The 125,789-nt window shown below is 39.7% G+C and overlaps 4 protein-coding genes and 1 long non-coding RNA gene across 22 annotated transcripts; 2 read left to right on the top strand and 3 right to left on the bottom strand.

Annotated features, from left to right (window-relative positions):
• Positions 1-6,417: 6,417 nt before the first annotated feature.
• TPPP (tubulin polymerization promoting protein) lies at positions 6,418-58,246 on the bottom strand. Of its 6 annotated transcripts, XM_080578613.1 has the most exons (6): positions 58,089-58,246; positions 41,861-42,175; positions 36,295-36,414; positions 14,826-14,979; positions 9,914-9,999; positions 6,418-7,882 (listed from the first exon to the last, which is right to left on the bottom strand). In XM_080578613.1, the coding sequence occupies exons 2-6, from the start codon at positions 42,169-42,171 to the stop codon at positions 7,636-7,638; spliced, it is 918 nt and encodes a 305-aa protein (XP_080434739.1). In that variant the 5' UTR covers positions 42,172-42,175; positions 58,089-58,246; the 3' UTR covers positions 6,418-7,635. The 6 variants fall into 6 exon arrangements, with proteins under 6 accessions (XP_080434739.1, XP_080434741.1, XP_080434740.1 ...); XM_080578615.1 differs by lacking the exon at positions 9,914-9,999 and having other exon boundaries at positions 58,089-58,245; XM_080578614.1 differs by lacking the exon at positions 36,295-36,414 and having other exon boundaries at positions 58,089-58,244.
• Positions 58,247-58,335: 89 nt separating this feature from the next.
• LOC308189028 lies at positions 58,336-65,001 on the top strand. Its single transcript, XR_013945953.1, has 2 exons — positions 58,336-59,512; positions 62,348-65,001. It is a non-coding gene; the product is annotated as an uncharacterized lncRNA (long non-coding RNA).
• BRD9 (bromodomain containing 9) lies at positions 60,401-93,043 on the bottom strand. Of its 6 annotated transcripts, none has more exons than XM_080578605.1 (17): positions 92,902-93,043; positions 91,663-91,883; positions 89,801-89,933; positions 87,945-88,005; positions 86,859-87,003; positions 85,608-85,718; positions 84,652-84,764; positions 81,513-81,645; positions 79,317-79,392; positions 77,743-77,838; positions 76,776-76,908; positions 75,900-76,011; positions 73,745-73,783; positions 73,033-73,104; positions 71,572-71,674; positions 69,834-70,001; positions 60,401-68,238 (listed from the first exon to the last, which is right to left on the bottom strand). In XM_080578605.1, exons 1-17 carry the CDS (start codon positions 92,972-92,974, stop codon positions 68,138-68,140), a joined length of 1,890 nt encoding a protein of 629 aa, XP_080434731.1. In that variant the 5' UTR covers positions 92,975-93,043; the 3' UTR covers positions 60,401-68,137. The 6 variants fall into 6 exon arrangements, with proteins under 6 accessions (XP_080434731.1, XP_080434730.1, XP_080434729.1 ...); XM_080578604.1 differs by having other exon boundaries at positions 84,652-84,767; XM_080578603.1 differs by having other exon boundaries at positions 73,072-73,104; positions 84,652-84,827.
• Positions 93,044-93,184: 141 nt separating this feature from the next.
• On the top strand, positions 93,185-109,123 carry TRIP13 (thyroid hormone receptor interactor 13). Of its 5 annotated transcripts, XM_080578608.1 has the most exons (15): positions 93,186-93,325; positions 93,603-93,705; positions 94,675-94,852; positions 95,439-95,604; positions 96,396-96,525; positions 98,333-98,388; positions 101,094-101,184; positions 102,790-102,862; positions 103,715-103,778; positions 104,051-104,137; positions 104,920-105,026; positions 106,103-106,256; positions 106,443-106,555; positions 107,749-107,818; positions 108,361-109,123. In XM_080578608.1, exons 2-15 carry the CDS (start codon positions 93,678-93,680, stop codon positions 108,454-108,456), a joined length of 1,413 nt encoding a protein of 470 aa, XP_080434734.1. In that variant the 5' UTR covers positions 93,186-93,325; positions 93,603-93,677; the 3' UTR covers positions 108,457-109,123. The 5 variants fall into 5 exon arrangements, with proteins under 5 accessions (XP_080434738.1, XP_080434734.1, XP_080434735.1 ...); XM_080578609.1 differs by lacking the exon at positions 94,675-94,852; XM_080578610.1 differs by lacking the exon at positions 94,675-94,852 and having other exon boundaries at positions 93,603-93,657.
• LOC308189027 (uncharacterized protein) lies at positions 108,358-117,482 on the bottom strand. 4 transcript variants are annotated; one of them, XM_080578619.1, is made up of 4 exons: positions 116,786-117,482; positions 115,945-116,081; positions 114,473-114,671; positions 108,358-109,401 (listed from the first exon to the last, which is right to left on the bottom strand). In XM_080578619.1, the coding sequence occupies exons 1-4, from the start codon at positions 116,980-116,982 to the stop codon at positions 109,299-109,301; spliced, it is 636 nt and encodes a 211-aa protein (XP_080434745.1). In that variant the 5' UTR covers positions 116,983-117,482; the 3' UTR covers positions 108,358-109,298. The 4 variants fall into 4 exon arrangements, 1 of the variants encoding a protein (XP_080434745.1); XR_013945951.1 differs by lacking the exon at positions 108,358-109,401 and having other exon boundaries at positions 109,411-114,671; positions 115,950-116,081; XR_013945950.1 differs by lacking the exons at positions 108,358-109,401; positions 115,945-116,081 and having other exon boundaries at positions 109,411-114,671.
• Positions 117,483-125,789: the final 8,307 nt, after the last annotated feature.

Genomic DNA, 125,789 nt, shown 5'->3' on the forward strand with positions numbered 1-125,789 from the left:
AGTTATAAATATTGCAGGTAACTATTAGCACACAGAGGCTTCCTGTTTTTTGGGGCCAAGGATGAAAGACAAATCAAAGTCAGCAAGAAATAGTAAAATTCACTGAAGGTTTTTATCATGCTGGACAGTGCTCCAAGGAAGACTATGTCAAGATCCATCTCCATATCAACTATTTAACAGTTAGATTTTTATTAGTGATCTAGGTAATCAAAGACAAAACAGTTTCTTTCACCTCTTCACTTTATGATCAGGTCCTGACAGCATGCACGTCCACATTTGTGGAAATAAAGAATCAAACCATCTAAACCAAAAAAAAAATTATGTTGGAATACATAGAGATAAAAAATCTAGCAAAGGAATAAAGCATGATGTGCATAAATAAACGGTTCATGGCTGAAGGAAACCAACTTTGAAGATTCAAAAATTATACTCTGTATAAATATATTTCTCCTCCAACATTTAAATCTGACGCATAAAACCTTGCAAAGAATATACTTATGCAACATCAACTATTTCTCTGCTTTACAGAATATAAAGACAAATTACTTTGTATTATAAACATTATACAGACATCTTCTGTACTGCAATAGTTTGCCAAAGCTGATATATTCTAAGCCCAGCACAAAGATAAATACACTAATTGCATCCTGTAACTTGTTTTTGTTGATGACCTTGCCATTTCATGCAATATAGTGCTAACAAAAGTAGTTTGCCAACAGATTTTTATAGTTTGCAGGTTAACTGCCCTTTCACAAAGGCTTTGTAAAGAAGTAGTGTGTATTTAGCATGAATGTTACTGACACAGCATTTTACTGTTGCATTAACATAACTCAGCAGAACATAGGCTGCATTATTTCACATTATTTCATTGCTTTGTTTAAAAATAACATTTGAGCAAACGCAACCATGCAGAAACTCATCTGATGTAAACTGGAGCTTAAAACAATTCATGATTGTTGGGATACAGATTGTCATTCCTCCTTTATTCTTTTTTGTGTTGATCAACAACAACATAGCTTCTGATTAAAATGTAAAGATGGATGAAGCATATGGATATATTTTTAGGACTATATTTTTAATTAACTTGGATGTGACTTTATTCAAGTTTGTGACCTGTGCTGAAAAATGTATGAAGTCATAGAAAAATCTTGCATAAAGATATTTGAAGGTAAGGGCAAACTACCCTTAGGTGAGGGTTATCTTGCAAGCCTCTACAATTGCTTACAACAAAAAACACTTTGTTCAAGTGTCAGAAACTTTACTCACAAAAAGAGAAGCTTTATAAATATATTTGAAAATTAATTAATTGTATCTTTACCTGCAATGGAATGTGGTAGGTGCTTAAAACTTTTCCAGATCAGGTCAGGTTACTGCATGGGGCACTTCAATGTCAATTTGCAACTGTAATGTATAAAAAAAATCCCAAACCAACAAAACAAAAAATCTCTTCTGTAGTCTCACATGCCTCAAAGTAGTGGACATTTGCACACGGATGATTACAAAGGAGATTTTTCTTTTAAGTCATTTCAGACAATCAGTATTGTAAATCTCTTTCAAGAATACTCAGCAAATACACTGTGTTGGTTTGTGTTGTTTTTTTTTCCTTTTGCTTATTATCAGGTTTGCTCTTGCCAAAGTCTACCTACAGTGGGTGATCAATTAGATCAATTAGTTTGAATGAAACAACTAAATTTAAATGTTTTCTGAGAACTATAAGAAAACAGCTATATCTTAAACTTGTGAAATCCACCATCTCTATACAGATTTTGAAACAATATAGCTCAGGTAATATACTGAAAAACACTAAATAAATAATATTTAAAAAAAAAAGTATATAACAGTTATTTGTATCTGGATAAACAAATTGCTCAGACAGTTAAGATTTGGAGCATCTATCTGCAATATTCTTTAGTCTCCTGAGGCACCATTCTTAGCTGAGACAAAGCACTGTTTTTGAGTTTAATGAGCAAGCAGGAATGCAACTAAAGGTCTCTCACTAGTTTTAGGACTCTGAACACTTAAAAGGAATAGCTCAGTCCTTCATTTCCAGCTTATATCTGGTAGCCAGATGGGCACTTGGGTGCAAAAAATTAATAACTTAATGTCTAAATGCTATTTTATGGGCAAAACTCCAAATATAGGAGGTACACATGTATCAAGTTGATGCACTCCAAACTGAGAATTTCACACAAGTTTGAAATTTGTCATTATGCTTCAGGTATTTCATTTTGTAAAAGTCCACAGGCATTGTATGACAGTCTCCTGTTCCCTGTTCCTGCCCCCAGTATACCATGACTTTGTACTTACCTGACTGATGAAGAACTGCGTGCATACATTGTGAGTGTCAACTTACATCACAAAGCTGGGGCAAAATAAAATATAGGGCCCATGCAGGGCAAAATTTTAAATTATCTCCTGGGAGCACTCAGAGGAACTGTTGACTCTTTTTTTTCTACTTCCTCACTAGGGAGGAACTCTTCTTGCCATTATAAGTTCATGTTAGAATCACTGAAGAGTGTTTTCCTCCAGAAATAGGAACAGAGTAGACATATGTGTCAAAACATGAAAATTCTAGATCTCTACTTTTGTGCTATGGAGGTAGAATGGCAGCATTACCAGCAACTGGCCATGCTGAATATCTCAGGCTGCAGGACTAGAGCTTTGCCTTTTAAGATTTAAGGTTTAGGCCAGCACTTACATGGTTTAGTTACTTAGCTGGATCCAAAAACTATGTGCACCCACACACACACACAAACCAGCACAAATCCTGGGTATTACATTACCTACTACCAACTAACAGACAGAACATAATATTCACACTACAAACAATATACACAAAGGTGCAGTCACTTTAGCACACACAAGGCCAACAGTCAGAGTTTAAAGGATATGTACTAGTGCAACACATTACATTTTATCATGAAAGCAAATGGTTTGTTTCTTGGTGAGTGCAAACAGAATTCTTATTTATGGATGACAAACACATGCCCCCAAAATACATGCATTACTGTAAGGTAAGGTTATATTTTGAACAGCTGATAATTATCATACATGCAGGCACAAAGAAAGTTTATTTTAACTGACATCACTTAAGAAAAAAATAACACAATTACTTTAAAGTTTTGGTTTTGGAGAAGGATGCACAAGCACTTTCTCTCGATACCTCTCACTTGCAAGCCAAATCCATAGTAGTCATTTACCGTTTAGTTCTGGCTTACCAACAAATTCCATCTGTCATGAAAATGATATTAACTCAGCCAACAAAGGAAAAACATGACTGAAATGGTAACCCATGAATTCTATAATTTCAAAAAGTTGCCAGAGGAATTTTTAATTGAGGTTAGGTCAGTAAAATACAGGAGAAATATCATATTTTAGTCCAAAGTATCTTTGAAGGGGACTATGCTGATGAAAAACACAAGGTGTGACATATGAGTAGGTTGGAAATTTACCTATCCTTTCCCTAAAGTAAAAAAGATACTTGTGCCATTGGTAAGAAATATTGTGTGTTTTTAAAAACACACATACACACACATGCAAAAACACAAACAGGCCAGATATTGTCTATTGTCCAATGTTCAGCATTTCTTTTGGTCTTCCAAATACTTTATTACAACTAATCACAACTGTTCATATAGGACTGTTGAAAAAAACATATTTTTTAATGTCTGTTATTCAGTAACACTATTGTGATAGCTTTGATAGCCATAAAGAGCAGGACAATATCTTTTCCTGAAATTTCCATATAGATATGATTGTTGGAAAACTCTCAACAAGTAACTAAAGTACAGAGAGTGAGAAATTGATTAAACAAGCACTAATAATAAAACCCATTTTTCTTCTGCACATTTTGAATCATATATATATATATTTTTAATAAGATTATTCTTCTGCCTTAGGATTTTTATTTCTTGTCCTCAATCTTGCAAAGGTTCGACAGTCAGACTGGAGATGCAGGTAAGACTGGGTACTATCATAGTATTTAAGGGTTTAATTTTAAATGAACAGTGCAATTTGAGTTTGTTCTTATAGGTAGTTATTGCTAAAAGCTACCTGAACTTTCTGATCACATTTACCTCAATAGTATGTTCACTGACAGCAAAGGTAATTAGGAATAATAGGTTTTCATAGACAAGAGCATTGCAGATGAGAAATCAGATTGGAAAGCTTGATGGAATTAGTTTAGATGGCCAAAAAACAGAGATGAGTATAAACCTTACTGGGTACACCATGTCCTCACTTCAGGCATGCCATTTACATAGAGTAGTGGTACACAGGATGAGTATACTCTCCTCCACCTCCCAAGATATCCCTTCCCATCATCTCTGCGTTACAAGCTGTACTTGCTGTCCTGAGAACAGCAGGTGAACAAACAATAAAAGTGGTTACCACCACTTTGCCTCATTCCCAAACAGGCCTGGAACTTTTAGAAATATGGTTAACATTCAAACTAGTACTTAGGCTTTTATTTCCCACATAAATGAGTGAGAAAGTAAGAGCTTAAGTAAGTGTATGAACCACTGATACAAAACTGTATACGGTGCTTTTGTTCATAACCTCTATCTTCCATATCTTCCACATCAAGTGTAGTAAAAGGGAAAAATCCTTCCAAAGTATTACCTTTCCAGCCACAACTTCCATTTTTCACTGTCATATCAGAATGATTTCTTTTCATGCATTTGTATGATTGTGTTTTTAAACTATCCAACTGCAAAGTAGAAGAAGAAAAAGCATGTTCCTCAAAATAAAATATTGCTATCTAAAGCATCTTTTCAGGCCCTGATCCAAAGTTTACTATGTCACTGAAAATTTTATACAACTTTGCATCAGGTCCGTACAAAGTGCTTTGGTTCTGGCACAGGTTTCATACTGTAATGCAAAGTCGGTGTCATTTCTTCTTCACCATTTCTTGTCAGCGTCAGCTTGGATCTGTCCCCATTCACAATTATTCTGCATGCCTTCTGTCTTATGAGTGTGCTGATCTCTCTCATGGTATGGAATAGCAACTTAAAACTTAATATGACCTTAAAAACTTCCTAACCAATCATTACTCCATTATAACATTACTCCATTATATCATTACTGACACTCAGTATTTGCATACTTCAGAAAGCCTTCACTTGGGAACTTTAGGTTAGGCATCACCTAGTATGCCAGACAAGACTGCTAGCTAGCAACAAATGGCAAGATGAACAAAGTATTGGAAGGGCTCTGCAACAGGCTGAACTTTCATTCACCTTTTTGCCAGACTGGACTTTCATTTCACCTTTCATTCAGGCAGGGTCCAGATCTTTTCAGCTACCAGTGAGCTATCAGCCAAGTCTTAAAGTCAATGGGAAGAACAGGGACATTAATCTTGCCTTTAACTTAGCTAAGGATTTGTTAAGGGAGACTTAGCCATTTTGCTTATAAAAATAAAATAAAATAAAGGACTAACCTTCAGGTGCACAGGCACCAGTGATATATCACAAAGAAGAGGGTTCTCTGCAGTTAGCAGTTTACTGCCATGCTGGAATAATTTAGCCGTTGTTTATATCACAGTATGCTACTTGCTGCCTCAGTGTGACAGGTCACCAGTGCAAGAAAGGATTGGATAATCCTTCATTCCCTGTAAATTTGTCTTCAAGAACAAAGAGTAAATCTTGGAAAGACTCACACAAAGCTGAATGCTTCTCATCCTGAGCATCCTTGGATATATCAAAAATCTTCCCAGATAACCAGAGCCAATCATGGCAAAAAGATACTTAAATCCTTACAAGAACATGTACTAAGTTTTAGCAAACTTCTCTCCCTCCCCAAAATAAAAACCAATACAAGTTATAAACAAACAAATAAAAATCTTCAAATCCATGATGAAATCCTTGCCTTTGTGTGTTACTGTTGTGGTTTCAGGCTGATGTATGGGCTCAAAGGGTCATCGGAGGCAAAGTTACAAGAAAGGCCATTCAGTGTCAGAAAAGGAAAACATGAAATGTGAAAGGACTGAAAACTAGCTCTCTGTTTTTGGACATGGGCCAAATACAGACTGTTAACCTGCATGGCACGTGACAGATCATGAAGCTCACTGAATCTTATGTACTCTGAGTGGGATGCTGATGCTGATAATGGTAGGAAGAAAACAGTGAAGTTATTAACCTTTATCCACAGTAAAACATTAAAATCAGTGCTTGAGCTCTTTTTAAAAGAAAGCAAAGCAAGCCAGCTAGGAGCTGTATTTAAACACTCAAAAAATTGTCTTTCATAATTTTATAGAACCAGAGCAATACATTGGAGTACTTCTTCAGCTCTTGTGGAAAACTGGACCAGCCTTTTCTCTCCCTTTTAACCAGTGTATGTATGTGTGTGTACATATACATGTACATAGATATGTGTGTATATGTGTGTATGTATACATATATATATTACAAAAAATAAAAATGAAAATAAAAAAGAGTGATTTTTATTCTTATTAACCTGTTTGGGCGATCTGGGCCACAGGCAGGTCACATTCAGCTGTCTGTACCTTAAGCGTGTGGAATTGGTTCTTCTATAGCAACAGAAAGCCATTCCCATCAATAAAATTACTCCCAAATAAGACAGCACAACTGAACAGAGAATCAAGTCCTTTGGCTTCAAATAAAACTAACAGAACATGTAGCACAAGTATAATAGTATATTCTTCTGTGCAAGTTGCAATTAATTACATGAATATTAATACTAAATGTCCTTAATACAGGGGGTCATAACCTTCTTTACATATGTTATAGCTTAAAGGGAATATGTGCATAATAACATTCACTTACTAGCATTGATCGGCAATGTTTAGTCAAAATCAATATTTTAAAGCATTATTATTTTAATGCCCCCTTCATTTCAAATGTGAGGCAGTACAAACTTGAAAACAGACTACAAAAAGCTTTAGTAGACTTTCTTAGTAATGTCTTGTTCCTCACCTCTCAGGTTAGTAAATTAGCTTCATACAAATCAGCCAGGCGTACCATGCTACACAGTACACACAATAACAAAGCAAAAAGTATAGACAGGAGGAAAGTAAGGGGTTGGTATTCTCCACCTCCTTCTGCTGACGTAAATATGTTAGAACCTGTATTGTCCCAGAATAGATCTTTTTTCTTATTTTAATTTTTCATAAATGGTGTATGAAGTTTACATGGTAGCACCTTGTATATTACAACCACTTATTCCGCAATAATACACTGCTGAATCTTTTAAGGAAAGTTCTGGATTGCACATAAGACATTTTTGAAAAAGCCCACAAACAGTAGTCAAATCAATCTGCATAAATAATGGGATACTTTTCAGAAATGCTGCTATGAAAGAGCCTCTTTTCAAGAGGTTCTCTTCTACATCCTCAGGACATTTAGGAATGTTTGAAATTTCTTGCTCAAATTGACGAAGAGTAATATAACAGCTCTTGACTTTTTTGTCTAAAGCGCTGAACAAAATCATGCCTTTTTTTTTTTTACTGATAGAGTTATTTTTGCCAATGTGTGCATGAGGAATGTAATGAAGTGGCATTGTGCTGCAAGTAGCTCAGCAGATGTTGAAATCAGTTCCAGTTCCTGAAAACTTCTTGACAACATAGTCTCAGCATTCACAACAACTGAAACATAGGATTCATCTATGTCATTCTTAAAACTATATTCTCTTTCCCCCTCTCTTTCTCCATCTGTGTTGTAAACCCTCAGTCTTACTTGCTTCCTTGTACTTTATGATCATATGTGCCTGCATGCTTATAGCCAGATACATATCCTGAAGCATCCACCAGATCTTCTCGGCCAGCTCTGCCTTTTCCTTTCCCACTGGGATCAAACCTCTCTTTGTGAGAACCCGTGAATTTTGATGTATCTGTAAGGCGTGATACAGTTGGAGATGAAATGGCTTTCTATTGGAAGAAAGAAAAGACACACAAAAACACACATCAGAAATATTACTTTCAGTACAAGCGTTGTACATGGTACTGATGCTAATGATGAACACTATGTAAATATCTACTCACTTCCAGCAAAAGGAAACATTTGTTCCTTGCCATTACATAGAATTACAATAATAATATAGCCAAGAATAAAAAAGTGCAACTTATATCAAAAAGTTTTTGAAGGGACATTCAATATGAGATACTTCTGATTAACAATCAAGTTTTAAACACCAAAGACAGGAATTGCCATGTTCAAAACCTGTTAGCTCAACATCCAAGCATAAAAGCCCAGCTCCACCAATGTACAATAAGCAAAATAATACAAGTAGAATTCCTTGCTATGAGAGACTAAAATTTATTCTAAACATTAGAGTCAAGACAGAAGTAAAAAACTAAAAGAACTGAAAGTTACTTTCAGTGTTCCCAAATTAGTCGTCTGCAGCTTTGTGCAAAAACTTTCTCCTACATTATTTCCACGGAGTCATCCAAGGCTACTTAAAGTTTTGTGGTCATTGAGAAAAAGAAAATGTCACTATGCAAATGGAATGAAAACAGTATGTCACAGAACAATACAGGAACATGCTAGCCTGCATGATTGGAGTGAGAAAAAATAAGTTTACATTTGAAAATCAGGAGAAAAAGGGCACTGAAAGAAAAAAGAAAACAGAAGATTTTTGTGTCCTAGTGGAAATGATGATGACGTGAACGAATATTGATGCACTTTAGGTGTCATTATGCACGCTACCATATGTTAGGGTGTATTTTAGAGACAAAAATTACTTCCTTGTAGTGAAGTAAAAAAGTTTCCCAGAGCATCTTCCATCAAAAACTTCATTCCACCTCTACCCATCTTCGGATTAAACAAGCACTTATTAATGACACCTAACAAACAGGCTTTCAGAGTTACACAAAGCTCTTCCACACAACACCATAGCTTGAATATCTTTTCATGCTATACATGGAAAACATGCTCAAATTTGTACCAAGACAATGGAAATGAACGCTGTAACTGAGGCTTGTCCACCATGGAAGCCACATCCTCCACACCACTTCTTTTTGAAATCAAACATCTTTTCTCAGCTCGTGGTAAGTTACTAATTCTCTGATGGGAGAGCTGCAAAACGTGGTGCTGGCTATTCGAGAAACAGTATTGCTCTTCAAAACAACAAGTAACTCAGCAGTAACTCAGTACTTCTGTGTAGAAGAGAATCAGAGCACTGGGAGTGGTTAACGCTGCCAAAAATGCTCAAATGATGACTGTTAGGTAAGATGCAAATATTACTCCTTACCCAAACAGGATACATTTTTGCAATGGTCTACCGGGCTACACTAACTCTGTCAACTGTAATCATCCTTCCTTAATTCTTCATTGAAACTGAATGGCTTTCTTTATTTGCTCACTCAAGCACAACATTTTAGTATCTAATGGCATGTCTCCCTAGAAAGGTTTGCTACAGAGATTTGTTTATGTAACCAAGATGTTCTGGGAGGTTTCAGACACAGTACCAATGTTAGTAATCTTTGCAAGTTTTGTTATTGTTGTTTTTGTTCTTCTTTTTGTTTGTTTTTAATTATTTGCTAGTAACATCCAGAACATTTGTAACCAGAGACTAAACTGTCAACAGACAAAAGGGCAACGCAATTTAACACAGTAGCTGGGAGCTCCTTCTTCTGTGCCACCCAGCTGTTCATTACCAATTTCACAGGGAAAAGAAAAAAAAAAAGTGGGAGGGGAAAGAGCTGACTATCCCTCATCAGCAGGAAAAATGCAAGAAGAAATATAGTGAACTGCACAAAGAGCTGAATGAGGACAATTCCCATCTAAAAGCAAGTAAGCACTCCGCCTTGTTTTTAACAGTGTACCACAGACAAATTTTCTCTCTTGCCATATAGTAATTCTGCTCCTGATCTCCAAGTGCTTGACCGCTTACTATCTGCAGTAAGTTATACCTACTACTTACCTACCTCCTATAACTTAAGTTATACCTACCTACTTACATTTTTCTAGAGGCAGCAAACCACTTGGAGCAACTTCCTTCTTTCCTTTCTGTGAACTCACAGAAGCCTCCATTTTTCTTCTCTGTCTGGAAATATAGTTAACCAAAAAGTGTGCATATCACAGAAGATGCACATGAACTTGGCTTTTTACCCCTTCTTTTTCAAACCTATCATTATCAGAAAAGTTTTACTTTGCACAAGAGACGTAAATATAATGAATGTATAAACTGGTTGGGAACACCAGATGAACCAGCCAATGGTATTTTCCAAAATACCAAGACTTCTGGCCTCCAAGGCTGGCCATTCTTTCATTTACTCAGTTGTTTTCATTAACACAAGCCAGAAGCATAAAAGGGAAGATTATTGACAAAGGACCTGTTCATTCACCAAACGTGTATTTTTACTGGTATTTTCCTGGAACATTGTTCTGTCCTTAATAAATAAACATATATGTATATATAAAAATAACAGTACATAAGTAATCACATGATATATTGCTCCTTAACTGTGGGCCTCCAACCCAAAGATGTGGTTACCTGACCTCCAAGTTGGTGGAAACTTCTTAGAGGAGTCAGAAAAGATACGCATGCCCTGCCCTGCCCTGCCCCGCCCCTTCAACTGAATCTCCGCTCACACTAAAACCTCACTGAGAAGATCAGAACAGGTCACGGTCTCAGAAAAAGCTACACAAAGTGAAAAGGAATTGTTTTTATACCAGTAGATTTACTGATTTAAAACGATCATGTACAAATTCGCTACTTTTTACCCCTTTGTGTCAGTGTCTATAGAGAAGAACTGCTAAGATAGTAAGGAGCTTGGAGCATGTGGCATACACAGTGAGAAGCTGAGAGAAGAGGGTTTGTTGAGCCCCAAAGTGTGCATGTGGGGGGGGAGGGGGGGAGGTTCTAGAAAAAAACAGAGCCTGTTTGGCAGTGCATACTGGGGAGAAAAAAATGTTTCTTGATTTGTGTGCGTCTGTGTGCGCTGTTTTGTTTTGATTCATGGGAAAGCACGCACATGCGTTAAAAAAAAATGCTGAAAGTCAGGAACACAGATCAAACTTGAACAAAAAATTTGGATTTCATTCGTGCTTCTTCTGCTTAGCACACAAAAAGAGAAAAAAATGGTAACTAACTCCAATAAAGCCAGACAGTAGTAACACCATTTTAATGAAGTCAGGGTGAAGACTTTTGAAGGAATAATCCCCAGTTAACACCAGTTGGGTGTTCTAACACCACAAGTCCTAACTCTATATAGATCACCCCAAACTTCCCACTGATTAGTATTCCCACTAGAACTGCACCAAAATTCATTAAGGAAGGTACCTTGTTTGTGACATCACCTCCAGCAACAATTTCAAATTAGTAAGTTAAACAGTACCTGCTTGGCCCAGATCTAGCACCCTCAATGTAAGATCGTGTAGTGCCCAGCTTTAAGGAGCGGATCATATGTTGCATACTCAGGATTTACAAATGACCCTTTTTCCTCCCCTGTAATATTAGCTATTTTCTACAATATTAGCTATTAGCTATTTTTCCACAATATTTTCACCAAGCCAGTTTCAATAATTTACCAGCAGTCCTGGCTAACCGGGAAGGTCCCAGTTGACTGGAGGTTAGCGAATGTGACACCACTCTACAAGAAGAGCAGAAAGGAGGATTTAGGGAGCCATGGGCTTGTCAGTCTGACCTCGGTACCAGGGAAGCTTATGGATCAGCTTGAATGTCATCCCACAAAACATACAGGAAAATCGATTGATCAGATGCAGCCAGCACGGATTTATGGTGGGTTAGTTCTGCCTGACTAACTTCACCTCCTTCTGTGACAAGATGACTCAGTTAGTAGATGAGGGGAAGACTGTAGATGTTGTCTACCTGGATTGCAGTAAAACATTTGACACTGTTTCCCACGGTATTCTACTGGAGAAAATGGCTGCTCATGGCTTGAACAGGTGCACAGATCACTTACTGAAGAACTGGCGGGATGACTGGGCTCGAAGAATCATAGTGGATGGAGTTGCTTATTGAGAATAAAGGTATGTCCACATCTTAAGAGAAGGTTCAGCACTGAAGAAACTTCCAGGGTGAGATGTGGAATATATGCAAGGAATCTGCTCCATGTTAGTCCTCTTGGCAACATAGCCTGCAACCTTAGAAAACACTGGGGGAGCTTGGTGTGCTGACTCTTGGAGAAATAGCATGGAGGGTTGGGGTGGAGTGAAGACACCATGGCCAGACTCTGTGATATCACTGCAGGGAGGGGGAACTAGATACTACAGAACTGATAGACTTCACAGCCAGCCCTGGGTCAAACTGATAACAAAATTATGTCCTCTGAGTGAACTTTGCTCATTATAATCTCATTATAATGCCAAAACACACTTCCATCCTGAGGGCTACCCATCTCCAAGGTGCAACCACCCCTCACTCAGTATGCACTCTGAATTTCTCTGCACCTTTAAAGCATTAAAGCAAGAAAATTTTATACCAATTATAACAATGATATGTATGACTAGTCACTCAATCTCCACCTTAAAGTAAGAAAATAGTATAAAAATGGCTCAGGAGACGAAAAATGTTAGGAAAAAATGAAATGACAAGTGAAATGAAATGACAAAATGTTAGGAAAAAATGCTGACAAGTCAGGAGGACATCGCTGACTTCTGGGATCAGCTGACAGGCTGAACCTCTCTTCCCCCCCATAGGGACACCAATTGGGTGAGATTTGAACTCTTGGTTATACTGAGTGCTTCCCCGGAAAACCTAACATTCTCTATAGAGTTGTTTCATAAGTTAACTTATATGTAGTTAGTTGTGTTAGTCATATTCTTGGTATTTGCACATGCTTTGCAGACAGTGTATTTATCACCAGCAGTCTAAAAGAACCTGTACTGCTGTTGCTTCAAAACACTACACCAGTCATTAATCTACTAGAGACTGAAGGTGTATTGCACTATTTGTGCATTTGTGATTTTGGTAATTCAATATATTGAATGCTACTGGACTCTAGTGCTGAACTGGGCATCACTCAGAATCTAAGTCCAGCTGCCCTCAGCCCCTTTGGTATCTGAGGAGAAGCTGGCACGCAAGGGGTTTAGGTGCTGCCAAACCTCTTTAGCCTTTAATGCAACAGTGTCCAAGAAGGTCAATGGCATCCTGGCCTCCATCAGAAATAGTGTGGCCAATTAGACTAGGGAAGCAATTGTTCCTTTCTATGTGGCACTGGTGTGACCACACCTAGAGTACTGTGTTCAGTTTTGGGCCCCTCCCTACAAGAAGGTTACTAAGTTGCTCAAGAGTGTGCAGAGAAGAGCAAGGAAGTTGGTGAAGGGACTGGAAAACATGATGTCATTGCTGTCTACTACTACTTAAAAGGAGGTTGCAGTAAGGATGGTTTTGGTCCCTTCTCTCAAGTGACAGGTGATAGGACATGAGCAAATGGTCTCAAGTTGTGCCATGGGAGGTTTAAATAAATAGGGAGTATTTCTTCATGGAGAGGGTGGTCAAGCATTGGAATGGGTTGCTCAGGTAAGTGTTGGAATCCCCAAGCCTGGAGGTATTTGTGGACATGGACACACCTGGACATGTGGACATGGCACTAAGGGACATGGTTTAGTTATGGGATTCACTAGATCAGCTTGACAGCTGGACTTGATCTTGAAGGTCTTTTCCAACCTAAAAGATTCCATGAGTCTATATTCCCCCTCTATTACTCTCCCTGTGCTGCTGTCACATTCATACACATTTGCAGCACCTACATAATACTTCCGTGCAGCTGCAAAGCTCTCTCAACACCCAGCCATTCACACATAAGGAGACTGTTTCCCTGTTAGCAGCCATTGATCAATTCAGTACCTGAGTGCTGAAACACAAAAATGTAAAGGAATCAGAGTGAGGCCTAAAAGAATATGCATAATTCAAAGGGAGAAACCCTGGACAGATGGACAGGACAAAAAGAAAGGCTCATCATTTTAAGTCTCTAATAAAACTACCACTTGTTTCAAATGAAAGCACAGGAGTCAGTAGAATGAAATCTTGTACAAGTCTATCAAATTATACAACTCAGAAGAGATTTCTCCACTTTTCCACTGTTCATTTGTGCAGGACCAATTTATGGAAATATTAGCTTTTCTGGAAATTAGATTTTCATTCACAGCTCTACAGACTAAACTTAGGGAGACTTTAAGCAGAGGAACTAAATTGACAAGAGTATTTAAGTTCATGGTGAATGCTCCAGTAACTACTGAACTACATAGTAAAAACTTGTCCAACCTGCCCATTTGAAAAGGACGACCAAACCTATATACACCAGGCTTTATAACTTCTTTTTCATATATAAACTTTAATTACACTCTGAAACATTAAAAAACAAACAAACAAAACAACACAAAATCAATAACCAAACCAAGAACAACAAAACAAACATTATAGTTCTGACAGACTTGGAAAAAACAGAAATCAAAGATCAGACTACGTGACAATTATTTCCAGATTTCTTGTATTCACATAGTAGATTTTAAGACTTCTTTACTTCAGTCTTTCTGGTATTTCACACATCAACTTAGAACTGTTTGATTAAGTTCTAAATTTACTATTTTTTATTTGGGTATACCACTCTTAATAAACATTTCTGTATTTCAATCACACACTATCTTGTTCATTTTTTCTGACCGCCCTGCTAGGTGGTACTACGATTCCCAAGAGAAGCAATGACACTGCCACAGTAGTACAGTAGTGCAATATTCAGGTGTTGCATAATCTTTCCTTTCATTCAGCACAGTTGTTGCCTCCAGCCCCGGAAGCATACTGCTCGGATTTGTGGATTGTAGAGGGAAGCAGATGAATATAACAACACTGGAGTAGAACAAAAGACAGCTAGAACAATCCATCCTTTCAATCAACCAGTAACATACCGTTACTCCAGATATAACTGGGGCTTTTCCTTCAATTAGTTTATATATTTCTTGAACTGCTTCTTCATCACTCTTGTCTTTAAATCGTTTCTTGGAGAGTTCCTGAAGAGCTTCTTTAAACTGCTCAAAAGTGATAGTTCTAGAAGACTTTCCCCTGTCAAAACACACAGAAATTGAAAGAAATTACAAGAGAGCACAACAAGCATTCCAAGAATAGCAGAAAGTTTTTAGTTTGCCACAGTGAACAACAGAAAACCGTAACAGGAAAGAAAGAGCCATTCACCCGATGAAAACATTTCCCAGCCCATTAAAACATCAATTTTTTAAGAAACTTTCCTGGATTAAGGTTAAGAAATAAAGAGGAACTAGTGAAAACTGTCCTGCTTTCAAAACATCTTCAGGTCTGTGCAAAATATAGTCTCACCTGGTTGATCACCCATAAAGCCTGCATCCATAAAACACAAGAGTAGAAGAACCTTGGTCATGTTTTGTTATTTTTTATTCCTCTTTGGATAACTGGTTATGACATGCTATTCATAGGTCACTATTCATGTATTCACAAGTAAATTAAGAATAATGCTGTTATATAAAGCAAGCTATTAAAGCATTAAAAAAAACTTGAAAAAAAAAATGAAAATCCTCCTCTATCAGACTGACAATTCAGAAATTCAGAGCTGAAGACTTCTTGTTGTCATTAATGGGAAGCCTATGTTCCCACACACAGGGGGAACAAGTGGGAATATAAAGTATATACTTATGTTTACTTCTAGTGGTAAAGATTTGCTAACACACTTTTTCCTGTATATTAAATTACAGATTTGCTGATCTTTAGAACAGGAATTTACACACTAAAATGTGGGCATAAGTTTAAAACTAAAATTCAATAGAAAACTTTCCAAAAAGATGCTCTGACATTAAACATGGTACTAAGTAGGGTTACATCAGAGTAATAGAAGATGGTTTTGATCGTTTCCATCAGGAAAACCTCAAAGTAAAAAAAAAAAATCAAACAAAACATTTGAGCCCTTTTGTTTGCTGGGAAGCATGCTACTACATTAGTTCTGTTTGCAGCCTAAGCATTTCTTCTTATTTAGAGAGTGTCTCTAGCAAATCAGAAAAAAAAAGACCAGTCCTTTAGACAGTGACAGTTGTTTACAGAGGAAAAAAATTATAGATCCAAGCATAGAGACGTTAAGACAACAGAGACTTCAGACTAGAAAAAAACCAAAACACTACACATAGAAATTGAATTTGACTTCAAGTACCTCAAAAAGCCACTGCTAAGAGTAAGTTATCTGTCTTTGATCTCATCTCAGACATGTTCAGAAGTCAAATCACACTCAAATCTGAAAGTGCATCCACTAACAGAAGGATGAAGCAAGATTTCTCAGTTTTAGACACCAACAGTTAGGAAGTGAATCCTATGTCAATTGACTAAATGTGAAATGAAGCTGCATCTCAATGTTTTAAAACAAGGAGAAATTGGTTATTCACAACAAAATGTCAGCACTAACACAACCCTCTACAGACCAGTTCATTACTAGCATACTCTGTCTCCACCACGGTCCAACATGTAGGAAATCCCTACATCCATCGCTCTCCCAGTTTTAACCAAAAATAAACTTTTTATTTTGACCAAATTTTGCTGTGACTACTTGTCTGTTTTAGGTGAAGCATATGTGGTAGTATCTTACGGAATTAGCTAGTAGAAAAACACAGTGACAGTGGAAGTGAAGAATGTAATCCAACTTTTCATTAATCAGAAAAACACATTACACGTACTGCAATTAACTACTTGGAATTTGTCCAGGACTCTCATTAGCAGGATTAACATCCCTCTTCTGATAAAACATGTCCAAGGATTTTTAACTAGCTCAAGAGGTCAAGACTGCATTTTGATTTGCCTCTCATTTAGAAAAACATTGCACTGACAATCACTGTAAAGATTCAGCCTAAGACCACACTAAGGCCCTTGTTCAGTATAGACTCAAAGCCAAATCTAACATACAGACCTTTCAAATGAATTTTTCTGTAGCATAGTGGTTACCTGGTAGTCTCCAATCAGGACTGCTACAGTTTAGCTTGGATCGTCATTCAGGACCACAATGGGAAAGGCCTTACCAATCCCAGCAGAAACTTTTGAAGTTAACAATGACTCCTTACCAAAAGCATTCTATTCAAGCATACTGTTTTTATTGTTGTCACTGTTGTCATGTTTGTTTTTCTGTCCCTCCCTTGCACCACCAGTTCTTTATTAACCCATTTAAAATGTTTGGGTTTGCACTTAGAAGAGTAAGACATATTTATTTTTTATTTTTTTTCCCCGTGAGATATGGCTATTCCTGCCTCTCACATTTGGTCTTTTCCTTGTCACAACAATGTGGGGAAAGGGGATGAGTTTTTCTCCCTCCAATTTAAGGTATAAACACAAAATTGATACATATGTGAGCAATGCTGTATTGCTAGTAGACACAAGAGAAAAAGAAATGTGCACCATGGCAGCTATTCTTCACCAGCAAAAAACAGTAATTAGAGTAAAACTAAAAATAGGATTGCCATTAAATGATTTTTGAGCTATATCCCGCATAAAAGTACCTGAAATAAAACAGGAATGGGGGTGGGAGGAATGGAAAACAGTAACTATAGAGGGAATGCGGAAAAAGAAGGCTTTTATGAAGACACATGTCATAAGGGTGGCCACCTCAATGAAAAGAGAAAAATATGTATGAGGAGCATTAATAATATATTTTAAAGCCCTGTGCTTTATTATAACATTTACGGTTAAGAAACCTTTAGGAAGGATATGTCCTTATATTTGTTTTAAGCCATGTTTATCACAACAAACCTATTTACTCAAATGCATCATCCTCAGTGGAAGAAACTGAAGTAGTACACATGAAATTTTGCTTCTATCTCTACCTTTGGGAACAGATTGATGATACTCAGAAAAATATTAGGAAGCTTCCCATCACTTCCCCTTTCTTGATGGGTCACTTCTTATGTGACCACTACAAAGGGGGACGATTCTGAACTAAAACTTTAATTCCTCAGTTTGCTCTTTGGAACCCAGGTTCACATATGTAAAAGCATCATCAGTTCTGAACCTGAACATCAGCATAATGAATATAAAAAGTATAAAAGAACAAGTGCTAGCCTAGAGCAAATTGTAACAGCAAGTAATAAAGTATTCATTTCCAAATAGTACCACTAACATTGTCCTGTGATCACAAGATTAGAACAGTGCAATATGAAAACTTAATGTTGCAAATGAGTACTTCTATATTATTTGGACTTGTATACTATTTGGACTAACAATTTTCTATAATTTTCTATAATTTTAGGTGAAAAACTAGACAAATAGACTCCACATAATGCATACACAAAATTCTTGAACAATATTAGAAATCTTTTTCTACATAGCACTGTTAACACAGTTGTGTTAACACAGCACAGCCTCCAATGTAATAGTTTTCTTTCTTAATCTCTGAGCTACCCAAAATCATCCTGTGCCAATGGTCACATTTCCTTTCAATTTTTTTAGATTGAAGAGGGGAAAGGTAATGTAAAAACAGTCAGAGAAGCTTCTATTCTTGCTAGCATGCCAGGAGGGATTACAGCAGTATAAACTAACCAAGACTGTTTTGCAGTGGAAGTTGTCATCTTCCCAAAAGTTTGGATCTGGCAACATCACTAGAGGTCGGAGCCCAACAAACAGTTTTGCTTAAACTCTTGTCTGATAAATTTTGTTTGTAAGGTTTATTTGCTCTAAATTCACCATGGACTTGGGTGTCTCAGTCAACCTAGATGTCACTTAAAACTTGACCACATTCTCTTTTGTACATCAGAACAATCTCGATTTTGAATACTCCCTATATTTACTCTATTCCAAAAAAATTTCACACATTCAGAAGACAAAAATGAAGGATTGCTCTGGCAACAGAATGCCTGAGTGGCTTATCTGCCATGGTTTCTGACTTACTGGCACAGTACATTTACTCAGGCAACTTCTGGTTTGCCACTCCTGCTCTCACACCCATGTAAGAGTCAAGTAAAGTTCAGACTTCAAACTTTGGCTGTTTCTGCTCTAACTTTACCTTAAACACAAAAAATAAAATAAATTTTGAAGTGAGAAACGTGTGTGGCTGTTTAACAAACAACACCATTATGAGAGTGAGAGATGTTTCTTCTAAAACATTTCTTTTAACATTAAAAATACATACACACAGATGGATTTTTTTTTTAAAGTAGCAATCTGCTACACTGTAAATCCACTACAGCTAAAGCTCCTTAATTTTCATTTATCAATAGAATTTTCAATTTGCAAATACAGCTTCAATAACACCAGCAGCTTTATCATCATTACTGTAGTATTTCCCAAATCACTAACTCCTCCTGTTCATTTAGTAGAACTGACATTTCTTTTCTTGCCTCTTGTGATAATACACAAAGTCTTCTTGATGTAGTCTGTGAACATAATGTACATTAGTAGCAATGGTTAGAGATATTTGTGTGGTATAGGTTGACAGAAAAAAGAATCACAGAATCGTCTAGGTTGGAAGAGACCTCCAAGATTACCTAGTCCAACCTCTGACCTAACACTAACAAGACCTCCACTAAACCATATCACTAAGCTCTACATCTAAACGTCTTTTAAAGACCTCCAGGGATGGTGACTCAACCACTTCCCTGGGCAGCCCATTCCAATGCCTAACAACCCTTTCGGTAAAGAAGTTCTTCCTAATATCCAACCTAAACCTCCCCTGGCGCAATTTTAGCCCATTCCCCCTCGTCCTGTCACCAGGCACGTGGGAGAATAGATCAACCCCCCACCTCACTACAGCCTCCTTTAAGGTACCTATAGAGAGCGACAAGGTCGCCCCTGAGCCTCCTCTTCTCCAGGCTGAACAATTCCAGCTCCCTCAGCCGCTCCTCGTAAGACTTGTTCTCCAGACCCCTCACCAACTTCATTGCCCTTCTCTGGACTCTCTCGAGCACCTCCATGTCCTTCTTGTAGCAAGGGGCCCAAAACTGAACACAGTACTCGAGGTGCAGCCTCACCAGAGCCGAGTACAGGGGGACAATCACTTCCCTAGTCCTGCTGGCCACACTGCTTCTTATACAGGCCAGGATACTGCTGGCCTTCTTGGCCACCTGAGCACACTGCTGGATCATATTTATGTGACTATCAACCAATACTCCCAGGTCCTTCTCTGCCAGGCAGCTTTCCAGCCACTCATCTCCCAGCCTGTAGCGCTGCTTGGGGTTGTTGTGCCCCAGGTGCAGGACCCGGCACTTGGCCTTGTTGAACTTCATACAGTTGGCCTCAGCCCATCGAAAGCCTTACTGAAATCAAGCTAGACCACATCCACAGCCTTTCCCTCATCCACTAAGCACATCACTTTGTCATAGAAGGAGATCAGGTTCGTCAAGCAGGACCTGCCTTTCATAAACCCATGCTGACTGGGCCTGATCACCTGGTTGCCGTGCAAGTGCCGCGTGATGACACTCAAGATAATCTGCTCCATGAGCTTCCCTGGCACTGAGGTCAAACTAACAGGCCTATAGTTCCCCAGGTCTACCCTCCGGCCCTTTTTGTAGATGGGCGTCACGTTTACTAGCTGCCAGTCAACTGGGACCTCCCCTGATAGCCACGACTGCTGATAAATGATGGAAAGTGGCTTGGCCAGCTCCTCCGCCAGTTCGCTCAGTACCCTCGGGTGGATCCCAACCGGCCCCATCGACCTGAGTACATCCAAGTGCTGTAGCAGGTCGCCAACCATTTCCTCGTGGACAGTGAGGGCCACTTTCTGCTCCCCATCCCCTTCCACCAGCTCAGGGTACTGGGTATCCAGAGAACAACTGGTTTTACTGCTAAAGACTGAGGCAAAGGCGGCATTAAGCACCTCAGCCTTTTCTTCATCTCTTGTAACTAAGTTTCCCCCCGCATCCAGTTCCAGTAAAGGATGGAGATTCTCCTTAGTCCTCCTTTTTGTGTTGTATTTATAAAAACATTTTTTGTTATCTTTAATGGCAGGTTAAAGGTACCACACAAAACTTCCTTGAAGTAACGAAGGTTTGTACTAGCCTCTGCTAAAGGGAAACATTCATATTTCCAAGATGGTTTACGATGGCTTACAGTTTTCACTTTCAGCTCTCTTTGGGCTAAACGGTTCAGTATTTAGACCCCCAAGTCACAGCCAAAAAAAATCCCAAACTAAAGTGAGGTCCTTAGATAGGTTAACCAGGCTGCTGGAATCCTGCAATCTAATGGGAGTAGTTACATATCCTGTGAAGATTTTTTTTTTTTTGCCAAGTTTCATTCAAGAATGAAATTATGAAATTCAGACATAGAATGCAGAAAACTTCCAAATTAAGAAGAGAAGACAGTTTCCTGAGAAAATATGAATAGTGCATGACTAACCCCAAGCAGGGACTTTGTAAAAATTTGATGAAAATATAGCTGAAGGGATAAGGGGGTGAGGGGAGAAGGAAAGATACTGCAATACAATTCTATTAGGTTCTTTGAACAGTGCTATCTAATACCTCCAAAGAAAGGTGGTAGTAAAAGAAACAACAGGGAACACAAAACTTGAGGTATCACCCTGCATCAGAGACTCCTACCCAATTAAGGGGCAGAACTTCCTCATGAGGTGGAGCACAGAGGTGTAGGCACTGATCTCTTCTCTCTGGTGACCAGCAATAGGACCTGAGGAAACAAACTGAAGTTGCGACAGGGGAGGTTCGGGCTGGCTATCAGGAAAAGGCTCTTCACTGAGAAGGTGGTCAGGCACTGGAACCAGGCTCCCCTGGGAAGTGGTCAGGGCACTGAGCCTGCTAGAGTCCAAGAAGCACTTGGACAATGCTCTCAGACACGATTTGATTTTTTTTTTGGGGGGGGGGGGGGGGGGGGGGGGGGGACAGGACACCCAGGAGTTAAGACTCGATGATCCTTGTGGGTCCCTTCCAACTCAGATATTCTATAATTCTATGGTATATACTGTACAGCACATAGAGCTTTACATTGTTACATATACGTGGCATGGTATTAATTTATTGTTTTTATGTTGTACTGTTTTCCTGCAAGAGTCAATTTGCAGTTTTGTTTTACAGGTTGTGAGGATATACTCGACTTGCTTCTAAAACAGCAATCTACCCTACAGCTGGTGCTAGCAGAGTGTGAGAGACTAGATGTTGAATTGGCTTTCATGGAAAGTTATCAGCAGTCCTCACTGAGAAGATTTTTATGTCCTAAATAAATATGTATGTAAAAATTATATAAGTAAGATTCTATTCATCTTACCCTGGAATAAGAGCAAACAATTCCAATATTAAATACACAATTAACTTGCCACAATTTAGAAAATTTAACCTCATCCCAAACGCTGCAGTTATGGATATTAGTATATTGAACATCATTCTTGCCCTGAGATACCACATTGTCAGCAAGTGACAGTTTGGAGAAGTACTTACTTTTTGCTTCAACTGGTAAAATCAGTGGCTTCAAGCAAAATGTCAGCATCATAACTGTGATAGTAATTCAGGAAAAAAATGTGTAAAGACTAATTTTCTGAGTATAAAAAAACAAGAGTTGCTAGATATTGCTAACGTAAAGATGTAATGATTTGTATTTGGAAATCAAACAGAAAGGGCCTTTTTGTATAAAGCAGAAATCAAGAGGGCAGTACATATTTAGCAGTTTTCCTTGAAAACTCCATTCATTCAAAATGGCCAGTGTTGATTCAAGTTGGATTTGCAAGTCAAACTGAAAACCAGACTATTAAATCAGCAAGAAGAATTCATATCACAGCAGGATGAAAACCGAACAACTTCTGTAACTGACTGCTCGGTATCCTTTCTATAAGCTTTCTTCATTTGGCTAGTAGAGAACTAATAGGCCACAGTCTGTTGTCAGAAAATATGATCAAGCTAAGTCTGCACATTTTGATTCAGCAGATTTGCCAGCTACACCATCCAACTTCAGCATCATGTGAAGCTTTCCCATTCCTCTGATCTGAGGTGAAGTGATGAAAGAAAAAACTACCTGTTTGGAAGAGAAAACCACAGTTCCAGCTCTCCTGGAAAATTAATGAAATAATTTCTATTTATTTTTACTATGAAAGCTGAGAAAACCAATCATGCTATTTGTGGCTATGTAAACAAATGATGGCCTGCTAGAACACATGGCAAATGCATTAGTACTTTCAAGGAAATACTAAACTGAGTATGTTTCACTGTTCAGTTTAAAATGGTACCAGCTTACTGGGAGCAAAAAATTTTTAATTAGATTATAGTCATTATTCTCAGATTTGCATGCACACCACTCATTTTGTTTGTTACACTAAAAATGACCTAAACTCAAAACACAAACAGTCCACCACCATTTTCGTCAAACACCTATTTTTAATACAATGCTTGAAAAGTACCAGAACTCTTTACTTTTGGATATGCATAAGTATAATAACAGAGTGGACATCAGCTATCACAGGGTATATGTTTTCTTTCATCATAGCAGCTTTTCCTACATTCTCCGTCCTGTCCAACTATCATTGTTTTCTTAGACTTGAAACTCTTATCTATTAATTTACAAAGCACTTGAGATAAAAACAAAAACAGCAACAAAGAAAACATAAGACCCATGATATGCCAAATTACTCCCTTTTTTCTTCCTTCGTCTATAATCTCTTTCAAGAATACCACATCACCTAATTCCCAGGAGTACACAGACCAGAAATAGAGGTATGCTTCAGATGGCTGTAAACATGTATTTGGAACCACTTACAACCTTCTTCCTAGAGACAAGTGTAGAGCTGTAAATGTTCATCTATGCATACTGCTCACAAACCTGCCAAACCTTCCATTGACACCACACTGAGAATAGTATACTCATTTTACCCACAGCAGCACACTGATCTCCACCTAGCTTACAAGTGCCCCCGACATCTGCTTCCACACAGCATCCATCACAGGAAGAATATGTCAATAGCTTAAATTTGGAAGAAACGTCAAGACTACCAAACAGACACATGGTAGATTGAGCATAAGGAGTATCAAAATAGGGTTCTTTATGTTCTCCTAGTACCACAAATTAGTTTGGCATGCAGCAGTACTAGCAATTACATGAGGGGAAATGATTGGACAGGGCGGTAAACAATGTTGTCACCACTTTTGATCATCTCATACCACAGAGCCTCATTCTTGCAGACTTGAATGTACACTTTTTTGTGAAATACAAATTGCATGTGACAATGAGTACGAAGTGTCTACTGTCTCTTCTATTGATCCTCACTTCAGTAGCTTCTCATATTACTCCCACACTGCTCTGGGTCTCACAGTCAGCTAAATGCTCCATTCTCAGTGCTGCCAGTTCCCTTCAGAAGCTCAACAAACAACACCCCATGCTGAGTAGCAAATACCTCAAATATCATGATGCAGATAAATCCAGGGTTAACTGGTACATTGTAATGAGTATATCTGGAGATCTTATATAACTTAGGTCAGTGCTTATTGATTGGAGTCTTGGTCTCTTATACCAATTTCTCAGTTGCAGTGAATGAGCTACTATCATGTTATAGTGTCACTGTATAGATGTTGCTAGCTGATAGAAAAACAAAGTATCATTGTTATGATGATATAAAAGCTATCAGTTGTATCTTTTGCATAGCATTAAAAATACAGCCACTGACAGCACAACTACTCCAGTCATTAGCTTTCTTTTTTTAAACAATATTTGCAGCTCAAGGGCACAGAATAAAGACCCATCTGGGCCACGAAGCAAGTGCTGTCATGTGTCATGAGAGTCACAGCCTGGTGCCAAACATCACCACTGTTCTGCAGCTGCTGGTGCTCATGATCACAAATGGCACAATGCACTGCTATATGAGCAGACACAAAGAGAAGAAACGTCAACCGGATTAACTCTTCTCACCAAGTGATGGTGGCTTACCCATCTCTAGAGTCTTCTACTTTTATATCTGTAGAAGGAACACTCCAGAAGGCTTTTGGAAGTACATACACCTGCAGATAATAAGAAAAAAGTTTCCTCTGGCTTCTTGAGAATACATAACTTTTCTGGGCTTAGGATACTCAAATTAAAGTGCCTGAATCTTCTCCTATAAGGAGACCCAATCAGAGAATCTTACTGACAGTCCTCGGCAGATTTCCATTTCCCTGGAAGAATAACAGCCCTCAGAACAAACACAGGAAGTGAAAACTGTAGTCTTTTAAACCCTGACAGGCTTAACTAGAGAACAAGATTCCTCTTTCTTTCTTATGAAAGTCTGCCACTTCTGGCAATTTTTTTCTTCTAACATCAAGAAAACAGGTAAATCAAAGAACAGTTTATAGAGCAAGGAGAACTTCAAAGGGCTAAACATTTAATTTCTTCTGTTTTGATAATGAGGTGCATAAATACACTCAAGAAATAGAATCCCTGAGACAAAAAAGAACTCTAGTTAAAAGGCAACAAGGACATGCACACACACACACGATCAAAAACATACATTACCTCAATATTTCTGCAGAATATAATATAGCAGTTTGCTGAAGAAAAATGCATACACTGAAAGTCATGCTGCTCCACAGGCTTGGCCTGTTTGTGACAGAAAAACTGCTTCAATGCAGCGAAGGGAGCATGAATTTTCTGAATTCAACAGGACTTCTACCTCAGCTTTGGTATCAAAGGCTTAGAAGCATCCTGAGAAGTTTGTGCCACAAATGTGAAAGGAGGTAAGACTTCAGTGTAAGATTAAAATATCATACCTTTAGGACTACTCCTACCAAAATAAGGTTGAGGCAAAAGGACGGGGAGGAAAACTCAGTGCTACTAATGTAGTGTACTTCATTTTCTATCAACATTTCCCTCTAACGAAGCATGCAATGTAAAACACCCAGCTAATGCACCAAGAAATCTGCAGCATTCACCTGACACAATGTAACAGGCTGGACAAACAGGTCAGTGAAACATCACACAATTATAACTGTATTGCTTCCATTTCTAGAGCCAGCACAGTCTGTGGCAAACTCTCATTAGGTGTGTACCACGAAGCACTGTTCCAAACATGTAATAATTCCCAAAAAGCATGTCCAGAATCAATTACTGGGAAAAGCTACTAGTCTTCTGTAATACCAGACATTCAAAACAAAACAACAAAAAAGAAATGTAATGGTTTTCCAATAAGCTCCTATCACTACTAAAACAACTTACCTGCGAATAGTTTCCACAGCTTGCAATCACTGACAAAGATTCAGATTTGATTTAAAGCTGTTCTATGAATTAAAGAGAAACTTACCAGCTTCGTGCAAAAATTTGCAGTAATTTTTTCACCTGAATTACAAAGGTGAAGTTAGTAACATTCGCTTCCTGCCTCACATATTGCGTCTTTTTAGAAATCAGTAAATCAAATGAAGTACTGGGGGCAAGAATTGCCTAACAAAACGGCACACTGTGAGAAATACTTCCAAAAAATCATTATTTATTTATACAAATTCAAGCATCTTTTCTCGACTAATACAATTTGGGTGTCATTATGCATGCCACCATATGTTAGGGTGTATTTTAGAGACAAAAATTACTTCCTTGTAGTGAAGTAAAAAAGTTTCCCAGAGCATCTTCCATCAAAAACTTCATTCCATCTCTACCCATCTTCGGATTAAACAAGCACTTATTAATGACACCTAACAAACAGGCTTTCAGAGTTACACAAAGCTCTTCCACACAACACCGTAGCTTGAATATCTTTTAATGCTATACATTAAAAGATCAGGGACTTGGAAAACATGCTCAAATCTGTACCAAATGTATGTTTGTTTTTAATTATTTGCTAGTAACATCCAGAACATTTGTAACCAGAGACTAAACTGTCAACAGACAAAAGGGCAACGCAATTTAACACAGTAGCTGGGAGCTCCTTCTTCTGTGCCACCCAGCTGTTCATTACCAATTTCACAGGGAAAAGAAAAAAAAAAAGTGGGAGGGGAAAGAGCTGACTATCCCTCATCAGCAGGAAAAATGCAAGAAGAAATATAGTGAACTGCACAAAGAGCTGAATGAGGACAATTCCCATCTAAAAGCAAGTAAGCACTCCGCCTTGTTTTTAACAGTGTACCACAGACAAATTTTCTCTCTTGCCATATAGTAATTCTGCTCCTGATCTCCAAGTGCTTGACCGCTTACTATCTGCAGTAAGTTATACCTACTACTTACCTACCTCCTATAACTTAAGTTATACCTACCTACTTACATTTTTCTAGAGGCAGCAAACCACTTGGAGCAACTTCCTTCTTTCCTTTCTGTGAACTCACAGAAGCCTCCATTTTTCTTCTCTGTCTGGAAATATAGTTAACCAAAAAGTGTGCATATCACAGAAGATGCACATGAACTTGGCTTTTTACCCCTTCTTTTTCAAACCTATCATTATCAGAAAAGTTTTACTTTGCACAAGAGACGTAAATATAATGAATGTATAAACTGGTTGGGAACACCAGATGAACCAGCCAATGGTACTTTCCAAAATACCAAGACTTCTGGCCTCCAAGGCTGGCCATTCTTTCATTTACTCAGTTGTTTTCATTAACACAAGCCAGAAGCATAAAAGGGAAGATTATTGACAAAGGACCTGTTCATTCACCAAACGTGTATTTTTACTGGTATTTTCCTGGAACATTGTTCTGTCCTTAATAAATAAACATATATGTATATATAAAAATAACAGTACATAAGTAATCACATGATATATTGCTCCTTAACTGTGGGCCTCCAACCCAAAGATGTGGTTACCTGACCTCCAAGTTGGTGGAAACTTCTTAGAGGAGTCAGAAAAGATACGCATGCCCTGCCCTGCCCTGCCCCGCCCCTTCAACTGAATCTCCGCTCACACTAAAACCTCACTGAGAAGATCAGAACAGGTCACGGTCTCAGAAAAAGCTACACAAAGTGAAAAGGAATTGTTTTTATACCAGTAGATTTACTGATTTAAAACGATCATGTACAAATTCGCTACTTTTTACCCCTTTGTGTCAGTGTCTATAGAGAAGAACTGCTAAGATAGTAAGGAGCTTGGAGCATGTGGCATACACAGTGAGAAGCTGAGAGAAGAGGGTTTGTTGAGCCCCAAAGTGTGCATGTGGGGGGGGAGGGGGGGAGGTTCTAGAAAAAAACAGAGCCTGTTTGGCAGTGCATACTGGGGAGAAAAAAATGTTTCTTGATTTGTGTGCGTCTGTGTGCGCTGTTTTGTTTTGATTCATGGGAAAGCACGCACATGCGTTAAAAAAAAATGCTGAAAGTCAGGAACACAGATCAAACTTGAACAAAAAATTTGGATTTCATTCGTGCTTCTTCTGCTTAGCACACAAAAAGAGAAAAAAATGGTAACTAACTCCAATAAAGCCAGACAGTAGTAACACCATTTTAATGAAGTCAGGGTGAAGACTTTTGAAGGAATAATCCCCAGTTAACACCAGTTGGGTGTTCTAACACCACAAGTCCTAACTCTATATAGATCACCCCAAACTTCCCACTGATTAGTATTCCCACTAGAACTGCACCAAAATTCATTAAGGAAGGTACCTTGTTTGTGACATCACCTCCAGCAACAATTTCAAATTAGTAAGTTAAACAGTACCTGCTTGGCCCAGATCTAGCACCCTCAATGTAAGATTGTGTAGTGCCCAGCTTTAAGGAGCGGATCATATGTTGCATACTCAGGATTTACAAATGACCCTTTTTCCTCCCCTGTAATATTAGCTCTAGCTCCAGCTCCCAACCATTTCAAGACTCCAAGCAGCCACAAACTGTGGGATCTAGTAGCCTGATTACCACGACGAAGTCAAAATCTATGTGCCAGCACTTCTCTGAGAAAGAGCTCTACATTCATATTGGTGATGAAGATGAAAGAGCACAGATTCCCATTTTTTTTGTTTGTTTTTGTTCCAAGATGGGCTTTTGGTGAATCCGCCTCCCCAGTCTCTAATGAGACTTGTTCCAATTCAGTTGCAAAATAGTCCTCTTAAAGCTCTAGATAAGCACAAGACTGGGCTCTTCTAAGTCAGCCCACTGGTTAGAAAATAATATTAATTAACCTAAAAAAAAAAAGAGAGAGAGAGAAAAGAAAAAAAAGTTGAAGGACGATGACAAACTACATTGAATTCTGCATGCGTCACAAGCATCACATTCTCCCTAGACCTAAGCAAACAGCATCTTAATTCCTTTAGGAGCTTTAGGCACATAGGCAGATTAAATATGAACTAATTACAACAGTAACAGTATATTCGTCTGCTTTAAGAGATGGATAACTTCTAGCTAATGTCCTTATTTTATGAGTCAAACATGCACACATACCTTGTTTCTATAAAATTTCCCCTCTAACTTCAGAACAGCTGTTAATTTCTATTATCTCTGCAGGAACGCGAAATAATGTACATATTTTCTGCTGCCACAGTCTACATTGTACCATACATTTGTATACATTGTATACATTGTACCATATTGTTACGCACAATTTTCTTTAGCAGCAGTTTTTCAGGGATGTTCAGATTAGATACAAGTGCAATAAATAAAAGTAGTCCATTGATAATAACAATAAATCAATAATCACATGCAGCCTATTGACACTGATGACCACTGCCAGAAATTCTACTGTACAGTTCAGTAGTGACATGAATGCAAAGATTTTCCTTTTTCTAAATAGGAAATGTTTATCTACAGAACAATTAATGCTTTAGACAATAAGTGATCTCACAGAACAGCAACAACAAAATGGAGAGCCAAGATACCTGCTCAGACTCAGGCCTATTCTGTGTCCACAAGGTAATCACTATGAGACTTCTTACTAGCACAGCCCAGTGCCTGATTTATTCATATTAATAAATTCACAGAACAATTCAGTTTGGAAGGAACGTTTGCATATGAGCCTGAATCCAGTACAAACCCTCAGTCACAGCAAAGCTCTAATGATACTGCTCAGATACTTCTCCAGCCAACTCCTGAACACTTCCAAGGATGCAGATTCTACCACCTCTCTGGGCAACTTATTCCAGTATTTCAGTACACACAGTGTAAAAACAACCACCACAAATGTATTGGGTTTACGTGGCAAGGTTTTGGTAGCTCAGGGCTGCAGGGGTGGCCTCTGAGAGAAGAATACAGAAGCTGCCCCGTGTTAGATAAGGCTCTAAAGGGGACCCGCTGCTGCCCAGAACCAAGCCAATAAGCAACATTGTTTGTGCCTCTGTGACAGCATTTTTAAGAAAGGGAAAAAAATGCCGTTCAACAGCAGCTGGGAAAGAGGAGTGAAAAACAGCCTTGCAGATAAGGTCAGTGAGGAAGGAGGAGGAGGAGGAGGAGGTGCTCCAGGCATCAGAGCAGAAGTTCCCCTGCAGCTTGTGAAGAGGACTATGGTGGAGCAGGTTGTCCCCCTGCAGCCCGTGGTGTACCACGGTGGAGCAGATTTTCATGCTGCAGCTCATGGAGGAGCCCACAGTGGAGAAGGTGGATCTGACCTGAAGGAAGCTGTGGCCTGTGGAGAGTCCCCCCTACCAGGGGAACCACGCTGGAGCGGTTTGCTCCTGATGGATGGACCCTGTGGTATGGACCCATATCTGGAGCAGTTCTTGAAAAGCTACTGCCTGTGGGAAGCCTGTGCAGGACCCGTTCAGGAAGGACAGCAGCCCGTGGGAGGGACCCTATGTTGGAGCAGGGGGAGAGTGACCATGAAGGAGCAGCGGGGACAAAGTGTTATGGACTGACTGCAGCCCCCATTCCCTCATTCCCTTGCACCACTCGGGGAAGAGGTGGAAGAGGGGGTAAGATTTTTTTTTTTTCCTTTTGCTTCTCACTGCTCTAGCTTGTTAGTAACAGGTTTTATTAAGCTCTCTATGCTGAGTCTGTTTTGCCCATGACGATAATTGTTGAGTGATTTCCCTGTCCTTATCTCAACCCTTGAGCCCCTTTTCATCATATTTTCTACCCTTTTCCCTTTGAGGAGGGGGAGTAAGAGAGCGGTTGTGGTGGAGCTCAGCTGCCCAGCTGAGTAAAATCACCACAACAACCAACAACTTAAAGATGGAGTCAGACTCTGTACATCCTCCAATCAGGTGGCTATAGAGTGCAATAACATCTCCCCTTAGCTTTCTCCAAGCTGAACAGGCCCATTTCTCTCCACCTCTCCTCATGTGTCATGTGCTCCAGGCCCCTGACCATTGTGGTGGCCCTGCACTGGGCCAGTTCCAGCATATTAATCAATTCCTTGCATCAGGGAGCTCCAGACTGGACACAACACTCCAGATACAGTCTCACAAGTGCCAAATAGAAGAGAAAAATCACTTCCATGGACCAGTTGGCTACACCACTTACTCAGGCAGCCCAAGATGCATCTGTCCCTCCTTGCTGCAAAAGCTCACTCGCTGCAAGGACTGCTGCTGACTCTTGTTCAACTGGCTGTCCATCATAACCTCTAGATCCTTTCCTGCAGAGCTGTTTCAGAGCCTATTAGACCCTGGTCTGTTGTGTTGCATAGGGTTATTCCATCTGAGATCCAGGATTTCGCATTTACTTCTGCTCAACTGCACAAGGCTTGTTTCTTGCCTGTTTCTATAGTCTGACAAGGTCCCTCTGAACAGTACCCCTGTCCTCCAGCATATTGACCACTCCTCCCAGTTTGGCATCCATCAGTCACAAACTTGCTGAGAGAGCACTTTGTCCCACCTTCCTGGGGGGACACCACTAGTTACTGGCTGACAGCTGGACTTTGCACCACTGATCACATCCCTGAGCCCAACCATCCAGCCTATTTCCCACACACCTTAGGGGCCACTTATCTAGCCCATATCTCCCCAGTTTGGTGATAAGGAGACTGGCTTCAAGGCCTTGTGCCTTACCGACGACATCAGGGTATACTACACCTCTTGTCCACAGTGCTAGTCATTGCTTCTTGTGATGAAAGCAACAAGGTCAATCAGCCGTTGATTTGCCCTTAGCAAGTATGGCCTTGCCACACTGGCTGCTCCAAATCACCCTCTTGTCCTTTGTGGGTTTAGAAAGATTTGTTTCACAGCCTCCATAGGGACTGAGGTTATGCTGACTGGCCTATAGTTACCTCGATGCAGTTACCTGCTTGCCCTTCTTGAGGATGTGTGTGACGTTTGTCTTCTTCTAGTCATTGGAGCCTCCCCCAGTCGCCATGGCCTTCTGAAGACAATAGAGAGCAAACTTTGTTTTTCCTCACCACGTTCCTTCATGCGCAGTCTACATTCATTCCACGTAGCCTCTCCCTCCTTCCACCTCCTGTGCACTTCCTTTCTGTGTCTGAGCTCAGTCAGAAGTTCCATATTCATCCATGCTGACCAGTTGCCATGCTTCCTCAGCTGCCTGCACATTGGAATGGACTATTCCTGTGCTTTGAGGAAGCCATCTTGAAGAGCAACCATCTCTCTTGTGCCTCTTTGCCCTCCAGGGCAATTTCCTGTGGGAAACTGAACACGTCAGGAAACCTTTCTGCTGAAGTCCAAGGTTGTAATTTTGCTGTTCATGTTGCCCACTCCTCTCAGGTTATTAAAATTTCTGGTTAACTGGTTACTGCAGCAATGGCTGCCTCAGCTCTTACATCTTAAAGTTCTACTTCAATCCATGGAAAACAAGGGAACAAGTCCACACTGATGTTTAACAGTCTAGTAAATGTGTGCTTGTTAATGAGTAAAATGGGTTTATTTTGTATCTAACAGATTTCATGTATCTGTTTTTATAAGTGAGTAACAGCTATATTGTACCGTCATTTGTAATTACATATTAAAATATGGCTGACTAGCAAAAACAAGAAGAAAAAAAGAAAAAAAACACAAAATGGGATCTCATCGCATGGACCTACTTCTACACTAAACCAAGAAAAAGTCTTTGCCATTCACAATTAGCAGACGTAATAAATGTAATAAATCTGCTGTACAAGATACGAAGCTATATGGTACTGTGTATTGTATCACACAGTATTCTGTATCAACTGGAAATGAATCACCTCTAGTCATAAAATCATAAAGTTTCGAATAGACCTCCAAAATCATCTGGTCCAACCATCCCCCTACCACTACCATCACCCACTAAACCATATCTCTATGTACTATGTCCAACCTTTCCTTAAACATCCCCAACTTCCAACACCTTCCACCACCTCCCTGGGCAACACATTCCAATGCCTGACTACTCTTTCTGAGAAGAAATGTCTCCTAATTTCCAACCTAAACCTCCCCTGGCGCAACTTGAGGCCATTCCCTTTTGTCCTATTGCTAGTTACCTGGAAGAAGAGGCCAGCCCTGAGCTCCACACAACTTCCTTTCAGGTAGTTGTAGAGAGCACTAAGGTCTCCCCTGAGCCTCCTCTTCTCTAGACTAAACAACCCCAGTTCCCTCAGCTGCTCCTCATAAGACTTGTGTTCCAGACCCTTTACCAGCTTTGCTGTCCTTTTCTGAACAAGCTCTAGGGCCTTGATGTCTTTCTTGTAGTGAGGGGCCCAAAACTGAATACAGTATTTAAGGTGTGGCCTCACCAGAGCAGAGTACAAGGGGACGATCACCTCCCTGATCCTGCTGGTTACGCTATTCCTGATACAACCCAGGATACCGTTGGCCTTCTTGGCCACCTGGGCATACCGCTGGCTCATGCTAAGGTGAGTATCAACCAACATCCCCAGACCCTTTTCCTCTGTACAGTTTTCCAGCCACTCTGCCCCAAGCTGTAGCATTGCATGGGGTTGTTGTGACCAAAGTGCAGGACCCGGCCCTTAGCCATGTTGAACCTCATCCCATTGGCCTCTGCCCATTGATCCAGACTGTTCAGGTCCCTCTGCAGGGCCTTCCTACCCTCGGGTAGATTGACACTTACCCACAACTTGGTGTCATCTGCAAACTTACTGAAGGTGCATTCACTTCCCTCACCCAAACCATCAATAAAGATATTAAAGAGGATGTACCCTAACACTGACAGCTGAGAAACACCACTCATGACCAGTCGTTGGCTGCATTTCACTCCATTCACTGCCACTCTGGACCCATCTGTCCAGCCAGTTTTTAACCCAGCAAAGAGTACACCTGCCCAAACCATGGGCTGCCAGCTTCCCCTGAAGAATAATGTGGGAGACCATGTCAAAGACTTTGCTGAAGTCATAGAAGTCATAGTAGTCATGAAGTCATGATAGTCATAGAAGGAGATGAGGCTGGTCAGGCAGGACTTGCTTTTCATGAAGCCAGGCTGACTAGGCCTGATCCCTGGTTGTCCCGCATATGCTGTGTGATTGCATTCAAGACGACCTGTTCCATCACCTTTCCTGGCACCCAGGTCAGGCTGACAGGCCTGTAGTTCCCCAGGTCCTCCTTACAAACCTTCTTATAGACGGGCATCACATTAGCAAGTCTCCACTCATCCGGGACCTCTCCAGTTGACCACAACTGCTGATAGATGATGGAAAGTGGCTCAGCAATCATGTCCGCCAGCTCCCTCATCACCCTCGGGTGGATCCAATATGACCCCATGGACTTGAGACAGTACAGGTGGAGCAGCAGATCTCTAGTGTATCTGTAGACTTTCTTGTGATATATACTCACACATAAGAGTGTTCTTAAAATCATTATCAGCATACAATAGTATGTCTACAAAACTTACCCATTTTCCATGCACATAGTAAGACTGCATAATGGAAAGTCAACCCAAATCCATCTCTTGATTCTTATAAATGATCACTATTTTCAGAATATATGTCTCTTGGGGTGGGGGGGCAGAACAGCTGTTTTGCTTTTAAATTAAAAGAAGCCTCTCAAGGATAAACTGCAAAAGGCAACATTACTTGTGGCTTCTTGGACAAGAAAGGAAATTGAATGTTAATTACAAACAAAATATAATGATGTGGTTAAGATTGTTTTCTGTTGTAGCATACCTATTTTTCTACTTATAACTGCACTACTTCACAGCTTGGTTGGAAGGGAGAGATTTATTAGCACAGATAATGTTCTGCATACCATTCTGTAGCAACTTAAAAATTATTTCCTGACGCAGGCATTTTACAGTACACAAGTTAACCATTCCGCCTACTTCTGACACAAAGTGGATTCTTCGTCAGTATTAAAATAATCTTTCTAGTATGGCAGTAAAACAGCTTAAAACTATAATGTGCTTCATCTACATATAAAGACGAATTCATATCTATTTACATATAAATTTTTAAATGGGCATCAAAAATCTGTTAAATACAAATTACTTTAGGAGAGACGTTTGTTTTGAGTGAGTGCGTGTGCCAAGTAGTAGTTCTTTTAAATATATGAAGAAAGCAAGAAGTATCAGTACCATTAAATACAGAGACAATTAATTATATTATCTATATAACAATATTATAGTTGACAAACGGTGGAGTACGTACACATTTTCACCAATAGTTATCTTGCCATCTGCTTAGTGCCAACATTATCCGTATTAATTCTTCTATAGTCTTGCGGCAATGGTGAACTACTGCTGAGTAAGACCCAACAGATCTCAGGTTGAAGCACTCCTGTAGAGACCTGACAGATCCAGGCTATGCGAACTAGACTGAACAGCTGACTGTGCAAGATGTACTAAGCATAGAATGTGGATGGGACTGTTCAGAAGTCAGGGCACAATAAAATGTGTTGTGAAGATTCTCCATGGGAACAAACACTTCCTTTCTGAAAAAGATGGAGGAGTGTTTTCTGGACTTTAGAACACATGGCTTCCTCAGCAACAAGAAAACATGTCAAAGCAACCTAAGAAACTATAAATGCAATCTAAGAGGACAATTATGCTTCCACTTAAGATATTTTTAGAGGGTGGGGAGTAAGGTATATTTGTAAAGCTTCTGTAGATTAACCAACCTTCAATAACAATCCAGTACAGAACTGAAAAAAAAATTGTTTAGGATTTAACACATAGTAACATCAAAACAAACAAATGTTGCCATGGAGACATCTACCTAAATAAATGCTCACAAAGGATCCAAGGAATGACGTCACTCAGGCCTGCCTGTGACCATAGTAACGTGCCAGTATAAACAGAAATATTTTGATTTTTCTATCTAATAGTGTCATAGAATTAGTAGTTTTATTGCGGTGCTTAAACCATTTTTTGCAGTGCTGAGTGGTAACACTTCTAAAATAAGAGCAGAGGCATTTATATAATAGCTATTACCATATTAACTACATCCAACAAGTGGAATATGTGTATGGCATAGCTAACATACCAAACTCCCCAGAGCAGTTGTTGACACCAACAAACAAAGAAATTTAAGTTCCTAAAGCAATATGCCAGAATGCTTGTCAGAGATCAGTAACATCTATTCTTCTTGGATATTCTGCTTTCCTTAAAATAAATAAAATAAAATAAAAGAAAATAAAACACAATAAAATAAATCCTAGATTGTTGTGTTGTGTCTCACTGTCTTGCTGGATTAACAAGAGTGCAGACACATGTTGTTGTTCATACCAAATGCAGGATTTTTCTGTGTCATCAATGAACTTGTTTTCTCCTAGGTTTTCTCCAAGGTTCACTAAACTCATATTGCAAGCACACCACAAGAAGCATGGACTACAAACTTTTGCAACTCTGGAACAGAAGCATAAAAGAAAAGGTCAATTAATGAAGATTTTTTCCAAGAAAGCAGGATTAGTTTCATCTACTATAAGGATAATTGTGAAATTACCATTCCCATGAAAAACATCCGTTTCTAAATGTTACTGTACATCTGCGATTTGTGTCTCCAAGTTCAGTATACCTAGATCACATTATCACTCCAAATATGCCAAGTACAAAGGACAGATTTCTACGTAAAGTTCAGATAGTATGTGGAAAAATGAATGCTTGGAGTGAGCTAATACTACTAAGATACTCATAATACATTGTTGCAGAAGCCTGATCTATAGGGAAATTGAAGTTATCATTACAAAAAGGGTGAAATATTATTTTTGGTCCTGTCATTAAATTTTCACATCCAGTTATTTGTAAAATGTTTCCTTCTAATAGAACATGAATGTGAGTTATCCTTGTGTTCATGTATGACAGTGAAGTTAGAGACCTTTAAAAAGATTACTTGCTATATTTTAATGCTTTTTTTCTTAATGAGCAGGTTTCTCAGAGGAGGGGTTACTTCATTTTTGCCATTTAAAAAGACTATTCTGATACAAAACAGCAAAAAAGACTTTTGCATAAGCAAGAAGATAGCTTTGAAATTAAAATGTAGCCTGCAACCATACTATTGGTGTTTTATGCAGTCAAATGTACATATGAGGAAAGAGTCCAACAACTCAAGTTTTGACTACAAAACTATAAAACACAGTGAGAAAAGCTTACTGCACAGTTGTATTTACATTTATGCAAATTCATGTTGCTGCATTTATATTTCATCCCGTTATACACAAAAAAACTTTGTAATTCACTCCTCACAACTTCTTCCGCTTTTGCATGTTTAACATGCACAGAAAGGTAATACTGTTCTACAATGAGATATCTTTATTATACGTTTTTATAACCTTAATAATAATAATAATCTAGTTTTCCAGTTCTTATAGAAAAGGCAATTTCCATTCCAGCCAAAACCAGGACAATAGTTAATTTTCTTCCTAGTTGCTGGTATGGTGCTGTGGTTTGCATTAGGATGAGAATAATGCTGATAACATGCTGAAGTTTTACTTGTTGCAAAGCAGTTCTTACACTCAAGGACTTCACAGCTTCTCACACCTCCCTGCCAGCAATGAAGCTGGGGGTGCACAAGAAGCAGGGAGAGGACACAGCCAGGACAGCTGATGCAAACTGGCCAAAGGGATATTCCATACCATATGACATCATGTGGAACAATAAAAATAGGGGGAGTTGGCCAGGGAGGAGGGCTGCCACTGTTCAGGGAGTGGTTGGTCAGGGTGGTGAGCGGTTAAATTGTGTATTACTTGTTTCCTATCACTTGTTTTGTATATTCTTTTATTATTGTTGTTATTATTTTCCCTTCCTTCTCTGTCCTATTACACTGTTTTTATCTCAACGCAGGAGTTTTACCTTTTTTCCCCCCGATTCTGTCCACCAGCCCACTGCAAGGGGGAAGTAAGTGAAAGGCTGTGTGATGCTTAGCTGCTTGTCGGGTTAAAAAACAGCAATTACCCCAGCTGTACTAATACAGTCCAAATATTCGACATAGATGTAGGTGTTTTCCTTCTGAACTCTACAAATGCAATTTATAAATATTCTTCCATGTGGTGACTCTCCAAAGTGGGCTTTGGCTTTTCGTTTCAAGTAATTCCACTGCAAAATTCACTGCTGCTTAATATTTCTTGTATTTTATAAGCTGACAATAGAAAGTTTTTAAAATAGAAAACAAAAAAAAAGCAGAAATGCAGAAGGAGATATAAAAGATATATATCGAAAGCAATTTTAAACACAGCAATTTATATTAAAATTCATCAAACTGGAAGGATTTTTGAGATCCTTAAGAACATAGAAATTACTGTTAAACAAAAATACTTAGGGGGAAGGAAAAAAAAAAAACAACACACCCAGTTGACTTCTTACCAAACAACATTTCTAGAAATTCTTTCATGTTTACTATTCTGCATTCTTTGCACCAGACCATTCCTTTTTCTTATCCTAAAGTATATACAAATGTTGCGTTTATATGAAGGCCTCTGGTGGACCTTTTATGGAAGATAAATACACAAATTATACCTTATTCTGACCTGACATGCTCATGCAGAGGGAAAACAGCACTCTACACTTATTTCCTTACTTGTTACAAAGGTTAATTAGAATTTCCTCAACCTTTATAACAATATAATCTTAACCTTAATTGAACTAAGTTCTGAAAGACAGACGCTCAGTCACAGATTTGCAGAAATACCACAGACTAGTCATAACTTTCAGAAGTTTTCTTCACCTATTTTGTGGGTAGTGGGGAACAGGGTATTGAGTCTGCTAAAATGTTCCTTACTTCTCAGGACTGAACTGATCTCTCCTGCAGCAGAGAAAGTTACCAATTAGTGAATAAAACATCTTTCAGGAACTCTTACGTAAACATATCAGTTACTAATTTCCAGAAATAATCTTTACCCTGGCTATCAGAAACACATTGTTCCTACCAATTACTTTGCCAGCAGAACAGTACATTAAGCCTGGGGAAGTTAGCAAGATGACAAACATGGGCTTTATACATAGACACAGTACTTCATAAATCCAAAGAACAATTCTACTAGATTAATTATTTTGTAGTATTCAAAGAAAATGCGTCACTGTCATGCACTACAGCTATAGCTGGCTAGAAAATAAGCCCTGCTAAATGCACTGGTTTCCCAGTCTAAGACACAACAGAAAACCTGTTTGGAAGTTCTATCATATGCTAGATAGGAATTCAGTATAACAAAACATTTCTTCTCATCTATGGAATGCGTTCTCTGGCCAGACTACAACTTCCAAGATCCACCATCACCATTTCACTGAAGCACTACAGTTGGCTATAAAAATCCTAAGTCAAAGTCTATCTTGGCAGACGCAGCGTAGCTAACAAACCTAAAAGCAGTGAAACACAAAACCTTCAGATACCTATAAGCATAAATCTTAATGTGGCAGGGAAGCAGTACTCTGTCCTTTCTGGGGTGTTGGAAATTCTTTTACAGTGTTTAATGCTCTTCATTTAACATGGATGGTTAAAAAAAACCATTTTTTGACGTGTGGTCAAAAAATATCAAAAGGAAAACAACAACAGCAAAAAAACCAACACCCTAGTACTCTGCTGTGGAAAAGAACCTTGTAAAATGGAAGTAAGGAGTTTATCAAAAAAGGCCTGCTTACAACATAAACTCCAAAAATCCTTTACCTTAGGGTTAAACATGAAGCCAAAGAGTAAGAAAGGAAAAGTAGTTGTCTGAGCATTCTCAAGAAACCCTGTATACTCAGCTTATAGTCACAGGCCTTCTAAGTTACAGCATATTAATCAATGCTTGAGCAACTAAAGCCATTAAATCTTTCCTTTTTAAAACTTAAAATACTATATGGGGAAAAAAATGGTCTCAAGTAAGGATTGACGACATATGCTCTTGAGAACAAAAATTTTAAAAAAGAACAAAAAAGAGATGATCCTAACAAATATAGCAAATCTCAGATATTGTCAGCTTCCCCATCCATCACTAATGCAATATTCATTAAAAAAAACACTATATAAGTTACTTGATACATGTAAGTGTACATATAGGGAAAGAACAAGTAATTAATAAAGAATTAAGGTAAATGAAAAAGCATTTTTATTTTCTAACTACTAAATACTGGATGGAGAGAGGAAAAGACAGTATATTTCTTCTGACAGAAATGTCAGCTCTTCACAGTGATCATTGAAGAAAGTTCTGAAAAACTGCTGAAAAGGCATATCGCACAGAGGCAGAGACAAGAACCCCTGAGCTAAGCAGAGAAATCTGAACAATGGCAAAGGGATACACTGAGATTACCCTTCACCCTCAGGTCCCTACCACCTCACAATTCACTCCTACAGAATTGAACTGGATTCATTCTACCCCAGCAGACATCAAAATTAATACTTCTTTAAATCAGCTAATCTTGCACAATTATTTTTTTACCACCTATCATAGAGTTACACTATCACTAACTTGCCCAGACATCAGTTTAAGAAAGTAGAACGAAGATTTATTTTCTGCAGTGAAAGAGAAATTTTTAAGCTGGTGAAAGCAAAAGAAAACTTGAAAATAAATGCCATCATCATCCATCATGGGTCAAGAAAGAAATAAACAACCCTCAAATCTCAACATCCATTTCAAATAAGCTAGTTCACTGATAGTACATGTAGCTTCCAGAAAATACACACAGGGACTCAAAGAAAAAGTGGACTAATACGAGAATGAGAAGGTTGGTGTATTCCAATATATAGTGTTTTCAATTACCCACATAAGACCCTTCATTAAAGAAAGAAAATAAGAAAAATATAATAAGTAATGTCATGCTAGCTGTGCATATTACACTGAACAACCTGCAAAGACCAAGGGCCTTTTATTCTCTGACTTTGTGCTTTGATGCACTCTGAACGGTCAGGGCTTCTAGCAAGTGTTCCCAATTATTCTTTTAAGCAACTCAGTTTGCATGCCCTCTCTCCAGCATTACACCACGACAGTGGAGAGCACAAACTAAATAAAAGTTGCCACAAGCTACAAGTACGGTAAAGGGATCTTCTTTAATACACATCCCTAAATGCAATGAGGTGTGGGAGAATTTAAATAGTCATTGTGGTAACAAAAAACAGATAAGACAAGGTTATCAGATCTCATATTAGGACGGGGGAAGAATAAAATGAACCAATTCACACAAAAAGGGAAAGGGAGATACAAAGTGAGAACAAAAAATCATTTGGCATTTCATACAGAATATATTGGAATAGTTGAATGTCCTCCTCCCTTTGATTTTAGCAGTTTCTGAATCAAGCACTGCTTGATCAATTTGGAGAAAAACTTTCAGTAAAGCTCCAATTTCTCAACAAGAATAAACTGGGACCACTGAAATAATCCTAATCAACTACTCACAGCCAGTGCATCACAAATTTGCCATCAGTTTGGTGTGGCCAGTACCCTACACTTGAAACTTGAGCAGGTGTTGCACTGGACATCAGGACTGCGTATAGAACGATGGCTTAGTATATATCCCACCTTAGTCTCAGTCCTTTGAGGCTGGCTTTTGGCAAGATGCAAGACTACATCCTGACTTCTTCCAGATATTCTTCAGGAAACTATTCACAGCATTTACTGCAGTCAAAAAAAAGTTTCCTGGAATAACCTGCATCCATCTTGATTATATCGTACCTCTTTGCACTCCGTAACAACAGTAACACCTGTCAGTTTAATATAGCAGGGCACAAGCTAAAAGCAACAGTTTCACAAAGGAACATTGAAAGATATCAATCGGGACAAAGGCATAGTGGCTTACAAGGTCTTTGAGCAACAGAAGATAAATTTAGATGGTATCTACAAAATATATTGGAGAGACAAAGAAACAATGGCAAAAAGGAACTTACTTGATTTTACTGAAGACAATGTCAACATCTGTGACTGTCACATTCTTCCCATCTATTACATGACAGTCCTTGCACAGTTTTGACCAGTTCTTCCCATGCATTTCTCTTCCTGTGGCTCTTGTATCACCATGTATGGCAAACTTTCTAAAGGCCTCTTCCAGAGCACTCAAGTCTCCTGCCACAGCTCCCTCATGGGAGCTGTTTGAATCACAGGATAACCTTTTTGCTGCTCGGTCCTTTGCTGGATCAGAAGGAGATTTTGGAGGAGTCTTATTTGCAGGTTTGGTCGACTTTGCTTTACTGTCAGCCATTGTGCTACAAGGAAGAGAAGGGTAAATTCATTATAGTACTTTACACTAGTTTGCTTTCCATAAAACTACAGGCTACAGTCCATGTCACAACATACTAGTAAGTGGTCCAGGAAGCGTGCAAGAACTCGGTACCCTCCACCAGACAAGTCTATACATAGAACCATGTAACTTTATATCCGTCCAAAAATAAAAATAAAAAATCTACTAGTATAAAAAAGCAGGAAAACAACATTCCAAAATGGGACACAAACCTAATATCACCATCATGCCATCAGATAATAAGAGAACACTTACTGTTTCCTTTTTTTTTTTTTTTTTCAAATGACAAGCTGAATTCATCACAGTTGCTCTCCTCACTTGAATAAAGGTATGCCCTTTATACTGTAGGCAGTACTATCTACATCTAATTTTTAAGTAAAAATAAAAGGTCTGGACTGTGGCTTTTTATTTATTTATTTATTTTTAATTGAAAAATTAAGTAACATTTTTGCTGCATTTTCAAAATAATGTTTCAAAGGGCAAACAAGTAAGGAAGCCTCACAAATTCTTGGACAAAATTCTCCTGTTAACAAAACCAGTTATTTCTCAAGCTCACGTGCAAAGAACAATAGCTATGGAATTCCTTTAGAAAGAACACATCCAGGATGCAGGAGCACTGAGAAGGGATGTTACTACTGCAGAGAACAAACCAGATTACATCACGTTCATGGGATATGTTTGCCTTTTAAAAGAAACCTTAAGCTGAGCAACAGCACAATAAGGTTATTTTCAGGAGTCATAAAGTAAAAAAAAGAAAATATATGCTATAGCCCACTAACATACCAGGAGCATGACATACAAGTCTGTGCCTTCTGCCCATCCACTCTTAGCTTGACAGAAGAGATCCTGAAAAGTCTACACACAGTGTGTAGTGTGCCTGTCCCAACAACTACATGTAGACTTTTGCTCAGATACACATCTGTGGTGCTGCTACAAATTTTAATCCATAAGGAGGTGCTTCAGATATCAGAACTTTGGCAAATACTGGTGTAATGGCTAGAAAACCCTCCATACTTACCTTGCCATGCTTCTGAAATCACAGCTGTACACGGTAAGCAGCTAATATACGCAAAGATTGGTACGTATTTCTAGTTAAGGTTTAATTTCTGCATCAGATGGGAATTTATTTTGGCTTATATGCTGTATTTTGACACAAATTCCTCAGCAATGGAAACAATTTTAGACTTCTGCCTCTTCCAATATCTTATATCACATGTTCAATATCCATATCCAATATATCCTCATATCCAATATATGTTCCAGTAACCTCTGTTACTTGAACAACCAAGGCATACCCTTTTCTTCACACTGCAGAACCAACAATAAATACTTGCAATGCAGCAGTTATTATTAAGCATGAAGCCAACCAGGCTCCTAAAGGAGAAATCTTCACATTTGTAATCTTTGGCTGTAACTTGAAACGATCAGACTATACAAAAATCCATGATGAACACCAAAGCATCACACTACAAGTCAGTTTCGTACATTATGCACAAGAAAACAAAAAACAAATTTTGAAGCAATAACTCCGGCACCCAATCCCATTCCTTTAGATCTGTTGTTATTTTTTCTAGAATATAACAAATATTTCTTTGAACAGTCTGTCTTAATTCAGTTCCTAGAAAACTATTATTATGTTCTCTCCAATCCGACAGTGGTACATTTTACATTTTAAGAACTCACATTTAAAATAAAGCACTGGTACCGGACCAGAGAAATTTCAGGGAGCACCACTATTATCTTGGCAGTATTCACAACAGCCATAAACCCATATTTGAGGAATTATGATCAACTTATATTGAAAAGAAAACTATGATGAAAATAGGAGTGATAACAGCATTCTGAATTTCTGGAAATAAGCATTATTTTAAGCAATAATTTCTGGAATAAGCATTCTGAATTTCTGGAAAACAGAGACTTATAAATCATTATTAGAAACAACCTTTTAATTAAAGCTATACTAAAGGACCTTTGACCTTTAAACTTCAACAACATGGCCAAAGCAATACTGCATGTTTTGAATATGTTCAAGTTAATGCTTAAAAACCTAGTTATATCTTAAGCACGGGGATCCTGATGTTTTGTTTTCACTGTCCGCAAAAATTCTGGCAAACAAAATCAGATGGTAAATTAAAAATTAATATGACAGAAATTTACTAACTCCAACCTGAGACCTATAAGTGTACCTCTGAAATAATAAAAAGAAATGCACGAATGCATGCACTGCGGGAAGGGGGTGGGAGGGTGTTAAAGCTCATTAGAAAGCTAAGCGTTTAACCAATTCCCATTTCTATTTCCTTTGTGCCCTGCCTGCTCTCCAAAGAACAGTAATTTTACCTCAACCTTTTCTGAAAGTCTCCCACTATTGAAACTACAAAATAATTTATATAGAGTAAAATGTAAACTAGCACAACTATTACAGATGCATAAGTTTTCAATAAAACCATCCCTAGATCAGTCTAAACTCTCTGCTTCAACAGGCTGCACAGATTCTTTTGCTACCTAAACAGTAGGTGCATAAGAAAACAAAACACTTGTGACACTCTATGCTTGAAGAGAACAGCATTAAAAATCAGATCATGAAGATCTATGATCCATTTCTGTCCTCTAGAAAGCTTGACTTCCAAAAGCAGAAGTCTCCTCCAAGATTGCACCATTTCAGATCTACTGGAGCTGGAAACTAAAACCAGAGTTTTTCTAACATAGCACTAATTGGCTAGAGAGGGTACACACCAGCAAAAAGCAAAATCTGCATTTTAGTGTCTGCATAGGATATTTGTGTCGTAATCTTCTTCACGTCCCCGTTCGGGTGCCATTTGTGGCATAACGACCACATGGACCCCAGGGTTCTTTTAGGATCAGTAACTGATACTTCTTTATTGATGATATAACTTCAACTCGCTCTTATTGAGGACAGGCTCCCTTATGCCATTCGCTCTACAGCAGTATTTTTCCACTAACTGTTCGTTGGTCAAATAACTGCCCGGCAACCGCAAAAACTCAGCAACTTCCATGTCTTAACGACTGGAGAACAAGCAACCCGAGACAGCAAGGTGTCTCCTGAATCACCCTTCTTTGTTCCTTCTAAACACTTCGCATTCCTTCTGGCCTCATCGTTAAGAGTCCGATGTTATCACCAACCATGGGGCTTGTCGACACCCACGGACACACTCCCACAGATATTAAAAACACAGTTACCTCCATAAGCAAGAGGACTAAAAAGATGGAGAACCACTATAATGAGATATGTCATACTATTTTGCAATTTTATCTTGCACCCCATAAAACTTCCAAGAGATTTTCAGGTATAAACCCCTCTTGTTCTTAGCAATTCTGTTAAGGAGCCATAGTCAGTATAAATAGATTAACAATACATCAAATGTACAGCTTACAAACCATAAACAAAAAATGTGCCACTCTGTTACCTGAAATCAGAAACTAACCGCATGCCTACATTTTTAAATGACTCATGAACAAAATCCTTGTTTAGCTTGTGTCAGTGCCTTGCTGTCCAACTTCACCTAATCCCATGTCACCCATAGCCATAACTCAACTTTACATTGCACAGCAGAAATGCTTTTCAATTCCTTATTTGAAATCATTAGTTGCTTAAAAAAAAAAAAAAAAAGCTGAATCACACACTATAAACTTGAAAGGGCTCTCATTTTCTGGACCAAATGTGATTTTTTAAATGGTTACATTCTTTTTTGTCTGTACTACTGTCTTATACTGTATGTTTATAAATTATATGTATTGAAAATCTTCCTTACTTTCAGTTGCTGCTTTTTCTCATGTATGCTTTCCACATTTCAAAATACCTATCCATCCATATAAAGATGGATCCTTAAACTAGATGCCTAAGCAGACTAGTTCAATCTCCCCATGCTTTTAAGCACGCCTCAGAGATTAAGTCTATGCTACTTTCTAAATCTCTGCTTAGCCCTGACCCCAAACTTCAAATACAAAACAAATTCTGTAACTTTTTTTTAATACTGTTTTCAGACTTGCTAGCAAATCAGATACAAATATAGCTCAAACAAATTAAAAGTTTATAAACTTGGTATAGGAAAAATGCTTAAATAAAGGTATTTGGCCTTGAGAAAAACAGTTCACTTCTAGAATTAGTTCCTTCAGACATCAGTGTATGAAATTTGTACTGGGGTCTTTTGAGGAGTTCTGGTCCACAGGGAGGAGGGAACAAGACATACCCTACAGAAAAGGCTTCTGTTTTGAATGGTCAAGTGTGGTATGCAAAGCAGTCTCACATCCTTACTAGCTAAAGCAGAAAGTCAAGACAGATTAAAACTAGTGCTGTTTTTCCCTGTGGTTACCAAAGATTGTCATGGATACTTCTTTTCTTGTTGAACCACAGTTATAGTTCGCTTGTTAAAATAAGCAAACATACCTTATATTTACCTCAAATCTTCTTTATGAAAATACAGACCTATCCTCAACTTAAAATTATGTTTCTTAACACTACACTATCCTTTAATGGTTTTTAGTTATTACAGAGAGGAAAAGGAGTAGATCAAGAAGAAATGAGAAATACAGAATAGCCTGTTTGTCAGAAATTCAAGACAAAATGCTTGATTCTTCCTTACCCTTTTCCACATAGGCCCCTCAAAGTGATCAGAAGGTGCTTGCTAGCTCCTGCTAGAAATGAAGACTAAGAGTAATTTGGGGAGGGGACACACCAGGTAAATAAATGAAACTGCCAAATTAACTGACTACTCTAAAATACCAATTCTAAAATTTGGTGAAACAAAATTAAGCTACTGTTCAAAAGCACGAACTGTGTAGATGCATGAAATAATGATTACAGAGAATAATGATTACAAAGAAACACCTTTCATCACCATGCAAAAAGTCTAGCATTCACACAGTCAGATTACATTTCCAGAGACAGTAAACAAGGGAAGGAGGTATTAGCCACCAATCCCACCCTCTCCAGATATTGCTGGCTCCAACCTAACAGGCTCAGATCACCAAAAGCAGTCATAGAAGACATTACAAAAAAGTTAAAAGCAGATGCTAAAAGTTCAGAAGGCTTTGTGAAAGAACAACTGTCCCAAATAACCGGAGTTCCAGAAACCCACAGAACAGACAACTAGGAGTTGTGTTATGAACTGACATGGTCTGTGTAATATAATATTCCCTTTATTATTACAGAACAACAGTTCTTGTCCCTTCTCTCACTCTGCAATAGGTGAATACTACAGCACATTATACAGGCAAACACATCTATACAGAAAGAGATTAAACTAGGGATCAAACTGACTGAGGTCACAACTAACACGTGCAATATTAGGCTGAAAATGCAGATCTCTGTTCTCAGCACATGCCTAACTCACTAGAAAAACTTCTCTCATATCATCAAACTTCCTGTCGGTAAGAGACTACAATACATAGTCATCTGCAGAGACACAACTGGGAGAACTCTAGGAAAACCCAGTTATTGATCTGTAGTCTTCCAAAAATCATGGGACCAACAGTTACTGTTTTTGTGAATTTCAGTCATCTGATTCTGTATAGCTGTATGAGTACCAAGTACATATAAATAAACCCGGTGCCTCCATACTGATCAACTGTCATTTCTACTGAAAGATTTAGGTAAATTTACACTCTCTCACTAATCCACATCCTCTCCAGGCAGCAACATATTGCAGGAATGCAAGTACAGCTTTGACATAGATTTCAGGGAACTGCTCTTAGCAGGGATCCATCTCCCAGTACCAATAAGGCAGTCCCAAAGAATTAGTAAAACCTGGAGTATTTTTGCCAAAAATTTCAGTAACTTGTGCATATTATGATCAACTATACATACTACCTACCTGGCCTTCAGAATTCACAATGGCATCTTCCCTGTTCTATCCCTGAGAAGTGGTTGATCTGCTCAGTAAACACAGACAGCTTAGTATTTATAACAGAGGTTAGTATCGCTGCCATGTCATAGGTAGTGAAACCACAGCAGAGGGATGAAGAAACATGCCTATTCTGCTGGCAGAGTTATGAACATAATGAGGACCCTGGGTCCCATACTCCACACTGATTATTAGGCCACATAAAGCAGGGACATGATTGTATGGAGTGCTCTGAAAAATTAATGTTCACTGACTCTGTGGAGGAAATACACAGTCACACTAGCTGGAAACGTATTTACCCAGTTTACGATCTCCATACCAAGAAATGCTTTTCAAAAAAAAATCAACAGGAAACTATCAAAAGTGCGAGTGCATAGCTATGCCATATACTTATCTGCTTATCCAGCTGGACTCTAACTTGCTAAGAACATTCTTACCTGATGTAAGTTGAATTATTTTCATTTGCAGCAAGTATTACAAAAACAAATTTAATGGAAGTCTTGTTGCAGCATGAACTGATACAGAAATGAGTAAGACTGTATTGTCTAAGACAACACAGAAGACTTGTAAACTACAGTAGATATTTATTACAGCCCCAAGCACAATCCGGTTAAAAGTGACACACTTCAAAACTATTTGTTACTTATAATATTTACCAACCAAAAATTGGTTTAGATGATTTCAAAAGTCCTGCAAACTAAGGAAAACTTTCAATTTATTTGGCCAAGAAAAATAGGATTCTGCATTCAATCACAGCATTTCTTATGTATTTGATTACATTAAACATTTGAGTAAATACTCAAGAAAACAGTGGCCTGAAGTCCGCTGATTTTATTGAGAACAAGACAATAGAGTAGGGAAAAGGACAGAGATGGAGGATGGCAATGCAGTTCACACAGCTGCAAAGTTGAAATAAGTATGGAATTACATGCAAATACAAAGAACTGTACGTTCATAACTTTAACAATTTTACTTGTGTTTCAACCTGAAAGTAAGCTTCCTATTTCTGCCCCATTCTCTTACAAATGTAAGAGTCTCAGCTTCTCCACACCTACATTCTAAGCTCCTGGGCCTAGCCAAGCTGTCAGCCTTCCTAAAGGTATTTCTTAGATGTGTGGGAATAAAAATGTTGTTTTTGCAGAGTTACCTTGTTTAAAGGTAAGGAATGGGGTATTGAAATATGCTTGCAGTGATAAGAAAACTTAGCAGGCGACCTTGTAAAATGCAGACAACCAGACTCCTTAGAACAATTAGGTGAAAATCACGGTGTCAAGTCAGATAAGTGAAGAAACATTACCACTTCAAACAGTAAAAAAGTCAAAAGAAATTTGAATTTTAACAGGCCAGCAACTAAAGGCCATGCATGGTCTGTGAAGCATCAGATAGATTGTGAACTTGGATTACCCACTCAGTGGGGAAACAGGGGAGGGTCCTGTCATCAAAAAGTATATAAACTGTGTTTTGGAACCAGTAGGTGCGCTCCTGCTTGTAGGGTGCCCACCACCGCAATCGTGAATAAATTACTACTTCACTGAGATCCTCGCCTGAGCCTAAGTTATTGGCTACAGAGTGTTTCTCACAGATGGTCCTAAACCTGAAAGGCCATTGGCTTTTAGAAAATAGACATATTACAAAGAATTCTGCCCACAAGCACACAGCCTAGGAGCTGTTAATTGTTACCTGTTTTTACTTTCCATAGTCCGGCTAATCCTTCCTGCACACCAAGAACTGGTAAACGTGATTCTTTTAGGCATACTTTTCATCAGAATCTGTGCAACACTGGTGAAAGTTACAGTGCACCACAAATAGGTGCCATCCACAATTTAAAACCTTCCATCCAATCCAAGCAAAAAAGAAAGCAATTTTTCAGAGCATTAGACTTGGTATTTTTATACGTGTGAATTGGATTCATAAACATTTATCAAACTCTGCAAAGCATCTGATTTTTGCATCTGTTTTATTTTAGTATTTGATCTATCTTCCCCATATTTTAAAAGTGTTACAGAATTGCAGGTAAAGGGTATTCTCATTTATTTCCTGTCTGGAATTATTTATGCCAAATAAAACCAGCAAAAACCAGCTGGAATCTTTTTCCCACATTTTTGCATAAACATTCAAGCTGAGAGAAGGGATAAACAGCTGGAGAAATGCAGCTCCTCGTAATAAAATGTAATGTTTTACACAATGCTCTTAAGGCTTAAACTTCCTTCACAGCTATAGCTATCACTAGCAATCAGAATTAAGATGTTCTTCTTCTGAGTTCTGCTCTAGGCATATATTCTCCACATGTGATAATAAGCCAGACATTTTCTCTAGCATAAAACACAAAAGAAAAACAAACAGCAAACACTACAGACCAAGTATAACTAACATAACCCTATCTACATTTTACCTATCTTTACTTAATTAAATCCTTTCACAGGCTTTATGAGGAACTGCATGGCTAAACCATGACTTCTCTATAATAAAATATGTGTATCTAGCACTATGGATAAGGGTAAAACCGGCTAGATCATCCAGCTGCATTAGTCTGGAAACAGCAGCTCTTCAGCTGGAAACACACAGAGTAACCAAAAGTTGGTTACTCAAGTTGTCCAGTCTTTTTCCTTAGCGAATCAATGTGTCAGACACCAATGAAGCTATACATTCCGTGAAAGAAACAACCTTAGAAAACACATTATCAAGCAAAGAGATTATTTTCACTGCTGACCTGTTACTATTCTATTTCTAAAAACGATCACTATTCACTTCCATAGTTACTGCTACAATACCACGTACAGACAAAACAATGTTTTGCTCTTAGTAAACTACATTTCTCCATTCCAAAGAATCACTCACAATATATCACCTCTTTATAAATAAAGCATGTATATGCATATATACATACCCTTATCAGCAACAGTTCTATTAGAACTTTTTTTTTAAAATGAACACGTTTCACCTGATAACACTTACTACTACATAAAATTTCTTTCTCTACCCAAGTAACTCTTAACTAGCTCTACAACCTCTTGTAACACCACCACATTCTTTGCACAAGTTTCAACTACAGCAGCATCAGTGCAGGCATCCATCAGATATTTATGCACTGGTGAGATCTATTACAGTTTTTTTTTTTCCATTACATGACTCTATTCTATTTGAGAATCCTGCTTACATTCATTCTGAGTTCTGCTGGACTGCCACTGGTATCAAAGAAATAATAAGGACACAAATATATACAAATATTCAGCAATTCCACGCACAGGCAAGGATGCAAGATGGTCTCTAGAACACCCTTCAAACAACAGAGTAAATATGACACTTTTCAAAAGGGATAAAAAGATACTCGGGCTGACTAAAGCACAGCAAAAGAGCCTCAACTGTTTAGATAAAATAGTTTTTCATGGCATATCAAGAAAAGAGTAGGGAAACACAGATCCAAGAAGACTGGAAGACAATACCTGCTTCTGCAATAGCTATACAACTTCCAGATAACATTCTGGGCCTATTATCGCTGTAGGATTAAGTAAGTGCAAGTTTGCTGATTTGAAATATTACATTTGTAGAGCTAACTTAATGTACTATCCACACATTCCTTTAAATACTTATTCTGGTTTTGGCTGGGATGGGATTAATTTTCTTCCTAGTTGCAGGTATGGTGCTGTGCTTTGCATTTGGGATGAGAATAATGCTGGTAACACACTAATGTTTTAGTTGTTGCACAGAAGTGCATACACTGAGTCAAGGACTTTTCAGCTTCTCGAACCTCCCTACAAGCAAGGAGGCTGGGGATACACAAGAAGCTGGGATGGAACACAACCAGAACAGCTGACACAAACTGGCTGAAGGGATATTCCATACATCACATGGAATAATAAACTGGGTGGTTGGCGGGGGGGCACTGCTTGGAGCCTAGCTGGGCATCAGACAGCGGATGGTAAGCAACTGCATTGTGCATCACTTGTTTTGTATATTCCTTCACCATCATTATTATAATTATTTTCCTTTCCTTCTCTGTCCTATTAAACTGCCTTTATCTCATCCCACAAGTTTTACCCTTTTTTTCCCCCCATCCTTTTCTCCTTGGAGAGTTAACCTCACTGACGATGAATGGGGGATATAAGGGTGGACACTTTCCCCTGCTCCTTTACCTTCCCTTTCTCCTTCACCATCCTCTCCCCCTCCAAGCTAGCCACAAGAGCCCTTGAGAATTTTGAATATCCTTGGGATGTTGAACCCAGCATGTTCCTATTGCTATGTCTCCTGAATGTGTTTTTGGTTTTGTTTATGGTTAAAAAACTATTTAAGAATACCACCAGAGGTCTGTCCTGAGGCAGGATAGCTACAAGTGGCAGGGAGTGTTAGGAGGATATGGGCAAGTACCTAGGACAATGGGCACCTTCAGGATTTTGGGACTTCATCCCTGAACAAATGCAGAATCTTGAAAAACTAGTACAATATTTGGAAAAAATATTCTGTAACCATGGCAATCCCAGAGTCACAAATCACTGCAATGTGCTGGGGCTTGGCCCATGCCTACCAAGCTACACTCAACACTACTCTAACCCCCATGATGGGCCCTGCAGCTGGACCACTGAACCAACTTGTGCAGGTATCAGTCACCCTATATGAGAGAATAAGCAATGAATATGAAAATCAGCTTGTTTGGTAAGGAAATAAACTCTGCTAAGAAGGGGAAGGAGGAAGAAGAGGGTGAGGCAGGCTACTCCAAAGTAGGGCCATCACAGGAACAGGAGGAAGAAGAGGCAGAACTTGTAAATGCAGCAGTAACCACCCAATCCCTATCCCTGGGTGAGCTGCAAAATACGTGAAAAGATTTGAGCTGCCATCCAGGTAAGCACACTGTCAACTGGCGGCTCCAATGCTGGGATAACAAGACCAGCAGTATGGAATAAGAGGGCAGGCAAGCTAAGCAGCTGGCATCCCTCTCTAGGGAAGGAGTTATTGACAAAGTGATTGGAAAAGGGGCACAAGCCCTCATCCTCTGGAAGTGACTCCTGTCAGGCATGAAGGAAAGGTATCCCTTCTCAAGGAAGATGTTATGTCACTCAGGCCAGTGGACGACCACGGAGAAAGATATCCAGTTCCTAAAGGAATTAGCAGCACTGGAGGTGATTCATGACGACCTAGACAATGACCAGATATCCAAAAATCCAGATGAAGTCAAGTGCACATGACCCATGTGGCAGGCATTTGTATGGAGTGCACCATACATCATCATATGCCAACTCATCGGCAGTAATGACCTGGACAGACAGAGAGGAACACATGATGGATTAATTGTCTGGCCAACTCCAAAACAAACAAAGTATAAAATACCTTGATCCTAGAGGCACGAGTGCATGAGTTGCAAGGAAAAACAATCACAAAAGGTGATTTTTGTGGGAAAATTGCTGCTCCAGTTTCCAGCGGGCAGTATCCCAGACAGTAATGCATACTATTACCAGGACCAGAGGGGACCTGCCTCCAGCCTGGTGGAGGAAAGGGACAATCAGATTTATTGGACTGTGTGGATTCAGTGGCCTAGTACCTCAGACCCATAGGAGTATAAGGCTCTAGTGAACAGTGGTGCACAGTGTACCCTAATGCCATCCATATAGTCCCCTGGAATGACAAGGGGATCCCAACAGCTATTGGTGTTGGAGGCTGAAGTGAGTCTAACTGGGAATGAGTGGAAGAGAACCCATTATGACTGGCCCAGAGGCTCCATGCATCCTTGGCATAGACTATCTCAGGAGAGGATATTTCAAGGACCTAAAAGGGTGGGCATAGCTGCTTTGGAGAAAGAGGAAATTAAACAGGGGTCTACCTTGCCTGGTCTCTCAGAGGACCCTTCTGTTGTGGGGTTGCTGGTATGGTGCTGTGCTTTGCATTTAGGATGAGAATAATGCTGATAACACACTAATGTTTTAGTTGTTGCACAGAAGTGCATACATTAAGTCAAGGATTTTTCAGCTTCTCATGCCTCCCATCCAGCAAGGAGACTGGGGATGTGCAAGAAGCTGGGAGGGGACACAACCAGGACAGCTGACACAAACTGGTCAAAGGGATATTCCATATCATATGATGTCATGTGGAACAATAAACTAGGGTGGTTTGCTGGGGAGGGAGTGCAGGGTGGTGCTGCTCAGGGTCTGGCTGGGCATCAGTCAGCAGGTGATAAGCAATTGCATTGTGCATCACTTGTTTTGTATATTCCTTTACCTTTATTATTTTCCCTTCTTTTTCTGTCCCACTAAACTGTCTTTATCTCAGCCTTCAAGTATTACTCGCCCCCCCCCCCCCCCCCAGTTCTCTCCCCCATCTCACTGGGAAGGGGGAAGTGAGCAAAGGTAGCTGTGGTGCTTAGCTGCCTGCCAGGTTAAACCACAACAACATTAAGCATCATCCCAAGGGGATCACTTCAAACATTAGTAAGACAGGGAGCTTTGTGTAACATTAAGTAAAAATATCAAGAGAACCAAGCTGGCGCTATTGAGAAGGATAAAATTTGATCAGAGAAAAATTAAGCTAAGAGACTTTACAGGGCTTGAAAGCACTCTTGAAAGACTGAAAAGTCAAAAAACATCACCTATGATCAAAGAAGGGGAGATGTTATAAGAGCTACAAAAACCATGAACCAAGACATTTTAAATTGAGAGATTTAATGAATTCCATCAATGTAATTTGTCAGGTGATTGAAATCACTTGAGTGAAGTGTCCAACTTCTTAAGGTTATTTAAACCAGCTGTACTGCAGATTAAAAAAATCTTTTTGTTGCAACTTAATGCTATGAAGTTTTGATCTGTGTACTCTCAGTTGCTAGCATTAATCCAGAAAAGGTAAAATTCATATTACATACTCAAGAAAACCATGAGGCAGGAGACAAAGGAGAATAAAAATAAAAGGGAACCTTAAGACAACTGGCAAGAGGAAGAACCTAGGCTTCTCCACTTCCACTTTAGAGCCCTGACACAGATAAGATACACACTTAGCAGAAGCAAACTGAATTGCTCACCCAGAACACATAACAACTAACAAAAGAGAAAGATTTCCCATCTGTTGATGGAATTTATCACTGCAACCCAAGAAAAATGACCAGCACAAAAATCAGACTGTGTTACTCCATCCAGAACCTGAGAAAAAGTCAGAAAAGCTGTCCTGAAACCTAACCAGTCTACAAATACTTGGCCTGTACTGTGTACAAGCCCTGTGTATTTAAATTGGGGTATTTTACCAATAACATCCTCTCAATGTACAGCCACTTTCACTACTATGTCAAAGCATTCCAGGATTCAGACTACACAGCAGTGGGAAATTCTTTCAGTACTTCTGTGTATTGACAAGTTATTTCTGTTGGAAGCGTACTTGTTACTCCACAGTTTTTATAGGTTTGGGTGTGCCTTTAGTGATGAGCAGCTTTTTTTTCAAATTGTTTTTACAGATCCTTCCCCCACACATTCTCCCTCTCCCCAAAACTGAAATAATGTGCTGTATTGAATGCCTTTGTACCTCCCTGGGTCACAATCATATCCCTGCAAAAAGTCACTCTTTGGCACTGAAATGAATATTCAGTTTTAAAACAAAAGGAACTCCGGATCTTAAATTTAAGGAAGAGTAAAAAATAAGTTGCCAGAAGATAAAATATTTTATTTTGGGTCAGTGTAGATCGTTTTTGTTTCAACACTTCAGTATTTAGTCCAGTTAAAAAAAAAAAAATCCCCTCCAAAATCAAACCATTAGTCACAGGTCTCTCCAAAAGTGCCCTGGGATACCAGAACATTTAAGCATCATATGGCTTATTCTCTAAGCACTCCCAGATACAACATCAAGTGCAACTCATTGTCTCTACATATTCTAAGAATACCCTTTTTAAACACAAACTGACAGTGCTGCTTGCCTGCCTCTCTCCTTCCTGAGAGCCTTTTTTTCTCCCCCAGTCAATCTCAAGGTACATGTAAAAACAATTTCCGACATACAGCTGATTACAGAAAATAAATGGAATTAATACATCTGTGATTAAAAAATAAGACATTATTTTTCACCACAGAAAATCCACAGCTTAAATGAGGCAAGCAGAAACAATTACCTGCTGGATGTGTATTTATTATAAATTTATTTTTATAATATTTTAAAATTTAAATTTATTATAAATACTATGTGTATTTATTATAAATTTCCATTTATTTTATAAAAACCTTTTCTTACATTTACAAGGGTCAAGTGCAAACACTGCAGGAGATTCTCACATGAACTTTATCAGCAATTTTATCCTTGCATGGCATGCTAAGCATTGAACTGTACTATGACTTAATAACAGATGCACACTTGAGCAGTTATAAATAATGGACTTTTTAAAGGTGTATGACTGTGACCCAGAGAGGTACAAAAGCATTCAATACATCACTAAAGGATTTTAAAAATGTCTGTTTCCATTCTGAGAATAAATACACAGTATATATTCAATATATTCAGTAAACAGTCATGCTAATTTAAGCCTGAGACTTTGAAAGTGTATCTTTCAATTTTTCCCCCAGGTTTTCACAGCTCTAGCAGAAAAATTCCCCAAACGTTAATGCTTGTTTAGCATGCTAACAGTTGTCAGCTTTCTAAAGGATTCTATTTAATGATACCTGTTGAGAAAATAGTGTGAAGACTCAATAAAAAAAAATCAGTGAAAATAGACATATATACAGTCTCATATCATGTGTTTCATTTTGGGCCAGGCCCTTCCTTTTCTTTCTAAACAAATATAAGCAGTTATACAAGCCTCTGTAAAAGTCAGCAAGAATTTCACCCCCTGCCCACCACACACACACACCTGCCTATGTAGACCCTGCAAAACATTAACAGGTAAGATGCTTGCCAGCAGCATCTACTGCAAGATAGAAAGTTGTCAATGTTTCAGATGACTCGGTGTTTTTGTTTTCACTGGTTTTCAAACTAGTTAGCCAGGGTCGGGGAGAACCAATTAATTCACAATATTTCGTTCCATCCAGGTTTTCACCCCAGAGTACTGCTCTCAGCTTTATACCTGCAGGTGTTATACTGCAATCTGTAAATACTCTCTGATACCAGATGCTAGTTTTCATGGAGAACGTCATACAGGGGCGGTTCTCAATGGCAAAGCCCCTTGGGCATTTGAGAAAAAAAAAAAAAAAAAGCTTCTCTACCCATCCATCTTCACAAAAGGGGACTGACTGCTTGCTCTGCACAAGAATGCAATAAGGTAGCTCTGCAGGGGCTAAGGTTTTATTGTCGTCTCCAGATAATAACTAAAAACAGAATATCGGTTCCAAAGCACATATAGAAATTAATTTATTTAGTCTGCACGCAAGGTGGACCTGTCTTCCCGCTCCTTTGGGAGAAACCTTCACCCAGACCTGGGCTAGCCAGCCTCGCACAACCAGCAGCACCGCCCATCCACGAACCTGTTACTGCAACGTCCCCAGGAGCTAAAAAACAACCCCTCTCTCCCTCGCACAGGTTGCGATCGCGCGTCTCTTCGCCGTGCGGCAGCGGGAGGAGCCCGCTGAGGCCAGATACTGGGGGCCCCATCCCGATCGGCGGGCCAGGGGAACGAAAGCAGCTTTGCACGAAGCCCCTCTCCCCTCCGCATCGGTCTCGTGGGAAAAAGGGAAGGAAATAGAAGAGGGGGAGAGGTAAGGGATTACTCCTGGAAAAAGAAGCAACCGCACCCTTGCTCGCGGCCCCCCGAGACTGTTACATAACGACAGCACGGAGCATAGGGCTGCGCACCCCTGCCTTATTGGGAGAGACTCTGATCCCACCGAGGCACCACAGATAAGATACAGTGCTGTGCAGCTACGTCAACGTTCCCGCCTCCTCCCCTTGGGTCCTCATTAACCGAATGCAAATTAATTAGCCAGCAAGCTAAAGAAAAAGCTTGCTGGCTAATTAATTTGCATTCGGTTAATGAGGGGGTGGGGGCAAGAAACATCCCTGCTCAAAAGAAGGGGGGAGGGAGGGGGCTCAGGAGCCTAACTGTTTCACCCACAAGAAGCGCGTACTTACCGCCGGCTCTCCGAGGGAACAGCAAGTCCTGCCAGCCTAACCTGACTCTCTCCCTCTGGCTGCGGCGCTACTGGGAGCCAGTCTCAAGCCGGCGCGGCGGCTCAGCCAAGCTCCCGCCCTCGCTGTCCGGGTATTGGCGAGCGCTCGGCACCGCCTGCCCGACCCCTTCTGCCGCTCTCTTCCATAGGCCAGATGGGCTGTCTAGCTGCCGGTCGCTCGCGCCTTCCCCGAAGCGTGAGGTAATGAATCAGCCTAGGGGCAGCCTCTGCCTTTGCTGCCTTAAATGGCTGGTTATTGCCAGCAGCGTTTCTCCTCTCCTCCCTGCTTATTACCCAGTGCTCGGCAGCAGGTGGCCAGGGAGAGGTGGAGGGGAGACCGCGCGAGCGGGAGGAGGTAACTTCCTTACCGCTCCCACCGCTAGGAGCTAAGAGAGACGGGGTGGGTGCGTGCATGCGTTAACCTGCATCGGGTAGTATGAGGGTTGAGGCCAGGTGTAGCAGCTTCTGCCATTTCTAGTATCCTATGCTCCCTTCAGGAAGGAAATTCAGAAACCAAGGAACATCTCGGCAGGACACAGGTCCTGTGTCCTGCCAGGCTCTGTCAGCTTCTGATCCTGATGGCTGCCCAGTTCGTCATAAATTGTGCTTGTTGACAAATAACAAACAATTAAAAATAATTAACTAAAAAGGAATGGTCTGATCTGTGCAGTGGAGAAGGTGTTCCACAAAACGCTGTGTCTCCCACCTCATACCTGCTTAGGACCAGGTCTAGGGCTGACACAGTAAAGAGATGCACCAGTGTGGGGAAATCCACTCAAAAATATTTGAAAAGAGACAGTTCAGGAGTTGGCAGAAGTCTACTGAACTGTCATGCATCCTCACTTCTGAATTTATAACCAGAGTTCAATCAGACCAGAGTCCACCAGATCTAAGTGGACCATAACTTGGTAATTGCTATGCTAAAGTATTGGAAATAAAATAATCCTTCTGCAGAAATGAAGAAGAAAAGAAAAAAGATTCAATTAATGAGCAGTGGTGCCTCAATCTTTCAAATGCAAGATAGTTATATAGCTGACTTTTTAAAAGTCTATATATATATTTGCAATAAGACATTGGAATAATAATTTTTAAACTAGTTTATGTTATTATTCTGGTATTCTAAGGCATGAGCCAGCACTTCATAAATGCTCTAAGGCCTCTTCACATTAGGATTGAGTTTGGCTGCACTACAGGTATAGGTTTTACAGTAGGGTATGACATACACATTTGTAATCTCTTTTGAGAGTGCAAACCAAAATCATGATGTTGTTGTTTTTTTCCCAAGTTTTCTCTTTCACCATGAGGCACAGGAAACCTACCCTTTATGAAACTTGAGCTGCCTCAGAAAGATTCCCTACCCTGCAACTGAAAAACAGATTAAGAAAGGTATGGTTTTAAATGAGAGACTAGTTTTGAATGCAAAAATGAATGCAATATAGATTAACAAAAAATGAGGTATAGTAAGTAGCCCAGTGGAGAATACTCACCTAATGTTTAATACGGGGCTGGTGCTACAATGTTTTCAACTATTTCCCCTACCTCATAGAGTGTAGACTGTAATAATGTTTCTCTTAACAGAATTTTTCATGGCAGCCCATGTTCCTTTCTAGTAGCAAAATACATGCAGAATCAGAATTACCCAAATTTGATTGTGATAGATTAGATTTGATTACAGTTTTCTCAGAATCATGATAGCAGCAGGATAAAGAAGAAAAAGAAAAAAAAAATTGGAGAAAGGAGAGGAACTTACACATATTAACTTTTCTGATCTTACTACAAATACGTATTGCTTTATTGTTTTGTGCAAAGTTATTACGTTTCCTACTGGGTTCCTTTCAAAATACAGCATTGGTTAAAGGAAAGAAAATACAGATTACTTGTTCCCTTAAACTATGCAACTTTTTCCTTTAGCGCACAGTTTAAAGAGAAAAAAAAATATTAAAAAAAGCTAAGCTCCATATCCTTTGTCAAGCTTTGAAAACAAATTATTTTTGTAGTAAAACGTGTTGTAAATCTTAACTACAACAATAGAGTGTCATATTCTAAAAATGATTTTAAAAATCCTCACTTAACAAAAATTCCACCATTCCTACAAGGAAAGTCAACTTTCCCCATCTAGAGCTTCAGGAAAAATATAAAGTTGTCTCACTGTTAGACCTTAGAAAACTGATAATTTAAGGGAACGAGAGAGGGAGCATATTTGTTTAAAAGACTGGCATTTCATACATTCCATTTGATGGAAAAGAGTGACAGAACAATTCATAAAATGTGAAATTTGCTTTAGGTTGACATTTTTATTTAAATATAAACAGCAGACCTTAATGTTATCTAACATACCTAAATATTTTTAAGTCAAATAACATAACATAGTTGATCTAAAATTTCAGTTGAACAAAGACTTTTTTTCCACTTTCCGGAAAATGCTTAAAGTAAAAATACTCTGAAATTCATTAGTATAACAGTTTTTAAAAATTTCCCCTTCCCTTTCATTTTCAAATTTAAAAAATCTCATTCATTTAAGGATTAGTGAAACACTGAGTTAATAAGTTAAAAGCAGTTGTATGCGAACTTATTACCAGCTATATCTCTTTTCATTAGAAATGCTAACTTAAGACCTGTAGCTACACATATATGTGAGATTCTTAGCATCCATCATGACTTTTGCCACCCCACCTACACTGATTGTCATTTTATTGTTTAGAAGTTATTTTCTTAATAATTGTCTATATCAGCCCCAGATATAGCTAGCAGTGTAGCAAGGAAACCTTAAAGAATCTTGAAATGCTCCTGTACTGTAAAATCAACGAAATTAAAACTCATTGATGCACTCCATCAATTCTGTCAGCAACTAGAGGATCTAAAATCTTTAATTTCTGGACTGAAATATAAATTGACAAAGTATTTTTATTATTATTACACAATGACAGAAAAATCTAGAACTGATCACAGGAAAGTCTTATGACAGAGTACAACAAGCAGATTAACAAAGATCTTTTTGATAATAACTTAAATATGGAAAAGAAGTTCTTTCTGTTAAAAACAAAAGCCATGCTCTTACAGTTTCATGATTTTTCTTCTTCATCTTGTATAGAGAGAAAATTAGGAGGTCCAAAGATCAGCTAGAATTCAGTTTGGCTAGAGCAGTAGAAGACGACAAAAATGCTTTTGTAGATTATACATTACACATTTACACATTACAGCATACATTTTATAAATACATTAACAGCAAAAGGAGGACCAAGAAGAATCTCCATCCTTTATTAGATGTGAGGGGAAAGATAAGGATGAAAGCTGAGGATAGGGCTGAGGAACTTAATGCCATTTTTGCCTCAGAATTTATTAGTATGGCCAATTGTTCTCAGGGTACACAGCCCCCTGAGTTGGAATATGGTGACAGGGAATGAGATGAAGCTCCTACAATCCAACGGGAATATGGAAGTGACGTATTACACCATTTGAACCTTCACAAGTCTATGGGGCCTGACAGCATTCATTTGAGGGTATTGAAGGAGCTGGCAGAAGTGCTCACCAAGCCAGTTTAAGTAATTTACCAGCAGTCCTGGCTAACCGGGAAGGTCCCAGTTGACTGGAGGTTAGCGAATGTGACACCACTCTACAAGAAGAGTAGAAAGGAGGATTTAGGGAGCCATGGGCTTGTCAGTCTGACCTCAGTACCAGGGAAGCTTATGGATCAGCTTGAATGTCATCCCACAAAACATACAGGAAAATCGATTGATCAGATGCAGCCAGCACGGATTTATGATGGGTAAGTTCTGCCTGACTAACTTCACCTCCTTCTATGACAAGATGACTCAGTTAGTAGATGAGGGGAAGACTGTAGATGTTGTCTACCTGGATTGCAGTAAAACATTTGACATTGTTCCCCACAGTATTCTACTGGAGAAACTGGCTGCTCATGCTTTGAACAGGTGTACAGTTCATCTCATAAGCATATAGAGAGCTGGACATCCTGATCTTCACAGGACTGCTTCTGAGGTTTTTTCTCCTGAGAAATTAGTATCCAGTCTTATCATTCAGCTTCTTTGTAAGACAAACCACTAAGTACAAAGAATGTTTCATTGTCTTCTATTTCCAATAATAAATCCCTAGTAATGGTGGCAGCATATCTGAATTGTCATGTTACTCCTGCAATATAGTGCTGAATGAATTCCAAGCACAAAATGGCAGCATAGGGATAACCTGTTTTTGTTTTCTACATAGATGTCAAGATAGCCTGAAATGTGAGTAGAGAGATGTGGACCAGGATGGGCAGCTGTTGAGATGCATGCTTCCCCTTTCTAGTTTTGTTTGTTTCAAACATGTAGAGGAGGAACTTCATTCTGCCTTGCCTTCTTGCAGTCTTGGTGAGTAGCAGCAAGAGAATCAATCAAGTAAAATCAAATGCTGGACAACAGCTGCTCAGAACTCATTTCCTTCCAGCTCTGTTAGATGGATTATGGAGAATGTATTGAGGTTATGCACAGTGAGAATACTTCCTGAATTCATGTAAGATATGCTTTCTACCTGACAGACTTTTTCCATGACCCTTAAAGGTTCAAGGTGTTTTGTTTGTTTTGTTTTGTACTTTTAAGCCTATATTACTAGCTTTACTAGTTCAACTACCAGCATTTCTGCCAAGTTCTGGCACTCTATCCATATAGATTAAAAAAAAAAAAACAGCAAACTACTTCAGGACAAGAAGGTGATGAAGAGCAGTCATTGTCAAGTGACAAAGGGGAAACCATGCTTAAACAACACGATAGCTTTCACAATGAGGTGCACAGTGGGGTGGATGAAGTGCATATTGTTTAACTTTAGGAATTCTTTTGATGCTGTCTTCCATAACATCCTCTTAGAGAAGGTGACAATGTAAGGATGAAATACTTAGCAGACAGTGAGGTGGACTGAGAACTGGCTGAAGGTCTGGGCCTAAGCAGATGTTTATGTTCAGTGGTGCAAAGTCCAGTTGTAAGCAAGTTACTCATAGTAACTCAGGACCAAATGATGGATCCAATTCTGTTCAACATCTTCATTAATGATCTGGACAATGGGGCAGAGTACACCTCAGCAGGGCTGCACATGCTACAAAAATGAGAGGAGTGACTGACAGACCAGGTAAGTGTCCTGCCATTCAGAGGGATCTGAACAGGCTAGAGAAATGGGCAGAAAGGAAACTCATGATATTCTCCAAGAAAAAGAGCAAAGTCATGCACCTGGGGAGGAACAACCCCATGTAGCAGTACATGCTGGGAGCCCACTAGATGGAAAGAAGCTCTGCAGGGAAAGCCCTTTGCATCCTGGTTGATATCAAGTTAACCACAAGATGTACCCTTTCATCAAAAGTGGCCATTATTATTCTGGGCTGCATTCAGAATAGCTTTGCTAGCAGATCAGGAGAGGTGATCCTTCCTCTCTATTCAGCTTTGGTGAAGCTACATCTGAAGTACCACTCTGGGCTCCTCAGTACAAGAGAGATACAGACTTACTAGAGTGATTCCAGCACAGAGCCACAAAGATGATGAAGGGAGAGGCTGAGAGAGCTGGAACTGTTCAGGTTGAGATGTCTCGGGCGGGGGGGGTTGCGGTCTTAGCAATGTGTATAAATACCTAATAAACAGAGTGAAGAGGGAGACAGATTATTCTAATTTGTGCCCATTGTCACAGGGGCATGTTAATGGCAATACTGAATCTACGCCCAACTCCAAGCTTTTCTTCTGCAGGTGTTTCAAAGACAGCAAAAATTACTTTCTGAAAAAAAAAAAGGCAACCTCTGGTCTTCCAGCTTTCTGGAAAAGGAAAGCTAGGCCTTGGGACCCTGACTCTTCCCTTTTCAGCCTGTGTGTTTTGTAAACTAAGGGAACGTTGATTGAAGAAGGTGACTATGTTAAGGATATTGTATTCAGAGACATTTAGGGGAGTAGTTGTAAAGAAGAGCTTAAACGCACAATAGCAAAACTTTCTATAAAAGTGCAGATGTAAATTCTGAGATAAGATCACGTCACATGGACAGCAAAACAAAGAGTGAAGATCTATGCAATCCCACAAGAGTCTGTGTCCCCTTACCAACATTTAACATTATTTATGGGAGAGGTTTTTGTCTCTGTAGAAGGTTAATTCATGTAGCACTCATTCCCTTAAAAAAAAAAAAAAGAAAAAAAAGTAGTGATGTTTCTATTACATACAGTACCTCAGTTCTGGTTATGCATCAGATCAGGTTCCTATCCAATAAGTTGCCTAATCAGGCTTTATACAAGTCGCATTGTGGAGTCACAGAAAGCATTTTGACTTGTAGAGAAAATACCAAATCCCAGTTCCACAATTAAGATACTGCTTTTGTCCCCACATTATCTTTGGCCTGAGTGCTTATTCTTGCAGCTTATTTTTTACTGGTAAAAAAAAAAAAAAAAAGTTACTACTGCTTGCCAGCTGTGTATATTTTACCAAAAAAAACAAAAACTTTTGTGAACATATTTATCATCAAAGTCTAGTTGGAAGTCAGTAACTAGTAGTATACTAGTCAATATTGAGTCCCAGTATTGACTGAGTCCTGTTCAACTTCTTTATTAGTAATCTGAATGATGGGACAGACTCCTCAGGAACTTTGCAGGTGACTGGGAGGAATGGCTAGTGCTCCATACTGCCATCTGGAGGGACATCCGACAGGCTGGAGAAGTGGGCTGACAAGAGTCTCACGCACTTCACTGAGAAGTGCAAAGTCCTGCAACTGGGGAGGAACAACCCCAGGCTGATGGCCAACCCAGCTGGCAAGCAGATTGACGGAAATGAACCTGGATGTCCTGGTGGACACCAAATTGAATATGAGTCAGCAAAGTGCTGCTGCTTGAAAAAAAACTGTAGGACTAATCTGCGCTGCATCAGCACACATTGCTAGCAAGCTGAGGGAAGAGATCCTTCCCCTCTACTCAGTCCTGGTAAAGCTACACCTGGAGTACTGTCTCCTGTTCTAGGCTACCCAGTACAAGACGTGGACCTACTGGAGAGAGTACAATGAAGGACCACAAAGATAATGAAACCACTGGAGCATCTCTTCTGTGAGGAAAGGCTGAGAAACCCAGAGCTATTCAGCTAGAAGAAAAGGAGGCTGAGAGGAGAATTTTGCCAATGTATATAAATACCTTAAGGGAGGGTAAAGACAGGATAGAACCAGGCTCTTTTTAGCAGTGCCCAGTGACAGGACAAGAGGCAGTGGGCACAAACTGAAACATGGGAAGTTCCCTCTGAACATCAGGAGGCACTTGTACAGGTTGCCAAAAGAAGTTGTGGAGTCTCCCTCCTCGGATCTACTCAAAAGCAATCTGGACATAGTCCTGGACAAGCAGTTCTAGGTGTCCCTGGTTGGACCAGATGACTTCTAGAGGTCCCTTGCAACATATGCCATCTTGTGATTTTGTGATAAGACTTAAGAATTTTTCTCAATACAGCATGTAATGGGAGATCTAAACTTTCTCTCTCTCCCTCTCTCTCTCTCAAATCACATATTAACGGTAACAACACTGTAAACCTGATTAGATGTATTCAGTTATCCAAATGCTGAAGAGGCAGTGCCAGTCATTTTGATGTGTACCTGAAGAAGAGCTTGGCTAGTTTTTTTTTTTTTAATATTCCTCTCTGAGATTATTGCTAATCAAGAATTAATTTTAAAATGGTATAAAAATATGAAAATGTGATAGAAATCATCTACTTGTAAAATGTGGTCCTCTTGGCTTTAAAAGCTGTTATTAGCTGAATTCCTATTCTCCTTATTTCTTGCTATAATATTTTTTCATGAAACAAGCCTGGAATCAGACTGGTGGCATAGGTTACTTCTAGTAACATAAGAGTGAACATCAGATGGTGTTTGAAAGATAACAAATTATTAATAATTAAAAATAAAACATTGCTCACAAACCTGAACCTCCATTACCACTTAAAGTCTACCATACATCAACATTTGCGTTTCATTTGCCTTTCCAAAAACATCCCACAAATTGTTTTATACCAAATCTATTGTCTGAGTTAAAAAAATAAAAAATAAATCCTCCCCCACCAAACATGCCTTTTGGAACATGTTTACTATATACTCAAATACAATCATTTTCCCTCAGAGATGAGAATATATTTATCACAAGTTACTGCTATGACCTCTAACTGTTCTCCTCCTGCCCATTCTAGCTGTTGTGACGACAACTTTTTTTTTGTTCAACACAATATATGCACTCTGTAGAAGTCAAAGAGCTTGCAGACCTTTTGAATTTTAACAGACAAACAGTGCTATTAGCCAGCAAACATTCTATTTTACCAAAACTTCTGACATCATGATGAACTACAAAAATAAGATCTTTATATCAAAGAATTACTTAGGTAAGATACTTTGATAAATCAGGTGAATATCTTATCAAAGTCTTAGCGTTTCCTTTCAGTATTAAGGTGAGACACCAGAAAGATGCACTGGCACTGTGTGTGAGGAGTATGCTGCAGATCTGCACTCTGAGAGAATCATAGGCGTCAGAACTTCAGCAATCAAGAATTCATAAAATAACTGACGAAGACAGAAAAGGCTTTACAGGCAATGCTGATTTTGAGAGTTCTGTTTTCTGACTCCCACTTTTTACTTCTAACCTTTAAGTAGAACATTGTTCCCTTGAATATTGTGCCAACCTGACTGGGGGAGGGGCAAAAAAGAATTGATTACATCTTTGATTCAATTCAGGTGGTAGTCCACAAATGACTCATGGCAACAGAAAGAGCATGCTACTAATCCATAAAGGGGAAAAGACCATCATAATTCCTTACACAAGCATCGTAACAGAAGTCCTTTAAGTTGTAATAAATTGAACATAACATTATATGTTATGTTCAAACAGAAAACACATATCCCTAAGGAACAGGATGGGGGAAGGGGTGGAGGAAGCATCTCAGAGGGAGATCAAGAGGGAAAGGAAACAGTCCCAACCACAAACATCCTGGTTTGAGTGAACAAACCTTCCTAGATAAAAACTGTATCAAGACTTTGATTTCAGTTACCTGACAAATTTCCTCGGTGGCTCTCACAGTTGATTTTGATTACAACTGTATTTTGCATCATGAAATATACATGCATATAAAGCAGCATAAAAATTCAGACCAGAAGCTCCTAGTATATCAGACTTATGAAAGATGAGGAATCAAATTTTCACCAGGTATATCTGCAAACAAAACGTGTTTTTGTATTAATATTTACAAACTATTGCAAGTCTGTAGCATTTGTCCAGCTTGCAGATAACAGTGGTACAACCCCCCCAATACATCAGTACTGAATTTTAAAGGTTTTACTTTAGAACTACTGAAAAAGCACTTCTCATCCAGTATTTTTTTTTCATCCAAGCAAATATTGAATTAAAAGATGAGTATTATATTTTCTTCATTTTTAAGACACAAGGGATCACAAAAGCATCCACCTTTTTTAGATCCAGGGTAGAATTAATGTAGCGAGCATTTTCACACAACTACAAGTATTGTTACTCTCATATCAAGTATTCTCTAGGGTAATGAAACATGAAACAAGAATTTACAAATATGGGGAAACAAAAACCACTTTCACAGATTATTATGGTTAGAAAATGGGAAACATTAATAATTATCACAATTCATTCAGCTCTGTCACTGCTGAAATAAAATATTCCTCTTTGAGGATGTTCAAGTTAAGACCTGAACAGAAACTGGTACACGATTAAATGGGAAACATTTCATCATTGTTGTCATGATGCTAGAACAATGATTGCTGTTTAGTTTCTATAAAACGCAAATTCCGTAACACATTACTTAACATTTTTCAACCAAGATTCAGCATATATGGCAACTTTATACAGGGATCCTCACATGAAAGAGGACAAAATTGAGGTTTCTGCCACGTACAAAAACTTTATGATAACATAATACAACTAAAAAACAATATATATATATACACACACACATACATACACATATATATGTGTATATATATACATATATATATATAAAATGTACAACAGATTAGTTAGTAGTAGCATTTGAGGTTTCTGGAGACTGAAGAAATTCGTAAGGATCGTGAACCATGTCTTGCTGTTCTCCAACACTCAGATGAGAAGGACTTCCTGAAGCAAATGGGAAAAAAAAAAATCTAAACCCTTAAAAGTACAGAAAAATGAAATAAACAAATAGCATGGTTATTTAGTATGTTGCCTTCAGTCTTTTAAAGCAACACAGAAATTTAAATGATATTTAAACAGGGAGATTTTAAAAAGAAACCGCAAGATTCTTTAGCAATTTAGATTCTTTTTGAAAAGCAATTATTATTATTACTTTGAGTTGAAGAATTACAGAAGATGTAACTTAGTATATCCAAATAACATCGCATACTTTCTTAAAAGTGACATCAAATTGTTGTGTGTTACCCTATCATCTTGTCTTATCGTTAAATTATTCAGTTGACAATGGAAGGCTATTGCAAAATCCTACCTGTGACTTGTTGCGTATAGGTATGCCACAGTTATATAAATTTATATTGTATAATACACATAACTATATAACATATTCATTAGTATTTCCTAAAAGCATAAAATGCAAGGGCATATTGTCATCTCCCAATCAGTTTCATATACTGTGTTTATGTGGCTAGGTTTTGGTAGCTGTGCAAAAAAAGCAGTGCAAAAGCTGTAGGAGAAAGGAGTGAGAAAAATGTGAAAAACCAACTATTCAGACACCAAGGTCTGCCAAGAAGCAGAGGGTGGAGGTGCTCCAGGCATTGGAGCAGAGATTCCCCTGCAGCCTAAGGAGATGATCATGGTGAACCAGACCCTCTGCAGGCCATGGAGGACCCAACAATGCAGCAGGATGCCCTGAAGGAAGTTGCAATCTGTGAAGAGCCCATGCAAGAGCAGCCTCCTGTCAGGAACTGCAGCCCTGCCAGAAAACCTGCTCCAGCATGGAACTGCGGCCCATGGGGGATCCCTGGAAAGGACCCACACTTGAGTAGTTCTTGAAGAACCGCAGCCCATGAGAGGGACCCATGTCGGAGCAGTTTCTGAAAGACTGTATCTGATGGGAGGGACTCTACACTGAAGGGAAAGAGAGTTGAGGAGAAAGGAGAATCAGAGACATGGACTGACCACAACCCCCATTCCCCATCCCCCTATGCCACTCTGCAGGGATGAGGAAAATCTGGAGGTGAAGCTGACCCTGGAAGAAGAGTGGAAGGGAGGTTTCGTTTTATTTCTCACTATCCTACTCTTTTATTAATTGGCAATAAATTAAATTACCCTTCCCAAAGTCAACTGTTTTGCCTGTTATGGTAATTACTGAGTGATCTCCCTGTCCTTATCTTGATCAATGTGTTTCTTTGATCATAGTTTTCTCCCCATCCTGCTAAGGAAGGAGAATGAGAGACGGGTTTGGTAGGTAGTCGGCAACCAGCCAATGTTAAGCCACCACACTTCATAATTATTTCCATTGTGCTTAATATAAGTCTAAAATAAGTAACTACAACTAATGTGCTTAATTCTACAGACCAAAACTGTCTTCCCAGTTGCCTTTGCCATGTGTATTAAAAAAAAAAGTTACCCTGCAGTCTGCATGCTTTATTTTATCAGAGTAGTTTCATGCTAAAGACCTATGTAAATTAAAAGGCAAATTTTAACTAGTTTAAATTATAATAGAAATACTGTAACTTCTATGACACAGTTAACTTTACCAAGATGATGCTGGTCTCTTTCAGAGGTATTGGAGAGAGAACTCAAATTGGATGAAGGCCGAGATCCCACTCTGTCAGCTTGAGCCTCATGAAGGTCCTGCAGCAGCTTAGTTGTTTCATCCAGGTGTAAATGGTTATCATCATGGTCAAGTTCCTTCTTCACTTTCCCTAAGGGCCATCAGTTACCAACCAAAAACCTGTAATTAGCATATGTGGACTGACTCATGAATTACTAAGTCATTGTAAATAAATTCTAAAGTAAATTAATGCAAGTGTTTTCTATTACACAAATATCGGAATATTGCATTTTCCTCTGTACTTCTGAAAGGCATCAGCTGCAGTTTTCAGTTTCAAGACATACATGTTGAAATGCATTTGGAGATATTGGAGGATGAAGGAAAGAACCATGGGAAATTGAAGTGATTCCTAGTACTTAAACAGCTATAAGAGTTAAATTTGTCTTTGTGATCTGTTAAACTCCAGACAGGAAATAATAGATCTAGTTTGCTCCAAAGGAAGGGAAACCAGTAGGATAACTTAAATATTTAACCTAAAATATGGTTAACATAGAACATGATTCAAGGAGGTGAAGAAATCCCCATCACAGAAAGTTTTAAGAACGGTATCTTCTCCAGTTGCACTCATTTTACAGGAAGCCAAAGAAAACTATGATGAAGAAAACATGCTGTTCATCTGAAGACTTAAAAAATAAACTCTCTCTTCTCTTTGGACTGTCTTCAACACATACCTTGCCTAACATTGCAAGAATTATGTGAAATAGAATATGTCATAATCTCTCTCCAGAAACTACGTACTCAAGAAGTTTAATTATTTAATGAAAGACTAAAGCAGCAGCTTTCAATGGAGCAGGAGATTCATAGCAAAACGGACACCCCTAAACATTACCTATAAAACAGGTATTTATTTGTGTTTCTGAACTGCAGTAGTATTAGTGTGTAACAACATAATCCGAGCTTACAATTGCTTTTCAGATACTACTGCGTATATGGGAGAAATCTGTAGCATTTTTCTTTAACTTTCAATCACCTTTCTTATGATTTGTAATAGGTAGTTTAACAACTTTCACATACTGCAAAAGTTATTTCTGATTACATTCTTGAAGACATTTGGCCACCTCAGCCTGCAGAAATGGGAACATTATATATAGTAGCATTTAAAGTAGGATGCCTATACCATATGTGGATTTGACACCATATCCCAATCTTTATACAGTCACCTTATTTGAAGCTAAAATCTTTCCAATACCTGGATTTTCTTTTTTTTTTTTTTTTGGTTGGTTTGTTTGTTTTGGGACACTCCAAGTGGTGATATCTTTGAGCTTTGTATATTTACTTACCTACTTTACCTACTTCTGAAGTTATTTCAAAAGACAGCATCTGAAGCAATAACCTTTCTGAGCCAAAGCTCCATATTAATTCCTAATACTTGGGGTTACTATGCACACATAAAACACAGGTAAAGCTAACAAAATGTGGAGGTACAAATACTTTGTTTTCTTCAGTGGTACAAGAAAAGTTACCTTTGCTAGCACATGAATGTCTCAAAGGAAAAACAGACTAAGGTTTCATTTATGTTGTACCAGCCCTAGACTTTTAGCTACGTTAACTGTAGATTTATTACTACTTTTAGAGCACTTCTTCTTCTTAGCAAATCCAGCTGTTATTTTGTCTAATGGTACAACTAAACCATAATAGATGGCTTATATTTAATTACTTACCTAATGAACTTAACATGGAAATATCAAGAGATACATCTGAATATGGTTTCATAGAGAGAAAGTCCAAATCAGAAGTGTTACCATCTCCAGCAGATTCTCCAACCTAATTAAAAATAAAAAAAAAACATGAAAAAAGGCTAACAGTAATGATAAGTTTCATAACAACTAAGAGTTTAAGATTAATCCATACTCTCAGAAGTGTGCACCATCAACACTTGAAACTGGAACTTCTATAACCATCTTGGCAAACTTTCATGTCACAAGCCAAAGGTACCACCAGGACAGGCTCTGTCACATGAATGGCAAAAGGTCCAGAAAGAAACCTCCAAGGCAGTCGAAATATCTTACATCTCAACATCAAGGACTGTTGAAACTAATATCAGATCATCTCAAACTGAATTTCTTGCCAAATTCATCCCTGTCCCACAAAAGAACACTGGGGGAACCACGCCCTCACAAACAACTCCCATAACCCCTTTTCCCTCAATGCAACACTGGATGTACTGAAAATTTTATTAACTAATAAAATCTGTAAGGTATGCCTCCCTATTCTAGAGAGTATCAGCTGGAGCTGGACACTCTGTGCTTTTGGATAACGAAACAGAGTCTGCATTTTGTTTCAACTGCAATACTTCTATTTGCTATTACATGGCAAAACGCAAGAGATCAAAGTAAGAAACTCATTAAGCTTCAAAATACATTTCATCAGAATTCTTTGAGGTTGCGCGGTCCAGCAGGAGGTATAGGACATGCAGGTATATATACGACCTGGTATTTCTTTTTTGTATTTCTAGAAAAGATAACATAGCAGTTTTATGAATTAACCTAACCAGTCACCTTCTAGATAAATAAAAACCCTTCCATAAAACTTAAATTTCACTAGTCCGTATAATGTAATCCATATCATTTAAATGTGAATTGCTATGGAACACAGCGCATATCTTATGTTGTCACAAATAATTTGCAAGGTAAAATTAGTACCACTTAAAGAACTATTTATTGATTAGTAGCTGTTAAAGCCTAGGATATGCATTATTTTCCCCTACTTCCCAACTTACATTTTCAATGGATTGGGCAAAGCTGATAAATACTGCTTTTTTTTCCAGTTTTATGGCAGGTCAAACCTCAAATATTCATCATCAGCAGACCAACTATCTTTCAGATTCCTAAGTGATCTTTCTGACACTGGGATTCAGCAGACCAACTATCTTTCAGATTCCTAAGTGATCTTTCTGACACTGGGATTTAGCTACGTGTACTGTGTTTGTTTAATTAACAAGAGAATAGAGAAAAATTGGACTAACACACTAACTAAAGTAAGCAGTGTCAGATAATCCTTTTTAAGTACTGAGCTTATTCTAGATACTGAAATTTTAAACCTCTACCTCAGAGCATGCACGTTCTTCCACTGAAGCACAATGAACGTACTCTGTACTCCCCATTTTCTACAAACCATTTTACCATAATCTGTTTGGAAGAATCTGGGCAGGTATTACGCAACTTGTGTTCTTCTTTTATGAGAACTGGTAGAACCTAAAGAAAAACCAAATCACTTTAGATCTTAGCATTTCACAGGTTATACACTTATGTTTCCTAAGAATACTCCTAGCTTGTGTAATCGACTGCTTTACCACAATCAGATCCTAAAACAACACAGAATGCTGTCTTGTTTTGTGATGTTTGGACAGATCCTCTAAAAGAAATTAATAAATAAAGACTAGCCCTTCTCTAATGGATGACCACACACAGTCACATGAACAATTTAGAACTAGCCAGGATTCTAACAGACCATTTTTTCCTCACAATACAAAAAAGGTTCATAAATCATAGAATGGCTTGGATTGGAAGGGACCTTAAAGATCACCTAGTTCCAAGCCCACTGCCATAGGCAGGGATGCCAGCCACTAGATCAGGTTGCCCAGGGCCTCATCCAACCTGTTCTTGAATACCTCCAGGGATGGGGCATCCATGACTTCTATGGGCAACCTGTTCCAGTGCCTCGGCACCCTCTGAGTGAAATAAACGGAGTGCTATATTACACAGAATAGATGAACATTAAATAAATTTGAATGTTCACAGCCCAGACACTATCATGTTCTCTACTTCAAAAATCAAGACATTTTTTTCAATTAAAAAAACACGAACAAAAAAACCAAGCATCAGTATAACTTACTTTAACTTCATCCAGTGGTTTTATTGGGATGTTTCGTCTCTGGAGAGAAACAGCAAGAATTACGTTTATTCAACATACGACAAAAGCTTCTCTTTTGTACAACTTCAAGCATATTCAAATTTCTCACACAAAATAAAGCTAGAATCAAGTATCAAGCATTTCAAGTATGTGTAATGAAATTACAACATAACTGTTATTGTTTTGACATATTTTAGTATTATGCATTTTAACTAATCTGAGTCTCCTTATGCTATTTCTTCTATCTGTTAACTTCACATTCAAGTGCAGCATTTTAGTCATTACTTCAGTAACTTCTGATTCCAGATCACTTAAGATTGCGCTTTCAGAGATAGTCATTATTACTCATATGTAGCAGCACAACATACTCAAGCATAAAACACCATGGCACGTTGCTAATGAAACACATTTAACTGCACAAAACCTCCTCATATTCATAACGCAACTGGACAGTATTTCTTAGTGTGAAGAGCCACTGACCACTTGTTTGAAATTTCTTAACAGAAAATTTATTACAGAATCACAGAATCATCTAGATTGAAGAGACCTCCAAGATCACCTAGTCCAACCTCTGACCTAACACTAACAAGTCCTCCACTAAACCATATCACTAAGTTCAACATCTAAACGTCTTTTAAAGACCTCCAGGGATGGTGACTCCACCACTTCCCTGGGCAGCCCATTTCAATGCCTAACAACCTTTTCAGTAAAGAAGTTTTTCCTAATAGCCAACCTGAACCTCACCTGGCACAACTTTAGCCCATTCCCCCTCATCCTGTCACCAGGCATGTGGGAGAATAGACCAAACCCCACCTCACTACAGCCTCCTTTAAGGTACCTATAGAGAGTGATAAGGTCGCCCCTGAGCCTCCTCTTCTCCAGGCTGAACAATTCCAGCTCCCTCAGCCGCTCCTCGTAAGACTTGTTCTCCAGACCCCTCACCAGCTTCGTCGCCCTTCTCTGGACTATTCTTTCAATATTCATACAACAAGGTAGCAAAAATGGTAAGGCGTGTGTTTTATTTTAAAGCTAAGTTACATACTTTGTATACACACGTTTCCACATGTAAAAGAATATTTAAAATATTATTTTAGAAGACTTTTTTTGAACTAATACTTTACATTTTTTTCCTGCTAGGGAGGTTTCATATACAAACTTTTTTTTTCCAGTACAGACTGGAAAAAATACCCAGAAAATGCTGATGGATGTTCCATATTTTTCATTACATTTTCTCCTTTTACCACAAAATTAACCACCCTCTCCTATTTTCTAAGGCTACAAAGGTTTACCATAATTTTATTTTCACTATGTCAGGAAGTTTGAATACCTTCCACCTCTCCTCCCCTTCTCCACTCTTTACTTCTAGAATCAAAGTGTCGTCATTTTAACCAGCAGGCACTTATTTCAAACTGAGTGGTTTTATGAGTGAAGATAAGATGAAACAAGGTTCAAACAAGGTTCCGCAATTTCTTGTAGTTTATTTTGTCTTAGACTAACATTCCCAAATGCAAATATTTCCCCTGGTATTATACACGTATCTGAGGAAATCTCCTCTTCAGTCTTAGTATGGATCTTGACGGTAAAGTGCTTTTGAAAAAAGCTAAAAGGTTTTCTTTCAGACATATTATGCAGATTTAAAAGCTAGCACTGTTAGGTAATAGGTATCAGTACAGTGGTATTAATCCCTTCTCCAATACTTCAAATTATTAACCCTTCCACAAAGAATACATTTTGCATTTAAACAAAGAAAAATAAATCCTTAAAATATCCTTTGCATTATAACTCAGAAGCAGAAATTTAAGTCATGACACTGTGTGACAGGCTGCACACAACCCCAGTTTGTTGGTCACCCCCCCCCCCCCCCCCCCATATGCTGGCCCTGCTTGTTCCCTTCTGCAGTCACCTGGTGAACCACACTGGAGAATTGATCTAGCTGAGGAAAAGTTAGAGGAAGATTACTTCTCTGCTGATTAATTCAGTTAGCAATTTGTTTCCCCACGTGGTTGTATGAACATCTGAGCCTGCACTGCTTAACTTGACACTGGAAAACAATGCCACTCAAAGAATATTAAAAACCAGATACAGGCCCGTCCTTGTTTTCATGAACCTGTGACATTTCCATGCATCAAGGACACACCTGCTTTAGCTGACAAACAGTTTTGGAATGATCTCCATTAGTGATCTGGTCCAGAAGATCATCTACTATTTTCTTGCTGTAATTTCCAGCGTCCTTCACAAATTCTTGTAAGCTAGTAGGAATGGAGATACATCATTACAGAAAATGTTTACTTTCATAAAAGGTAACTTGTATGTTTTTCTCAACCTATGGTGCATTACACCTACATTTTCCTTCTTCCCTTACTCAATCACGCTTCTTTAGAAAAGCAATTCAGGTGTTCAAGATTTTTTTTAACCCACTACCAATAATATTTCAAGAGAAAATTTGCTGGTAGTTATGAAAAACAAATTAGATACCTATTTCCTTCCTTTAAACAAGAAACAGCAACAACAACAAAAAATCTAAGAAAACAAAACAAAAAAAAATCTAAGACAACAAAACAAACTTTGGATTAATTCTCTCCCTCCAAGGCTGACAATGTAATGAGAAGTGGCATTTTCCTTTTCAGGGAGCTCTAACTGTTTTGAAACTCCCTGGAGAAAAAAAAAAACAAAAAACTAATTTGCTTTTAAAATTCATTGAAATCTATTACTTACATATCCAAACCAGTTACTCCTGGGTATAAAGCAAATGGCCAAATAACTAGCAACCAATAACATCCTGTGGTCAAAGACCCATAATAACAAGATCTGGAACAGTCTTAAAATAAATGTGCAAATTACAAAATAAGTAAAAAATACTAGATCATCACCCACCCCCCCCCCAAAAAAAAAAAAAAAAAGGATAACAGCTAGAAAAGGAAGAGGATTTGGAGGCTCCCGGATGACATTTAGTCCAAATTGCTTTTAGTCATAAAATCGCTCTGAAATGTTAGACCTCTTAATAAGTGTTTACCTTAAGGCACACTGTATCCCAGTTTCATCACCATATGCTGTGTATAGGAGTTCCATTTCGTCTGATTTCAAATCATGAAAAACAGAGTTGTTTTGCATGGAAAGGGCTGTACTAGCACTGGTAAGAAAGGTAACTAGACAGGTAGAAATAGGAGATGACAAATGATTAATGCAAGTGTAAGAGATTACTTGAAAAGGAGATTTTTTTTCCTGAAACGTACAGAAACGTGTACTGCAGTGCTTTTTTTCCTCCAACAGAAATCAATTGCAATATCCAAAGGAAACTCTAGAAATAATTTTAGCCAAATGAACAAATGTACATATTACCACTAGAAAATAAATAAGTTGAGTCCCTCCCTTTCCCCTAATACCAGCAACCCCAAATTTTATATTCCTGCACTTCAAAAGAGCAAAGTCACTGAAAGAAAAAAAAAAATCGAAGTTTTTCTTCAGCCATTTTCTTCAGTCAAGATTTAACCAGGAAATTTAAAAAACAACACTTGCATGGTTTCTGTGACACTACAGTGCTACAAAACAGTGTGTTAGGAACTATTAGAAACGTCAGTGCTGGAAAAAAAAAAATGCACATTTGAGTTGATCAGCACTCTTGTTTGTGAAATTCTTGTCATATGATACAACAAAGTAAATGGCCAAAAGTTTCTTTCTCAACTCCAAATGCTGTTCCTCAGGAAAAAATGTTTTCTTCCACAGAAAATGGTGTACCTTAATTAAAAAGCTTCTATGGTACTTTCATTAATCAATAATCTCCTAACTAAGTTACGTTTAAATATGCAAAAAAAGTCATTACAATTAAAACTGCATTCTGCTGCAAATGGAATAATTATATATTATACAAATAACTAAGTGAACTTTTCCCTCAGGTGTGACAGGTATGATCTGAAATTATCTTTTATCTAGAAATTGCTCAAATAAGTCATCACAAAGTCAAAACATTCTTTGGCATTTACCTTTGTTTCTTCGTTCATCTTTAAAGCCCAGTGTAGTGAAGCCAGGTAATAATTTGCTTGACAGTGAACTCAGATCCACTGGGTGAGTCTCTTCCTCTAACAATTTGATTAAAAAGAAGATGATGATTTTTTTTTTAAACCTTGTGTTTAAAACTTACTTATGGTGAACATTTAGCTGTTGTTATTTTAAAAAGTTGTAGTTACTGTAAAAGCAAAATTCTGAGGTTCTGAGAACTGCTTAATTAAAATGGCTAAAATAATTTGGAATATGTTTTCATGATAAATAAATAAATAAAACAAAGGCAACTAATCTGTATTTAGGACACTTTCAGTTACTTTAAAATCTCACTGACCATGTTATGAAATCTAGCAGTAATTATACTCAGTTACTGAATAACAGAAAGCAAATTTATCACTAGAACCTTAGTAGAATAGAAAAAAATAAACTACAATAAAAATTCAGATTATAGAATTAGCTGTAAATCCGGTGTAACTACTATTAACTCTACAATCAAGAAAGACTATGGAGCATAGAAACATCAGGGAGCAGTACAGTGCTTTATAGTACACAGTGAACATTTGCTCTCCAAAAATTACCATCACTACCTAAATTCTCAGTAGCATGATTTCAGAGGTATTAATCCCATTCATTTTATTTCATTTTTTCAGAAATACGTGCATCATGGCAGCCAAAACGCTCAATTTCATTCCAGAACAATTTAATCCCAAATGAAAAAAAATGCAGACAGTAAAGGAAATACAGGTTTGCATCTCCTTATCAAAAAATCAACAGAAATGTGACTACTCAAAAGGGTTCATGCATTCCTGATACAGGTAAGCTGTAAATCAATACCAATCTCAAAATGTACAGAGAAAGGAGTACTAAAATCAACATGACATATGGCAGCATAAGGACTATGCTATGTCATTCATTACAAACTTTGAAGACTTCTGTATTTTGAGCTCAAAACCAAAAAGAGTGGAAAGTGTAAGATAATATAAATAATTTGTGGTAGTAACACAAACAAAAAGCATAGAAAAGATTAAGGAACTACAGAAAAAAATAAGCAAAACTTAATTAAGTTAAAACAAATTAAACCAATAATTTAGAACAGAAATGCATATACTGAATCATCTTTTTTGAATCTGTACATATCACATTCGTGTACCATTACAGCGCTTTCATTCATAATTTGTCTATTAAATTTTAATAGTCTAGCTAATTGGAGCAAAAGCCTGTCATGCAAGTTCTCTGTAAAGTTGTAGCAATATGTAATTGCTTATAAGGAGATATTATTTTACCTCACTGTTGGCATCATTAAAACAGAGCATCTGAAAACTTGACAGGTAAAGAGAAACATCTCTATTTAGTACCTCCAAAATAAGCTGCTGGGGAAAACTGTTATGGGAGTACAAATTTACTAAAAAGAAAAACAAAACCCAATAACAAAACAAAACAAAAACAAAAAAAGTCATCTGTACTGCACAGGATCTGTATGTACATTTAAGACTACAAAATCTACTAGAACATTCAGTATTATAGAAAGGTTTGCTTAGAAGATTACACCATTTACCTTCTGCTTCTGGATCAGATGAATTTACTACACTAAATAATAAAGTTCCATCTCCTCTTTTTTTCAGATAACCGATCTGTAAATACAACCACAAAGACATAGATGTAATCATTCAAAACAGCCCAAACTCAAAGGAGATGCCTGCTTACACAGAAAATTTTAAAAAGCATTTTTAGCTGTATTCAGATCCTTCCTACTAGTGTTCTAACTTCTATCTGCAATCTACTTTACTTCTAATTTTCTAGTCTAGACTGAAATACTTCTTTATGCATCTCAACCACAACTTCCTCTAATTAGAAGTACTATCGTGAACACACTATCAAATTCTTAAAAAGGAAGTAGTGCTGTGACAGACCTATCAGAGCACAAACGTGATGGTAAGAAGACAAAAAGAGATCTACCTGAAAGATAATAGAACACACTGACCTGTAAAGATCACAGGTCTCTTTGTTGACACAACTGAGGCAACAAAATAAGCTGATGTCAGAAACTGACTACACGTGAATCATGCAAAAAATATTGTAACTTCTCAGTAAAGACAAAAAGAAATGTATATTCTACCTAAATATTTCCAAGTAAGTTTAACAATACACCTCTGCAGTTTTTTTTTTGTTTATTTTTATTTTTGCTTCCTCTAAAAAGTTGAAAACTCTGTCCATACACAATGCCAAAGCTAATGATGGCATTTAAGAAAAAAGAAGCAACAATGCTGGAAAGAGGTATGAACGAGAATACCTTCAAGAGACGGCAAAAGTTAACAACAAGTGAACTTCAAGTATGTGTCAGTGTTGCCTACTGGGGTCTGCAGTGTGTTGTCTACCTGATTAACAGCCCAGATATGAAGAGCTGCATACCTTCCTTAAACAGCACTGACTTACACTCTTCAAAAGTGACTGCTTCATGAAAGGCATTTTCAGTAATGGTAGCAAGTAGCAGAAGATGGACATTGCTGTAAAGGTGGTGGGTTGTTTTTTGTTTGTTTTTTAAAGAAGAACCACCCTTGCTTTAGAGGTTTCCAAATAGCCTTCAATCCTAGTGATTCTTCTTCCTAGCTTCAGAAATATACCAAAGAAGCTAAACCTTCTCCCACTGTTCTATGAGGCTTCACTTCCTAATCCAGCTGAGCCTAAAGTGACTACAGTCAAGAGCCATGGTTCAAGAAATACATTTAAGTTGGAAAACACATTACTACCACTAATGCTTCAATGCAAATCTTTCTTCTACAACAGTAGTTAAAAGATCAGGTTGAAAACGCAGGATTTAGCAACATCCTGAATCTTTTTTTTTTTTTTTTTGATTGCAGTGGTCACTACTGTACGTGACAATGAGAAATCAGGCCAAAGTATAATGGTGGTTCATAAGACTCCACATGATGCAACGGAAACAGGGTAACATATATATCTCAACACAGACATGTAGGGAATGCCCGCAGCATTCACTCCAAACCCTAGCAGGAAGTAACAAACGAAATCACACAGCTAAGAAAAATATAGCCTATAAACAGATCGTGCTGAAGAAAACGTACTATCACTGAGTTTTTCCTATTAGTTCCTGAACAGCATAAAAAAATCAAATACTTTGAATGGTATCAGCATCATGTCCAAGATGATCAAGCTTGTGGTAAGCACCGTCCAAAATTCCCACCCAGACAACCCACTGCTATTTCCTCCTGGTCACTGAAGGATGTCTGTATTTTGTAATCACACAAGAATGTGTGATAGTTGACAGCCACTACCGGTAGGTACAAGACTAAAAGAGGTTCCAGACTACTCATTGAAAACAGTAAGTTCATACTTAAATACTTCTTAACTCTGTTAGGATCAGGGAGGAATCTTAATAAACCTTTAGCCAAAGTTTGTTCCTTCTGTTGTTGCAGCATTAAGAGAGTGCCATGTGATTTTAATCGCTTTCAATACTAAAGGTTGCAATTAAGGAAACCAGATCAAAGACCAACCAATGTTCACTGTTTTCTGCAGGTAAATTTTTAAAGACGTTCCAAGCATGATACAACTTGAGATCCATTTAGGACGCCCTAAAAAGGGCTTCCGTGGGAACTAAGTGATAGACAAACCACACATAGCATACGTTACCCTTCCTAGATGCTACAGTCTCACTGCAGCACTAAAGCCTATTTTCCAAGATGCAACAATGCAATTAGGCACATCACGGAATTGTGAAGTTGGTCATGAAATAGACCTTGCTGTTGGGAAGATATCGACTGATCCTATCCCGAGCCTCATCTGCTGCATGTTCCACTAGTGCCAGGACGTGTTCTTCAGCAGTGCTGTCTGTCAGGCTGCACGCATTTCCCTCGGGTTCAAATATGCAACTAAAGAAAGAAAAGAGTAGTAGTTGTAGAAATTAAAAGATAAAACAAAGGGCTAAAATTCTGAGCTTGCTAAACAGATTAGTCCTACTCCTTTCCCAGTGAGAGTCTACTTTAGCATTTCAGTAGAATTATAATCATACTACAAAACTGAAGTTTTTCAGCAGAAGCTAGCTTATTAACTGTTTCTGTACCTTGATGAAAATAAAGGAAGAACTTCAAGACAGAAATTGAGATTAATTTTTTACATCATTACAAGGTGAATGTTATATGCAACCTTGGTCTCCCACATAGACAAATATGCTATTACCGCAAATTCCAAACAGAAAGATGCAGAAAAGAAATTACATGATGAGGGAATGGACAATCTGCAATTCTGTGGGGAAAATATACAAATAAATAAAAAACCCCAACAGATTGCAATTATTAGGATTATGTCGTGTAGTTCCCAGAAAGAATAGGACATTACTCCCAGTCAAATAGAGATTCCTTTTAACTCCTACGTTTGTTAATATTGGCGATCAGTGTTCATACTCGGTCACACCATTCCTGTTTATCTTTTAGTAGATCACTCTTCTTTACAGCACCAGAACAATAAAACGTAACGAATAAGCACACCTCAAATGGAACAGGACATAATATCCTCGCTATTATATAAAAACAGAGAAAGGCAGTATTACAAAAGGAAATGCGAAAGTACCAGTAGGATATGGCAGTCTTCATTAAATATATAAGTAAACCTCTGTACATCAAAATCTTTTAGGGTATTACGTAGAGATTACAAACTAAGGGCCAAACGCCTTAGGTACTAGGTAAGTGAATGCAGAGCACCTCTACCCAAGATCCATTTCCTTGTCCCGGGTTACCTTCTTTTATTTGCTTAGCTAAGATTTTTCTTTCTGTATAGAGATTCAGATCCAATACACAGAAAGTTTTGCTATTAAAGACAATGGAAAGATCACAGGGTCACGAGAAAAATGTGTTAAAGCTTTTTGTTCCAATGAAACTTAAGGAAATGGTGCATACAGCAGCAAACTCCTCGAAAACAGATACTTTCCATCACTCTACAGAATGCATAATGGACAAGAATTTTAAGTGAATGTTCAGCAGGTACACTGGACAAAATTTTCAAAAAATGCTTAGATATTAAGATAATCAAGTCACTTTCTAAACTACAGCACAGAGGTCTAAACTAACACTTTTTGAAAACATTGATTTCAGCTCTTTGCTTTTAACTGTGAATTGTGAAGGCAAAAATATCTCCTACCATGTCTGATTCACTACCCAAAGTTCTTATTGTACATCAAAAAGAATATTTACCACACCGGTGCCAAAATACAATTGGTTTAAAGGTCAAATTAATTAGCAAAGAAATAGTTCTGAGTACTAAAATTACATAAACACTGAAAAGAACAGGAAAGTAAATTTATAGCAAAACTGATCCCAAAGAAACTGGAAAGCAGGATACAATTCACAGTCGTCTATTTCACATATTCTTGACCATGTGATTGCACATTAAGGTTGATTTTAAAGACAAAGCAGTACTGTGTTGCTTGGCAGTCTCAATTTCCTTTTCTGTTAGCTCTCTTTACTTGAAGACAAGCACACAAAAAGCGGCAAAGTACAAATGTACTTCTATAAGGTAGTTTACTTAAGAAGTAATCAGAAAAGGAAACCTATTGTTCTGGTATCATACAAACCAAATAATGGTATCCAATAAATAAATAAATAAATACATCTGTATGAGGTCCCATTATACAGAAAACTACATTCAATTAATTCCTGTATGTAATCTATTAAACACAATACGCTTTGATCATTGCCTGTTATACAGCAGCAGGTGTGTTTCTGTATGCTGACATCAGAATAGCCCCAGAATTACTCAGTTTAAAAATATTTTTAAAGATTTAAAGATTTGCTGTCTCCTATTGCCACAAAATACTTTTCTTCCCTCAGATATTAAATAGGATTACAAAAACGTTCTTGTTACACTAAACATGTGACTGTTTAGAACTTCTTTTTAACAAAAATGTGAGAGCATCAACTTGAAGTAAGAAACTATTTTTTTCCTCTGGATGTTTAAGAAAGAAGACGAAAGAAGACTGCAGGACATATCTCCATAATCAAATTATTTGATACATAATTAGCAGTGCTCTGTTACAGTTTGATTTTTATACAATTTGTCAATTAAATTCCAGTTGACGTAATGCTCTGCAATCTATCCTAGGACATCTATGTAAGTCAACATTCACTAAACAAGGTAATTTCCTTCTAAATCAGGGTTTCTGGTACAATCTCCTCATAAAATAGAAAATAAAAACCTATTCAATTTGTCCAAAATTAGGTTTTAGCAGTAAAGACATGATTTTGTGACAAGGGGGTACCTGTTGCTAGAAGACAGCTATTTACACTACCAATGTATTTTACAAAGAAGCTTAGTAACATTTCACTGGGAAGAGGTTATCATCTGCTTTAGAAATAATCTTCTGTACACCTATATCCTGCCAGATAAAACTAAAGTTAAATAAAAATCATTTACTGATCTGGTCCACTTTGCCCTCTCACAAAGATACTGTTTAGATTTTAATACACACCAACCCTTTTTTTCTTTTTAAAATGAACACAGTGATTTTCCATCAAGTTTGACATTAACCACAAGATCAAAGTAGAAAAATCAAAGTTATGACAAAACATGAAAATTTTGTGTCTATGTTAAAAACCCTACTTATTTACTGCAGATGTAAAGAAGGATAAAATATTAATATATACACATTAACTGTAAGCTGGTGTTCAAAAGAACATGCAGTAATTCTTTGAGTTGCTTGTTTCAAGTTGGAATACACTGGATTATTAAACTACCTCTAAGAAATAATAAATAAATTAAATTGCTCATTTATCCTACGGACCACAAGGAAAAAGGACACAAGGAGTCTATTCTCAATTCTTTGCTGCTGTCTGATATTACAAAAACTGCAACAGACCAGTAAGCATGCCCGTTAAAACCTTTACCTAATAACTTCTTTATTTTGCTTTTTAGATTTCTTGGTAGTCTCTACTTGTACAGGAACAACTTCAGGGACAGGTTCCTCAACTGATGTGTCTTCATCACCCAAAAGAGCTGCCTGCTGAGAAAAATCCATGTCCTGCATAAACGACATGCTGCGCTTCAAAGCTAACAGCCGTTCCTAGAATCAGAAAGGACAGAGCAGCAGGGACTTAACCTTTCCCTCACAGCCAAGATGCTATGATAATGGGATGGGATGGGAATGGCCATGGCCTTATTTTGTTCTTAATGCCTCATTTCCAATGGTGATGCAACATGATTTGGTCATGGTAGCATGGCATCAGAATTTCTGCAGACCAACTATCCAGAGAAAAACAAACAAAAACCCATGCATGTGCAAAGACAGCTGCCTATTTTACACAATTCTTACCGTAACAGACCTGCAACACAAACATGTTCACACGCATGCACACACAAAAAGGAGCTCACAAAAATAATTCAATTATTACAGACTAAAATCTGCATTTGAATAAAAAAAATGTGTGGGTTTGCACATGCAGATCTGTGAAATACCTGAAACCTCCCATACACCCACCCATCCTTAAAAAAGAAAGGCAGAAATAAAACTTAAATAGTATCTTATTTTCAAAGTTGAACCCAGAAGCAATGTTTTATAGTTGGATTTTAGGCACTTAGATTTTAGGTACTTCCACTGACGCCTGTGGAGTAAGCTCCTACAGACTTCAGTGATGCAGATGAGGCTGATAAATAAAGGTGTGTTTATAATACCAATGCCATCAAGCCTCTAAATATAGCAGCATAAATAGGTACTGCTATAATTAATGGCAGATGGATGAAATAACAAGACTGTTATTAACTATGTTCCTTTTTTTTAGAATGACCGAAAAACCAACAACCCCGAAACAAAGTATTTCTGCTTTGTTTTTAATAGGTCTCTTACTTTGCTCATCATCTTAAAGCCTGTATGCAATATCTTCTTGGCTAGCTTGTAGTAAACAGTATCTGGTCTGTTGTACGTCATTGCATTATCACACATAAGTTTAAAATCTGCCTGTAGAATGCAAAACAAAAAGCTGTTAAAATTTCAAACTCCTTTGTTAAATGACTGGCAGTTACCATTTCATCAAGGCAGCTCTGTCAAAAACATTAACCACAATAACATTCCAGCAGCAAAAGCAGAAGACTCATGGAAAGCCAAAATGGAAGACTGAATTGTAAAGGTTTGAGCCCTTTTTCTCTTTTCCCTTATTCAGAATGCTCAGATTTGTCTGGAATTGTTTTTCTGTGTGTATAAACAAGTTTATACACAACTCCTAATAAATACATATCAAACGGACAAAATGTAAAAGAACTACTATTTGTCAAATCACTTATAGGAAATCTAAGCCATGTTTTACTCACCTTGCTGGATTTTTCTAAGGAAGGAAAAAAAAAAAAAAGAAAAACAAGCCAATGCTCGCAGCCAAGGCTACTGTTACATCAATGCCACCCTAGAAAATACCACTGAAGGCAGCTGATGGAATTTTATGAACTGGTTAAATAAAACTCCTTTCCTTCCAAGAGCTGACATCATGAAAAAAAAATCAAACTGTACTGTCTGTAAAACAACAATGCATTCAATAAAGTATTACAGCAATGCCAATACCCAAAATAGCTAAGACAAGTTGCCAATAACTTTGCCACATAAGTTCTGCCAAAACACCATTCCAAATGAAGTTATATGGAAAACTATATGGAAATACACAGCTGCTATTGTATCTCACACAAAATGCTTCAGTAACTCCAGTTTTCTTGCAGACATTTAAATTACCATTTAATCAATCTAACCCAGTCTAGATTTAAAAAAAAAAAAAAAAAGATAAAAAGAAAAAAGAGCAGCTACAGGTTCCTTAAAACAACTTAATCCTTTGTAATATTCTTACTCATATTTACATCTAGAAGCATGAATTCTATGTAACTTCAGAGTATGTACTTGGTTTCCATGGTAATTTGCAGTAGACTGTGGTAGAATAGGAAACTGGGAAATAGAGAACTTCCACAGTGATAAATAAACCAACAAACCCATTCTAATACAAAGAATATACTGAGTTCTGAACATATGAATGCTAAAATAATTTAAGAAAGGCCTCTAAAGTTAATCTTTGATTTCTTACTGAGGTGTTCTGAAATAACTATATCTCTATCAATTCACCTTGAATTCAGTGACTGATTTGTATTCATTTGCTGCAATTTTTTCCTTCATAGTACCAAAATCCATGGGGTGCTTTATTATCATGGAATATCCAGGAGCAATGGCATCCGTGACTGGAAAAGCAAAAAACCCATGAGGATCTTTCCTAAAAGTAAAAAAAAAAACACAAAACAAAACAAAAACACACAAACTTTTAGATTTATATAAGCAAACAAAATGGCCATTGTTTCTATACTACATTAACGGCATAAACGGGCAGTCTTTTTAAAAACAACTGAAAACACTCTCCCAAAACAGAAAAATACTTGAAAAGTTCCCTGATGCAGGAGAAAATTTTGATTATGCATGCGTAGACTTTCTGAAAGAGATTCAGCTAGTTCTTGAATTATGTAATTCTTTCTTGTATGCTTTCTCTATCTCTAGTTACACTCCAAATGGGTCTTTTGGCTTCATTCAGTGAAGAGGCTTCACCTCATTCAATCTTCTTGTTCATAAGATCCTCTAAAAATAACTGCAGTGTTTACTATTTTACAGTAGTTCTAAATTCAGCTTCTTGCTATATAATAAAAACAGAAAAATCAAAGATTTCTGTAATTTTCTTTTCAAAAATATGAGCTACAGGGTTAACATAAGAAAAAAAACATACAAACAATAAAATAAAAAGCTTCTCCAAATCAGAAGATTATCAAGCAAGCAGGTATATATTTGCTTTGGCATCTGTCAAAGGACGTCGAATAAAACACAACTTCTTAAGAACAGTTCAATCTTTAGGCTATTACAATTCATAACTTTTTTTTTTTTTTTTTAATTCCCTAAATTCAGTTTTCAATATTTACTAAATCTTCAGTTGCAACATACCCTACACCCAAAACATACCATGCTTAACCCCAGGCATTGTTGGTAACAATATTCAGCAACTAATCTTTAAAAATTAACAAGTCTGACACAGTTGCAAGTTACCAAACATATTACAGCTACTACAGTCATTTAGGCATTATTTGCTAACAGAAAACCAGGATAAGTTTTAAAGTAACATGTATGTGCTAGGCACCGTCAATATAACTAGAGATACAATATGCTTAATACCTTTGAAGCTGGCGAAGGAAGTGTTCTAGTAATTGCTGGATTGGTGTGCTCTCATTTTCAGCTGCAGTTTGAGATGGAAACATGGATAAGTGCAATGAAACGGAGAATACAATAATTAAAAACAAAAAAACAAAAAACAGACAATTGTAACTACAAGTGCAACTTGTACGGGTTTAGAGATAAATGAGACATGGATTTCAATGACAGCAGAAGCACGTCAGAATCTATTTATAAGCATACAGTAATGATTTATTCATCTTTATTACTTAATCAGTTTTAAACATAATAAATTAAAAACTAAGTAGATATTAAATTAGATGCAATGCTAAGTCTATTAGTAAAATTTCTTAAAACTAATAAAGTGAACATAAGGTGTTATCTATTTTTACAGAAAAGAAAAAAGAACCTTTGCTGCTCAAGTAGTGCACTTGGGAAATCCACATTCTGATATTTCACCAGTGCAATTTTAATAGTTCCTTTGCCATAACACCAATGCAATTAGCACATCTGAGATTCAGTCTAATCTTTTCAGTCAAAAAGAGGAGTGACACACAGATGCAGACTTCCCGGAAAGATAGGTATAGATTAAGGTATTGCCTAACGTACAGATTAAACAATAAACTCTACAAATGTTAGCTACCTGGTCCATGTATATACTTAAGAGAGACTGGCTCTCATGTGAAGTTTGAAAAATTAAAGCAGCATCCTGAAAACTAGAATTACAGCTCCAACTCTTCATCATGAAAATGGAGAAACATTTCCCTTTTTAACCAAAACAGCTAAGACAATTTATATGCTTTCACATCTGTCTGTTTCCAAGCAGATGAAAATAGAACCCTAGTTAATATAGGTGGCAGTTTCTAGCCTGACAGCTTTTCAGGACTCAAGACTCTCCAGAGACATAAAGCTTTGATCAGAAAGTGTCAGTAACCCCTATCAGGGCACCTTTACAGTTGACGGACAAATTCCTAATTTAATATTAGAAGTCATTATAAGTAGTCATAATTGTAGTAGCTATAATTAAAAATTCCTCAACAAATGGCTTGACCTGTTAACAGGCAGTGTTTTGAAAATAAGACAATATATTCCTAGACACAACATTTACTACTAAGTTCCAATTCAAGGCAGATGGGTACTAAGATCATGATATATCTGAACATTCTGTGTAAGAAAAAGCTTCCACTGAAAAGTGTTGAAAACCTGAAGGGATTAAACATGCAGAGATTACCATACACAACTGATACAAATGTTGGCTAGTGATGAGACTTAAATAAAACTGGTAATGGAGTAGGGACTATGGTCCTTAGAGACATCCTATCACAACTTATCTGCCATACTTTTGATGAAAAAAGTAATACTCAAAACTTAAATTACTTAAATATTTATATACTTACATACTATATTAATATACTCTGATGTTTAAAACTCCACACAGATTATAAAAGAAGACTATAGCAACAGCTAAACAGTCTACAAGATTTTTCTCTTGAACTGAGCAAAGCTTAATTTCAGACGTTATGACCATTGCTCTGTAAATGCCAAGGAAATGCTAAGGAGGAGGAATTGTGGAACACCAGGCACAATGACACTTTATTCTACCTAGTAACAGGAGCCTGAACCAGATGTCTTCAGCATGTTCCATCTATGAAAACATACCTACTAAAATGCAGCAGCAACAAGAGGAATATTGATTTTTCAGACAGTGTTTTCAGCATTCAGAAGTTTCTGCTAAGTCTCTAAAGTTCAGAAAATTCTCATGGAAATTTTACATTCTGGTACCTTGGCAAAAGCTTGATTACTTTGTTGTCAGTGTTTTAAAAAGCACTCAAGATGATTTAAGTTTTCACACTGCTCACCTTGCTGATTTCTGCATGCTCTGACAGGACGATCTGGAGGAGGTTCAACCTCCACTTTTTTTCCAGGATCAAAGTCATCAGTTTCTCCTTCAGTGTCACACTGCTCTTTCTCCCTTTTCCTCTTTTTCTCTTCCTAGTACAGAAGGAAGAAAACAGGTCTTAGAACATACTTGGAATGTGCTATTCTACACACAAAAAGGTAAAGACAGTAATTTTCCATTTGGAATGTTCAAGGTATATCTGACCTGTAACATGTAATAATACTGTTTAAACAATAGCGTCACTTCAACTGCCACTTGTCAATTTTTATTTCTGATTATGTAATACTATTTACCTTTTTCCTCTTTGTATTTAATGCACTACTGTTCTCTCATCAGTTCCTAAAAAGAATGTTAAACTCTGAAGCTATTTACATGTGAAATTACATGTTAATACCCACATCAGAGAGTAAACAAAGCTAATTTCTGATTCAGTAAAGAACAGTCTGTAGATCTGCTTTCATCTGTGTGTGTTTTGTTGCTTGATGCATTAAACAGGAATCAATAAAATACGCAATAATTCAGTAACAGTATAAAAGTGCCACAAGAAATGCTCTGACAGGGGTGGCAATTACTGATCTCTTCCTGAGCTTCAAAGCAAAGATATGCTCGAGTCATTCTTACAGTAACTACTCACGTTTGCACAGAAAAGCATACTTTGATTAACCTTGTTTAGACTACAGTTTTATTACTGATCTACCCATTAGTTTCTTTTGTATGCAACAGTAATGAAATTCTGGAGAAACAAAACAAACAAACAAACAAACAACAACAAAAACACACACACCAGAAACACACACCCAAGAAAAAGCACAATACCCTTGCATTAAACGTGGTTCTTTTGGTACATTTCAACTCCCAGACCTATACGTAACTGAAACACTTGAAAACATCTCTACAAATAAAGTTTTCCTCTCTCTGTGCTGTGTTCAAGAGCTTCTGAACAATCCTACAAAATACACCACCTTCAAGTAAACCGAGCCCAACAAATCGATTTGAAATAACACTTTAGCCATAAACACACACAAAGGAGTACAGAAAAACTGTCAGATAAGAATAAAATGACAGCATAGAACTTAGAAAGCAGAGAGGTCGAAGTACGATTAGTACACAAAATCAGTATTATTAAAACAAAACTGTAGTGTCAGTGCCTTCTTGCCAATTTCAACCTCACTCCTCAACATGAGTCGTGTCCTTAGGCATAACTAAGGTGATCACAATTTCTACTAACAAAACCACAAAGCCACAAATGCAGGTTATTCTAAACAAGAGATGCTACGACTACTGTATTACAGTACTCAACAGAGCACATTTTAAAAACCTGTTTTGAGTAAACATATAAGTTTCCATGTCCAATATCTTGTAATGTATTAGGGACAGAAGTTCATTCTGGATTTATTTGAAAGAACAAAAATACCCTCTTCAAAGGGTAGCAAAGCATGTTTCTGACCTGGGTGAAATATGAAACATCAGATTTAAGAACAGAAATATTTCTATCTAGAGACAAAACAAATGGATAGGAGAAAAAGCAGTTAAAAGAAACAAGCTTTTACATTATTCAACAAGTCATCACTTAGGTATCACTCTTCTAAATGGAAGAAATGCACTAAGTCCCGTACAGGGGTTTTCTACCGTTCTGAAGTGTGAACATTTTTTGATTTGATTTTGATTGAAGAAGTTTCCAAACAATGACCTTCCTACAATACCAATTAAAAAAAAAAAGAAAGAAAGAAAAGTGTTTCTGTACACTGAACCAGATTTTACATCTGATAAGTGTGCATGTCTGAATTCAGGTATGTATAAATTCTAAAAGTAACAGCTTACCTTTCTCTTTCTTCTTTCTTCATCATCAAGATGCTTTTCCTTTTCTTTCTCAGATTTTTTTTTCTTTTTTTTCTTCTTCTCTTTATGTCGTTCTCGCTCATGATCTGATCTGTCATCATAGTAACTAGAATCATGCCCTGACCCAGAAAGTTCAGTCACTTCACTGCCTCCAACTTTAAGTACCAGTTTTAAAGGTTTTTCCAAAGGCTTGTCTACGTAATCTAAATTAAAAAATATAAAAAAAAAAAAAAGAAAAAAAGTGATGGCAATTAAAGTCTTATTAGGGATGCTTCTTCTGGAAGCGCTATTTACAAGAATATGCTATGGTTTGAAAATGCACGCGATACGTTCAGAGATAAATGCAATTGCGAAGGCTAGCAAATCCACATTAAGCAGCTGCTGTTCACACATTTAATATCATGACTTCCAAAAACCCAGAAAATACAAGGAACTAACTCCTTGGCTCTCCATAAAAATATCATAGATGCAAGTATAGTTCTTGCGTCCTACCATAAGTCCAAGTGTCAGTGCTTGCAAAACACAAGCTGTTTCTAAGCTTAAAGCACCTGAAAACCAACGGTAACAGTAGTTATTTCACTGGATTTTTTTTCCTGTCAGCGTTTGAACTGTTTGCTAGAAGCACTTCTTGTATCTGCTAAATGACTAATCTTTCAACACATCCTCCCACAAAGTAAAACCTCAATTGTTGCATGAGAATTCTGAATACATCTAAAAATGTTCCCTGAGACGCGCAGCATGACAAACGCTTGTCAGAACAAGGTGAAAACACGTATCACTCAAACACTGATATACTAATGGGAATCCCTCAATAAGAGCCATACAAACCACGAAGACACCCGGTCTCAAACACACCATGACACTCCACGCCAGCGTCCCAGCGCCTGCTCTGTGTTCTCAGCTCCTCTCCCGAGCCGCCTTCACGCGAGAAGGCCATCTGCTTCAACCCTGTCTCTCCTGCCGAGGGGGGGTCCCTGCTCTCAGGGAAACGCTCCACTCAGCACTTCCGTTTCTCCACAGCCGGCGGTTCACCCCTGGAACGCTCACCCACGCAAACAAAGGCTTCTCCCTTCAGGCGCTCCGCTGCGACCCAGCCCACGAAGGGATGCCGAACCCTGCCGACAGCCTTTATATATCCTCTGAAGGATAGAGACACGTCCTCCGGTACAAGGGGGCGTCCCCCGCTCTCGACCGCTCCCCCTCACCCCCCCGAGTTCTTACCGCTGTACGTGGTGGCAGAGGCCGAGCGCCATTCTGCCTTCTCTGCCTTGTGTTTCTTGTGCTTCTTTCCCATAGTAGAGCCTACCCCATCAACCGCAAGTTCCTTTCTCCCCGCCGGAAACACTCAAAGCGGAAGGATTCTGTCCCCCCCGCCCCCTCTTCTCTGGAGGAAGATCCCGGTCAAGGGGAAGGAGGCGGAGCTCCTTTCACTAGCCCGCCGATTTGGAAAAAGGCGGTAGTGGTGACCTGGCGTGTCGGGTTTTCTTCTTCTTTGAGTACGCTGCTGTTTGTGTGGAAGAAGTGCAGCCCTCACAGCGGTCTGCTCGCGGAGGGGCTAGAGAAGCTGCTTAGTCCTCCTGCTCCCCTTGCGAACTCGTATTCCCTGCCTGCAGCGCACCGTTTTCGGGGCCCCGCCTGACGTGAGGTGATTTCCTTTCCCCGCTTGTAACGCTAGCCAAGGGAGGAGGAGGCCGTTCGCGCGCATGCCTGCGCTCGCGACGTGCCTTATGTCCCCTGGCCGGTGCCGGCATCTGCCGAAAGACGGAAGGGAAGTGCTGGTGACTGTGGGTGCTGGTCACCGCGGTGGGCTGGGGGACACATGGTTGGGGCACGGTGTTCCCGTGCGAGGAAGGGCTGTTGGTGCCGCTGGTCGTATAATGGTCGCTAAAAGTCTGCTTCTTGTTCTTGGTGCTTTCCCTTAGGAGTGAGAAGGATGGACGAAACTGCTGGGGATTTGAAACAAGAGCTGCCAAACATGTGCGATAACGTTCAAATACATGTGGAAGTTCATCAGAATTCAGTCAGGTCTCTCTTGCCCTTTAGTCTCTGGCAACCTATAGTGAATTTTTAGTTCGAATCATAGTAGTGGAAAAAGCATGTGCACATAAAAACAGTAAAGGAACACTGAAATGGAATGAACTATGTTGGAAAGGATCTCTGGAAATTGTCTCTTTCCAGCTTACTACTGAAGGCAGGGCCAATTAGATCAGATTATACAGGGACTTGGTTAATCATATTTTGAGATTACACAGTCTCTCTTGACATCTGATCCAGTGTTTGACCCACTGCCCTCATGCTGGGAAGAACATTTTCTTATCTGATTGGAACTTTGCTTGCCACAGCTTGTGTCTGTTGCCTTTTGTCATTGTGCTGTGCACCTACAAGAGTCTTGCTTTGTGTTCTCTTTACACAACCATGAGTTTCCCCACAGCTGAGAGAGCTGGAGGTTGAACAAACCCATTTCTCCTAGCTTTTCTCTGTGTATGTGATCAAGTCTTACAGTTGTGTTGGTGGCCATCATTTGGACTTGCTCCAGTATATATATCTCTTTTACAAGTAGAGCCCAAAACTAGACACTGTATCTAGATGCGGTCTCACAGACAGCCAATGAGAAGGAAAGAATCTCTTCCCTTAATATTTAGTCTGTACTCTTGGTAGCACAACCTTTTAAAATAAGGTTGGCCTTCTTTGTGGCAGGTGTATACCACTGACTCACTACCAACTTGTTGCCCCCTAGTGCCTACACGTCTTTTTGTGCAAAGCTGCTTTTCATCTATTTGGCCTCTGTTCTGTACTGCTGTCTGGGTGATAGGTACGGAGGCAGAATTTCACATTTACTTTTGTTGAACTTCAAGAGGTTCATGCCAAACCATTACGTCAGCCTGCAGAAGTCTCTATCTGAATGGCAGCCTTGATCTCTTGCATATTGATAGTCCTTCCTGCTCTGGTGTCACTCATAAAGTTGTTTCAGCTGCATTCTATCCTGTTGTCCAGGGTGTTATCGAAGATGTGAAAACAGTGTTGGTCCTAATTCCCTCACCCCCTTCCTGCCTCACATACTTACTTGCAGCTTCACTTGGACTACTAATTGTTCTGAGCAGGACAGTCCAACCACCTTGTTATCCATTCATCCACTCCTTATCTTACTAATTTGGCTATCAGGATACTATGGGTGAGTATGTTGAAGGTCTTGTAAAGGTCAAGGTGTAAAATATCCACTATCATCAGGCTTGAAAAGACAAGATACTGCATTGAAGTTGCAAACTTAAGTTAACATCTTTCTAGAATCTTAAAAAGCTATGCCTTTTCCCTTAGTTTTACTGGAGTTCTTCATATAGCACCCAGAGGTATCAGTTGTCCTTAGGAGTGAAAGCATAACTGAGTTTCCAAGCTAACTAAGCTCAGTCTAGTAGCTTAGCTATGAGTTTCATTATTGTTCCTGATGATACACAGTCAGCATAACTGATTTCTGTTCTTGAAAGCTTTTAGTTTTGTCATTCCAGGTCCCTTGATATGACTGCAAGCAGATCAAGTACTCTTCCCTCGCCTGTGCCTTTAATGCAAAAGTATCAAACTCGTTGCTTGTGCAAACAAACTGAATTTGATAATTTGTTTCTGTTATAGTGGTGGGTGTTTGTTTGTTTGTTTTTAAATGGAGGCTGTTTTCTGTGTAGGCTTCGTTTATTAAATAAAGCATTCTGATATTAGTTGCCTTATAAATGTCAGTGCCATAAATAATGCTATTTCTTTCTTATTAGCACGGCAAAGAAAGAAGATATCAGGATGAGTGTCCTAAAACTGTTGAACAGACATAACATCGTGTTCGGTGATTACAAGTGGACAGAGTTTGATGATGGTTTCCTTAACAGCAATGTGCAGTCTGTGTCAGTTGTGGATACAGAGCTGCAACTAAAAGAAAGACAGGTATTTACAATCAAGAATGTACAGCCTTGTTAATAGGTATGTGAAATAGTAGGTAGACTTGTGATAGTCTAAACAAGGTCATATTCCATAAGCAAGGTCTGTAGGAAGAGTATCTTTTACTAGACCAACAGGTATAAATGGGAAAAAGTAGCTATGTTTTTGGGCTTACACCCCATAGCAGGAAGAAACAATAGGCTTCAAAGCTGAATGCCAGCTGAGTACTGTAACTTTATGTTCTAATTCACTTTGAAGTGAAAAATATCATAGAATCGTGGAATCATAGAATGGTTTGGGTCGGAAGCGGCCCTTAACGACCATCTGGTTCCAATCCTCCTGCCATGGGCAGGGACACCTTCTTCTAGACCAGGCTTCTCAAAGACCTATCCAGCCTGACCTTTAATACTTCCCAGGATGAAATATCCACAGCTTCTCTGGGCAACCTGTTTCAGTGCCTCACCACCCTCTGAGTAAAGAATTTCTTCTTAGTTTAAAGCTGTTACTCCTTGTCCTAACACTACACCCTCTGATAAAGAATCCCTCTCCAGCTTTCCTATAAGACACTCTTAGGTACTGGAAGGCCATTATAAGGTCTCCCTGGAGCCTTCTCTTCTCCAGGCTGAACAAACCCAACATCTTCAGCCTGTCTTCATAGCAGAGGTGCTCCAGCCCTCATCATCCTCACGGCCCTCTGGACTTTCTCGAACAAGTCCATGTACTTACGTTGAACACAGTATGAACGCAGCTGAACACAGTAATACGATTTATTAAAGGTCTTTTTATGTCTATTCTAGCCTATTGACTTGAGCAAAAGCAGTCTTTCCATTCACATTTTTCATCTGAATGAAGAAGGGCCAAGCTCTGAAAACCTGGAAGAAGATAATGAGGATATCGTTGCAGCTAACCACTGGGTGCTACCTGCAGGTACCCACCCATCTGATAATTCTGGAAGGTCCAGAGAAATTATAGTGAAAAAAAATCTTGGAAAGGCTAAAAGTGTTTATAGGGCTACCATTTAAAGGTATTATGTGTATCAACTGTAATAACTTTTTCCTTTGTGGGTGGAGCCAATATATAAGGCCTTTCTTTTTTATGGTTTTGACTGAGCTACAGGTGGTTCCACAAAATATCAATTCTGCAATATTTGTGGTTGGAAGTCACTGATCTTATGAAATAAATCCTGAAAACGTATAGTCAAAATCAGCATGCAAATCTTTAACCCTACAGGCAGCATTCCAAACTTTTATTTGAATACCTGCAAGAAACTCGTAACTTTAAATATTGGCTTTCCAGAGCCCACTACAGGCTTCCAGCCTCCAAGACAGCGATGCTCTTAAATTTTCAGACTTCAGTGTCTGTACAAAAGCCTTACCGGAAACACAACAAAACAGGCACAGGAATGGAAGTGACTTTGAACTCGATTCTTTGTAGGTGTCTGATTCTTTCATCTGTTGCTTTTCTTTTTTTTTTTTTTTCCCCTGTGAAAATTGATATTTAATGTAATTTTAGTGTGCTTTCTAGACACCTGTATCGAAAACCAGGTAGTCCGGGGAAAAAAACTGAGCTTTTAAATAAATAATACTATCCTGAATTTCTTTTGAGAACTTAATACAGCTGTTCATAGTTACATACTATCAACCTATTGCAATGAAAATCACAGCAAGTTTTTGTTTAGATATGTAGTCATCCTAATACTGTTGGTGCTATTGTCAGTGACTATATCATGTTTTCAGTAAACTTGCAGATTACTTTTCTCTGTCCCTAAAGAAAATAATTTTTCTAGAGAGAGAAATGTGAAGCTTACTTCACATGTACGAAGTATGCTTTTCCCCTAGATAGGAACTAACAAGCTGAAGAGATCTAGAGTCCTCAAAGTGTTTTCTGGAAAGAAGAATAAGGCCTTCCTCTGCAACAAAGCATGGCCTGCCTTTTAGTGCTGCCTAATGCTTGGGGAAGTTGCCTTCTGTATCTGGAAAGAGAAGTACAACTGTGAGCTTTAGTTCGAGGAGTGATTCTGTGACATTTCTTGCTCCTTTTATGTTGTGGATAGCCAAAGTATTCAGAACATTTCTCTTTGGGAAGAATTCTGTCTGGTACTTTGACATAATTCTCATATTATTGTGATTTATAATTCATCACGGTCTTCTTTGCTTTCTTCTGCTGTAAGGTAGAAGCTAACTGCTAGAAATGATTGATACTCCAAAATCACAACTTTAATTTTTTATACATTATTCAACTACACGCTTCTTTATTTTCTTCCTTTATATGCTCATGTAAAATAAATAGCTGAGCGTAACTTTGGGAGTAGAACCTTCTCCCAGCCCAACTTTTCGCAGCTCTTTACCTTTGGAAAATATAGCCAGCTACCTCTCCAGTTCAGGATGGAAAAAATATTTGAATAGACAAAATTAAATACTGACTTTTTTTCTTTCTTGTTAAGGTTTTATAGAAAACTGATAGAAGGTTGAAGAAGATTAATTTCTGCTCACAATTATTCAAGGAACTACAAGCTGTAAAACTACTCAATTTGTCTGTTAAAAAGTAGAGTTTGTTTTTTGAGAAAAATCATACATGTATTTTTTTCCATATACTTTCATTGTTCTCATAGCTCTGTTCTTGATCCTTAATTTTAGTTGAGAATAATTTGAAAATTGCTTTGCACTGCAATGATAGATTACAAGTTCTCGGATTCATTTACCTTAAACAGGTGTGTAATGTATTGCTTCCACAGCTGAATTCCATGGCCTTTGGGAAAGTCTTATATATGACACTGAAGTAAAATCACACGTAAGTTGAAAATTAATAACAATTAAAATCGCTTGAGGAGAAGTAAGAGTTGAAGTGTAGCCTGTTTGAAGTTGCTGCATCCTTTGGAAAAGTTATTTGGAAATAACAAACTTGAGAAAGAACTCTTATGTCTGCTTATTACAATTCTACTTTATGAAGGGTAGTATAGTGTTAGCCATTTTGTAAAGCTTTACATTGTTGTCAAAATTTCTATGTAATTTTTGGTACTTCCATGCTTTTCTGATGTATGCTTAACAAAGGAAGATGGAGCTGATGTTTTGAGACTAAACATCATATCTCAAGAGGTGTATGAGTAGGTATGACTGTGAAGTCTGCTTTGCAAAAAAAAATCTCAGTTTCCATGTTAAAAGCTTCAGTGAAGGCTATTCCACAAATTAGAATTAATTTCTTCAGATATGTTAGCTTATTTAAAACAAAACAAAACAGGTAAAATCAGAAGTTTAACCTCTGGAGGTGTTGTTTTGGTAGCTACTTACAAATTCTTAGAATAATTTCACTTTTGCTTTAGACATGTTCAGCAGCCTGCCTTGAAGAAAGTAATTGATGTTCTCTGCAATGGAGTAGAAATTCACTTAATTATAACACTGCACCTTTTTAAAAGGCTGATTAATCATATGCTTTCCTAGAAGGGGAGAAGAAAATGGGTGGAAAAATTAACTCCAAAGAGGCCTAGAAAAATGTCTGCTGCATTCTTTGAAATCAGTTCTGTTTTCTGAAGGTCCTAAGAGATCTGTTGTGTAATAGGTGTGAGTTTTTTAATGATAAGGAAATTTGGTGGCTTGCTATCACTAAAAGAGAACAGTGTTTCTCTCAGCTGTATTCTCAGTGCTTCCCTTCTACTGGCATTCTTGTTACCCTTGCAGTTAACTAATTGAGGAAACACAATCACAAAACGTCCAGCTTATTGTGTGATGGGCTGATTGCCACCTGGTATTGTCCCAGGAATTGGTTCAGTGTGACTTCAGCCAATGGTCATGCAACAAAACTGGTAGGTGCAGCTAGGTGGAGGAAAATGGGAGTTGGTCTGTGTGCTTCTGGCAGCAGCGAGACGATTGGTTTAGTGGTAATGTAAATCTGCAATGTTACTGTTCATACAAATGCGCATTGAATGATTTGACTAGAGTGAGTGCACTCCCGTTCGAGTGCTGGTAAGGGATCCAGAAGAAACAAAACTGTTCCATGGGGTCATTTTCTAGCTTGAAAATTCTGTGCTTTCATTAGAGGTTGTGATGATAACTCCAAGAGTTTGTAGAACTGTAACCTGAAATTAAATTGTGATGTGAGTAAAAGTCACAAGTGATTCAGTTGCTCTTATGACAGCATTTCATAAGTTGTTTATTATGCCTATTTAAAAGAAAAAAATGCTTCTATGTCAAGTTTTTGGCCACACGTAACTAATTTACTGGCTTGTTTATAACACCATAGATACAGTATTTTCACTTAAAGGTTTATAATCATAAACTCTGTAACAAAGCAAAACATTCTAGTACTTGTTCATTTGTAAGGTAAACATCAATTAACATATCAATGTTTGTCTGATTTATGGAACTGCTTTCCAAATCATCTGTGAAATGACAAGACTACATAGACTTATTGATGTAATAAATACCTGTGAGTAGAACACTGACTGTAAGTGTATGTTGGTAGAAAGGGAAGTGCTAGCTTTTAATGACTAAAACTGGAACTAGTTAACTTCTGTAAAAGTTGCTGTGATGAATGGTCACTTAAACTATGGAACTGGCTGGTTATGGCTGGACTTTGCAGACTCTGAAATGGTTCCTGTTAAGTTTTAAAATATTACGTTGACAGAGTGATGCTATTGGCAAATATGCTGAGTGAAGTTCAGGGTGTTTTTTGTTGTGTTGTTTTGTTTTGTTTTGTTTCTGCTCCTTAATTGCTCCATTCTGTGGTATGGGTTATTTCAGGAATACTATTTATTGTCTTATTTATGTTAAATGGAGCACAATACAGGTAATGATAATAGAAAATAAAATGATATCAGGTGTTAGAGGTAATAATCAGTATACATTCACACCTCAGGTTCATATTCATTTCATGGAAAGAGTTCTCTACTGGCTTACTCTAGATAATGAAGTAATTTTGTATTTAGAAATAAGCATTCAAGGAAGGTACATGCAACTTTGCTTTTTTGGAACCTACAAACCAATCTACACATTACTTACAGCAGCTGATACAAATGCTTCAGTAGAAAGTAACTAAATGTGACAGTAAATGCTTTATTTGATGGGTAGACTACAGCAGACTAAACAGATGTGTACTTGTAATAAAAGTTAAACAGAAACTGATTCTCTGACCCTCTGTGCTTGGGCAGCTCGTGAATTAAGCACACACTAGAAGTGGGAGAGTAGACAATGAAAATAATTTAACTTCCATAAAAGCATTTAATTTATTCATGTAAAAGGTCTAGACTCCATTTGTGCTCAGTAAATGCTATTCTTTTTCCCGAGGGCAGGGAGGAAATGAATTTCAAACCTTCGCAGAAGGAAACTGGGACTTGGTCTGAGAGACTTAAACCCAGTTATTTTTGTTGTTGTTGTTTTTGTTTTGTTTTTGTTTGAGTACATGATAGAGATGACTAGGAGACTGTCCATTTGTAATTGTATTTGCTGATACATCTCTAATTTGTGTCTTTTTTCTCCCCCCCAACCCCGGTCTTCAATTAGTTACTTGATTATGTGACAACAACATTACTGTTTTCTGACAGAAATGTTGACAGCAACCTGATATCATGGAACAGAGTTGTTCTGCTGCATGGTAAGAATTATCTGTCTTAAAACAAGTTGATTCATTGGCCATCTGTTTATACTTTCCTTCTGAAGAACTTGTATAGCGCTTCTTATGTTTAGCAAAATTATATACGTGTTCTTGTGTTATAGCAGCTGTGCTTTTGGAAGCATTATAATGCAGTACAAATTTAGATGAAAAGTAATATCATAATCAAATCAGTATTCACATTTACTAGGTTTTGCAGGAACTTTATTGTTGATGCATTATAAATTTTATAGTTCATGTTTTTAATTTTCATTTTTAAGTGATATTACTGCTTTTGTATAAAGTGTGAAAAATGTTGTAGCTACTGAGCACATTAGGAACCAGTTTAGTTACAGTTCTTCCGCAATATTAAAATTCATTAATGATGGCTTTCTTACGAATACTTTTGAGGAAACTGCAAAATTGATCCAAGTATTCTATTATTAACAGTGTATTCTGTTGTCCAGTGTAAAGGCAGCACCCTCACTTATTTCGTTAGCACTATTTCATTTAAGTTGTAGTGTTCAATCACTCCTATTTTACTGTGGAAGTTATACCATAAATGAGATGGACATCAACTGAATTCATTTTGTTGCAAATTGCAGCATGTTATTGATTAATTGCAATTTTGTCATCCAGAATGGTATTCAAAAAACTAAAGGTCATAGTGGAAATGTTTGTTATGAGTGTATTTGTTTATGAGTGTATTTGTTATGAATCCACTTGAGTTATAATATTTAATGCATCTAGTTCAATGAACTATTTAATGAACTTTGTTTGGAAAGCTATTTATTTTAGACTGTTGACAATATATCTATAATAGATATATTTAATTTTGGTAATGAGCTCTTTATTGTGATCACAATGAAGTTAATACTGGGAAATCTAAAACTCTTGTAGTGCAAAATACAACATTTATGATATAATGGTGGTACTGACTCTGAATGGAAGTACTGTCAGTTGGTTGCTGTCATCCATTTGTTTAGCATCCACAAATCAATCTCCATACATTCATGTTCTGTTTAAATATGTTTGTCTGTTTGGAGAAAATCTGTATGGCTCTTTTATAGGGCCTCAAGCTATATCCAAAAAGTTTGTCCTGTAGCATACTTCCTAAGATGCTCTGGGCTACCCCAGTGTGTAGATTCTGGTAAAGTGAACAGCTGTTCAAACTGGGCATAATCGATTTCTGTTTTTGCATGTTAGAAGGGTATGTTTTAGGAAGGTAAAAGTTTAAGCAAAGCACAAATTTTTTGAGAATGATAATAAGCATAAGCCTTGCTAGGGTGAAACACTTTTCTCTTGTAGAGTTTGATTATTTTAATTCTATGGTGTCTGTGTACAAGCTGTTATGCATATCATATATATAGCATATTATACATAATCATAATTTACAACATAAAAATTAAAAGCTGACAACAGAGCACAGCTCTAAAATTGTAGCGAGTAAGCAAACTTCTCAAAAGACCCTGATGTTCCCAATCCTGTCTGCTGTAATTCTACAATTAGTGTTGTAATGAAATACAGTAATTAAAAAGATGTTAGGTGTCATTAACTATCTGTTGCAGATTCTGTGTAACATATTGTATGAATTTGGTTTGAATTCAGGCCCTCCTGGAACTGGTAAAACCTCTCTCTGTAAAGCATTGGCTCAGAAGCTGACAATACGATTGTCGTACAGGTGATCTTTTTGGAATTTCTTCACTTTAATTTATTGTTTTTAAATGTTCTTTTTTAATAGCCCAAAGATGTTTAATACTTGATTTCAAGTAACTGGTGCCAAGCGCTAAGGTTTGTAGCTCTAGCCTGGCAGTAAAATTAATCTGATATAAAAAAGAGACTAGCTATGGTGTTATAAATCCTTTTAAAATGTCTAATTATTTGAGCCAAGTTACAAAAACCAAATTCAAGTGGCAGTATTGTCATTTCTTTGTGCTCGTATTGTACATTTGTGAAGAATAAAGGATCACAGGTTATTATGCCTGCTATTTGAATCTTCATGATTAATAAAACTTGTTTTTAGTAGGTAGTGATTTTGGTGCCAGTTTGTTTCATACTTGAATTGTCTGAATGCCACAGTCAGCAGAGGTCAGTCTATATATCAGACAAGTAGAGGAGTTAATCGTAAACTTCTTTGCAATGAATAGCTAAATAAAAAAGCTTCACATGGTAAATAAGCTTCATGCTTTTATACATGTTCTTACTTGCTATACTAAACAAACTCTTACAAGAATGATGCCATTAACATGGAAACAGTTTCCTAAACTATGTGGAAATAGCAACCAAAACTGTTCTAATGAAGGAATCCTGATAGCAATTTAATGTGAAAAATTATAGTGCGACATGTTTCTGGAAGTTATAATTAAAAACAAAACGGGTGTTATGTTTTTAGAACTAAGTAATTTAAAGTACTAAAATTCATAAAATTCCAGGCTTGAAATGGAGAGAGTGAGACTTATGGGAGTTACTGATATCACTGACTTTTATTTACAATGCAACAGAATTGATGCTTCTTTTTCCCTTCCTAATTTAGGTATAAGTATGGACAGTTAATCGAGATAAACAGCCATAGCCTTTTCTCTAAATGGTTTTCTGAGGTAGGTATTGATGTAGCTTATTAAGTAGACTCTGTTTTATTATAAACTACACTGTAATCTGTTGAGTTTGGTTCATAAAATAAGTTTTTGCACCAGAAGTTATTCAGGATACTTAATGTGTTCGAAAACACTTAAATAGAAGCTATGGTAGTGTCTTACTTAAAAGAACAATAATAAAAAGCCTACAGAGTTTTCCATTCTTAAATTTGGAAAGACTTGGAAAGTGATATGGTATGGGATGAGTTAAACATACGTATATGGTCTCTTTCTAGAGTGGCAAGCTTGTAACCAAGATGTTCCAGAAGATTCAAGAGTTAATTGATGACAAAGATGCTCTTGTATTTGTACTGATCGATGAGGTATGATTCTAATAGTATTGATGTACATTAAAACTTAGCAGAAAGTAAATTATGGGTAGGAAAGTGTGATAATACTCAAAGTGTAATAAAATCATATTTAGGCTTTTTTTCTTTTTAATAAGTTACGTAATTTTGCGCAGAGGAGTAAATTTTAATCTCAACTGGCAGATTTGAGAGATTTGGGAAGGACACAATGTGATTTAACAGACAAATTCCAGTTGAAAATTAAGCAAAATCTTTTTGGTGCCATTTACCTTGCTGCTGTGTCTTTATAATTTGAATATTGTTTTAAGCTTCTAAATAGCCTGGATTTGTATTAACAGTGCTCTTACTAGAATTGTAAAGTTCTAAAAAGAATTAATTTGATTTCAGTTAATTGTCTCATTTCTCTGCACGGTCTTGTACACATAAGCAAGTTAATACATAAGTACTTTATTAGCTTTCTTATATTGGAGTTCCTGTGGGGAAGCTTGTTTTAAATTTGATTTATTTGTTTTGCTCTTTTTATTTCCCAGAAATTAAATTACTGAAAACAGTAATTTTTCATTTACTTAATTTACTGAAGACAGACCTTGCTGTCTGAACAGGGATTTCACTTATTACATTTTGCTTCCTTGACATTCTTTTCTCTCTCTCCCTAAATTCGTACTTAACAAAAGATTTTGAAGGCGAAATTTCAGATACTATTCTCAAGAACCTGGAGATGTATTGTATTATTTGCCATAATTCCAGATATGCAATATTTTGCGTGGGTGGTTTTTTTGTTTGTTTTGGATTTGTAGGTGGAAAGCCTCACAGCAGCTCGCAGTGCCTTCAAGGCAGGCACGGAGCCTTCAGATGCTATTCGTGTGGTGAATGCTGTACTGACACAAATAGATCAGATTAAAAGGTAAATTTACGTTACTACAACAGCGAAAGGTAACTGGCAACTTCATGATTTCTGCTAAATCTTAATTCCCAGTTAGAATACTAATCCTAATTGGTTAATGAACTATTATTCATTAATGGTGCTAATTATGAAAAGTAATTAGAGTAATCCACTAAAATATTTTGCATGTGAATAGGTGAACAAATGTGGATTTGATAATCTACAGATAATATAATCCCATTAAGGCTGGGGAGAGATATAGCACAGATGGTCATAGTAACTGCTTCGGAGGGATAAGAATAAGATCAATGAGGAATGCATTCATCAGTAACAGCTCCTAGATGTTAGTCTCAAGCAGATGTGTACAACATTTGGCTTAGAATCAATCACTAATGGTACTTGGTCCACTTCACGTGCTGGATTTAGTGCAGCATATCTCTTGTTTTTTTCTTGCCACTTCCCTCACTTCTTGGGCATATTTGGCTCTGTTTGGAGAAAGAAAGGTGCCCTGGTATTTTTGGCCCTGTCTTGCTGCTAATTAAAAGCAAGTGGCTTATTCAGCCATACAGTTCACAGGCTTCATCTAAATATAGCTGTGATTAAAAGTTTTGTTTCAGTATTTGTTAGAGTGAGTTGGTACCTCAGTTGAAGCTCATTCTAACATCATACACAGTAGAATGTATCACATTAGCAGTTAAACTAAATACTTTCTACTGAATTGAAATTGAGAACATAGATAAAAGATTCAAATTTACAAGCCTTTGTTTTGTAAACCTATTCATGGCAGAAACTATACTGGTAGACTCTCTTCATAATAAATAGTTCTATCACTAATAGTTATATCACTTCTAAAATAAGGTTAAAAACTATGGATGCTTGAGAAATAGCTGAAAGAAAGAGACAATGCATTGAAATAGATTGGTGATAACTGACTTGAGAGCATTGTATCATTTAATGTAATTGCTAGGTGACAAAAGTGATGTGACTGCTTGTTGCATGAGATGGCTTGAGTTGTAAGAAGAATGGCATCAATTTGCCAGTGCCAAGAGGAGATAATTCTTGAGCATGTGACCTAAAAATCTGCTTTTATCTTGAAGGTATCCCAATGTAGTTATCCTGACTACTTCAAATATTACGGAGAAAATTGACATGGCCTTTGTAGACAGGGCTGACATAAAGCAATATATTGGCCCTCCATCCACTGCAGCAATATTCAGAATATATCTTTCTTGCTTGGAAGAGCTGATGAAGGTAATATTTTGAAAGCAGAACTGTAAAACATTATATTTTAATAAAGTTAATATTTTCATCAACCTTCCTAAATAACAAAACCACAAAAAAATGATTCCTTCTCTGTATTTCCACTCTTACTGTAGAATTTAATTATGAATGTATTTTTAAGGCTTCATACAACAGTGTGTAACTTTTTTTTTCTAGTGTCAAATAATATACCCTAGACAGCAGCTCTTGACGCTCAGAGAGTTAGAGATGATTGGCTTCGTAGAAAATAATGTGTCAAGGTTAAGCCTTGTACTAAAAGAAATCTCAAGGTAATATTTTTTGAAATTCTACTTGATATATATATAAAAGAGTTGTGGAATTATGTCTCAAAATAATTTAATTAGATAATAGCTGGATTTCTGAAATGTCTCAGTTGTGGTTTTTTTTGTTTGTTTATTTTTTAATATTGTTGGGGTTAGTAAAAAAAAAAAAAAAAAACTTCCAGCAGAAAGTAAGTGGAAGCAATCAGGATTGGCAAACATTTTTTGGCCTCAAACCTGGCTTGACTTAGTGCTGCTTCTGGTTTCTGCTCTGCCCTTTAAAGTTCTTTAAATTGCTGCCTGAATTAATGAGATGCCTGAGGTTTCGGTGGATATTGTGAATTGTAATGCAGTTTATTGGAAATAGCCTTGGCCTTATTTCCTGCCAAGAAAGTGTCTCTGAATACCTTGCAAGGTAATACCTTGCTACTAGGTAGTAAGATTTAAGTGGCCAGAAAAAAAAGGGAATGAAGTGTAAGTGGAGAGTGTTACAGTTATCTGAGTATGCTAGTAAAGCAAATGTTTTCTCTACAGCATAGCAATTCTTGAAACAATAAAACTATATTCACAATATCAAGCAATATTTTTTTCCAAAGTGCTGGTCTCTATGAACAAAGTAAAATAACATTCAAGTCAAAAAAGTGTTTTATTGTTGTTGTTCTTCCCCTTTCCATTCCTGAAGTATGTGTAATTTCTACTTAAATTGGGTTCTACATACACAGAGGGATGCTAGGAGGAGACTGAGACATATATCAAGTAGGTGAAGTAGAATGTGTATGTAAATGATGGGAATCAATGGACTGCATTAGCAGTGAGGTCCAGCCTTCAAAATAAATTTATCAAGTCCTTCCAAGTGTGTATGGAAGGTTATATCTATACTATACGCTTTCAGTGTAGACGTTCCCCCCCAAATTCATGAGATACATCACAGTGATGGGAAAAGCATGATGTAAGCTTTAGGCAGGCAAATAACGGATATTTCTCTATCCTTGTTTGCTTCTTTGTACCATGTGGCCTCCCACACATTTGTCTGTTCACGTCCAGCTTCTGCTAAAAAAGCCGCAATTGAGCTCCTTAATACTAGGTATTTTGATTTGAGTTTATTTAGGGGAACTTATGGGGCAAACACGAATAAAGGAAATTTCATCTTTTAAGAGTAGATAGGTAGCATTTAAGCAGTGCTTGTGTCTGTTTTATTATAGAAGAAGTGAAGGTCTTAGTGGCCGGGTCCTGAGAAAGCTTCCTTTCCTAGCACATGCACTTTATATTCAAGTAAGTCTATTCTACTCTGTATATCTTGTTTTGGGTTTGATTTGGAGACAGGTGGGAAGACATTTGGACACTAGCCTGAAGTAAAAGATTGGTCCTAAAACATTTTGCTAATCTAAAGGACACTCTTTCTACCAAGTTCTAGAATGAAACCCCCAGCCCATAATTTAAAAGGAGATCAAAGAAGACTGATTTCAGAACTAATATGTTGTGATAGAACACTAATATTTCTTCTCTGAGGCTTTGTTGCTGAAATAAAACCCTGTCACTTCATAAATAATGCATATTTGTTCGAACATTTGAAGTAAATCCACAGTAATATTGATTGACTCAGGACTTTGCATAGCTTGACTTTGACTGTAGAATGCTAGCTGGTTTAAAATAAAACTTCAGTTTTTTATTTTTTAGAATTTTGAGCATTTTGTAACATGGAAGTCAAATAGTTCCCTTTCAAATACTGTGCATTGTATGTAAATTTTTATGCATGCCTATTGCTGTGGTGGGTCTAACAGAATGTTTTTTTTTTCTGTTTTGTTGTTCTCCAGTCCCCCAGTGTTACAATGAAAACATTTCTTCAGGCTCTTTCACTTGTAGTAGACAAGCAATTCGAAGAAAGAAGGAAACTTGCAGACTCTGTGTGATAGTTTAGTGTTTTATACTCTTCTGCATTATTACCTATGAAAAGTACATACTTCTTGCAAAGAAACTGTGCAGTTGTTATGCATATGTAAAACAGATCGTCAACACTTTAAAAAAGCTGGAATGCCTAATCTAGTTTTTTCAAAACATTCATTAATAAACAATTTTTACAGCACACTTTGCAAAAGCTTTATTTCAAATGCAGTGAGACAATTGGAAACTGACTTTCAGGAAGAGTTTTTACATTACTTGCAGTTATTAAAAGTGAGCAGACTTCCGTTCCTCATTTCTTAACTTTCTGTGCATGCATTGGTTCTTTTATTTCCAGTTTCTTTCAAATTTTAAAAGCAATAGAAATTCAGTCTTTGATGTGTGCACTAATGCACTGATAATTACTACTGAAATAATAATGAAACTAGAAAAGACCTGAAGTGCTCACTTGATAGCCCAGCCCTTTTATACTGGCATGTTTTTACCCTGACACTTAATATATCAAGTTTTTTTTTAATTTTTATTATTTACACCAGCTTCAAAAGTTTAAGCTCAAGAGATCATTTAACTGGATTTTTACAATACTGCTTTTCTGTGTTGCTGCAAATAGACCATCACTTGCTGAAAGGCAACTAAAATGTGCAACAAAGTTTCTTCAAAATGAATGAAGGTTCTTTTTTGTTTGCTTGGTTTGTTTTTTTTTTAATGTAGATATGACATCAAAGTTACAAATTGTCTGTGGGGTGGTAAATATTTTGTAGTGGAAAAAAAGAAAAACAAAAAACATGTATCCAGTCTCTAAAGGGCCAGAGACAACTTTTATGTAGTAATTACATATCCTATATAATACCGATTACAAAACTGACAATTCTTCATTTTCTTTTACAAGCATTTCATCTTCAGTCAGTTGAAAGAATGAAATGGAAGGGAGTTTCCAGATTAGCAGTTGAATTTTCCTTAAACGAAGATAAAATAGTGAGCTTTAAGTAGATGCTATGCAGTTAATGCACACCTCCTAACCATTAGTATTAGAAATATTCTAATGATGCTATGTTTCCCTACTTCTTTTATATCTTTTAAAGTCAATGTTACAGTATGCTTTCATGAGATGAAAGATTTGGTCATGAGCTGTTTTCACTGCCTCAAGATCCATATGTTCTTCTGACTTGGTATCAGTTTAGTGGTGATATTGGTGGTAGGGGGAAGGCTGGACCAGATGATCTTGGAGGTCTTTCCCAATCTTAATGATTATGATTCTATGATCTTACATATATAGATTGCTTCTAATTCTTAAAGACACTACATGGCAAGTATGAATCCTTAAGTTTTAGCAGTCATCTAAATGCTGACTGAAACTCTCAAAAGTCAAAATGAGCAAGAGATGGCTGCAGTGAAAATATCCTCTTTAAAATGGTAATTTTAATGTATTGTAACAACTTACATCTTTAGACTTAGCCTTAGAGAAAGGGATATTGTGGTGATGCAGTGAAAACTTAACAACCAAAGTTATTAAGCAGGTATTCTTTATTAAGAGTGCTGGGGGTGGGAGAGGGGAATCGTTATGCCTAACACACACACCAGGTTACTGGCAGTGTGCTTATATTAGTAGGACAAACTTCCCATAAGTCTCTTGCATATTCATCAGGTCTCTGAAGGATCATTAACATAGATTCTCACCCCTATTCGCATGCATACTGGAGTCCTTGGATGGTCCTCCAGCATACTCTGGGGGTTTTTTGTTGAAGGCCAGAAGTCTTCCTCGCTGCTAATCTTCTGACCTTTCCTGTCTTTGACAGACTTCAGCAGTCAAGCCAGTTCTTGCTGGTTCCATTATCTATGCATATAGTCTTTTACTCCCTTATCTTTGGGGTCATCCTGTCCTTGTGGTTAACATACAATTACAGTAGCTAAGACCTACAGAATCAACATCCTTTATCTTGTTCCCTGTCTCAATGGGATAGAGAATGTTTCAAAAAATGCCTACAGAAGCACTGTAATTACAGAATTTTGATAAAAATAAGTTGTTTCAGAACTTGATTCAAAGTTGAAAAAGTTTACCCAACATGGCAGAAGTTACTTGGTATGGAAGTTTAAGCATCTCATTCACAGGGAGGTAGGTCTTGAAAAACCTAAGATCTATGTCGCTCTAAGTTTATGTGATGAAAACAAGGTTGCCTATGACTTCCACTATGCGTGCCTTTAAGGTGTGGTGAGGGAGGGCTGGGGAACTGTCAAAAGTGCACCAACAGCGTCCAGTGCCATTTGTTTTTGCTCCAGTGCTCTACTAAGAATTGCCTTTTTGTGAACACCAGGGGCAAGTGATGTTCCATGCAAAGCTAATGCGTCCCAGTACCTTCTGCTCTGCTCACAGAGCCTACATATGTCTTGTGTTGCACTTAAATGACCCAGTCCTGTTTTCAGTGCTGTTGAGTGCCTGGCCACAGACCTGCAAAGAAATGTGCTCAGAGGAGCTGATTGCCTTAAGCAGAGCATGGTGGAGCTTAGGAGCATACTCGGAGGCCCCTAGTGTACATTCAAAAGCACTCCTAGGCAACTGGAGAGCACAGCAAGTTAGGTGGACATCCCAGTATGCCTCAGATGGCTCTTACAATACCTCTTAGGCACACTGAGAGGCACTTGGAAGGCCATGGAGCAGACGTTCAGAGGACATGGCAAAAATCACTGCAGAACACACTGATGTTGGAGGGGAGACAGTACAAGGCAGAACTCCCTGGTAAACCTCATCTGGTTTAACTGTTACCATAAAAGCTGGTTGAAGAAATTCTTTAAGACTCAATTTGGAGTTTTAGAAAGCAGACATTCTTTCATTCCAGCACCGGGCACACAGGGGATCATGCCACTTAGTGTGCGCGCTGAGCTGCTCAACTAGAAGGGTTATATGTAATCAGAATATATATATATGCATTCGGTTTCCAAGAAATAATTAACAATCATACCGTTCCCCAGACCTCAAAATGTGTAAATGTCCCTGATGCATGCACAATTGTTTCTACTGGTGGTCTTTTGGGGTCTTCTGGTGTTCATTGGTAGTCTTCTTCACTATGTTTGCTGCTTGAACCCAGTCCTTGCCCATGTTCAGGTTATTTGGTTCTTTCTTATCTCATTGTTTCATTTTAGGTATGCATGCTGAGCTTAGTCATTCAAGTCATTAGTCATCCAAGGATACCATGAGTTCCTCACCTGATCTTCTTCCTCAACATCCTCAAAGCGAGTCATCTTGTCCTAACTTTAGAGACTTGTATCTCATTTTCTTCCAGATAAAGCTGACTAATTATTAAGTAAGGTAACATCAGGGATACAAAGGTTTTTAAACTTCCTTCTACCTAACTAAACACACTAAAGGTTTGACCTATCTGCTCACAAAGCAATTCAAATTTGGCTCCACTGATCTATCGGAGGAAACCATGTATCTTTTGTTCCTTGTCATGACAGCTCATCTCACGTTTAGAATCAGAGCCTATCCTGAGTTGAAAGGGACTCACATGGGTCATTAAGGCCAAATCCCAACTCCACACGGGGCAAACAATAGGCACAAAAAGAGACCGAAGAGCAGTGTGGCAAATGCTTGTTGCACACTTTTGTATCCCATTGTCCCTGAGCCCAACTGAGACACCAGTGCTGGGAAAGCTACGGCATTTAAGGCTAAGCGAATGCAGACAACTTACGGCAACTGGGAGGGCTAATGTGTCTGAGGGCATGCTGCTCTGTCTCTGGTTTGTCTTTTGCCCTGGCATCACAGCGCAAGGCCAAGCGAGCCTGCCAGAGGGCTGCCACTGGCATGGGCTCAGCCAGACGCTCTGTGCAAGAATGGCTGAGCCAGTGCCGTGGAAGAGCAGTAGCCATTGTCCAGCCATAGCTAGCACTCCCTGACAGAAATAGTCAAGCAACTCTAGGCTCCTAAAGCGAGGCACTGAGGCTCTTCGGTGCTAGGACCTGTACAGCACATGTGTGCCTACCTGCCTGTTCAAGAGGATGCTGGGGAAGGGAAGAAAAAGGTGTGTCGCTCCTCTCACCTGTACAGCAGTGCTCTGCCCTCTGCAAGGCACCAGGGATAAGCTGCAGGGTGCAACTTGCCTGCCACTGGACTCTGCATACAGCTGTGCATTCAAGAGCGCAAAAGACTCCGAGGAATGTTGCTACACCATGCCCCACTGGAACAGCAGGTCTTTGCAACACTGCCTGAGCACCCGACTTGGTGCCACTGGGAACCCTACTGGTACACTGGTGCTGGACAAGCTGCTTCGTGGCACAGTAGACAAGCTCCAGCATGAGACAGGGAACAAGGGAAAGCATGTTGATCTTGTAGGTTTTAGCTCACACAGGGAGTATGTTGTATATCAACCACAAGGACAGGACTGAGGCAGGGAGCATGAGGACAGGACAACCCTAAAATAAGGGAAGAAAAGAGTTCATACACACAGATAATAGAACCAGCAAGAGCTGGCTTGGACTGCTGAAGTCTGTAAAAGAAAGGAAGGGTCAGAAGTTTAGCAGCGAGGAAGACTTCTGGCCTTCATCAGAAGACCACCAGAGTACCCCAGACAACCACCTAAGGACTCTAGTATGCATGTAAATTGGGGGTGGGAATCTATGTTAATGATCCCTCAGAGACTTGATGAATATGCAAGAGACTTATGGGGAAGTGAGATGAATATGTATATATCCCATTAATATAAGCACCCTTGCAGTAACCCTTGGTGTGTGTGTTAGGTGAAGCGATCCCCCACACACCTGGCGCTGTAATAAATAGCTGCCTAATAACTTCAGTTATTGAGTTTTCACTGTGTCAGCACTTGAACGTAGCCAGGAACGCTGCACGTTATGAGCTCAGCTGCTACTCCTGCACAGCCCCAAGTTTCTGTGTGTCTGTGTCTCTCTTTGTCTCTGGCCTTGTGTCCCCAGCTAGCCTGAAATCAAGAAGGTAAGTCCTGCTGTGCTCAGACAGCTCAGCAGAATCAGGTGCATGAAAAGATTGGTCATTTTAGCTCACCTAGCTTATCTCTCAATAAGCGTGTGCGTTACAGAGGACCAGCAGTAGGGTAGGCTGATCCCACAATTCCATATATTTCCATTTTGATGATAGTGTTTTTTCATATGCATATTACCTTTAATGAGCAAAGGCTTACTACGGGTCAGTCTAGAATCTTCCTTCAGCTGTTTTCCTCGTGCTTGCTTAATCTCTTTTGCGTTTGCTAGCTCAAGACTACCAGGATGCTTGTTTTCTTCAGCTCAGGAAGGCAGAAGATGCTAGTGTGCATCCAAAGGTACTCTTGGACAACCAGGGAGCACAGCAAGTCAGGAAAACAACCTGCTGCACTTCAGATGGCTCTCACCTCCAGAACACACTAAAAGGCACTCAGAGGGCCATGGTGCAAGGCAGAAGTTACTCATGGATCACTTAGGTATCTTAGAGTCTTTAGAACTTCAAAAATAAACACAGTGATAGCAAACAGGCAGATTTCAGACTAGAAACTTGGCTTCTGTCAAGTACTTATATTGTTTGTTCTACTAGTACAAATATAAGGCTTACAGCCTTTTTTGGTTTTGTTTTTCTGAAAAGCAGATTTTATTTTCACAGCAATATGTACAAACAGTATTTCTCAAAATACACAGTTTTGAAAACAAGAGACTACATACCTGTCATAGATCAGTTCGCTGTGGTTTACTAACAGTTATAATATTGTTTCCAGCAAGCAGCGATACTGCATCACAGACTTCCTATGAATTGGACTGTTTGGTATAATTGTGCAGAATAGTATAACACATGAAAAAGAAATGCACAATTTACTATTGCTGTCACCCAAACGCTTTTGAAGTATACATAACCTTCCTGAAGTATTTTAAGTAGAAAAAAATGTTATTAAAAGCAAGTATGGCAAACCACGAACCTCAGGGAAATACTTCAAAATAGCTAACAACATTCTAATTTGAGGGGTTTTTAATACATCTTTTTTAATACATCTTTTTATTACAAGAAAAATGAGGTTGGAGGAGGGAAGCAGTTACCTCTGCGTGGACCACATGGCGAACGTTCTCCTCCGGGGCAGTGCTAGCCAGCAACTGTTGTCAACAGACCTCCCTCTATGGACAACATTGTTTCTGGGAGTGCAGACTGGAGTTTTGAGTGGAGCGCCTGTTCTTGGTCTCTCAGAATCCAGGAACCGACAGGTAGCATTCTCCTTACTGGCCCCATTAAGCAGCATCTCTACAAGACAGAGATTTCCCTTGCAGTACGACAGTCAAGGATACAGGGAGTGCCGATACTACCCTTGCTCGACTTTGCTACTTGCCACTCATCTTCCTCCCAGTGCAAGCTCTAGCCTGTTTAGTGTTCCCTTCTTTCTGGAGACAGGAACACAGATGCACAGCAAAACTGGTAACCATCTTGCAAAACACCCTGTTTTGCATTCAAACAGCATTTTCAAGTTGCAGCAACAATTTCGAGGCCCTGAACTTCCCCTGGGTTAGGAATGGTGCAATGTGCGCGAGACATACTCTTGCCGGGCTCGGGCTGAATGTGCATTAACCCAGCCCCTCAGCCAACCCCTAAATAAACCCCAAAGGCAACAAGTAACCCAACACCAATCTGAAACCCATGCCCTGACTAAAACTGTAAGCCAAAACTTATCGCAACCCCAAACCTGACCATGCAATAAACCCCAGAGGCAACGTTGTTCCCCCGACCCCAGAGGCAATGCTTGTCCGTCTGACCCAGAACCCGACCCCGCAATAAACCCCAGAGGCAACTCTTTTGACCCCCACCCCCCCACACACCCCGAGGCTATGCTTTTCACCCCTCCCAAGTCAATGCTTTTCACTTAACCCCAGAAGCAAGGCTTGTCTGTCTGACCCTGAACCTGATCCCTCAAAAAAGCCCAGAGGCAACGCTTTTCACCCAAACCCTCAATAAAAGCCAAGAGGCAACACCCGACCCCTCAATAAACCCCAGAGGCAACGCTTTTGACACCCCGCCCCCCGAGACTATGCTTTTCACCCCCCCAAGGCAATGCTTTTCACTCAACCCCAGAGGCAACACTTTTGACCCCCCCCCCGAGGCAACGTGTTTTACCACGCCCCCCGAGGCAACGCTTTTGACACCCCTGCCCCCCGAGGGGCAACGCTTTTGACCCCCCCCCCCCCCCCCGCACGCAGCGCTTTTCAACCCCACCCCCTCCGTAAAACCCAGAAGCAACGCTGTTCACTCCCCCCCCCAAGCATGAGGAATAGCTTCCAACACCCCCCCCCCCCCGGGGGCAACGCTTTTGACCCCTCCCTAACCAGAGGCAATGTTTTCCCCACCACCACCACCGAGGAAATGCTTTTCGACACCCCCCCATAAACCCCAGAAGCAACGCTGTTCACCCTACCAAGATGCAATGCTTTTGACCCTCCTTCCCGGGAGCAACGGTTTTGACCACTCCCACACCGAGGCAACGCTTTTGGACACCCCGCCCCCCTCAAGAATCAATGCTGTTCACCTGACCCCAGTGACTTGCAGAAAACAGACTCCACAACCAGTAGGATTGGTGACTCTTCCTTGTCACTGTTGGTTGACCTCTTGTCTTTGCACAGACACAGTTGTTCCTTGGCTCCTCTCCACCTCCAGGACCAGTTTCTGCCAGTTTCGTAAGATAGGCTCACACTCTTATCAAGAGACTAACCTTGGTAAGGGGCCCAAGGCTTCTTTAATTAATCTGCACAATAGCTAGCAAAGACACTACGTATGATACACTAGTATAATACTGTCAGCGCTCTAACTCTACTTGATAAGATTCTCCTAACACCCTCTCTCCCTGGAGGCAACGTTTGCCTGCCCGACAGTGGCCACCAAAAAAGCCACCCCAAAGACACCCTAATTAAAAAGCAAGTTCATCAGGGACCTTTCCTGTGTCTCTTTCTTTAGAGCTCTGCAAGCTCTAGCCTATTTATTGTTCCCTTCTTTCCAGAGCCACAAGCACAGATGCACAGCAAAACAGGTGACCCTGTTGCTAAACGCCCTGTTTTACATTCCAACAGCGTTTTCAAATTGCAGCCACAATTTCAGAGCCCTGACGTTCCCTTGGGTTAGGAAGTGTGAAGCAAGCATGAGCTGAGCTCAGGCTAAATGTGCATGAACCCCACCCCTAACCCCATTTTGAAGCAAGGTCATCAGGGAGCTTTCCTGTGTCTCTCTCTTTACTGCCCAATTATGCTTGGGTACTTCCACCTGCTTCCTCAGGCAGAAGTGAAGACTAATTTGGGGGATTTCTACAAGAAAAATGTGTCCTAGCTTTCCTGTTTTCTACAAGAAAAATGAGGTTGGAGGAGGGAAGCAGTTACCTCTGCGTGGACCACATGGCCAACGTTCTCCTCCGTGCCGGTGCTAGCCAGCAGCTGTTGTCAACAGACCTCCCTCTATGGACAACATTGTCCCTGGGAGTGCAGACTGGAGTTTTGAGTGGAGCGACTGTTCTTGGTCTCTCAGAATCCAGGAACCAACAGGTAGCATTCTCCTTACTGGCCCCATTAAGCAGCATCTCTACAAGACAGAGATTTCCCTTGTGGTATGACAGTCAAGGATACAGGGAGTGCCGATACTACCATTGCTCGACTTTGCTACTTTGCTACTTGCTACTCATCTTCCTCCCAGTGCAAACTCTAGCCTGTTTAGTGTTCCCTTCTTTCTGGAGACAGGAACACAGATGCACAGCAAAACAGGTGACCATCCTGCAAACACCCTGTTTTGCATTCAAACAGCATTTCTAAATTGCAGTAACAATTTTGAGGCCCTGAACTTCCCCCTGCATTAGGAAGTGTGAAGGAAGCATGAACTGAGCTCAGGCTAAATGTGCATTAACCCCACCCCCCTAACCCCTCCCCCAACCCCACAACCCCTGGGGTTAGGGGAGGAGTTGAGTGGGGGAGGAGATGGAAGGGGGGAGGAGTTGGGTAGGAGTTTGAAGGCAGGCAGAGGAGTTGGGGAGGAGGGAGGAATTGGGAGAGGAGTTGGGAGTGTGGGGGGCTTTGGGGGGAGAAGGAGTTGGGGGGAGGAGTAGGGGGAGGATTAGGGATGGGGTAGGAGCTGGGGGAGGAGTTGGGAGGCAGGGGGAGTTGGAATTGTTGGGGTAGGACTTTAAAGTGAGGGGGGCCGAGTTGGGGGTGCAGTTTGGGGAGGAGTTGGGAGGCCAGTGGGAGGAGGCATTGAGAGATGGGGAGGCGTTGAGGCAGGAATTGGGGGAGGCGTTGGGGGAGGCGTTGGGGGTTGGGAAGGAGACACCCCGTCCCCCCCGAGGCTATGATTTTCACTGTTGAAAGTTCACTGGGGTTGTCCACAGGGGCACCCGCGGATTCCCAAAGGGGGTTGTCCACCGGAGCAGCCGGGTCATGCCGGGGTCACCTGGAGTTTGCACTGGGGCACCTGGGGGGTCCCATAGGCAGTCACCAGGAGGTTCTACACGGGAGTACGAGGTTCACTTCGGAGGTCACCGGTGGGTGTTAACTGGTGCCTCGGGGCGGGGGGGGGATGTCCAAATACTGTCAGTCAGGTTTGTACTCCGGGGCACTGGGGGGTCACCAGGAGGTTGTTCGCAGGAGCACCAGGTTCACTTGGGTGGTCACCTGGGCTGTGCACTGGGGCATGTGGGGGTACCAAATACTGTCATCGGGGGTGGTCCTCCAGGGAATTTGGGTCTCCCAAAGGCGCTCACCAGGAGGTTGTTCGCAGGAGCAGCAGGTTCACTTTGGAGGTCACCTGGGCTGTGCACTGGGGCATCTGGGGGTCCGAATACTGTCACTTGGGGATGACCTCCAGGGCACCCAAAGGCGCTCACCAGGAGGTTATACACGGGAGTACGAGGTTCACGCCGGAGGTCACCGGTGGCTGTTAACTGGTGCATCGGGGGGGTCGAAATACTGTCAATCAGGGTTGTACTCCGGGGCACTGGGGGGTTCACCAGGAGGTTGTTCGCGGTAGCACCAGGTTCACTTGGGAGGTCACCTGGGCTGTGCACTGGGGCATCTGGGGTTGCAAATACTGTCACCGGAGTTATCCTCCGGGGCACCTGGGGGGGGGGTGGTCCCAAAGCGGATCACCAGGAGGCTGTCCGCCGGAGCACAGGGTTCACACCGGAGGTCATCTGGGCTGTGCACTGGGGCATGTGGGGGTCCCAAATACTGTCATCGGGGGTGGTCCTCTGGGGCACCTGGAGGTACCAAAGGGGGTCACCAGGAGGTTGTTCGCGGGAGCACCCGGGTCATGCCGCAGGGCATACGATGGTGACAGACTTTGAATGTACATATGCCCCAGTGCCTACCGCATGCAATCTAGGGCATGACCCGGGTGCTCCCGCAGACACCCTCCTGGTTAATCCCCTTAGGGACCTCCCCAGGTGCCACGGAGAACAATCCCCGGGGGGAAGTATTCGAAGCCTCAGATGCATCAGTACACACCACAGCTGGCCTCTAGCGTGACCTGAGTGTTCCGATGAACAACCTCCTGCAAACTCCAGGTGACCCCGGCATGACCCAGCAGCTCCGGTGGACAACCCCCTTTGGGAATCCGCAGGTGCCCCTGTGGACAACCCCGGTGACCCCGTTTCGGGCCCCCGTGTACCGCGGCTGACCAACACCAGAGACTCCACTTGGACCCTCAGGGGCCCCAGTGGTCCCCTCCAGTGACCCACGTCGGGCTACCGTGCCTGTCCACTGGGGCGCCTTGGTCAGCAGGGGTACCTGGGGTTGTGGAACATGGTAACCGGGGGATTTTTCCCAGGGAACCCGGGGACCCAATCGGTGTTACCGGGAGTTGTCCTCCGGGGCACCTAGGGAGGTCTCAAAGTGTGTCACCGGGTGGCCTCCACCGGGTCAGCCCAAAGGCTTCACCGGGGCTTGTCCAAACGGGCATTTGCAGGTCCCAAAGGGGGTCACCAGGAGGTTGTTCGCAGGAGCACCCGGGTCACGCCAGAGGCCTCATGGGGTGTGCACTGGGGCATCTAGGGTACGAATACTGTCAGCCGGTGTTGTACTCCAGGGCACCTAGGCGTCCCAAAATGTGTCACCAGGGGTGTGCACCGGCGCACCTGGGAGGGTCCCATAGGCAGTCACCAGGAGGTTATACCCAGGAGTACGAGGTTCACTTCGGAGGTCACCGGTGGATGTTAAGTAGTGCATCGGGTGTCCAAATACTGTCAATCAGGGTTGTACTCCGGGGCACCTGGGGGTCCTCTAGGCGGTCACCAGGAGGTTCTACACAGGAGTACGAGGTTGACTTCGGAGGTCAACGGTGGGTGTTAAGTAGTGTATCGGGGGTTCGAAATACTTTCAATCAGGGTTGTAATCCGGGGCACCGGGGTCCAAAAGGCGGTCACGAGAATTTTGTTCGCAGGAGCACCCGATTCATGCTTGAGGCCACCTGGGCTGTGCACTGGGGTATCTAGCGGTCCAGACACTCTCACTCGGGTCCATCTCCGGGACACCTCGGGCTCCCAAAGGGATTACTGAAGTTGTTCACGGGAGCACCCGTGTCACACCGGATGCCACCTGGGGTATGCACTGTGGTATATGGGGTTCCAAATACTGTCAATAAAGGTTGTACTCTGGGGCACCTGGGGGGTCCCATAGGCGGTCACCAGGAGGTTCTACACAGCAGTACAAGGTTCACTTCGGAGTTCACTGGAGGGTGTTAAGTAATGCATCGGGTGTCCACATACTGTCAATCAGGGCTGTACTCCGGGGCATCTGGGGGTCCTATAGGTGGTCACCAGGAGGTTCTACACAGGAGTACGAGGTTCACTTCGGAGCTCACTGGTGGGTGTTAAGTAATGCATCGGGTGTCCAAATACTGTCAGTCAGGGTTGTAATCTGGGGCACCTGGGGGTCCAAAAGACGGTCACGAGAAGGTTGTTCGCGGGAGCACCCGGGTCATGCCGGAGGTCACGTGGGGTGTGCACTGAGGTATATGGGGGTCCAAATACTGTCAATCAGGGTTGTACTCTGGGGCACCTGGGGGGTCCCATAGGCGGTCACCAGGAGGTTCTACACAGGAGTACGAGGTTGACTTCGGAGGTCACTGATGAGTGTTAAACAGTGCATCGGGTGTCCAAATACTGTCAATCAGGGTTGTACTCTGGGGCACCTGGGGTTGTCCCATAGGCGGTCACCAGGAGGTTCTACACAGGAGTAGAAGGTTCATGCCGGAGGTCACCGGTGGGTGTTAACTGGTGCATCGCGTGTCCAAATACTGTCAATCAGGGTTGTACTCTGGGGCACCTGGGGGTCCTCTAGGCGGTCACCAGGATGTTCTACACAGGAGTACGAGGTTGACTTCGGAGGTCAACGGTGGGTGTTAAGTAGTGCATCGGGGGTTCGAAATACTTTCAATCAGGGTTGTAATCCGGGGCACCGGGGTCCAAAAGGCAGTCACGAGAATTTTGTTCGCAGGAGCACCCGATTCATGCTTGAGGCCACCTGGGCTGTGCACTGGGGTATCTAGCGGTCCAGACGCTCTCACTCGGGTCCATCTCCGGGACACCTCGGGCTCCCAAAGGGATTACTGAAGTTGTTCACGGGAGCACCCGTGTCACACCGGATGCCACCTGGGGTGTGCACTGCGGTATACGGGAGTCCAAATACTGTCAATCAGGGTTGTACTCTGGGGCACCTGGGGGGTCCCATAGGCGGTCACCAGGAGGTTCTACAAAGGAATACGAGGTTCACCGCGGAGGTCACTGGTGGGTGTTAACTAGTGCATCGGGTGTCCACATACTGTCAATCAGGGTTGCACTCTGGGGCACCTGGGGGTCCGATAGGCGGTCACCAGGAGATTCTACACAGGAGTACGAGGTTCACTTCGGAGGTCACTGGAGGGTGTTAAGTAATGCCTCGGGTTTCCTAATAATGTCAGTCAGGTTTGTACTCCGGGGCACCTGGGGGTCCTATAGGAGGTCACCAAGAGTTTATACACAGGAGTACGAGGTTCACGCAGGAGGTCACCAGTGGGCAGTAGCTGGTGCATTGCGTGTCCAAATACTGTCAATCAGGGTTGTACTCCGGGGCACCTGGAGGTCCTATAGGCGGTCACCAGGAGGTTCTATACAGGAGTACGAGGTTCACTTCGGAGGTCACTGGAGGGTGTTAAGCAGTGCATCGCGTGTCCAAATACTGTCAATCAGGGTTGTACTCCGGGGCACCTGGAGGTCCTATAGGCGGTCACCAGGAGGTTCTATACAGGAGTACGAGGTTCACTTCGGAGGTCACTGGAGGGTGTTAAGCAGTGCATCGCGTGTCCAAATACTGTCAATCAGGGTTGTAGTCCGGGGCACGTGGGGTCCTATAGGCGGTCACCAGGAGGTTCTACACAGGAGTATGAGGTTCACTTCGGAGCTCACTGTAGGGTGTTAACTGGTTCTTTGGGTGTCCAAATACTGTCGATCAGGTTTGTATTTCGGGGCACCTGGGGGTCCTATAGGAGGACACAAGGAGGTTCTACACAGGAGTACGAGGTTCACTTTGGAGGTCACTGGTGGGTGTTAAGTAGAGCATCGGGGTTTCCAAATACTGTCAATCAGGGTTGTAATCCAGGGCACCGGGGTTCAAAAGGCAGTCACGAGAAGGTTGTTCACGGGAGCACCCGGGTCATGCCGGAGGTCACGTGGGCTGTGCACTAGGGTATCTACGGTCCAAACAGTCTCACTCGGGTCCATCTCCGGGACAGCTCGGGCTCCCAAAGGGATTACCAGGAAGTTGTTCGCGGGAGCACCCGATTCATGCTGGAGACCACCTGGGCTGTGCACTGGGGTATATGGGGGTCCAAATACTGTCAATCAGGGTTGTACTCCGGGGCACCTGGGGGTCCTCTAGGCGGTCACCAGGACGTTCTACACAGGAGTACGAGGTTCACTTCGGAGGTCTCTGGAGGCTGTTAAGTAATGCCTCGTGTGTCCTAATACTATCAGTCAGGGTTGTACTCTGGGGCACCTGGGGGTCCTCTAGGCGGTCACCAGGAGGTTCTACACAGGAGTACGAGGTTCACTTTGGAGGTCACTGGTGGGTGTTAAGTAGTCCATCGGGTGTCCAAATACTGTCAATCAGGGTTGTACTCTGGGGCACCTGGGGGTGTCCCATAGGCGGTCACCAGGAGGTTCTACACAGGAGTACAAGGTTCACTTCGGAGGTCACCGGTTGGTGTTAACTGGTGCATCGCGTGTCCAAATACTTTTAATGAGGGTTGTAATCCGGGGTACCCGGTCCAAAAGGCGGTCACGAGAAGGTTGTTCACGGGAGCACCCGGGTCATGCCAGAGGCCAACTGGGCTGTTCACTGGGGTATCTAGTGGTCCAGACACTCTCAGTCGGGTCCATCTCCGGGACACCTCGGGCTCCCGAAGGGATTACCAGGAAGTTGTTCGCGGGAGCACCCGATTCATGCTGGAGACCACCTGGGCTGTGCACTGGGGTATATGGGGGTCCAAATACTGTCAGTCAGGGTTGTATTCCAGGGCACCTGGGGGGTCCCTTAGGCGGTCACCAGGAGGTTCTTCACAGGAGTACGAGGTTCACTTTGGAGGTCAATGGAGGGTGTTCAATAGTGCATCGTGTGTCCACATACTGTCAATCAGGGTTGTACTCCGGCGCACCTGGGGGTCCCATAGGCGGTCACCAGGAGGTTCTACACAGGAGGACGAGGTTCACGCCGGAGGTCACTGGTGCGTGTTAAGTAGTGCCTCGGGTGTCCTAATACTGTCAGTCAGGTTTGTACTCCGGGGCACCTGGGGGTCCTATAGGAGGTCACCAAGAGTTTATACACAGGATTACGAGGTTCACGCCGGAGGTCACCAGTGGGTAGTAGCTTCTGCATTGCGTGTCCAAATACTGTCAATCAGGGTTGTACTCCGGGGTACCTGGAGGTCCCATAGGCGGTGACCAGGAGGTTCTATACAGGAGTACGAGGTTCACTTCAGAGGTCACTGGAGGGTGTTAAGTAGTGCATTGTGTGTCCAAATACTATCAATCAGGGTTGTACTCCGGGGCACCTGGGGTCCTATAGGCGGTCACCAGGAGGTTCTTCACAGGAGTACGAGGTTTACTTCGGAGGTCGCTGGTGGGTGTTAATTAGTGCATTGAGTGTCCAAATACTGTCAATCAGGGTTGTAATCTGGGGCACCGGTGTCCAAAAGGCGTTCAAGAGAAGGTTGTTCCCGGGAGCACCCGGGTAATGCCGGAGGTCACAGAGTGTGCACTGGGGTATCTAGCGATCCAAACACTCTCACTCGGGTCCACCTCCGGCACATCTCGGGCTCCCAAAGGGATTACCAGGAAGTTGTTCGCGGGAGCACCAGATTCATGCTCGATGCCACCTGGGGTGTGCACTGGGGTATATGGTGTCCAATTAATGTCAATCAGTGTTGTACTCTGGGGCACCTGGGGGGTCCCATAGGCGGTCACCAGGAGGTTCTGCACAGGAGTACGAGGCTCACGCCGGAGGTCACTGGTGGGTGTTAAGTAGTGCATCGCGTGTCCAAATACTAACAATCAGTGTTGTACTCCGGGGCACCTGAGGGTCCTATAGGCGGACACCAGGATGTTCTACACAGGAGTATGAGGTTCACTTCGGAGCTCACTGTAGGGTGTTAACTGGTTCTTTGGGTGTCCAAATACTGTCGATCAGGTTTGTACTTCGGGGCACCTGGGGGTCCTATAGGAGGACACAAGGAGGTTCTACACAGGAGTACGAGGTTCACTTTGGAGGTCACTGGTGGGTGTTAAGTAGAGCATCGGGGTTTCCAAATACTGTCAATCAGGGTTGTAATCTGGGGCACCGGGGTCCAAAAGGCGGTCACGAGAACGTTGTTCGCAGGAGCACGCGGGTCATGCCGGAGGCCACCTGGGCTGTGCACTGGGGTATATGGGGGTACAAATACTCTCAGTCAGGATTCTACTCTGGGGTACCTGGGGGGTCCCATAGGCGGTCACCAGGACGTTCTACACAGGAGTACGATGTTCACACTGGAGTTCACCTGTGGGTCTTAACTTGTGCATCGGGGGTTCCAAAGACTCTCAATCAGGGTTGTAATCTGGGGCACCGGGGTTCAAAAGGCGGTCACGAGAACGTTGTTCGCTGGAGCACCCGGGTCATGCCAGAGGTCACGTGGGCTGTGCACTAGGGTATCTACGGTCCAAACACTCTCACTCGGGTCCATCTCCGGGACAGCTCGGGCTCCCAAAGGGATTACCAGGAAGTTGTTCTCGGGAGCACCAGATTCATGCTGGATGCCACCTGGGGTGTGCACTGGCGTATATGGTGTCCAATTACTGTCAATCAGTGTTGTACTCTGGGACACCTGGGCGGTCCTCTAGGTGGTCACCAGGAGGTTCTACACAAGAGTACGAGGCTCACTCCGGAGGTCACTGGTGGGTGTTAACTGGCGCATCGGGTGTCCAAATAAAGTCAGTCAGGGTTGTACAGTGGGCACTTGGGGGTCCTATAGGCGGTCACCAGGAGGTTCTACACAGGAGTACGAGGTTCACGCCGGAGGTCGCCGGTGGGTGTTAACTGGTGCATCGTGTGTCCAAATAATATCAGTCAGGGGTGTACTCCGGCGCACCTGGGGGTCCAAAAGGCAGTCACCAGGAGGTTCTACACAGGAGTACGATATTCACTTCGGATGTCAGTGGAGGGTGTTAAGTAGAGCATCGGGGTTTCCAAATACTGTCAATCAGGGTTGTACTCTGGGGCACCTGGGTGTCCTATAGGAGTTCACCAGGAGGTTCTACACAGGAATACGAGGTTCAGGCCGGAGTTCACTGGTGGGTGTTAAGCAGTGCATCGGGTGTCCACATACAGTTAATCAGGTTTGTACTCCGGGGCACCTGGGGGTCGTATAGGAGGTCACCAAGAGGTTATACACAGGAGTACGAGGTTCACGCCGGAGGTCACCAGTGGGTAGTAGCTTCTGCATCGGGTGTCCAAATACTGTCATTCAGGGTTGTATTCCGGGGTACCTGGAAGTCCTATAGGCGGTCACCAGGAGGTTGTATACAGGAGTACGAGGTTCACTTCGGAGGTCAGTGGTGGGTGTTAAGTAGTGCATCGCGTGTCCAAATACTAACAATCAGGGTTGTACTCCGGGGCACCTGGGGGTCCTATAGGCGGACACCAGGATGTTCTACACAGGAGTATGAGGTTCACTTCGGAGCTCACTGTAGGGTGTTAACTGGTTCTTTGGGTGTCCAAATACTGTCGATCAGGTTTGTACTTCGGGGCACCTGGGGGTCCTATAGGAGGACACCAGGAGGTTCTACACAGGAGTACGAGGTTCACTTTGGAGGTCACTTAAGGGTGTTAAGTA

The sequence above is a fragment of the Anser brachyrhynchus genome, assembly GCF_964034855.1.
Source record: "Anser brachyrhynchus genome assembly, chromosome: 2".
In the NCBI taxonomy this organism is placed as follows: Eukaryota; Metazoa; Chordata; class Aves; order Anseriformes; family Anatidae; genus Anser; species Anser brachyrhynchus.

Bases quoted from the DNA above. Each gene is read 5' to 3' on its own strand.
- LOC308189027 (XM_080578619.1), bottom strand. From the start codon at position 116,982: ATGCTGCTTAATGGGGCCAGTAAGGAGAATGCTACCTGTTGGTTCCTG. The intron at 116,082-116,785 runs GTAACTGCTTCC...CGAAACTGGCAG, and splicing joins GCCATGTGGTCCACGCAGAG to AAACTGGTCCTGGAGGTGGA. The intron at 114,672-115,944 runs GTGAACAGCATT...TCTGTCTTGTAG, and splicing joins CTGCAAGTCACTGGGGTCAG to AGATGCTGCTTAATGGGGCC.
- TPPP (XM_080578613.1), bottom strand. From the start codon at position 42,171: ATGGCTGACAGTAAAGCAAAGTCGACCAAACCTGCAAATAAGACTCCT. The intron at 36,415-41,860 runs GTAAGTTCCTTT...CTTCTGTTCCAG, and splicing joins ATTGTCTTCAGTAAAATCAA to AGTTGCAAAAGTTTGTAGTC. The intron at 7,883-9,913 runs GTAAGTAGGTAG...TTCTTCCAATAG, and splicing joins TTTGCTGCCTCTAGAAAAAT to AAAGCCATTTCATCTCCAAC.
- BRD9 (XM_080578602.1), bottom strand. From the start codon at position 92,974: ATGGGAAAGAAGCACAAGAAACACAAGGCAGAGAAGGCAGAATGGCGC. The intron at 87,004-87,944 runs GTATTAAGCATA...TTTTACTTTTAG, and splicing joins TTCCTTCGCCAGCTTCAAAG to GAAAGATCCTCATGGGTTTT. The intron at 73,105-73,744 runs GTAAGTTATACT...GTTTTTCTTTAG, and splicing joins AACCACTGGATGAAGTTAAA to GTTCTACCAGTTCTCATAAA.
- TRIP13 (XM_080578608.1), top strand. From the start codon at position 93,678: ATGTGGAAGTTCATCAGAATTCAGTCAG. The intron at 103,779-104,050 runs GTAGGTATTGAT...GTCTCTTTCTAG, and splicing joins TCTCTAAATGGTTTTCTGAG to AGTGGCAAGCTTGTAACCAA. The intron at 106,556-107,748 runs GTAATATTTTTT...GTTTTATTATAG, and splicing joins GTACTAAAAGAAATCTCAAG to AAGAAGTGAAGGTCTTAGTG.